The sequence below is a fragment of the Theropithecus gelada genome, chromosome 2 (assembly GCF_003255815.1).
Source record: "Theropithecus gelada isolate Dixy chromosome 2, Tgel_1.0, whole genome shotgun sequence".
NCBI classification, from domain to species: Eukaryota; Metazoa; Chordata; class Mammalia; order Primates; family Cercopithecidae; genus Theropithecus; species Theropithecus gelada.
In genome coordinates this window covers 118,246,158-118,390,336 of record NC_037669.1, presented here as the reverse complement: position 1 = coordinate 118,390,336, position 144,179 = coordinate 118,246,158, and the positions used below count along the sequence as shown (strand labels likewise).

The following is a 144,179-nucleotide window of genomic DNA, read 5'->3' as shown; positions in this document are numbered from 1 at the left end:
TATCTTTGGGTTTGGTATCAGGATAATCCTGACCTTATAGAATTTGATAGGTAGTGTTCTCTTCTCTTCTATGCTCTTTGGAGGAGTTTGAAAAAGATTGGTGTTATTCTTCCTTAAATGTTTTGTAGAATTTATAAGCGAAGCCATCTGGTTCTGAACTTTTCTTTGTTGGGAGATTTTTGATTACTGAATCTCTTTGCTTGTTACAGGCAGATTTTCTATTTTTTTCTTGACTTAGAAAAAAGACTGACTATTTTTTTCTTGACTTAGTTTTGGTAAGTTATATGTTTCCAGAAGTTTATCTATTTCATCTTGGTTATCTAATTTGATGGCGTACAATTGTTCATAGTTTTCTCTTATAATCCTTTTTATTTCTGTAAGTTTGGTAGTGATGTCTCTGCATTTATTTCTGACTTTATTTATATCTTCTTTCTTTTTTTTTTTAACATCTTCTTTCTTTTTTTCTCAGTCTCACTAATGTTTGCCAAATTTTTAATTATTTCGAAGAATCAATTTTTGCTTTCATTGATTCTATTATTTTCCTATTTCATTTATCCCTATTTTAATTTTTATTACTTTCTTCCTTCTGCTAGCTTTAGGTTTTGTTTGCTTTTCCTTTTTGAATTCCTCAAGGAATTCAGGCGGATCACCTGAGGTCAAGAATTCGAGACCACTCTGGCCAACATGGTGAAACCCCATCTCTACTAAAAATACAAAAATTAGCCCAGTGTGGTGGTGCATAAAGCTGACTATTGATTTAAGATTTTTTTAAATGTAGGCATTCACAGCTATTTATAGAAGTAACTATTGGTTTTGTTCACCCCATAAGTTTTGGTATGCTGTGTTTTTATGTTCATCTCAAAGTATTGACTATTTTCCCTTGTGATTTCTGCTTTAATCCATTGATTATTTAAAAGTTAACTTTCCAATTTTCCTTCTGTTATTGATTTCTAGCTTCCTTCCATTGTGGTGAGAGAAGATATTTTGTATTGTTCTAATTTAAAAAAATATATTGCAATTTGTTTTGTAGCCTAATATATAGTTAACCTTTAGAATGTTAAATGGGCTCTTGAGGATAATATGTACTCTGCTATTGTTGGGTGGAGTGTTCTATATATGGTTGTTAAGTTTAGTTGATTTATAGTATCGTTTAAGTCCTCTATCTCCTTAATGATGTTCTGTTTAGGTGTTATAGTCATTACTGAATGTAGTGCATTGTAGTCTCCAGTTTATTATATAAGACTATATATAAGGCAATCACTAAGTGCATGAATGGTGTTGCTAGCAGAGACTTTATGGGCAGCTAAAGAAAACTCTAAAGCATGAGCAAGAAATGTCTAATCCATTAAGGAAAAATTACTGTTAACTATCTCCTTATTTGTCAATCCAAAAAATACACATCTATTGCATATCTAGCAAGGACGGAGGGCATGGGGTAAGAGGGGGAGACAGAGAAAATTGGAGGAAGAGAGAGGAAGAGAATTCCATTTTGCTTTCTATTTCAAAGTAGACCTTGGTGTCCATCTCTCCAGAAAACAGAGCCTACAGCTCCTCACCAAAGAAGTTAATTCTTGTTTTATCACCTCTAACAGCTGAGGTCATGATGATTTCAGGAAGATTTGAAAGATTTTCAATGGCAAATTTGGATATTACTACCATTTGCTTACTCACTTTGGAACTTAACAATCTTGTGAAAAGCAATCTGACAATAATTCATTAATATTTAAGGACTATGTTGTATAAAAAATACGTATCTTTAAACATTGTCACATTTGACTTTGTGAAATACTCAGACTGTGAGAGACCTACAAGATCCAAGACTACTGAGGAAACAGATTTAAGTCTTTCCTCTAAGGCTCACTACAGTAGTTACACTTACCAATTAGATTAAATTTTCATTTCTGTGTGATTTTTTCTTTTTTTCTTCTCCTTGGCTTTCTCTCTCTCCCTCCCTTCTGTCCTTTCTTCCTTTAAATTAGTAACTCCACACCACATGTAAGAGTAACAGTATCACATTTTGATCACCAGTTCAAATCACATACTACAGCCTGTAGGCCTGTAACCCATCTTCAAAGAGTTGCCTCCAAGTTTGCTCCATAGTTGAGTCTTTCATAAACATTCCACCGTTTTATGAGACAGCTGCTTTGGGATAACAAGAGATATGGTAAAATCAGTGAATCACATGATGTTGCTTTGCTTCTTGTTTTGAATTGAGCCTTTATCAGAGGTAATGCTGAGTAGAAGGCCATAATGGTGAACAGAATTCATTTCTGGAAATAGAAGATAGAGGTCAAGTGGAACATGATCACATCTAATTACTTATTCTCAAACATCTTGCTTGCTCTCCATCTAATAGTAATTTATAGTTTGATTATCAAAACATATTCTGTGAAAATATAACTGTTGGCAAGGATGTGGAGAAAAGGGAACTCAGCATCTGTTGTCATCCATGTCCCTACAAAGGACATGAACTCATCCTTTTTTATGGCTGCATAGTATTGCATGGTGTATATGTGCCACATTTTTTTAATCCAGTCTATCACTGATAGACATTTGGGTTGTTTCCAAGTCTTTGCTACTGTGAATAGTGCCGCAATGAACATACGTGTGCATGTGTCTTTATAGCAGCATGATTTATAATCCTTTGGGTATATACCCAGTAATGAGATGGCTGGGTCAAATGGTATTTCTAGTTCTAGATCCTTGAGGAATTGCCACACTGTCTTCCACAATGGTTGAACTAGTTTACAGTCTCACCAACAGTGTAAAAGTGCTCCTATTTCTCCACATCCTCTCCAGTACCTGTTGTTTCCTGACCTTTTAATGATCACCACTCTAACTGCTGTGACATGGTATCTCATTGTGGCTTTGATTTACAGTTATCTGATGGCCAGTGATGATTAGCATTTTTTCATGTGTCTGTTGGCTGCATGAATGTCTTCTTTTGAGAAGTGTGCTCACATCCTTTGCCCACTTTTTGATGGGATTGTTTGTTTTTTCTTGTAAATTTGTTTGAGTTCTTTGTAGATTCTGGATAGTAGCCCTTTGTCAGATGAGTAGATTGCAAAATTTTTCTCCCATTCTGTAGGTTGCCTGTTCACTCTGATGGTGGTTTCTTTTGCTACCACTTAAACTAAAGTGCGGAAGCTCTTTAGTTTAATTGGATCCCATTTGTGAATTTTGGCTTTTGTTGTTATTCCTTTTGGTGTTTTAGACAAGATGTCCCTGCCCATGCCTATGTCCTGAATGGTATTGCCTAGGTTTTCTTCTAGGGTTTTTATGGTTTTAGGTCTAACATTTAAGTCTTTAATCCATCTTGAATTAATTTTTGTACAAAGTGTAAGGAAGGGATCCAGTTTCAGCTTTCTACATTTGACTAGCCAGTTTTCCCAGCACCATTTATTAAATAAGGAATCCTTTCCCCATTGCTTGTTTTTATCAGATTTGTCAAAGATCAGATGGTTGAAGATGTAGATGTGTGGTATTATTTCTGAGGGCTCTGTTCTGTTCCATTGGTCTATATCTCTAGTTTGATACCAGTACCATGCTGTTTTGGTTACTGTAGCCTTGTAGTATAGTTTGAAGTCAGGTAGCATGATGCTTCCAGTTTAGTTCTTTTGGCTTAGGATTGTCTTGGCAATGCAGGCTCCTTTTTGGTTCCATATGAACTTTAAAGTAGTTTTTTCCAATTCTGTGAAGAAAGTCATTGGTAGCTTGATGAGGATGGCATTGAATCTATAAATTACCTTGAGCAGTATGGTCATTTTCACAATATTGATTCTTCCTATCCATGAGCATGGAATGTTCTTCCATTTGTTTGTTACGTGATTGCATATTTAGAAAACCAGATCATCTCAAGCCCAAAATCTCCTTAAGCTGATAAGCAACTTCAGCAAAGTCTCAGGATATGAAATCAATGTGCAAAAACCACAAACATCTTATACACCAACAACAGACAAACAGAGAGCCAAACCATGAATGAACTCCCATTCACAATTGCTTCAAAGAGAATAAAATACCTAGGAATCCAACTTACAAGGGGTGTGAAGGACCTCTTTAAGGAGAACTACAAACCACTGCTCAATGAAATAAGAGGACACAAACTTTTCACTTATAAACTTTGATTGAAAAATGATTTTTTCTTTTTTTTCTTTTACTTTTTAATTATTTATTTTTTGAGTAAAGCTCTCACTCTCTCACCCAGGCTGGAGTGCAGTGGCGAGATCTTGGTTCACTGCAACCTCCACTTCCTGGGCTCAAGTGATCCTCCAATCTTGGTCTCCCAGTAGCTGGTGCTACAGGTGTGTGCCACCATGCCTGTCTAATTTTTGTATTTTTTGTAGTGTTGGTGTTTTGCTGTCTCTGTCTCCCAAAGTGCTGGGATTACAGGTGTAAGCTATTGTGCCCGTTCTATTTTTTTATTTTTTGTGGATACATGGTAGGTGTATAATTTATGGGGTACATGAGATATTTTGGTACAGGCATGCAATCTCTAATAATTATATCATGAAAAATTGGGCATTCATCCCCTCAAGCATTTATCCTTTTTGTTACAAATAATTCAACTATCATCTTTTAGTTAGTTTAAAATATACAATTAAATTATTATTGGCTATAGTCACCCTGCTGTGCTATCAAATATTAGGTCTTATTCATTCTTTCTAACTATTTATTTTACTCATTAAGCATCCCCCACCTCACTCCCAATCCCTGACCTCTGCTGACCCCCACAGTCACTACACTCTTTCCAGCCTCTGGGTAACTGCCATTCTATCCTTTTTCCTGGACATTGGTCTGAGCAAAAATTTCTTGAGTAATGCCCTAATAGCACAGGCAACAAAAGCAAAAATGGACAAATGTGATCATATTAAGTTAAAAAGCTTCTGCACAACAAATGAAAAACCAACAAAGTGAAGAGACAACTCACAAAATGGCAGAAAATATTTGCAAACTACCCATCTGAAAAATGTAGTAAGAGATACCTATGTTCCAAGAAGTATGTGAATTAAAAACCAAAATGATTTATAACAAGATAGGCTAACTGGATAATGATTTTGTGGAATATGCATCAGTTATTCACAAATTGATGTAATAAATATTCAAACATTTGAATATTTTTTAGATAAATGTGAATTAACAAACCAAAAGAAATTAATCATATGAAAATATGTGTAAACATTAAATAAACTGAGCCAGTTATCAAAATTCTACTCTTCTGTAAAAGGAAAAACTCCCTGCCTTATTTTAGGAAGTTAGTATAACCTTGACACCAAAAAGCATATGAATACAATGAGGAAGAAAAAATTTTAAATAATCTTATTAACAAACATAAGTAAAGTAAACATAAGTAAAATTCCCAAGTAAAATATTGGCAAACTAAATTCACTACTGTATATAATAAATAACATGATCAATTAGAGTTTGTCTTAAGATTATAAGAATAATTTACCATTAGAAAAAACTCTATTTATGCATGCACCTATTAACAGGTAAGCGGATCAAAAAATCACATAATTATTTCAATATATCTAGACAAAGCATTCAATAACCTATTCATATTGACACTCTTAGGAAGCTAGGGATAGAAAGTAATTTCTATAACCTGATAAAATGTTATCTACATTAAACTGCTTGCTCCTCAAAATTGTAAAGGCTTCAAAAATAATGATCATCTGAGAAACTGCTACTGTCTAGAGGAGTCTAAAAAGAAAGGAAGACTAAATGTAACACAGTATCCTGGATAGGATTCCAGAACAGAAAAAAAAATTAGGTAAAAATTAAGGAAATCTAAATAAAGTATGGACTTTCCTTAATAATTATGTATTGGTATTGGTCCATTAATTGTGACCGATGTACCATACTAACATAAAAATTAACAATAGGGGAAACTGCATGTAGAATGTACAGGAACTCTCTAGACTATCTCTTCACAACTTCTTTGTAAATCCAATTTAGATGAACCCTTGTCTCTTGTAACTGTTTTACATTTAAACTCTATTTTTGTCTGAGATTAGTATGACCACTCTAGTTCTTTTTTGGTTACTATTTGCGATAATATCTTTTTCCATCTTTTCAATTCCAACCTATATGTGTTCCTAGGTCTAACATGAGTCCCTGAGAGACAGCATGTAGTGGATCATGGTTTTTTTAATTAATGTTTTTAGCCTTTTTACCTATCTATACCATTTTATTGGGGAATTTGATCCATTTATATTTAAAGTGATTATGGACAGGGAAGGATTGACTTTTGCCATTCGTTATTTGTTTTCTATGTGTCTTATAGCTTCCTTTGTCCCTCATTTCCTCCATTACTGCCTTTCCTTGTGTTTAGTTGACTTTTTATAGTGACACATTTTTATTACCATCTCCTTTCCTTTCATGTAGATTCTCTAAATATTTTCTTTGTGATTACCATAAAGATTATATATAATATCCTAAAGTTATAAAATCTATTTTGAATTGTTACAACTTAACTTCTATTTCATAAAAAACCTGTACTTCTTTAAAGCTGTATCCCTTGCCCCTAACTCCATATTATTGTCCCAAATTAGATCTTTATATATGTACCCACTAACATAGATTTATAATTGTTTTATGCAGTCGTGTTTTAAATATTGTAGAAAATATAGAGTTTACAAATAAAATTACAATAATTCTGATTTCTATATTTTATTATGTGTTCCCCTTTACTGAAGATTTTGTATCTTCATACGGCTTTGAGTAAGAGAGTTTGGCAAGGCTTATGGGTACAGATCAATATAATAATGATGGTTAACGATTTTTTTTTTTTTGAGATAGGGTCTCTCTGTGTAGCCCAGGCTGGAGTGCAGTGGTATGATCACAGCTCACTGAAGCCTTGATCTCCTGGGTTCAAGTGATTCTCCCACCTTAGCCTCCTGAGTCATGGGAACACAGGCCCATGCCACAAGGCCTGGCTAATTTTTGTGCTTTTTGTAGAGATGGGGTTTTGCCATGTTGCCCAGGCTGGTCTCAAACCCCTGGACTCAAGTGATCTGCCTGCATTGGCCTCCCAAAGTGCTGGGGTGACAAGTGTGAGCTACCGTGCCTGGCCAATAGTTAAAAATTTTGTTTGCATTTATTATGTACCAGACATTGTGCTAAGTATGTTAAGTGTAAACTCTATTAATCTTCACATCAATCATATGACAGGACTACTGTAACCACCCCGTTTACAGAGTCGGGAACTGAGACACAGAATTTACTAATCTGTTCAAGTAAGTGGTGAAACTAGGATTTGAATTCCATCAATTTGGATCCAGAGACAATGCTCTCAATCACTATGTTGCACTATTTCTCAAAGTTAATACCTACTCCCTGCATCAACTACTTTAAAATGTCATTAAAAGATATAGATACCATTCATGATGTCAAAAATAAGTAAATAAATACAACCTTATTGGAGGTAATTTTAGATGGTCTAAATAAATAGGGGGATACAGTCGCTCGTGTTTGGGAAGTATCAAAGTATCTAAAACATGGAAGCTATCCCCAGATTAATCCAGCAATTCAATGCAATTCTATCAGAATCTCTAAAAGGTTGCATGTGTGTGTGTGTGTGTGTCTGCGTGTACACAACTTCTAGGTGGTTCCTAAATTAACAGGGAAAGTAAGAGCTAAGAATAGCTCAGATTATTTTGAACCACAGGACTAAAGAAAGGGAACATACATCCCTGATATCAAGATTTATAGTAAAGCAACAAGCAACAGTGATTTAAACCAGATGGTATGATTGACCAATGAGTGGATAAATAAAATGTGATATACACATAAAATAGAATATTATTCAGACTTAAAAAGGAAGGAAATTCTGGCACATGCTGAAGACATTATACTAAGTGAAACAAGCCAGTCACAAAAGGGCAAATATTGCATAACATATGAGATACTTAAATAAGTTAAATTTATAGACAAATTAAGAAGATTGGTAGTTACCAGGGGTGATGGGTTACACACATAAAATAGAATATTATTCAACCTTAAAAAGGAAGGAAATTCTGGCACATGCTGCAACATGGAAGAACCTTGAAGGCATTATACTAAGTGAAGTAAGCCAGTCACAAAAGGGCAAATATTGCATAATATATGAGATACTTAAGTGAGTTAAAATTATAGACAAATTAAAGAGAATGGTAGTTGCCGGGGGGTAATGGAATGTTATTGTTTGTTTATTTATTGATTTATTTTTATTTATTTTTTGAGACGGAGTCTCACTGTGTGGCCCAGGCTGGAGTGCAGTGGCGCGACCTCAACTCACTGCAAGCTCCGCCTCCCGGGTTCACGCCATTCTCCTGCCTCTCCCAAGTAGCTGGGACTACAGGTGCCCACCACTACGCCCGGTTAATTTTTTGTATTTTTAGTGGAGATGGGGTTTCACCGTGTTAGCCAGGAAGGTCTCGATCTCCTGACCTTGTGATCCGCCTGCCTCAGCCTCCCCAAGTGCTGGGATTACAGGCGTGAGCCACCGCGCCCGGCCAAGGGATGTTATTGTTTAATATGCAGCATTTCATTTTGGGATCATGAAAACTTTCTGGATATGAATAGTGGTGATGGTTGCACAACAGCGTCAGTGTACTTCATGCCACTGAATTGTACACTCAAAAAGGATTAAAATGATAAATTTTATGTTAAGTATAGTTTATCATTATTTTTAAATAAAAACATGGCGTAGAGCAGGAATGCACAACTAGACCAATAGGTAAAAAATACCCACAGAAACAGAACCACCAGAGCTTGGTGTATGATAGAAGAGACATTAAAATCAGTGAGGAAAATGAGGGACTAATCAATAAACAGTGTTGGACAACTGGCTATTTGTATGGTAAAACATAAACTTAGGCCAGGCACGGTGGCTCATGCCTGTAATCTCCGCACTTTGGGAGGCCGAGGCAGGTGGATCATGAGGTCAGGAGTTCAAGACCAGCCTGGCCAAGATGGTGAAACCTTGGCTCTACTAAAAATACAAAAAAAAAAAAAAAATTAGCTAGGTGTGGTGGCATGCACCTGTAATCCCAGCTATTCGGGAGCTGAGGCAGATAATTTCTTAAACCCAGGAGGTGGAGGTTGCAGTGAGCCAAGACTGTGCCATGCACTCCGGCTTGGGCAACAGAGCAAGACTCCATCTCAAAAAAAAAAAAAAAAATTAGATTCCTATCTCACCTCATATACAAATTAAATTGCAGTTGAATGACATTATCAAACCATGAAGGCTAAACTTTAATTTTTTTAGAAAAAAAAATATGGTGATATCTGCATGATAGTGCAAAAGATTTCTTGAACAAGGCATGAAAGGTAAGGTAGTTTCCTACAGCTGCTGGAACAAAATGTCACAAAGCAGGTGGCTTTCAACAACAGAAATGTACTGTTTTATAGTTCTGGAGCCCAGAAGTCTGATATCAAGGTGTCAGCAAGGTCGTGCTTCCTCTGAGATTGCGTAAAACCAATCCTTCCTTGTTTCTTCCGAGCTTCTGATGACGGCTGTCAATCCTTGGTCATCCTTTGGCTCCCAGCGGCACCACTCCATTCTGTGTCTGTAATCACCAGTGCTCTCCCTGTGTGTCTTTGTAACCAAATAACCACATTTCCCCTTTCTTTTCTTTTCTTTCTTTCTTTTTTTTTTTTTTGAGACAGAGTCTCGCTGTGTCGCCCAGGCTGGAGTGCACTGGTGAGATCTCGGCTCACTGCAACCTCCACCTCCCGGATTCACGCCATTCTCCTGCCTCAGCCTCCCGAGCAGCTGGGACTACAGGCACCCACCACCTCGCCAGGCTAATTTTTTGTATTTTTAGTAGAGTCGGGGTTTCACTGTGTTAGCCAGAATGGTCTTGATCTCCTGACCTCGTGATCCACCCACCTCAGCCTCCCAAAGTGCTGGATTTATAGGCGTGAACCACCACGCCCGGCCCCAAATTTCCGTGTTCTTACAAAAATGCCAGTGGACCAGGCGCAGTGGCTCACACCTGTAATCCCAGCACTTTGGGAGGTGGAGTGGGGTGGATCACCTGAGGTCAGGAGTTCAAGACCAGCCTGGCCAACATGGCAAAACCCCATCTGTACTAAAAATACAAAATTTAGCTGGGCATGGTGGTGCACACCTGTAATTTCCAGCTACTCGGGAGGCTGAGGCAGGAAAATCGCTTGAACCTGGGAGGTGGAGTTTGCAGTGAACCGAGATTGTGCCATTGCACTCCAGCCTGGGTGACAGAGAGACTCCGTCTAAAAAAAATTAATAAAAATAAAAACAACAACAAAAAAGAATACCAGTCATATTATATTAAGGGCCCATCCTTTTTCACTATGACCTTATCTTAACTAGTTACATTCACAATGGCCCTATGTCCAAATAAGGTTATATTCTGAGGTACTGGTGAGTAGGACTTCAACATGTCTTTCCTAAGGACACAGCACAACTCAACCCAAAACAAAAGTATTAGCCATAAATAAAAGAACTGATACATTTGATCATATTAAATTAAAAGTGAGAAATTTCTTTCTTTTGTAATATGTGTCAGATAAAAGATATGAAAAAAAGATTGGAAGTCTTTTCCCCCATTTTTAGTAATCTTGATGTTATGAAACAAGTGAGTACTAAAACAAAAACGACAATAAATGTGAGCACTAAAACAAACATGACACACTGTAATATAGAATTTTATTGAAAAAATAACACATACATATACAATTTTTATTATTATTATTATTTTTTGAAACTAAGTCTTGCTCTGTCGCCAGGCTGGAGTGCGGTGGCGTGATCTTACCTCACTGCAACCTCTGCCTCCCGGGTTCAAACGATTCTCCTGCCTCAGCCTCCCAGGTAACTGGGACTACAGGCATGCACCAACACTCCCAGCTAATTTTTGTACTTTTAGTAGAGATGAGGTTTCACCATGTTGGTCACTATGGTCTTGATCTCTTGACCTCGTGATCTGCCCGCCTTGGGTTCTCAAAGTGTTGGGATTACAGGCGTGAGCCACTGCATCAGTCCAACCGTGATCTTTTAGTGGTGCCTCTTTTCTCTTTTGACTTAGGAACGTTGTCCCTTAAGGAAACCTGGAGGCTACTACTGCGATACACTACTTGAGAGATGGATTGTTGCTCTTTTTCTACAAGCTTTGCAAGGAGTAGATTATAAAGACAGAAGATGTTAACCATTGCATTAATGTTTGGAAGCTGAGAGTCTTCTAGATTTCTGCTAGCAAACTGATATGAGGTAGAGTCCTGAAAGATCTGGCAATTTCATTTTCTTGGGATGAGTGAGTCACTTTCAGAACAGTGTGTGTGGTAGAATGTTTTTGGTTGTGGCTGCTCTACTCAGATTGCGTAGAGCTTTTTTGTTTTTTGTTTGTTTGTTTGTTTTGGTCAGATTTGTTGAGACATCTTCATAGTGTATCATCCTGAAAACTGAATAGTCATTTTGAGGTTATTGCTTTTTCTTTCCAGGTCAGTTAGCCAACTAAAAAGGCCCCGAAAAAGCTGGCTTCATGGTCCATGTCTATCAAGTGCTCATTTGTTACAGAAACAAAAATTCTGTCATCTTTCTTAAGCTCAAATAATCCCCCTTGATAGATGGAATAGAGTCCGTATTCTGCATCTTTAGACCAACAACTATTTCTAGCACTTTTCATCAGCAGTATAGGGTCAGGATAACTTGTGTATTTGTAAATATATTGGACCATTTGTTTGTCGTTCTTTGTGTTTTCTTTTATTTCCTCCTGAAATCGAAAGTATGTTTGGGAATAGATGTAGTAAAACCCCTTTTCTTGGATGACCAGTTCGCCATTCCTCAAGTGCAAGTTGCTCAGGAATGAATGCCCACTCCTTGATGATTCCCAGGAGTTTATTTTGCGGCCCAGAGCCTTTTCATTCTTGGAGTCTGTAGGAAATTTAGAGAGAAAGAGAGTTAGCAGAAGGGAATTTGTAGCAAAGCAAGGAGCTTCTTTGCAGCTGTGGCTAGCCTATATTTTTGTTGGGATTGCCAGGGATTGCAATCTAATATCAAACTTCTTCCTCCTTCAATCTTATGTGGATTATAAATTCTAGTCACATAGAAATTAGGAGGCTCCTGTATCATTGTGACATTGGAAACTGTTGGGAGTCCCTTGTCTTTTTATACCTTATCAGCTGCTTATGCCACATGTGTCACACTTAGAATGGTAGCACAGGGGATGGCCCACTTAGATAGCAATGGTTACTCCTGGGCAGAACTTCTGCCCTGAATCCGTTCCTCCCTTCTTGTGCTGGTGAACTTAAGTGGACAATCCGGAAGGAAACCTAAATGAACGTATCTATTTCTTTAGGCCTATATCTCAGAAGTTCTTGCCATTCCTTTTGGACTCTTTGGGTCCCTCCTTGATCTTTCTCAGCTCTCCAGAGTCAAAGGTACATCCAAGCAGATGGCTTCTCTAGTCAAAAATAATAGAGGCACAAAGTTGGCAAAGGAGCCTAGATTTAAAGATTCTGAGATACTTGAATCTTTCACACTCAAAGGTTTTGAATGAAAAATGAGCCTTCCAAAATGATATTCCTTTACACTTTTAGCCTATCTCCATGATTGGTGCAAAATTGGGCTTTTCCAGAGCGTAAACCAATTATATTTATTGATGAGTAGCAAGCAGTAACATCATAATAATCCCCTCACTTGTAGGCAGAACATGCCAATCATTTATAAAACATGAGTCCAAAAATGTCAAGAAGGCAACTACCCAGAAGAAACTAAACCAACCAACCAACCCAAAACCCCCCCAAACAACCCTTTTATCTATTAAGTGATGTCTGAAATATTTTTAGACAAATTTATGGGACAAAGCCTCTGATAAAAATAAAGGTGAGTATTTCTTGAGTACATACAATAGATCAGACATTTTGCATCATTTTGTGAGTTCAGATTTGTCTCAAGTTTGCATATGAAGAAACTAAAGCTTGACTGGGTTAAGTAATTTGCTCAAAACATGCATCTAGGTGAAGAGGAGGTGCGATTCCAACCTAGACATTTACGCTGTAAGACCCATGGACAGAGGCCTGGTGCGGTGGCTCACGCCTGTAATTCCAGCACTTTGGGAGGCTGAGGGGGGGCAGATCAGCTGAGGTCGAGTTTGAGACCAGCCTGGTGTGGTGGTGCATGCTTGTAATCCCAGCTACTTGGGTAGGTGAGGCAGGAGAATCGCTTGAAACGGGGAGGCAAAGGTTGCAGTGAGCCGAGATGGCACCATTGCACTCCAGCCTGGGCGACAAAAGTGAAACTCCGTCTCAAAAAAAAAAAAAAAAAAAAAAGAACAACAACAACAACAAAAATGCACAGTATTACATAGCACCATATCAACATGTGTTCTGCCTAGATATAAATTAAATGTAACATATATGGTTAAACTATATGAAACTGGCATTTGTGTAAGTAAAATATGGTCAAATATTGGCAATCTCCTATGGTTTAATTTAATATAAATGCCACTAGGAGAACCTAGTGATTCACAGTGATAGTAAATGATTTAGAACCTTTAAAGAGAAGGGAGATTTGATGGCAAGCAAAGAAGAGAAGTGCAAAGAGATGGAAGAAGTAATCATAAGAGAGAAAGGCTGGGTGCGGTGGTTCACACCTATAATCCCAGCACTTTGGGAGACCGAGGCAAGCGGATCACCTGAGGTGGGAAGTTCGAGACCAGTCTGACCAACATGGAGAAATCCTGTCTCTACTAAAAATACAAAATTAGCCAGGCGTGGTGGATCATGCCTGCAATCCCAGCTACTTGGGAGGCTGAGGCAGGAGAATCGCTTGAACCCAGGAGGCGGAGGTTGCAGTGAGCCGAGATAGTGCCACTGCACTCCCACCTGGGCAACAAGAATGAAACTCTGTCTAAAAAAAAAAAAAAGAAAGAAAGATGAAAGAAAGAAAAGAAAGAAAGAAAAAAAGGAAGACAGAAAGAAAGAGAAAGAAAGAAAGAAAAAGAAAGGAAGGAAGGAAGGAAGGAAGAAAGGAAGGAAGGAAGGAAGGAAGGAAGAAAGAAAAAAAGAAAGAAAGAAAGAAAGAAAGAAAGAAAGAAAGAAAGAAAGAAAGAAAGAAAGAAAGAAAGAAAGAAAGGGAAATTGCTCCAAAGAAGAAGAAGAAAAAAAAGGGATCCTGGCAACTGCAAAAACCCAATTCTCCCACTTTGTAATTTTCCTGAGGCCAGTTATGTCATGGCAGTAATTGAGCTATTTGTCTGTAATCTTGCGTCTGAAAACAGTCAGTCTGAGATCTAGTTAATACTGAGCATTTTGTAGATAGCCATATAAACATTTCAGGTAAAATTATTTAAAAAATAAGTTACTTGGCGCAATCCTTCCATTATTTTCCCTTAAGTCACTTATTTATTGTTTTTCTTACTTGGAGAAGACAATGTGTTGCTTCTTCCTCTGGTCCCAGTTATGTGAGCTGCTACTCTCTGAGGACCTCTTTCTCTCACTAGGGGAGAAGTATTTTGTTGCTTTTCTAAAAGAGAAATGATAAAGAATCATCAACACTTGCCAAACTAGTTCTCAAATACATTGCTGTTCATAGGTGTTGTCAATCAGTCATTGTAAGCATACTGGGCTTCCAAAGTTGATTCCGTGAGTTTTCATAAAAATAACATTTTGATATTATGATCAACCTACCTCAGCTTATGATCAACTTGAAAAGTACTTTACATGGGAAGAATAAGCAGTAACATGGATTATAATTTATCAGTGTCTCACAGGTAAGGTCCAAAGAGAATACAACAAAGTGAAGATTCTATCCCTTTTCCAAAAATATAAATAAAGAAATAACTGTAGACATGTAATAATGCTGCTGAGTTAAAGTATGCAAATAACCACCTATTGGCAAATTTCCACCTTGAATTACATACAGAAATAAACAAAGTGGTACCAATTTTTGTCATCTCAATTTTCCTTTCTCTATGCTAACTACTGTAGATTCTAAAGCAGTAGCAATTATAACAATTGCCCTTAGATGCGGCAAACTGGTATCCAACAGTCATCCTGCAACCACCCTTCCACTCCAAAAAGAAAGAACAGGAATTGACATTCTGGTTATGATATTGAGTATACAAGCATATAAGTTGCGAATTCACTAGATCACAATAAACAACATTTATTGATCACCGTCCAAAGTATTTTGCAGTAGCCTTAAAGAAACAGAAATGTAGGCTGAGCACAGTGGCTCATGCCTGTAATCCCAGCACTTTGGGAGGCTGAGGTGGGCGGGTCATGTCAGGAGATCGAGACCATCCTGGCTAACATGGTGCAACCCAGTCTCTACTGAAAATACAAAAAAATTAGCCAGGCGTGGTGGTGGGAGCCTATAGTCCCAGCTACTCAGGAGGCTGAGGCAGAAGAATGGTGTGAACCCAGGAGGTGGAGCTTGCAGTGAGCAGAGATTGCACCACTGCACTCCAGCCTGGGTGACAGAGCAAGACTCCATAAAAAAATAAAAATTAAAAAAAATTTAAAAAAAAACGGAAAAGAAATGTAACAAATGACTTTCTCTAAAAAATCAGTTCAGACTTCCCAAGAGTGCTTACATTGGTTGTAAGATAAATTATATTCTTTCATCAAACGGACAGTGCTAGGGTAAGGCACTACACCCTAAAGGGCCACAAACATTAATCACTGACTTCACTGCCATGTCCTCAAGGGACTTACAGCCTTCCACAGAAAATATGAATTAGAAAGTGGTAATTTGAAGGCCAAGATGGGTGGATCACTTAGCCTAAGAGTTTGAGATTAGCCTGGGCAACATAGTGAAACCTTGTCTCTATAAAAAATAGAAAAATCAGCCGGATGTGTTGGCCTGTGCCTACAGCCCTACTATTCAGGAAGCTGAGGTGGGAGGATTGCTTGAGGCCAGGAAGTTGAGGCTGCAGTGAGCCATGATCGCAACACTGTGCTCCAGCCTGGGCAACAGATTTGTTAAGGTCATTTCAAGCATATGAATAGGAAAGCCTAGATTTGAAAGCAAAATTTTAAAAGAGGAAATTTCCTACTGGTTATATTAAACACCTCCCAGAAAAGAAACTTGCAAATATGTGTATCGAGGTACCATGGGTATATCTTGGTATACAGAGTAGTGTTTCACCTTACTGAGATGAATAACAAAGAATTTTATTCTTCCAACACTGAAAACAGTACATGCATCTATCTGCTATAGACCATTAATCTGGTATGAATCATCTGAACAGGTGGAGTGTTCAACATTCTGACTACTGCTTTCATCTTTGAAGAAATGATAAGAAAGAGGGCTTAGACCCCAGGACCAGATTCTGTCCTTTATATTTAAGAAAACATATTTAATAAAGGAAAATGGGGGTGCTAAGTGATGAAGAAGTTTATTGCATTGGAAAAGAATAACATTTAAAAAATAACTGAAAGGAAATGAACAAGGTATGTGTGATAAAATAACAGAGTGCAGGGAATTTACTTAGAAAGGTGTCCACAGAAGCCCTCTCTGAAGAGGTGACAATTACATGAGCTGTGAAGGATGAGGGAGTGTCAGATGGAAGGCTAAAGAAGCCAGCCTGGGCAATAGTACTGAACAGAGAGGTGGGTCGAGAGAAGGCTGCTGACCATGAACAAGAGGGTCGTATGGCATGAAGACCACAGGATGAGGATTGTGGATGGGTAGAAAGATTGTTGGGAAAGGGATGATGGAGGAGGAGGCTTTCATAAAGAAAGACCTGGAACCCAGTGGTGGCCTGAAACAAAGAAGGGTAACTTTAAGGGATTTCATTTATTTCTCTCAGTTTCCCAGAAAAGATTTAAGATGGCTTGTTTGTAACACATTAGAAGGTAGAAACAAATAAGTGAAGAAATTAAGGAGAAAGGAAAATTCATGGGGCAGAATAAAATTAAGCTGAAATAAAGTTCTGACCATAGGTGGGCCACAGATTTGATTCTGAGTTTCCTAGCTGCCAATGTAAAGAGGGAAATAGAATCAACAAGTGGCTTGAGATACAGAGCAGCAGATCAGAGGATGGATGAGTGGATGAGAACAGAGAGGAGAATGGAGAACTATTCACCACCTGTCATGAAGATGACAGTAAAAAATTAAAATAACAACAAAAAAGATAGTACCTTGAACTGTAGAAATGGTTTCCTCAGAGGTTCTCAAAATCATCTGCAAATATTATTAAATAAAGCTTATTAATTTCCCTAAAAATTTAAACTGACAATAGAATGCCTATGGATCTTCTTGCTGATGTCTAACAGGAAATTTCTACATGCATTATCAATCTAGGAAGCTTTAAGTTGGTCAAGCATAGGGTCTGTAAGGGGTGGTGTGGGAGCTGGGATGAATATTTAAATAGCTGTCCCCACACAGTAATCAAGGGATAGTCCTCTACCTGGGAAAGTTCTGTTGCTGGATGAAGTCTTGGAAAGGTCACACCTGGAGCAGTGCAGGAGGAAGAAGCCTTCTGCCATGTGAATTCAGCCAAATGTGGCTGATAAGTGTGGCAGCCATGTCATGTCACTTTCTGTGTGTGGGGTGTATGTGCACCTTCGTGTGTGTGTGTGTATAAGTGCACTGGGTAACAGAGCCCAGAGGCTTAAAATTATTGGACAGACCCAAGCCTCAAGACGCAGGGCACACTTCCTCTCTCTCAGGATGCCCACAGACATACATAGCCTATCAAGGTACAACCTGACAACACCATGTCATTCTTTCACTTCTGAGAATGTGGCTGAGCCATTCTCAACATAAAGCTATTTTACCACCTTCCCATATATTTGCTAAATATCTAGTAACCTCCCCCTCCCTTTGTACTAACCAATGGGGAAAACCAATAAGAAAGAGTGAAAAGCAAACCTTTCTATTAACTGGGAAGATCCTGACTTGGCTCATCCACGGATTCTGAATTCCTCTCTGTCCCTCCTGCCACCTTCTCCCATCACTGCCTTCTTTCCCAATCACTCTAGTTAATGTTGCAACTGTCAGAAACTTGCATTCTCTGTACTTCCACCCCAAAGCAGAAGCTCTCTGCTTCTCCCTCCACCTCAAGCCCTGATACCAGATAATGGGGACAGGGCTGGTGGTGGTGGACTGACTGTAATCAGTTCTCTGGGCACTGACATACAGGAAGGGGAAGTGAGAGAAAACCACGGCATTCTCTCTTATCTCTCTCTCTCTCTCATTTCTCTCTGTGTGTCTCTCTTTCCTACTCTTATTCTCTCTTTCTCTTATTCTGCAACAGAAAGGAAGGAAAGAAGGGGAAACAGCAGGAGAAAGAAAAGGGACTTTCCTACAATGTGGGAGGCAAAATAAAAAGAGTGACTAGAAGCATGGCCAGATGCCCTGCATTCAAATGTTTCAGTTACTGGCTCTGTGAGACTGCTCAAGCTATTTCACTGATCTAAACTTCAATTTATTAATCTATTTTAAAAATATATTTAAGAGGATAATAATGACTTATTATTCAGAGCTGTCGTGATGATTAAATGAGATAATGGGCATAGGATATTTACTGGAATAAGTCCATTCGACTAATGTGCCTGAAAAAAAAAGAGAATTATTTTTCCCACATTCTCACCTATTCTCCCAGCTTCTTGCTATTCTAGTTGGTAGCAGGATGTGAGAATGGGAGGGAGAATGGCAGGAATAGCAGGAAAAAGAAATGTCCTCACTATTTATCTTATCTCCCCACTCCCTGTCCACAGCACCCAGCCCTCTCCTCCGTCTCCAGATTTCTACCGTAGTTCTGAGTCGCTCTCCCCTGCTGGACAATTGCACTTCCATCCTCCCCAAGCCCCTATCCCAGGAACTTGGGAGTTTCATTTCTCAGCTTCCTCAGGACCCTTCTCCAGCCCAGGCTTTTCCTAGTCTCCTGGTCCTTGCCCCCGAGCACTCGCTGTCATTTGCAGTGGTGGAATCACAGCTGCTTCTGTATAGCTTGTGTGGAGTGGGTCCCCCTGCCCGGGGCCACGCTGCCAGGGCAGCCACAGAGCAGCTATGTTTCTAGGACTCCTAGGAGGAAATCTAGTTTCATTTCCCATAGAAATAGCATCTTACGTATGTCAGGGCTCTATTGTGAAAACAGCTCAGGATTATAAACTTGATCCCTAACCACCGATATAACAGTATTTATATGGAGAAACAGATGCAGAGCACCAAACAATGGACTTACAAACATGTGTAAAACACATTCTCCTCGTACCCTGGGAATTCCCCCAGTTAATGTCTTTAAACAATGGTGGTGTATGTGGTACTTCATAGTTTACAGAGTATTTTTATAGTCATGTTCTCATCTCATATTTTTACATAGGCAGAAGCAATTATTTATTTATTTATTTATTTATTTATTTATTTATTTATTTTGGTTTTTGAGGTAGAGTCATGTTCTGTTGCCCAGGCTGGAGTGCAGTGGCACAATCTCAGCCCACTGCAACCTCTGCCTCTTGGGTTCAAGCAATTCTCCTGTCTCAGCCTCCCAAGTAGCTGGGAGTACAGGCACACACCACCACACTTTGCTAATTTTTGTATTTTTAGTAGAGATGGGATTTCACCATGTTGGCTAGGCTGGTCTTCAACTCCTGACCTCAGGTGATCTGCCTGCCTCAGCCTTCCAAAGTGTTGGGATTATAGGCATGAGCCACTACACCTGGCCGCAAATATTATTAAATGCCATTTTACAAAGAAAGAAGAGCCTAAGAGAAGAAACTTGATTGATCTGTCACTCTGCCACATTTAGTAAAATAAGCCGTTAACTAACATGTCTCTGCTGGAAGTCCTGTTTAAGCAACTTCCATAAACAGATACTTTTTGTAATTTGTTATTTATTGGCTGTAAATTAAGAAAAAACCACCTTCAAATTCTCAGAGTATCTCTTTCTTCCCTTCCCTTCCTTTCCTCTTTCTTCCCTCTTACTTTCCTCTTTCTTCATCTCTATATGCATACAAAAATAAATATTTAATTCCAGACATCGGCAATGTGGGAAGAATATAAAACATCATTATTTGATCTCCTTTATCTTTTGAATGAAAAAAAATCTCACACATTCTTTATGACTTTGTGACCTTCTCTTCATTACCCTGGGTGTGCCTCAGTTTCCATAATGTGAGATCAAAAGATTAGACTAGATGTGGAGTCTGTCTGGGGCAGAGGAATGAACTCTAGATCAGGAGTCGGCCAGGCCCTGCCTTTTGGTGCTATCCCCCATTTTCCTAGTTCTGTGAATTTGGGGAAAATTACTTAAATACTCTGGGCCTAAGTTTTCTTATTTGTAAAATGCAGAGTCTAGGCTTGATTATCTTAAAGATTCCTTCACTTTAAGGAATTCTTCTGGCCTTATCTGCCTACTGGTGAGGTCACCTGGTGAGATTATATACCTTTCTAACGAGTTGACGGAGTTGCCACTTGACTTGCCAGCAGGGGCTCTTCATACTCTCTTCGTCATTGGGATCCCAAGAACTGTCATCTTCTTTCAAGAAACAAGCAATGCCACTTTTGGAGTACTTGTCCTGCATCTGGGTTGCGATGGAATATAACACAATATTTTGCATAAGTGCTTTTTATTTTTGTTCATTTGGAAGTTAAGACAACAGAAACTGATAGCAGACTTAGAGAAGTTTTGGCACATTGAGTAAGTTCCTGTTTGAAATAAAAGTAAGCATGCTCTCCTTTGTCCTTAAAAAAAAAAGAGCGAAAGAGAATAAAAGTAAGCAGCTGGATATAGTGCAAAGGATGCAGGTGTGGGTCAGGCATCTGGAGTCACAGTGTCCTTCCCTGCCTCCCTTACTAAACAGCTGTGCTTTTCTTGACAAGTTGCTTCCATTCTCCTGTGTCTGCTCATTAGTTTCGAGCCGGTTCACTATGGTGATTCTGAGGTCTCTTCCAGCTCTGCCACGGTATGTATCCCATTTTGAAGCTGGAAACCTACCTAGATACAAGGTTGGTAGTGGAGTCAGTTTAAATTTCAGGATCCTAAATAAAAAACAGCCAAATCATTTGGGAGGGGGTCATATTCTGTTTCTTGATCTGAGCTGTGGCTAGCTAAGTAGATTCTAGTTACTGATCTGATTTCTACTCCTCTGGATGGCAGACTCTGGACCATGTTGCTGCTAGAAATCTGAACGCTGTTTCATTAAATGTTTACACTAACTAGGAATTTATTGGCAGAGACTTTAAACACTCTTTGAAGGTTTTCTCCCTGTTTCTGATTGAAAGTAAACAATGGCAACAGCCAGATCATTGTCAACAAACTCCTCACTCTCATCAACAAATCCTTGCTTGATGTTATAAGCACACACAAACACACACACCCCAAACCACCCAGAACTCTTCAGGCTGATCATTGTTTAATCAAGGAATACAGGAAACAGAAGGTCCAAACAAAGCCAGAAGGATTTTCTCTTCTGTTTTGTTTTGTTTTAACAAGTGGGATGGAAGAGACGTTATTTCCCTGAAAAAATCTGCTGAATTGACTCTACCTGGGGAAATAAATGAGAAAATGGCAATTTTAATCTGTTATTTGAACTAAGGTACTGCAAAGCTTGAAGGGAGGATCAAATTGAATGATGATTCACTCCTTTCTATAGAAAGACGATCTCATTTTAAATCAGAATATCTGAACTGTTCATGAGCGGTCCTAGCCAAAATCACACAGTTCTGTACTCAGCCATGTAACCCTTGGACATCTGGCCAAGGTCCCTCAAATGCAAAAGTGCAAACTTGAGTTAATACATTTCTTCCTCACACCCAGTCATAGATCATTCATTTACTTTCTTCCTCTTTTAAACAACAAGAGAAAAACATTCCCATAGTATATGTAGTTGGAGGTGAAGCTGGGGCTGCCCCAGTTGAGATATGACTGGCTGTGGACTTAGGTACATTTCCTTGCCCCTGCCCGCCCCACCTGTAGACATCTAGTTGCAACTCCAATTGACTTGGGAGATGCAAAACCTTTCCAAGGAAGGCACTCAGTCACATATGATTCAGAAATACGAAAGCGTGTCTAGCAAACTGTGGGAAAGGATCATGACGGAAGAGACGAGAAACTGGGATCAGCTACAAGGCCCGAGGGTAGTTCCAGGAAGAGCGAACTTTCCCTGGACACTGTCCCAGTTCACTCAGTATGAGTGGACTCCGGCCAAGCTTCGGTTTGATTACACTGAACAAGCAGGCTCACAAGTCTCTCTAACTTGTTGGGGCAAAAAGGTGTGCCTGACACAGAAAGGAGGGAGAAGTATGCCTTTTTACTTCACATCAGCTGTAAGCCCTCTCAGCAGGAAATGGCTGAAGATGGGAGGCTCCAGCCATGAGAGGCAAGGTGCAGAGTTGACAGCTGCCTGTGATCAGGCAGTAATGGCAGCAGGCAACAACTTGTCAACTGAGGTGGAATTTGACATGGATGGTGGTAGCGGAGCTTGAGCCACAGGACTAGCCCAGTTTAGTACCAATTGCTGGCTACAGCCTGTGATCCCTTCTGGTATTTTCCAGAAATACTTTCAGGAGGAGGTGGGGGGAACCTGGAAAATTGAGTAAGGTCCTGGGTATAAGTGGATGGGAGGTTGACAAGCTAACGTAGCTACATTATTGCCCAGGAGTTTATAAAGCCTGGATACATTCTGGATACACAGGCAAGCTGGGAAGCATGGAAAAGTAAAGAACACTTTTCTAAAAGAAAAAAAAACCCTCCAAAAACTAAATAAGTAAATCACAAAACAAACAAACAAAAAACTGAAACAACCACTAATGGCATCTATATTCCCACCTCCTAGTTAACCTTTGGATGATCTCTCTTGTTTACGGAGGTGAGATCATACTATGTGTGTGCATAATTTTGAGTATGGTTGTTTTCTTATAAGACTATATAAAAATGTTTTGTTCTTTAAATCTGTATGAAAATTACATATGGATAGCATGGATATTTTTATGACATTCCCTGTAGAAAATTTGTAAAATATAGAAAAATAAAAAGGAAAAAAAGCACCCATAATCATAACATCTAGAGATCACATTGTCATTTTGGTGTTTCTCTTTCTAGACCTTTTTATGCATAAATACTGTTTTCTGAACAATAGAAATCCAGAGAGGAAGCCTCAATCACCCTCTCCACCCTCACATGTTTCCTGCATCATGAATTTCGGTAGTGTCTTCTATAGAACCTGGCCAATGCTGGTGACTAGACACATGGTGAGTTGACGTGGGGTGCTGTGGTTATTCCAAGAATGATAATTAAGATGATATGTCTCCCCTCACCTCCTCCCATCCTTTCCACTTCAAAGTATGAGTTTCCTGCAGCATATCACAGGCTGAGGCTATATGCTCTAACTAACCACACCTGGGCACTGGGGACGGAAGGTAGCGTGTGGGGGTTATTTTCATTTGCGTGCCTCTGAAAAGAAAGCTCTTGCACTGGGTGCCTGTTCTTCAGCTCCAGAAGCCCTTGGTTCTGAAAAGTGGATTTCCATGGTGACTGCTCTTGGTGCTGTTACAAACATGGTAGTTGTCTAGGCCAGGGTCAACCAGTCCTTGATGGGGCTTGAGGTCAGTAGGGTAGACTCAGCAAGGTAGACTTCAAGATGGCAGCACTGACCCTCTCTACTGCCCAGACATTAGTCTCTGGCAATCATTTTCTGCAAACTGCAAATAGCATAAAGGATCATTTACGGAGATCTGTGGAGAGGAATCCCTTCTCCTTTTTCCTCCCCATCTATGATGCCACAGTGATAGGCCATTCCCTTATCATAAAACCTTCTCAGAGGGACACAGACTTTGGGGGCTCAGCCCATATTTGTTGTTCATGTTTGCTGGTCTACAGCTTATTTGTGAAGATCCAATCCAATGTTATGAAGCCTTCCTTAACCCTTACACCCTATAATCCTTGCAGACTGTATCTTCTGCAAAATTTCACCAGCCAAAGTGGAACCTATATTCAATTTTAAGAAATTAATACTTAAGTTGAATATACTTTTCCAAAGTCTACACAGAAGATTCAAATATATTTTCCCTTTGGAAAACTTCTGATGAAGAAAGTGACACCTTCAGGAGACTTTTCAGCAGGAATTACAATGCTACTATAAAAATAGCATTGTAATGTATTGAAAAAAGTGTATTGAAAAAAAAAGGTAGGTGCTTCAATTTATTGAGTACCTCCTTCATGCCTGGGTTCAAAATCAGGCTTTATCTTTTACTAGTTTTGTAATCTTGAACAAATCTCTTAACTTCACCTCAGCCTTAGTTTGTTCATCTATAATATGGGGTAATTATACTTACGTTATAGAATTGTTATGAGAATTGAAATCAGGCAATACTTTTCAAAGTTCCTGGTACACAGTAATTGCTCAATATCTGTAATTCTCCTAGCTTTCTTGCACTCTCAATGAATTCTTCTGCATGCCTAATGTATACGTATTCATATGTCAAAATGCAATTAGGAAAAATGTGTGCAAGTGGGAAGATCTTAAGCCTTATATGAAATTTCCATTTTTATAGTAGAATTGAAAAAGAAATTTGATTATATATACAGACAATTGCATGAGTCAGTTGAGTAAATAACTGGTTGATTCAATCTTAAAATTAGTCCCAACTTGCAATGTGAGCAAATTGATGGAGCTACTTGGGTATGGAGTAACAGCTTTACTCTGTTTATGCTGTAAAGTTAAGAAAGGTTAGGAAATTCTGGGCTGGGCGCGGTGGCTCAAGCCTGTAATCCCAGCACTTTGGGAGGCCGAGGTGGGTGGATCACGAGGTCAGGAGATCGAGACCATCCTGGCTAACACGGTGAAACCCCGTCTCTACTAAAAAAAAAAAATGCAAAAAACTAGCCGGGCATGGTGGCGGGCGCCTGTAGTCCCAGCTACTCGGAGGCTGAGGCGGGAGAATGGCGTGAACCCGGGAGGTGGAGCTTGCAGTGAGCCGAGATCGGGCCACTGCACTCCAGCCTGGGCCACACAGCAAGACTCCGTCTCAAAAAAAAAAAAAAAAAAAAAAAGAAAGGTTAGGAAATTCTGGCTCCAAATTGGTGCCAGTCTCTTGTGTAGACTTAAAGCTAAAGGTATGACCATAGTTTCATGAATTTTTTTTTTGTTACAAAAGAAACTCTTTTCTAAATGTGCCTACAATAAACCTGACTTTACTGGTCATCTAACGGTAGCCATAATTTTCATAATTACTTGCAAATAAAACAAGAGTCTGCCTCATCCATTTCCAAAAGAAAAATTTCTGACTGATTGAGATAACCAAACTTACACTCCACAGGATATGCAAACTGTATTTCCCTAGCAAATAGTTATCACTCTATGTCTTTTGCACAATTTATACTTTTCTGAGATCCTTAGTCTTTCATCTCCTAGTCAGCTGGCAGAGTTGGTGCTACAGGATGGACTGTGCAAGCACTGTACATTACAAGGTGTACATAGGTTAACCCTGTGGACATCCCACTATGGAGCGAAGAGCCTACAGACCTGGGTGCTAGTCACCCCAGCACTGCCTCCAAAGCCTTGTCTGAACATGAGTACATTATTTCTTGTCTCCTCATCTGTAAAAATGTGGTTGTGGTGGTCGGGGGAGGATCTGAAGTTCCTTGTAGCTCATAATTCTCTACTATTTAATATACAATGAGTTAAAGTATATATTAGAAGTCCAAAACTGAGTTGGTTTATTTTCAGCAATTTTGGAGTCATAGTTCCAGGGATTTTCATCGAGAAAATCATAAATTAAAGTGGCACTAAGTGTTTGTTTGTTTTTTCTATCAAAGATACCTCAATTTGTACATGGACCATCCATAGGCAGAGACTGGCAGTTTGCTTTTCAATTGTTTTATCATGAACAGCTGTGTCTATTTGATAACTTCTTTATTATGGATTTTACCCATGACATGCCTGTGCCCCAGGAATAGGCAGAATGCCAGTCCTTTGTATTCTCACTTATTGTCAACACAGGAATGCCTCATACCTAAAAGCAAAACATTTCAAAGGTGTGAAAGTTCACCAGGACTAGCTACATCTGGAATACAAAACGGGAGTGTTCAGTGATTTAGAGCCTGGCTTTGGGTTGAGCCTGACTCTGCCTTTGTTGCCTGCATATTCATGGTGCCTACCGCACTGGCAAAGGCTGTTCATTCGATCAATAAGTATTTAGTGAACCACAAGTATTAGTATTAGTGGTTACTTGGGAACCACATGCTAGACCCAGAGTTATACTGGTGAACAGAAGCAGACACAACTCTGATACAGCTACCTCAACCCTCAAGAATTCATGAGTCAAGAACTGTAACTCCAACTCGGAACAACAAAGCAGGGAAGATGGCTACAGTAACCAAAACAGCATGCTACTGGTACCAAAACAGATATATAGACCAATGGAACAGAACAGAGGCCTCAGAAATAACACCACACATCTACAACCACCTGATCTTTGACAAACCTGACAAAAACAAGCAATGGGGAAAGGATTCCCTATTTAATAAATGGTGCTGGGAAAACTGGCTAGCCATATGCAGAAAACAGAAACTGAGCCCCTTCCTTACAGCTTCTACAATAATTAACTCAAGATGGATTAAAGACTTAAACGTCAAACCTAAAACCATAAAAACCCCAGAAGAAAACCTAGGCAATTCCATTCAAGACACAGGCATGGGCAAAAACTTCATGACTAAAACACCAAAAGGAATTGCACAGAAGTCAAAATTGACAAATGGGATCTAACTAAACTAAAGAGCTTCTGCACAGCAGAAGAAACTACCATCAGAGTGAACAGGCAACTTACGGAATCGGAGAAAATTTTTACAATCTACCCATCTGACAAAGGTCTAATATGCAGAATACACAAGGAATTTGTTTCTTGTAAAACAAATTGACAAGAAAAAAAAAACAAACAACCACATCAAAAAGTGGGCAAAAGATAGGAGCAGATACTTCTCCAAAGAAGACATTTATGCAGCCAACAAACACATGAAAAAAAGCTCATCATCACTGGTCATTCGAGAAATGCAAATCAAAACCACAATGAGATCCCATCTCACTCCAGTTAGAATGGTGGTTATTAAAAAGTCAGGAAACAACAGATGCTGGAAGGATGTGGAGAAACAGGAATGCTTTTACATCGTTGGTGGGAGAATAAATTAGTTCAACCATTGTGGAAGACAGTATGGCAATTCCTCAAGGATCTAGAACCAGAAATACCATTCAACCCAGCAATCCCATTACAGGGTATACACCCAAAGGGTTATAAATCATTCTGCTATAGAGACACATGCACACATATGTTTATTGCAGCACCATTTACAATAGCAAAGACTTGGAATCAACCCAAATGCTCATCAGTGATAGACTGGATAAAGAATATGTGGCACATATACACATACTACATATACATATACCACATATACACATATACATATACTACATAGTATGGAATACTATGCAGCCATAAAAAAGAATGAGATCATGTCGTTTGCAGAGACACGGATGAAGCTGGAAACTATCATTCTCAGCAAATTAACACAGGAACAGAAAACCAAACACTGCATGTTCTCACTTATAATGAACAATGAGAACACATGGACACAGGGAGGGGAATATCACACACTGGGGCTTGCCAGGGGGTGGGTGGCAAGGGGAGGGAGAGCATTAGGACAAATACCTAATGAATGTGGGGCTTACAACCTAGGTGATGGGTTGATGGGTGCAGCAAACCACCATGGCACATGTATACCTATGTAACGAACCTGCACGTTCTGCACATGTATCCCAGAACTTAAAGCAAAATAAAAAAACTAAAAAATAAAGAAATCTGTTTGCCAGAATTCACAAAGAACAATAGACCTCATGTGAGTTACGAACCTGAGCTTCATCCTGCTGTGTGCTATTGGATAAAGACTCTAAGAGCTACCTTACAGATTTTTTCGACAGGAAGTATCACAGTAATAAGGCCCTGTTTAAAGGCTGTTGCTACTGCTGTGGGACAGATTTACCCATTTGTGTTTGAAAGCAGGAAAGAAATTTTATCATTCACCACTTAATTGGTTAGAATCTCTAACTGAGCACCTTTTAAAACCTGCTGCACTTTGGACTCAAAAGGAAAACTGGACCAACGGTAATTGAGGAAACAGACCCTTTTATTTATTCATGGCTGCCGTGTAAGCTCCAGTCCCTGTGGATTTTATTCCAAACCTTGCTGTAACATAAAAAAGGAAGTTTACAAGACATGCCATTGCTGCTTTTACAAAAGGACATTCTATTTATTTTCACAGTAATTCTCATGTCCCCATAAGCAGAGCTGTCACAGTGTGCGCTACCTTAGGTTGTTTTATTGTTGGCATTGTTATTTTTTTCCATTTTGAGCTAATGTGTTTTATTTGTGAATAGTCTTTTACAATTTTGTATGCTGAATATGGGCACCAAAGAACCTGTAAAAGTTATCTTTTTCAATTGAATGTGAACAAATAAAAGTTTGGAAAAGAAAAACAAAAGAACTATAAAGCATTTAGCAGAAAGCTTTCATGGACAGTTGCAATGGCTAATATTATAAAATACGCATACTTTTAAAAACCAAAAATCCCTCAGGAGTTTTGTTGCCCACATCTGCTAGTAACTAGTGGAGCCAGTTCTGTCACTGCACTTAGTTTACACAATTTCTTGAACTTACACTTTTGCGAGGACTTCAGTGATTATGCAATTTAGCAGTTAGAGTGTACCCACTGAGAAAGGAAGCAGTGAAGTCTTCAGAGAGGAGCAAGCTGACATGCAAAGGAGGAGCAGGTAACCAGACAGTAGCTAAGCGCCCCTGAGACCGAGTGCACTGCCCTGCACTGACCTGCTTCAGCTCGTTGGTGAAGTACACGTAAGTTACAGCTGCACAGAGGGACTGCAGGAGCACGGTGAAGATCAGGATCAGCACGCAGGTCTGCCCCGGGCTGGGTCCCCCCTGGGCCTCCATCATAGCCATGATCCTGTCAGAGTCTGACTGCTGTAAGTCAGCCAAGCAGCCAGTCACTGAAGCCCTTCCTTCTCTATTCTTTTCTAGTCAGTGAGGAAACGAATGCGGATGAGTTGTTTTTCTGGGTTCTGTGGCCTTGGCCCCACCCACATCTATTGAACTTGCATCTGTCCCTCCCCTTTCCTACCGCCCAGTGACAACTCTTGTCTCAAAGTAGTTGCTGGAAAGGAGGGAAATTGAAAGAAGCTCCTCTCCTTGCCCTCGGGATCCATGCACCCCTTCTCTGCACTCACCTCAAGCCCATTTCTCTCTTCTCTTTCTTGCTCTCCTTTTTATAATGTCCTCAGCCGAAGAGGGGAGGGATTTTCTTTGTTTTTCCTAACATGTCCTCATTCTACCACAGAGCTCTAAGCCTCATGGCCTGGCTGTCATAGGTACAAGGCCTATTTTCTAAATTATAAGATAATTTTTATGACCTGAAACTTCCATATCTGGTTTTTCTCATGCTACTGTGAGGTGTGGGGAGAGGGCAGGGTGGGAGTGGAAAAAGGAAAGTAGAAATACTATCTCATAGCAATGGTCTTGCTACATAACTCCATCTTGAATGTCAGAATCTAAATATTGACTTCTTCTTCCTCTTTGTAAACCTTCGGACACAAATTCTAATCTCTTTCTCAGATCTCCACCCCCTACCAAGACAATATGCCTGTGTATTAGGCTGGACAGGTAGGAAGTAGTTGACACACACAGAAAGGCAAAGGAAAAAAACATGTGGATGTTTTCCAAAATGTTAACCCCACCACAGTGTCTCACTGTCACTATCCTTTTACAGATTAGGAAAAGAAGTTACGGGGAGTTAATTACCCTCAGATTCAGGACCCAGCCCCACATCTCCCCACTATCAGATGTCATATGCTGGCCCAGCTGTATGTTGTCTCTATATCTTGTTCAGCATTTCTTTCTTCTTTCTCTCTTTCTTTCTTTCCTTTCTTTCTTTCTTTCTTTCTTTTCTCTCTTTCTTCCTTTCTTTCTTTCTTTCTTTCTTTCTTTCTTTCTTTCTTTCTTTCTTTCTTTCTTTCTTTCTTTCTTTCTTTCTTTTTCTTTCTTTCTCTCTTTCTCTCTTTCTCTCTCTCTTCTTCTTTTTTTTTTTTTTTTGACAGAATCTCACTTTATTGCCCAGACTGGAGTGCAGTGGTGCAATGGCGTGATCTCGGCCCACCACAACCTCCACCTCCCAGATTCAAGCAATTCTCCTGCCTCAGCCTCCCACGTAGCTGGGATTACAGGTGCATGTCACCATGCCTAGCTAATTTTTTTTTTTTTTTTTTGTATTTTTAGTAGAGATGGGGTTTTACCATGTTGGCCAGGTTGGTCACAAACTCCTGACCTCAAGTGATTCTCTTGCTTCAGCCTCCCAAAGTGCTGGGATTACAGGCATGAGCCACTGCATCAGGCCATTGTTTAGTTATTCCATCTTGACCCACTGAATCAGAGTTTCTGGCAGTGGACTTAGGAACCTACATTTTTCAGCAAGTACTCCAAGAGATTCTTTGAAACCTACAGTTAGGACCCTTGATCTAGAGTTACATTCCTGAGTTCATTCAGGCTCCGCTGGTCACCATCGCTTCCTGCTCTTGCCTTCTAGCTGTAGATGAGTCAACTGTCGACATTTAAGAAAGTATTTTCAAATCTTAAATTTGCCTCTGTCAAATTGCCAAATTTTTAAAAGCAAATTCCTTTCAGACACTGACAAATTGGCAAGATAGCATTTTTCCTACTAAAAGTTTTAGACATTATGTGAACCTAACACTATTTAAACACACTTATACTCTAAGTCCTGGACTGAATGAGTTTTTTTAAATTAGGTGAAAGATGAGTGGGATAACTGTAATGCACAAGACACACAGCCTGGCAGGGCAGAAACAAGAAATGAGAGATGACAAAGAAACACAGGGGAGAATATCAAAGAAAACCAACTTAACACCTTTGTTATAATCCAGAAATTGAAACATTATGGCTATGATGTACGTGAAAGGCATGAAACGAAGGAATGGGAAACGTGCAGGAAGTCAACATCTCTATCTTATGAGCATGTAAGAAAGTCCAGAGTGTGGAAATGAGGAGGCTCATCTTGGGGTCAGGTCAGGAGAAGGGGTGATTCCTAACTGAATCCACAAACACAGTCTTGAGGAGTTACAAGAGTCAGCCAGGTGCAGTGGCTCATGCCTGTAATCCCAGCACTTCGGGAGGCCGAGGCAGGCGGATCACGAGGTCAAGAGATCGAGACCATCCTGGCTAACATGGTGAAACTCTGTCTCTACTAAACATATGAAAAATTAGCAGAGTGTGGTGGCGGGCGCCTGTAGTCCCAGCTACTGGGGAGGCTGAGGCAGGAGAATGGTGTGAACTCGGGAGGCAGAGCTTCCAGTGAGCAGAGATCGTGCCACTGCACTCCAGCCTGGGCGACAGAGCGAGACTCTGTCTCAAAAAAAAAAAACAAAAACATAAACAAACAAGAGTCAAGAGGTCCAGTTACCTCTATCTTTGAACCTCCTAATGTATTAAATACAAAGATATTATATATATGTATTTGATATAGAGAAATCTTAATCCTTTTGTTATAACAATGTTTAATATAAATAATATAGAGCTAAAGCCATTATTATTATAGCTAGTATGACTCTGCTGACTGGCATCCATACATTAACTATACCCTTTAATCAGCGATTCAGTTTATTTAAACTGGAGTGAGAACTTTTTATTTTATTTTATTTTATTTGTTTTGAGACAGAGTCTCACTCTGTTACCCAGGCTGGAGTGCAGTGGTGCAATCTCAGCTCACTGCAACCTCCACCTCCTGGTTTCAAGTGATTCTCCTGCCTCAGCCTCCCAAGTAGCTGGGACTACAGGTGCTCGCCACCACACCTGGCTAATTTTTTTGTGTGTTTTTAGTAGAGTCAGGGTTTCACCATGTTGGCCAGGCTGGTCTCGAACTCCTGACCTCAGGAGATCCACCTGCCTCAGCCTCCCAAAGTGCTGGGATTACAGGCGTGAGCCACCATGCCCAGCTGAGACCCTTTTAAAAATACTTTTTTCTTTTTTTATTTTTTTGAGATAGAGTCTCACTTTGTCACCCAGGCTGGAGTGCAGTGGTGGGCTCTTGGCTTACTGCAACTTTTGCCTCCCGGGTTCAAGAGATTCTCCTGTCTCAGCCTCCTGAGTAACTGGGATTATAGCTGTGCACCACCATGCCTGGCTAATTTTTTGTAGTTTTAGTAGAGACAGGGTTTCACCATGTTGGTCAGGCTGGTCTTGAACTCCTGACCTCAAGTGATCCACCCGCCTCAGCCTCCCAAAGTGCCGAGATTACAGGCATGATTTCACACCAAGCCCAGCCTGCTTTATAATTTTTAAGTAATTTTTAATTAAGTCCTTACAAAACATTAAATTTAGCATTCCAAGAAATAACTCATATTTTATTGGCTTCCATGATACTTATATGAACTATGTAATTACAACTGGCATAATCAGTTCTGAGAATAACTTTAATCTTGTTAGATATATAGACGGAAAGAGAAGAACAGCCTAAGTTCTTCATTCCCTCTGCGGAACATACTGACTGAAGGTTAGAGAACTTCCAGTGTATCTTGTTAATTTCCTTCTTTTTTTTGAGACGGAGTCTCATTCTGTCCCCCAGGCTGGAGTGCAGTGGCACCATCTTGGCTCACTGCAACCTCCGCCTCCCGGGTTCAAGCGATTATCCTGCCTCAGCCTCCTGAGTAGCTGGGATTACAGGCGCGTGCCACTACACGCAGCTAATTTTTTTGTATTTTTAGTAGAGACAGGGTTTTACCGCATTAGCCAGGGTGGCCTCAATCTTCTGACCTGGTGATCTGCCCACCTCGGCCTCCCAAAGTGCTGGGATTACCTACCTGTGTGAGCCACCATGCCTGGCTTTTTGTTTCTATATTTATTTATTTATTTTATGGTTACTCCATTTATAAGAATGTAGGTTGCATGAGAGTGAAACTTTGCCATATGCATTGCTACCAATGCCTTGCACACTGTGAGCACAATCTATGCTGGTTGGATGAATGAGCATTTCATAGTCTCCAGAATCTTAAGGCTCTTTACCTCAGGAGCAGCAGTGTGCTCTGCGGAATGGTCACAGACAAGGAATTGTTAAGTTTTCCCCACCAAGCCTTACAAGAAATCTATTACTTGCTTCCTAGTGCATGACATCCCATGACCAAGTGCCAAATATTTCATTCTGTGAATAAAGATGTTAGTTAAAATGTAAATGTTAAAGTAACTTTAACTAACCACACTGGGAGGCTTGGGCTGTTTTCTTAATCAGACCAAGGGACAATAGAGGTGAAGAGAAGACTGTACATTCCTCAAGCAGAGATGCAGGAAAAGGTTTCGGGAATATAAGCCTGGGTATTTGTCTAAAAGATCTATACTTCCAGGCACTTAATTTTGCCAATAGTTGATCCTTGTTTGCTTTTAACATGAAGGGAAAAACAGAAGCTGTTGCTGCCACCAGTGCCCTGTGAAGATTTGTAAAGATTTTAAAACTTTTCTTCTTATGTAAAGATTTAATTGTAAGAGCTGTTAGGCTGGGCGCGTGCAGTGGCTCACGGACCTGGTGGTGCGTGCCTGTAATCCCAGCTCCTCAGGAGGCTGAGGCAGGAGAATTGCTTCAGCTTAGTGGGAGGAGGTTGCAGTGAGCTGAGATCATGCACTGCACCTCAGCCTGGGCAAGAGCAGGACATGTAGTCTCAAAAAAAATAAAATAAAATAAAAATAAAAATGAAGTCTTGTCAGAAGAGGTCTTGGACACACTGCCTTCGAGTGAAGAAATGAATTCTATTAATTTTTTTAAATTATTATTTTTTTTGAGATGGAGTGTTGCTTTGTCACCCAGGCTGGAGTGCAGTGGCATGATCTCTGCTCACTGCAACCTCCGCCTCCTGGGTTCAAGCAATTCTCCCACCTCAGGCCCCCAAGTAGCTGGGACCATAGGCACGTTGTGCCACCATGCCCAGCTAATTTTTGTATTTTTAGTAGAGACGGGGTTTTGCCATGTTGGCCAGGCTGCTCTCGAACTCCTGACCTCAGGTGATCTACCCGTCTCGGCCTCCCAAAGTGTTGAGATTACAGGCATGAGCCACCGTGTCGGGCCGAATCCTATTATTTTTATAATCAGGCAATGGTAGAATCATAAAATGACTGGACTGTTAGACATCTTAAAGACTCCCAGGAAAATTCTATTGCTTGGTTGATAAAGGAAACTAAAACACCAAAATTTAAGTGAGTTAGCCATGGTTGTTGAACTACAAAATGGCAGAATGACTAGAATTCACATCTATTTGCTTCCAGGTAAATTGCTCTAAACTTTGGCTATTTTATCCACACTATATTAGGGCAAAACCAATTCTGTATTCCTCAAATCATTTACTCCTCCTCCCCCCATCACACTAGATATAAAATTGGATATGTGTTTGGACTCTTCTGCCCAAGCATCCACACTCTACCACTCAATAGCTGCTGATTCAGGCTAGTAATCTCATAGGTGTTGGGACAACTGAGCTTCCAGAATGAAGATGGTAAACTGCTGCCAGATGAGTCCTCTTAAGCAATACAAGGTATCTGTCCACTTTTTACAAACTCTTTGGAGATAACAGCTTTTTTTTTTTTTGAGACAGAGTTTCGCTCTGTCTTCCAGGCTGGAATGCAATGGTAGTGCAATGGTGTGATCTCGGCCCACCGCAACCTCCGCCTCCCGGGTTCAAGTGATTCTCCTGCCTCAGTCTCCTGAGTAGCTGGGATTACAGGCACCTGCCACCACATCTGGCTAATTTTTGTATTTTTAGTAGAGACGAGGTTTCACCATGTTAGCCAGGCTGGTCTTGAACACCTGACCTCAGGTGACCCACCTGCCTCAGCCTCCCAAAGTGCTGTGATTACCGGCATGACCACCACACCTGGCGTCTTCTGCTAAGACTTCAATAGCTATTAAAACAATTATACCAGGCCAGGTGGAGGCTGCAGTGAGCCAAGATCATGCCACTGCACTCCAGCCTGGGTGACAGAGCGAGACTCCGTCTCAAAAACAAAAACAAACAAAACCCAACAATTATACCAACAATAGTCACTACCTAAGTGTTTCTTTTTTTATGTTGGAGGATAGGGGTGGGGTATAAGTTAATATAGTAGATCTTATTATTTTCCCCAATTCTTCATCCGTCTCTCTATTCATACCGTTTGCCATGTGGCTTTACAGTTCACATCAGTATATAAGGAGTGTATATCCCCTCTTCACCCATGTGGGACTTGGTAATGTGATTTGATCATTGGAATATCAGTAAACCTAACATGAGAAGGCTTAGATTAAAATTTCATGGTTGGTCTTGTCCAACTCTGTTGTTTCCATGAGAAGACAAACCCTGGGTAGTCCAAGGAGGATGAGAGATGCATGGAGCTGAGCTAGACCTAGTCCACATTTTGGAGCCAAGGTCAGTTCAACACAGCCTAGATCAGTTGATTCCCAGGCAACTCCCAGAGAAGTGAGCAAGAATAAATAATTGTTTTAATCCACTGAGTTGTTGGCTTCAAAGTATTATTGTAGCAATAGAAAACTGATAGAGCTTAGGACTGGGGATTATTTAAATACATTCAGCTACAATTAACAGAGAACACTACTCAAGATAGCTTCAATTAAATTTCAAGTAGTGAAGTAGTGTTTTAGCGTCAGGCAACTAACACCAATTCTGACACATGGAAACAGAAAAATGACTTGTTTGAATCTTGGTGGGAGTTGAGGTGGCTATAAACCTAGATATGGAGCTCTCAAATCCAGAATCACCAAAACTTATCCACACAGTCACTCTGGTTGCAATAAAACTGCTTCCACCACAGGATACACACATCACAGCTGCAACACTGCTGCCACCTACACTAGACATTAGATGCTGCTCCTAGAAGCAGTGACGCTGCTGTTTCTGGAAACTGAACACACACACACACACAGTCACTCTGATAGCAATATAACTGCTTCCACTGCAGGATACACATATCACAGCTGCAACACTGGTGCTATCTACACTAGATGTCAGATGTTGCTCCTAGGACCAGTGACGCTGCTGTTTCTGGAAACTGAATACACACACAGTCACTGTGGTAGCAATATAACTGCTTCCACCATGGAATACACACGTCACAGCTGCAACACTGGTGCTACCTACACTAGACATCAGATGCTGCTCCTAGAACCAGTGACACTGCTGTTTCTGGAAACTTAATACAGTAGTCAGTGGACAAAATCCCCAGAACAGAATCTGCTCAGTGTCTTCTTCTGTTTCATAATTCATGAGCTTCATAATTCATCATTAGCTTCTGTTTCATGTGTGTTTATGCACCTGATTGGCAGAGTCTAGGTCATGTCACTCCCTAGCTTCAAGGGAAGATGAGAAGGTGAGTATCTAACATTTTCAGTTTATCTGATGAGAAATGAGCTTTGCCTTACAAGTTAGGAAAATTCCAACACTGGAAGGAAGTTAGTTGCATGCTGGTTAGTCAAAGCAAAAGCTAAATGCCACAGCCGTAAGGGATGTTATCAGCTCAAACCACAAGGGACATTTTCAGTTCACTGATAACTGTCAGGGTAACAGTCTGTTGCTACACAGCAGGCATACAAACCTGGCAGTCCTAGAGCAAAAGTTCCCTCATGCACTTCTCCAGTTAACCCCCTCAAGGTAATTACTTTTTGGCTTTTTTTCCTCCGTAATATAATGTTTTTGAGATTTATCCCTATTTTGCATGCATCAGTAGTTTGTTCTCTTTTATTAGTAAGTAGTATTCCATAATTTCTCTGTTCCTTCTACTGATGAGCTTTAGGGTTGTTTTCAGTTTTTGATAATTATGAATAAAGTAACATTGAATGTTTTTGTAAAGTTGTTATGCACAAAAGCTTTTTATTAAGTTAGTGTTGAAGAATAGAATTTCTGGTCACAGTGTAGACGTTTAACATTTTAAAAAACTGTTGTCCAAGTGTGGTGGCTCACGCCTGTAATCCCAGCACTTTGGGAGGCCAAGGAGGGCAGATCGCCTGAGGTCAGGGGTTCGAGACCAGCCTGGCCAACATGGTGAAACACTGTCTCTACTAAAAATACAAAATAATTAGCCGGGCATGGTGGTGCGTGCCTGTAGTCTCAGCTACATGGGAGGCTGAAACATGAGAATCGCTTGAACCCTGGAGGTGGAAGTTACAGTGAGCCAAGGTCACATCACTGCACTCCAGCCTGGGCAACAGAACTAGACTCCATCTCAATTAAAAAAAATAAAAGGCTGGGTGTGGTGGCTCATGCCTGTAATCCCAGCACTTTGGGAAGCCGAGGCGGGCAGATCACGAGGTCAGGAGATCCAGACCATCCTGGCTAACACAGTGAAACCCCGTCTCTACTAAAAATACAAAAAATTAGCTGGGCATGGTGTGGCAGGCGCCTGTAGTCCCAGCTACTCGGGATGCTGAGGCAGGAGAATTGCTTGAAACCGGAAGGTGGAGGTTGCAGTGAGCCAAGATCACGCCACGGCACTCCAGCCTGGGCTACAGGCTGGGCGACCGAGCGAGACTCCGTCTCAAAACAAACAAACAAAAAAACCTGCCAATAGTTTTTCAAAGAGGTTGTAACATTTTAAACCCTAATAATAATCTATGTGTTTCAATTGCCCACACATCCTCACCAACACTTGATATTGGCAGTTTAAAAAAATCACAGCCACTAGTGATCTCGGCTCACTACAACCTCCACCTCCCAGGTTCAAGCAATTCTCCTGCCTCAGCCTCCTGAGTAGCTAGGATTGCAAGCACCTGCCACCACGCTTGGCTAATTTTTGTATTTTTAGCAGAGACGGAGTTTCACCATGTTGGCCAGGCTGGTCTCAAACTCCTGACCTCAAGTGATTTGCCCGCTTTGGCCTGCCAAAGTGCTGAGATTACAGGTGTGAGCCACTGCACCTGGTTATATTCTGCAAATTTTAAAGACAAATTCTATCAAATTATAGAAATAATAGTTTCTACTTTATGTAAAATGTTCATGCACGTTTTAGTGGAGAAGAGAAGATCTGAAATAATGAAGAATCTTAATTTAGCGAAAGAAATTGGATAGAAGTCAAGATTTTGGCCCCGAAAGAGGGTAACAATGGAGATATGTATATTCTCCAAATTCACCACTGTCTCTAAAGGAATTGCAAATAAAAGACTGGAAACAAGCCAAAACATTGAAATTGCAAGTCCTTATTCCTGTGCTGGTTGTAAATTGATAATTTTAACTTGTTTGAAATGTGTATGTTTAATCTTTCCATCCATGGTGGAAAGGAACGTCTTTCGAGAGTGGTGCGTAAGGGAAGAGGAGATGTATTCTGATCTCGAAATCATGTGACAATGTTTCCAAAATATATATTGCTTGAACATACGTCTTCTAAGCAAATGTTATAAAATTCTTAATTGGGGACATGAAATTTCTGTTAATAAATATAGGACACTTCTTTTTGAGCAACAACAACAAAAAATCATAGCCATTGTAGTGGATGTGAAGTGGTGGCTCATTATGGTTTTATTTTATTTCCCTAATGACTAATGATTCTTTTGTGATATGCTTATTCATGCATTTTTGTCATTGGGCTTTTCAAATTTGTATTGTTGATTTATAAGAGTTTTAAAATACATGTAAGCAGTAAGTCTTCACTTGCGTCATTCATAAATTCTTGCGAACTACAACTTCAAGTGAGACAACATGCTGTCTAACAAAACTAATTTTACTATAGGCTAGTTGACATAAATGAGGCAAATTCCTGTGGTATACGGTATGTTGTTTCACTCAAGGTTACAGTTTACAAGAACCTGTTGACAACATTAATGAAGACTTATTGTGTTGTATCGTTAATTTTCTGTCTTGATTGTCTGATATTGTCAGTGGGGTGTTAAAGTCTCCCACTATTATTGTGTGGGAGTCTAAGTCTCTTTGAAGGTATCTAAGAACTTGCTTTATGAATCTAGGTGGTCCTGTGTTGAGTGCATATATATTTAAGACAGTTAGGTGTTCTTGTTGAATTGAACCCTTTACCATTACGTAATGCCCTTCTTTGTGTTTTTTGACCTTTGTTGGTTTCAGTCTATTTTGTCTGAAACTAGAATTGCAACCCCAGTGTTTTTCTCTTCTCCATTTGCATAGCTCTGTGCCTGCCAAGGCTCTGACTGCAATGGTGGTCTGGCGCAGTGGAGTGCACAGCAGAGTGCACTCCTATTGCAACAGTGGCAGGGCAGGGTGCATACACACAGGCGTACAGGCGGGGCAAAGAAGGCAAAACCCACTCACACATGCACACACTGGCAAAGTGATGTGGGGTTTTGCCATCGGCCTGAGGGAAGCTGCAGTCTGGGAAGGGAGTGGGCAGGCTGGTGCATGGCCATGAGGGCCACCCTGCTGGAGCTCTCCACCAATCAGACATGATCCACCAGCTATGATGTGGGCCCCTGGAGCACCCAAGGCTGCCTTGCAAGCAGGTGTAGCCAGGCTGGGGCCCTGGAAGAGGCCAGCAGACCAAGTGGTCCTCGGGTCAAACCCACCCTGTCTGATGGGCAAGACTGTCCTTCAGAATTCAGGTCCAACAGTTCCATTAGGGCTAAAGTCTCCTATGGGAGCAAGTCAAGCCCAGGGAGATGGGCTTCTCTGGCCATCCTCTGCTACAGATGCTCCTGTACCAAATTCTCTTGGTTGTGCTTCAGCTCATGTGCTGCCCCTATCCCTTCTCTAAGCAGCTCTCCTGCCAACTTGAGTGTCCCTGATGGCCAAGGGGTCTCCTCCTGTCAGGATTCCAGAGGTCTATGGCAAGAGCAGACTGCTTTTTTTTTTTTTTTTTTGAGATAGAGTCAGTCTCGCTCTGTCGCCCAGGCTGGAGTGCACTGGTGTGGTCTCGGCTCACTGCAAGCTCCACCTCCCGGGTTCACGCCATTTTCCTGCCTCAGCCTCCCAAGTAGCTGGGACTACAGGTGCCCGCCACCACGCCCAGCTAATTTTTTTTTTTTTTTTGTATTTTTAGTAGAGATGGGGTTTCACCTGTTAGCCAGGATGGTCTCCATCTGCTGACCTCGTGATCCACCTGCCTCGGTCTCCCAAAGTGTTGGGATTACAGTCGTGAGCCACCCCACCCGGCGGCGGATTGCTTTTTGCCAGTTCAACTCATGCATTCCCCTGAAGTCGTTGGGGGTCAGGAACGAGTCCTAGTGTGTAGTAGTCCCATATGGGATCCCCAGCTTCCTCCCCTTTCAGCCCAACTTCTGCGTCTTCCCTCCGCCCACTCCGTGCCTTCCCTCTGTTCACTCAGTGCCTTCCGTCTGAAGATTTGTCAGGAGTGCACCAATCATCTTGGTTCTTGGTGGCAGCTGTTCAACCTGGTTGCATCTGTCAGCCATCTTGCCCTCTACCTTCATTTATTGTCTTTAAAATTTCTTTCTGCAATGTTTTATTGCTTTCAATGTAGAAATCTTTCATATCTTTTGTTAAATTTATTTCTACACATTTTTGTGCTGTTCTACGTGTTATTCTTTATTTAATTTCAAGTCTCAACAGTTTGAATAAGGAAATGTAATTAATATTTAATAGTGACATATTATATCCTATGTCTTTGCCAAACTTATTAGTTCTAGTACGTTTTTAAAAAAATTATTCCTTGGGAGTTTATATATTAATCATCAGTTCTTTTTGTTTGCAAATAAAGACACTTCTACTTATTTCTTTTCAATCTTATACCTTATTATTTTGTTTTCTTGCCTTATTGCAATGAGTTAAGTCCTCCATAGTACCTTGAGCAGGAGTGATGAAAGTGGATATTCTTGCTTTATTACCATTCTTATTGGCAAAGCATTCAGGTTTTCACCAGTAAATATGGATTAACTGTAAGTTTTTCTTAAATGTTTTTTAATCAGGTTGAGGAAACTTTCTTGTTTACTTTGTTTACTGAGTTTATTTTTTTAAGAACATCTATTGAAATTATAGTGTCATTTTCTTCTTTTATTATTGTGATGAATTATGTTTAATTTTGAATGTAATGCCAACGTTGATTCCTGGAGTAAACTTTACTTGGTCATGGATTAACTTTTTAAAATACATTGCTGGATTTGATTTGCCAATATTTTAATGATTTTATACCTATGTGTATGAGAAATATTGAACTGTCATTTTCTGTTCTTTCCTTTTCTTTTTGTAATGTTTGTAACACGTTCTTACATTGGATTTATATTGGCCTTATAAAATGAGTTGAGAAATGGCCCTTTCTCCTTTATTTGATGAAATAATTTATGTAAAACTGATATTTTTTCTCTAAATATTTTACAAAATTTATTTGGAAAACCCATCTGGGCTTGACGTTTTCTACAAGGAAAACTTTTAAATCATGAATTCAAATTTTTAATAGATATGGGATTATTTTTATTTTCTATTTCTTCTTGTGTCAGTTTCAGGAAGTTGTGTTTTTTAAGGAATTTGTCCATTTTATCCAAATTGTGAAATGTAATGGTAAAAGTTGTTCATAATATCCCCTTATTCTTTTGGTGTCTATAAAGACAGAAATAATGCATTGTCTTCTATTCCTATGATTGGTATTTGCGGTTTTTCTTTCTTTTCTTTTTTTTTTTTTGTTGGTCAACCATCCGAGGAGTTCTTCAATTTTATAAATATTTTCAAAAGACAAACATTTGGTTTTGCTAATGTCTATATTATTTGTCCACTTTCTCTTTCATTTATTTCTTCTCTTTATGGTATCCTTTCTTCTATTTACTTTAATGTGCTCTTCTTTTTCTGTTTAAGTTAGAAGCTCAGATCATTAATTTTAACCTCGCTTCCCTTTTAAAATAGGTCTGTAAGCCTACAAATTTTCCCTTAAGAACTGCATTCTGTAAACTTTGACTTTTTTGTCATCATTATCATTCAATTTTAAATATCCCATAATTTTCCTTTGTAACTTCTTCCTAGATAAAAGTATTTAGAGCATGCAGTTTAATTTGTAAGCATTTGCAGATCTTCTAGACATCTTATTGGTATTTATTTTTCAATTTAATTCTATTGTGGACTGATAATGTACTTATATGATTTTAATCTTTTGAAATGAGTCAGGCTGGGCATGATGGCTGATGCCTGTAATCCTAGCACTTTGGGAAGCCAAGGTGGGTGGATCATCTGAGGTCAGGAATTCGAGACCAGCCTGGTCAACATGATGAAACTCTGTCTCTACTAAAAATATGAAAATTAGCCAGGCATGGTGGTGAGCACCTGTAATCCCAGCTACTCAGGAGGCTGAGGCACGAGAATCGCTTGAGCCTGGGAGGTGGAGTTTGCGGTGAGCAGAGATCACACCACTACATTCCAGCCTGGGAAACAGAGCGAGACTCCATGTCAAGAAAACCCAAAAAAAAAAAAAAAAAAAAAAAAAGAAAAGAAATGAGTCAAGATATGGCTCAACATATAATCTATCTTAGTGGTAATTTCATTTGCACTTGAAAAGAATTCAGTGATTGGTGTGGCATTATATAAATATCAATGAGGTCAAGTTGCTTGATAGTGAAGTTCAAAATTTCTATAACTTGCTGATTATTTGTCCACTTCTATTTATTTCTGAGAAAGAACTGCTAAAATCTCACTTATAATGGTAGGTTTTTCTGATTTTTATCTCATTTCTAATAGTTTTACTTCTTGTATTTTGAATCACTTCTATTATTATGTCTTTTTAATGAATTATTGAATTAAAATTATATCATTTCATATATAATGTAAGAATTTGCAGCCGGGCACGGTGGCTCACACCTGTAATCCCAACACATTGGGAGGCCAAGGCGGGCAGATCATGAAGTCAGGAGATCGAGACCATCCTGGCCAACACGGTGTGGTGGCAGGTGCCTGTAGTCCCAGCTACTTGGGAGGCTGAGGCAGGAGAATGGCATGAACCTGGGAGGCAGAGCTTGCAGTGAGCTGAGAGAGGGCCACTGCACTCCAGCCTGGGTGAAAAAGTGAGATTCTGTCTCAAAAATTTGCAGCAGTATAATACTATTGCTCACTTCCGTTCTTTATGCTATTGTTGACACATATTTTACTTTTGCTTAGCTTATTACATACACCAGAATATATTGTTATTGTTCTTATTTTAATAAGTATATATTTTTTTACAAAATATTAAAGAAATAAAGAAAAATATTGTTTAAATATTGTTATATGTAATGGTAAATATGTTTACCATTCTTGGTTCTCTTAATTATTTCTTGTGGCTCTGAATTTTCTTATAGTATCTTTTCTTTTAGCCTGAGAATTTCCTTAAGTAGTTCTTATAGTAGCATTCTGCTGACAACTTCCCTAAACTTGTTTTTCTGAAAATTTCCTAATTTTGCTTTTATTTTTAAAGGATGATATCACTACACATAGAATTCCAGGTTGGCAGGTATCTTTTCATTGATAACTTGAAATACAACCTTTCATCATTTTCAGATCTCGATTGCTTCTGACAAAAAGTTAGTTGTAATTCTCATCATTGTTTTTCCATAAAGCACGTCTTTTTTCTATTTAAAAAATTCCTGTATCTTCTGTTTTCAGAGTTTTATTATGATGTTCCTAAATGTGTGTGTTTTTTTAATCTATCCATTTTGGAGTTTATTTAGCTCCTTGGATCACTGGAATTACGTTTTACATAGAATTTGGTAAAATTTCAACCAATACATCTTTAAATAAATTTTCTGCCCCATTGTCTCTGTTCTCATTCTGGAACTTTAATTATATGTATTTTTAGTTACAGATGATCCTTGACTTACAATTAGGTTATGTCCTGATAAACCCATTGTAAGTTGAAAATATTGTAAGTTGAAAATGCATTTACTACACCTAACTTAACAAATATCATAGCTTAACCTAGCCTACTTTAAACATGTTCAGAACATTTACATTAGCCTACAGTTGGGAAAAATCATAACGTAAAGCCTATTTTATAGTAAAATGTTGAATATCTCATGTAACACATATTGCTAGTTTGGGAAAAGATCAAAATTCAAAGTTTGAAATACATCAAAATTGTGATAATTTCACACCATAATAAAGTTGAAAAATCATTAGGTGTAACTAACCATTGTAATTTGGAGACTATACTTGATACTGTGTAACAAGTCATTGATGTCTCATTCTTTCCGCACCCTACCGCCACCAATTTTCTTCTCTCTAGTCCAGTATGTGTATTTTTTTTTACTGTCTTGTCCTCAACAGTACAAAATCTTTCTTCTCCATTGTCTAATTTTCCATAATTTCCATTTGATGAATGTGTTATTTCAATATTGTTTGTTTCACTTTTAGGATTTACATCTGGTTCTTTTGCAGAATTTCATGCCTTTCCTGAGATTCCCCATTCCTTCACTATTTATAACCATTTTTTCCTACTGACGTAAAAAAAGTTTGTAATTATTTTAAAGTTCTTGTCTACTAATTCCAATATCTATGTCACAAATGGCTCTTTAATTATTAACTTTATTATAAATTTAATAGAGGTCTTATTTTCCTGTTTCTTCCCATTCTAGTAATTTTTGGTTATATACCAGACAGCACAAATGATACATTATATAAACTAAGGATTATGTAATCTTCCTCTGAAGATGATTGAGTTTTTTCCTGGTGGGCGGTTAAATTACAGGTGGATCACCTTGATCCCATGGAGACTTGCTTTTAGGCCTTGCTATAGCAAGTCTATTTTATTTTCCCTTAGTTCTAGGGAATAGCTGTTAGTCCTGAGCTTTGGTACATACTTTAAAGACCTGACCCTCCTGGGGTTTTAGTAAAGACCAAAGAACTTACCAAGTCTTCTAACTTGATAAGATTTGAACTCCAAACTCAGTCTCCCCTGGTACTGAGTAGTTGCTAAAATCCTTGCTCATCTCCTCAGGTTTTCACAGTTGCTTTCCATTGGTCTCCCTTGCTATGTGCATGGATAGTTTAGGATTCAGCCAAGCATTTGAGGGAAATTTGTATTCAGGTTTCAGCGCTCACTTCTCTGTGACTCCCTTCTTTCTGGGATTTTCTCTTCAATTTTAAGTTGCTGCTCTAATAATCCCAAAAACTGTTCTCAGACTCCTCAGTCCAATAAAACTGTTTTCTTTCTTTTTTCTTTTCTTTTACATTTTATGAATCTTTTTTCCTTCAACTTTTGTTTTAAGTTCTGGGCTACATGTGCAGGACGTGCAGGTTTGTTACATAGGCAAACAAAACTGCTGTTTTCTGCTTGAACTCTATTCCCCTGCATTTTGCACACTGGAGAGTTTCCTCATGGGAAAGCCAGTTAGATATCATATCTTACCCAGTGTGTTTCCCTTATTTCAAGGCTTGTGTCTCTTCTAGTTTCTGCTTGCTTTTGGTTGCTCATCAGTGCCTTGAAACAGTTGTTTTCAAAAAGTATTTCCCCCAAATTTAGAATTGTTATGAGCAGAGAAGTAGTGCAATATTACCTACTCAGCCATTATCAAAAGTCGGAAGTCCAACCCTACCTTACTCTTAAGATTGAGGAAAACATTCCTCAGACAACTCCAGAAAATTCTCCTAATGGCTTATTTGCCAGAATTGGGTCACAGGGGTGGATCCCTCATGGCATGGTGCTGTCCTTGCAATAGTGAGTGAGTTCTCCTGAGATCTGGTTGTTTAAATATGTGTGGCACTCCCCCTACCCTACTCTGTCTCTTGCTCCCACTTTGGCCATGTGATGTGTCTGCTCCCACTTCACCTTCTGCCATGAGTGAAAGCTCCCTGAGGCCTCCCCAGAAGCCAAACAGATGCCAGCACCATGCTTCCTGTACCACCTGCAGAACTGTGAGCCAATTCAACCTCTTTTCTTTATAAATTACCCAGTCTCAAGTAATTCTTTATAACAATGTGAGAACAGCCCACTATAGTAACACAAGTCAGGAGATCTTACTAGCTGTGTGCTCTTGGCCAGGCCAGTCAACTTCTCTGATCCCAAGTTTCTCTTCCATCTAGTAGGGATTCTAACAGCTAAGGTGGCTTTCTGGGTAGGCCCGAAGATGCAAATGAAGCAGGAGTAAAGTTTCCTTCCCTTTCTTCAGGCCTTCTGCCCTCAGCACTTGAGCCCAGAGGGCTGTTAGGTTCAGCCAGGAAATGGTAAAGAAGGACCAGGAAGTTTACCTGCTGGGAGGAGGGAGAAAGTAAACAGGTGTAACTTGTTTGGGCAAACACTTTCCTTTCATTCTTTCCACACCAGTAGAGTACACAACTATTCTTCTTTCAACCACTTTGCTCCTTGTTCCTTTGTTTTCAAATAACAGATGACAGTATTGCATTTACATCTCGTTATAAGTTGGACTCCCCCACAGGACTGCCTCTCTAATAGGCATAGGCCCATCTTATTGTCTTTGATTACCAATGCTAGGAGTTTCTGGCACTTAGTAAGCAGTAGGTGTACAGGCGGGAGGTAAGCATGAGAGGATGCTGGCAGGGCTTCCTGGAGGAAGTGGTTTTGGACCGCAGGCCCTGACACTGAAGAGCAAGCCTGAAATATCTGAGTCAGGGAATGGCAATGGTACCAGAGAGGGTGAGGAGTTTCATCCCATTTGGCAGTTCAGCCTACAACAGTTCCTGGAGACCACAACTGCTCTCCTGGACATGTCAGAGGCAAATCTAGGGGAGGATCTAATGCTAGTAGGGTGGTTTTTGCTGTGAGTGACGTGCATATCAGTATGAGGAAGGAAGTCTGGGGCTAGCCTGGCTTCTCGATAAGTAAATCGCTTCCCTGAATTGTTCTGTGTCTTTCTTATGCTGTCACAAGAAGGGCAGAACATAGTCTTAGAGCCTGTCAGACAGGGAGAAACACTGGTAGGCAGAGAGAGAACTTTTGCTTTTGCATTGATTTCAGTAACTCAGTATCTCAGTATTAAGAGGGTGCCTAGCAAATATTTGTAAAATTTGTAAATTCACAAATGCCTCTTCCAAGTTTCTGTAAGTTTTGCAACCTTTCTTCCTTCCTTGGGAAAGAAGACTCAATTCTGGGTCTCTTGTGGGGGCCTCCTGTCCCCGTTCCCTCTTGTCTTCACAGGAAATTCACAGGTAGAATTTTAACTAAAAAGGCAACCAAAATGACAAGTTCTGTTCGACTTTCAAACTAGCAAAGACACAGAGGTTAAAAGGTAGAATCCGTTGTGGGAGGAGTCCTACACACAGTGAGTTTAAGCTCATTTCCAGACAGTTATTGTTTGAAACTCAATTGTTTGAAAGAAGAAATCTAACTTAATTAATCTGCAAGCAAGCAGATTAATTTTCCTTCTTCCCTACTAAAGTAAACATCTCTTCCTGTAGTACAAAGCAGCACCCTTGAAACTGCCTTTGTGAAATTATGACTGAGACAGTGAAAGAGATCTAACTTAACTGACTCCATCTTGCTTCTAACCTCCAAGCTGTCCTTGTTCATTCCTGGGCATAGGCTGAACTAACTTTGGGAGAAACTTAGGTTATAGTTTAAACAAAAATAGTCACAGTCCTTCCCCAAAGCACTTTCCCAAAAGACCTCCTTCCAGAGCCAGGGGACAGCTCTAGATTGCCTTTGTAGGACTAACATTAGCCACAAGATTAGAAATTATAGTTTAGGAGGCTACAAGATTCTGACCTTCCCTAAATTTCTCCTGAGATCAATACTCCCTGAACTTGATGGACCAGCTGGCCTCACCCAGATCAATAAACTGGCTCATCTGATCATGTGGCCCCCACTTAGGAACTGACTGAGCACAAGAAGACAGCTCCAACTCCCTATGATTTCATCTCTGACCAATCAGCACTCCTGGCTCACTGGCTTCCCCCACCTACCAAGTTATCCTTAAAAGCTCTGCTCCCTGAATGCTCAGGGAGACTGATCTGAGAAATAATAAAACTCTGGTCTCCCACACAGCCAGTTCTGCATGAATTACTCTTTCTCTACTGCAATTCCCCTGTCTTCATGAATTGGCTCTGTCTAGGCAGCGGGCAAAGTGAACCCTCTGGGTGGTTACACCCTCGGGCTGCAGGATATTTTCCCTATGAAGAAATATGAGAAAAAACAATTTAGAATGGTTGTTGTATCTAGACACTTTGTTGGTTGGTGCCTCAAAAGCTTTAGTCACTCCTGTTGAATACAGAGGAAAATAGGGCATCCCTTCCTTGCCAAACACCTACTGCTTACTAAGCCAGGAAATAAGAAGACATGATCTGTTTTCACCTCTATTGTCTAACTAACGATGGTCACTATGTCTGATGGGAACTAAAGCAAATCGTTCTGACAGTTATACTTGGGGAAATTCAGGCTAAATTTTTTTGTTTGTCCCTTGACTTTTTTGGGTTGCTGGTTTTTCTCCTTTAGGTATGGTAGGCATTTTATTGTTTCCCAGAGGTTTCTTCCTCTTCTCCCCCACCCCTTTTTCTGCACATTATCTCGATATTTCTTGCAAAGTAGCTCTACTGTTCTGCACAGGAATCAGTTTCTCTGTCATCAGGTCAGTCTCTTCTACTTGCCTACTAGAATCACTTAGCAAGAGATGACGCAAATAACTTACATGGAAGGATGGGAGGGGAAATGACCAAAAAATAATGACTATGCATTGAAAATTCTTTATTTTCAAAAGTGAGTTTAACTAACAGATCCTAACAATTCTCTACTTAGAAGAAATTCAACAACTCTAGCTTTTGTTTCTCCAATACTTCTGATGTATGAAGTCAGGTTGACAGCACTTAAATCATGTCCAATATCTGCATAACTGGCAGTCAATCTGTGTTTTTTCTAGTAGGGTCTTATAGCTGGTGAAGAAGTTAATACTGTATTACAGCTTAGAAGAAAATGGCCTGTTTGATGCCTTAACTATTAGTGTAGGCTGGTAACCAGGTTCCTCCCTGGGTTAGTGACCTATTGAGCCATCAATTCTTGGAAGGCATATGGGGTAGTGATAAAATTCATGGGCTTTGGATCAAGAGGGACTGGATTTGATTCTGGGCTCTGTGGTTACTTTCTCTGTGACTTCTTTCTGCTACCGTTTTCTTATGTGTGAAGTGGGAATAATACTAACATTTGTGTCATAGAGTTGTATGGTGGCTCCTGCTTGTAATCCCAGCACTTTGGGAAGCTGAGGCAGGTGAATCACGAGGTCAGGAGTTCGAGACCAGCCTGGCTAATATGGTGAAACCCTGTTTCTACAAAAAATACAAAAATTCGCTGGACATGGTGGCTCATGCCTGTAGCCGCAGCTGACTTGGGAGGCTGAGGCAGAAGAATCGCTTGAACCCAGGAGGCAGAGGTTGCAGTGAGCCAAGATTGCGTCACTACACTCCAGCCTGGGCGACAGAAACAAACTCCATCTCAAAAATAAAAAAAAAATAAAAAATAAGGTTGTATGGAGGTTTAGTAAGACAAAGACAACGCAAGAAACTGGGTTAACACAATACCTGATACTAACGAGGGCTCAGCACTAGTTAACTGCTTTTAGCGGCACTAACTTACCCATTAGGCACAGTAGGCAAAGTGGCTGAGGCCCACGAAACTTTATGACTTGATAAAAAATGTTTAAATTTTAATCTTTTTAAATCAGCTAAAAAATGAATATAATAATAATGAGTATATAATAAGTAATCCAACCTGGGTTATATTTGTTTTTTAACCAATGCAGTCATAAAATATAATTGTTAACATATTTTATGGAGGAAGGGACTCTGACAAAAGGGCCTGGGGCCCATGAAACTCGTAATCGTGGATCTCACTGTTAGCAGTCATGACTGTGGTAGTATTCATTGCAGAATCCTCAGCAATAATAGTAGAGTGAAAAAATGAAATGTCAAGACTGAGTCCTTTACTGATCTAGTTGTAGTTAATCTCTTGATAAAAGAAGTTGGAGTAGGTTTGTCTAATAGTTGAGTATGATGTTTATTACTTTTCAGCCATCCCTTTAATAATAGATGAATGAGTACCTTTAAAAAGAACCGTGTTGTTTTTCAATACTACTAGACTATAACAAACATATCATCAATGTAGAAAATACGGTAATTGTAAAACCAAATAGTTTTAGGTTTAGCGTGAAATAGCTCTAGGTGTGGTTAATTTTTTTTTTTTCTTTTGGCAGTATCAACATTGTGTTGATACTGAAGAATGCATTTTCTGGAAAGACAGGGATAATCAATTTTCTCCCAGGTTCAATGGGAGAAAATCATACTCAATATGAACTGTATATTGAGAAGTTAAACATGCCAAGTTTTTACCATATTTTGTTTTCACTAAAATATATGTAAATCTTAATTTATTTTTAAAGACACAAAATGTCTATATTTTATCCACATTATTCTTAGAATTGATCGTGTCTGCCTTAACAAATTTCTATTTTAATAAAAGTTGGATTTCATAAAACTACACATTTTATAAAACAAAAATAATTCTTGCTAAACCAGCAATGAAGAAGCATTTTCGTTTAGCAAGTATATGTTCAACTGAACGAATTAGCTTGTCTCTCCATTGACCAAAGACAGGGTTATAGGTGTTGTTAAGATCCTTTCTTTTCTTTCTTTTTTTTTTTTTTGAGATGGAGTTTTGCTCTTGTCTGCCAGGTTGGAGTGCAATGGCATGATCTTGGCTCACTGCAACCTCTGCCTCCCAGGTTCAAGCGATTTTCCTGCCTCAGCCCCCCAAGTAGCTGGGATTACAGGCATATGCCACCATACTCAGCTTATTTTTGTATTTTTAGTAGAGACAAGGTTTCACCGTGTTGGCCAGGCTGGTCTCGAACTTCTGACCTCAAGTGATCTGCCCACCTTAGCCTTCCAAAGCACTGGGATTACAGGCGTGAGCCACCATGTCTGGCCGGGATCCTTTCTAAACTTGTTGAATTTTGGCCAGGTATGATGACTCACTCCTTTAATTCTAGCACTTTGGGAGACAGAGGCGGGCAGATCACCTGAGGTCAGGAATTCCAGACCAGCCTGGCCAACATGGTGAAATCCTGTCTCTACTAAAAATACAAAAATTAGCTGGATGTAGTGGTGCACACATGTAATCCCAGCTACTTGGGAGGCTGAAGCAGGAGAATCACTTGAACCGGGGAGGCAGGGGTTGCAGTGAGCTAAGATCACACCACTACACTTCAGCCTGGGCGACAGAGCAAGACTCTGTCTCAAAAAATATAAAAATAAAAATAAATAAACTTACTGAGTTTAATCTTAGAGCTTGGCTAAATGACAAAGGAAGAGGATAAAGGAAAGGGACAATCAAAGACCAGGCCATAGCTTTAACCTCCGTGATCAGACAGCAGTGTTGTGGCAGGGTGTTGGAGAGGGGAGGAACTTGGCATTAATAATATTTGTAATTTGCAATTTTCCCCCAAAATATCTTTGGTTGATTATTTCATTTAAGGTAACATTTTGACTTCAAAATAGTTGGCATCAACAGTGTTTGTCAGTCTAGATTTAATCAACAGTTTTAAATAATTGGCTGGATTCTCAACCTTGGATCTTTTCCTAGAAAAATGTTTCCTTCCACATAGTGAACCTGATTTTGAAAAAAACATATGGGAGATTATTTCTCCAGATAAGAAAGTCTTCTGGGACTCAAGTGTTTTTCCATAATATTATGCAAAATAACTAGGTAAGACATCTGGGTAGAATATAAGGAGTGAGAGTTACAGAATATAAGAAGGCAGAGTTCCTTGCTGGGCTAGAACTGTGCTGACAGCTCTTTGGTATAATTTATTAGCTCCTTTTAGTAACAAACAAATTATCACTGGAAGCATAGCTGTGTGCTACATGTTATAAATAACTAATACATTTGAATGCTCACTAAGTGCCAGGCACTCTTCTAAGCTTTGCATGAGTATTATAACTTCATATGTCACAGCAACCCTATGAGGTCCTATTACCCTCATTTTTATCAGTGAAGAAAAGTAATGTAATTGTCCTATGACATTAAACTACAAATTGGTGGCCTGAGAGTTTCAAGCAGTGCGACCCCAGAACCCGTAATACTCGAGGCGGGTCCATGGTCCAGCAGTCTCCGCTGCACCTGGGAGCCTGTTATAAATGCAGGTTCTCAGGGCCCCCAGATCTCCTGGGTCAGCATCTGCATTTTATTTTATGTATTTATGTGTTTATTTATTTATTATTACTATTATTATTTTGAGACTGAGTCTCGCTCTGTCACCCAGGCTGAAGTGCAGTGGTGCAATCTCAGCTCATTGCAACCTTCGCCTCCCGGGTTCAAGTGATTCTCCTGCCTCAACCTCCCAAGTAGCTGGGACTGCACTTGCATGCCACCACGCCCGGCTAATTTTTGCATTTTTTTAGTAGAGACAGGGTTTCACCATGTTGGCCAGGCTGGTCTCGAATTCCTAACCTCAGGTGATCTGCCTCTCTCAGCTTCCCAAAATGCTGGGATTACAGGCATGAGCCACAGCACCTGGTCAACGTTTGCATTTTAATAAGATTTCAGGGAATTCACTTGCACAGTAAAGGCTGAGAAACGCTGGTGCACTCTCTCCCTTTCTGATTGCATGAACCTGGGCAAGGCATTTAACTTCTTTAAACCTCAGGTTTCTTGTCTCTGTAAAACAGGGATAATAATGCAGACTTAGAGATTTGTTGTGATGATAACATGAAACTACGCTGTGAAGAATGTGGTGCTTAGAGAGTATTTGATGGTTGCCCAGTGTAATGGTGTTACACATCACCCAGACTTCAAAAATATTCAATGATAGTATCCAGAGAACTTGAAAACATTCCTACCCCAAAGACACGTTCCACTGCTGAATAGTTAAGAGACTTAATGTTTGCAGAGACTTTCTTTTTTAACATTTGAATATTCAGTATCAACTTCTGGCTCCAAGTTTAATACCTTTCTACTATATTGAGTTTCTTATTTTGTTCCTTTTAAAATTGTTTTTTCCCCCTAGTATTTTGTTTATTACTGAAGAAAAAAAAATCAGCAGGAAGTTCAGTGTGGCTTCAATAAGTCCAGATAGTTAGTCTTTAACATTCCTACCACACTCCAAAAGTCATTACTACAAATTACTGGTTGAATCTATCCCAAGGAAAAAGAAAATTAGGAAAAATAATTTAAACATTCTTCCAAACCACACATTTATGAGTATTACCATATTTCAAATGCTTGAAAGGCATGAATTCTCCATTAATGGAAAAGCGTTTTGCTATTGGCAGCATAAAAACTCAGCTTTAAAATTTGAACGCTGTACTGTTTTGGATTCACAGTTAAGCAGTGTTTTTGTCCTTATAATAACGACTGCAAAGCACTTTATACTCACCTTCTTTCAAGTAAATCTACAGAAAATCCCATCGTTTCCAATGTCTGTAATGCAAAATTGTTTTTGTACTTATAAAATACATCATGCGTATAGAAGATAATATAAAACATTTATATGTATAATTAAGTGATAATTATAAAGCCATGAAACTAACACCTAGGTTATAATTAGAACCTTGGTCTATTATAAGACCTTGGTCTAGTCCAAGGCCTATTACCTTTGTCCAGTTACTTGCACACTCCCTGTGTGCTCATTGCCCCCAGAGTGAATAGCTATCTTGACTTTTATTGTGATACCTAATTTCTTGCTTTTAAAAAAATAATTTTACCAACTGAATTCTGTGTAAATAGAATCACATGATAAATATTCGTTTATGACTGACTTCTTTCATTCAGCTTTATTATTTGTAAAATTCATTCATGTTGATGTATAACACTATAGTCTATTATAATTTTCACTGCTCTTCTGTACTCCATTGTATAAGTATTCCACTATTCATCCACTCAACTGTTAATGGACTTTTAGGAGGTAGCTCGATTTTTGAATAGTCGATGTTGTGAACATTCTTATATATGTCTCCTGATGCACATAAACATTTACTTGCATTGTAGATTTTGTTCATGTCATTTTACTGGGAAAAGTTTCCACAAGTTAGCACCAATTTGTCATCTTTCCAGCAGTGAGAGAGTTCCTGTGGCACTGCATACTCACTTGGTATTGTAGGAGTGTTTTGCCAGCTGGTTAGTGTATAAGAGGATGTCATTGTGGCTTTAATTGGCATTTCCTTATAATATTCAAACTCATTATATTTTAAATATGTAATTGTTTTTTGATATGTAATTATTTAATTAGTGTTCCATCTTCCTGGCAGTAACTGTTCAAAAAGTTTTTAAATGCTTTTTTCTATTGGATTGTATTCTGTTACCAAATGTGGAAATTCTTTTTATGTTGTTGTTGTTTGTTTTCTTGAGACAAGGTCTTGCTCTGTTGCCCAGGCTGGAGTGCAGTGGCATGATCTCAGCTCACTGGAACCTCTGCCTCCCAGGTTCAAGCAATTCTCCTGCCTCAGCCTCTCGAGTAGCTGGGATTATATGCGCATGCCACCACGCCTGGCCGATTTGTGGAAATTCTTCATGTAGTCTAGATACTTGTCCTTTGCTGCTTATATACTTTGCAAATAATCTAGTGTTTTGTGGATTTTCTTTGCACTCATTTAGTGGTTTGTTTTAAAAAGCAGTAATTGTTTATTTTAATATAATAAAATGTATTAGCCGGGCGTGGTGGCTCATGCCTGTAATCCCAGCACTTTGGGAGGTCGAGGCAGGTGGATCATGAGGTCAGGAGATCAAGACCATCCTGGCTAACACAGTGAAACTAAAAATACTACTAAAAATACAAAAAATTAGCCAGGTGTGGTGGCGGGCAACTGCAGTCGCAGTTACGTGGGAGGCTGAGGCAGGAGAATGGTGTGAACCAGGGAGGTGGAGTTTGTAGTGAGCTGGGATCGTGCCACTGCACTCCAGCCTGGGCGACAGAGTGAGACTCTGTCTCAAAAATAAATAAATAAATAAATAAATAAATAAATAACAATAAAAAACCTTCTTACCACCTTCTTCAAGAAAATCTTGGATATTCTTGTCCTTTTGCTTTCTTACCTTCAAAATTAAGAGTTGTTACTAAGTCTGTGGTTCTCTCCAGCTCTAAAAGGTTTATTCTATTCTATAGCAGAGCATGTTGTATAATCACGTGGTTGCTTTTCTTGATGATTCCATTGGGTCTAAAGATTATTTTACCAAATTGTATTAATACTTGGAAATAATTCTTCATGGTTCTAGGGGTATTACATTAATACTTTTCTCTTTTTTTAGGCTTTTTTTGTTTTTAGGCTTTACCACCATTTTAGGGTAATGATATTGTTGCTATATGAGTATTTTGCTGCTGTTGTTTTGTATGTATGTATGTATTTTTGAAACAGAGTTTCACTTTTTTTGCCCAGGCTGGAGTGCAATGGCGTGATATCAGCTCACTGCAACCTCCACCTCCTGGGCAATTCTCCTGCCTCAGCCTCCCAAGTAATTGGGACTTGAGGCACGTGCCACCAAGCCTGGTTAATTTTATATTTTTTAGTGGAGACGGGATTTCACCATGTTACTCAGGTGATCTCAAACTCCTGACCTCAGGTAATACACCCCCCTCGGCCTCCCAAAGTGCTGAGATTACAGGCATGAGCCATCATGCCTGACTGATACACAAGTATTTTTAAAGTATTACGTGTGCCCAGCAGTTGTCTGGGGTTTAAAGGAGATGGAAAGAAGCATAAGCCAATGTTTATGATCTGGAAGAACATGTTTGAGCTGGGGAGACATAACAATGAGTCAGTTCTACCTCTGGCTACCTGTGGATTTAGTAGGCTAATTGCCAGGACTTCGGTTTTGTTTTGTTTTCATATTTAGAAATGAAGGGCTTATATGAGATTAGTGCAAGGTCCCTTTTAGCTCTAATATTTTATGCATTGCTGGCTTAGTGTGTTGGGGTTTCTACAACAAAACATCTTAAACTGGGTGGTTTATAAACCACAGAAATTTACTTCTCACAGTTCCAGGGTCTGGAAAGTTTAAGATCAAGGCAGACTTGGTGTCTGTGAGGGCTAGCTTTCCCGGTTCAAAAATGGTACCTTCTTGCTGTGTCTTTGCATGGTGGAAGAGGTCACAAGAGGTGAATGAGGTCCCTTAGGCCTATTTTATAAGGACACTAATCCCATTCACAGGGGCTTGGCCATTATGATCCAGTCACCCTCCCAAAGACACCACCTCTTATTACCATCAGCTGGAAGGTTGGGACTTCAGTGTAGGAATTGAGGGGTCAGGGTGGGGCAGATCATAGCAAATGACCACACAGCAGGTCTTTCTAGTCCCTGACAACCAGAATGCAGTCAAAACACAGAGAATCTACAAGATGATTTATTAATGTCACAGTAACAAAGGAAGAAAACACTGGGAAGGAAAGTTTTTTTTTTCAAGAAATATTTTGATGGGCGAAAGAGGAAGTCCCACAACATATTTGCAAAGGTGAAATATAAGTTTGTGCTTCATTTTTCTTCCGTTGAAATCAGTTTCTATTGTGAAGTTCTATTTTTCTATTTCCTGTTTAGGTAGTAGAACCTGGACTTTTGCCATAGTAATCTGTTTTCTATTTTGTATGACCTCTGAATGTTAGATTTGGTTACAAAATAACTGTGTGAAAATAATGAAGCACCTTATCTTTGGGAACTTTTTTTTTTTTTTAAGACGGAGTCTCTCTCTCTTGCCCAGGCTAGAGTGTAGTAGCCTGATTTTGGCTCACTGCAACCTCCACTTCCTGGGTTCAAGTGATTCTCCTGCCTCAGCCTCCCAAGTAGCTGGGATTATAGGTGTCTGCCATCACACTCAGCTTATTTTTCTATTTTTATTAGAGATGAGGTTTCTCCATGTTGGCCAGGCTGGTCTTGAACTCCTGACCTCAGGTGGTCTGCCTGCCTCAGCCTCCCAAAGTGCTGGGATTACAGGCGTGAGCCACTGCTCCCTGCCCTTTGGGCACGTTTTGACTGTCAGTGAAAAATAACAATGAAATGGAACTTGTTTCCAGAGGTGAAGGCTACAGGCCAAATGTTGCCTTGCCCTAAAGAGGTGATATAACTTTCCTAGGATCACCTGACTAGTTAGAGATAAAACTATGACTAGAATTTTGGTTTCCAGACTCCGAGTTGGCTATTCTCCCATACAGAAGTGTATAGATGTGGCCCATGTAGCATCTGAGGGAAGACTCTGTGGGAGAGGAGATGTACTGTCTCCTAAATGATGAAATGATTTTATTTATTCATTTATTTATTTTGAGACAGAGTCTCTGTCACGAGGCTGGAGTGCAGCGGCACAATCTCGGCTCACTGCAACCTCTGCCTCCTGGGTTCAAGCAATTCTCCTGCCTCAGCCTCCCGAGTAGCTGGGATTACAGGCATGTGCCACCATGCCCAGCTAATTTTTTGTATTTTTAGTAGGGATGGGGTTTCACCATTTTAGCCAGGATGGTCTCCATCTCCTGACCTCGTGATCCACCCACCTCGGCCTTCCAAAGTGCTGGGATTACAGGCGTGAGCCACCATGCCCGGCTGATTAAATGATTTTAAAGTGATGATTCCCAATGCAGATAGCATTGTCCTAGGATTGGGAAGAGGAAGAATTTGCCTTGCAGGATGCCATAGAAGTAAATATGCAAAGGTACAAGATGTGAAAGCATTGTCTTAAGACTGTCTTGACTCCAAGGCTAATAAATATTTTCAGGAGATAGATCTTATGCCCATTTATCAAAAAACATGTTTGATGTATATTAATACCTGTTATAGACTAAATTGTGTTTCTCCTCAATTCATATGTTGAAGCCCTAACCCCCAGTATCTCAGAATGTGACTGTATTTGGAGATAGGGTCTTTAAAGAGGTAATGAAGGTCAGATAAAGTCATAAGGATGGGCCCTAATCCAATATGACTAGCATTCTTATAAAAGAGGAAGAGACACCAAGGGCATGTACAGAGAATAGGCCATGTGAGGACAGAGCAAGAAGCCAACCGTCTGCAAGCTAGGAAGAGAGGCCTCACCAGAAACCAACCCTGCCAGCACCTTGATCTTGGGCTTCTAGCCTTTAGAACTGTGAGAAAATACATTTTTATTATTGAAGACTGTTACAGCAGTCTGTTAGGGCAGCCCTAGCAAACTAATACAATACCTCTTGAATCTCTTTTTCTGAAAATGTCTCATTATTTTTCTGGATGTTTTATTGTCTGCACTCAATAAAAATATTCTGTTGGAAGCCTCTTGTGCATACTGAGCAAAGCATGATTTCCTTAACCTGAGCACTTTTGGCTCCAGCTTCTGGCTTTCCTGAGATTGACCCCTCAGCCAAACTCTTCCTTTGGGAGCAGAGCCTCTTACCCTTTGCCCCTCCGTGCCCCCTTAGGATTCCTCTCAGGAGTGCAGTGAATGCAGGAAAAGTGGGGTAACCCACACCGTATCCTCCCTGAGACACAGGAGGATAATTATTTTCAAGTTTTGACACATAACCTGTTATTAACTAAACAAATGTCAAGAGTATTTTGGCTAGAACATCATGCAGTCAAGGTAAAAAGTAAATGTTGATTTGGAAAATATGCTCAAGGCACATACTTATTTTCTTAGAATTAAATTAATGATTCTTCTTCTTTTTTTCTTCCTTTCTTTCTTTTTTAATGCAGAGAGCTCTGGATTGTCATTAGGGGCATTTGCCTGAACTTATCTTGTTTAAATGTTTACACAGCTCAACTGCCTCAGATAATATTTGTGATGAGTAAGGATGGTCCAATTTCACTAAATCAGCAGTTTATAAAATGCATCTCAGGGTTTTTCTGTGTGTATTTGTGTGTGTGTGTGTGTGTGTGTGTGTGTAAGAAAAAGGGTTCTCCAGGAGGCAGAGGTTGCAGTGAGCTGAGATCATGTCACTGCACTCCAGCCTGGGCAGCAGAGCCAGACTCCATTTCAAAAGAAAAAAAAGAAAAAGGATTCTGTGGTGAAGAAAATTAAGCAGTTCTTTGCCTCTTCACTCAACCCAAGGCACTTATTTTTATTTCTTTTCTTTTTTTTTTTTTTGAGACGGAATTTTGTTCTTGTTGCCCAGGCTGGTGTGCAATGGCGTGATCTCAGCTCACTGCAACCCCTGCCTCTGGGTTCAAACTATTGTCCTGCCTCAGCCTCCCAAGTAGCTGAGATTACAGGCATGTGCCACCTTGCCTGGCTAATTTTGTATTTTTAGTAGAGATGGGGTTTCTTTATGTTGGTCAGGCTGGTCTCGAGTTCCTGACCTTAGGTGATCCGCTCGCCTCAGCCTCCCAAAGTGCTGGGATTACAGCTGTGAGCCACTGCACGCAGCCTTCTTGTTATGTTTTATGGCATATACTATGTGCTTGGCACTGTGCTAAATGCTTTTTATGCATTCTATCATTTAATTCTTGTATTATGATGGTGAGGCATGTGCTAATCTATTTTGTGTATCGGAAACTTAGAAACAAAGTTAAATGGTGGTCCTAATTAATGGCTTATGGTTGAGCTAGGATTTGAACACAGCTCTCCCAGAGGCATTTAACCACTGGCAGCACTGCCTCACAGTCTTTAATGGCTAATATGCATGGTGAATTTTCAAGAGTAAGATGTTTAATTCAGTACTTCTCAAATCATTTAACACAATTTTACCTTTTTTTTTTTCTTCTGAGTCCTAGATTATTTTGAGACACTTGCTTTTCACAAATCGCACCCTGGGAATCCTTAGAAACTAGAGAAAAATGGCCCAAATATATCAGTTTTAATTGGTGAAAAGAATCTTTTTACAGGAGTACAATTAAAATGTCACCAGAGACATCCAACTCCTTGAAATTAAGAAGAAAATATTTATATATAAAATATTTAATGGTGACTGTTTGGGATCCCCTAGAAGCAGACTGTGAGATGGGGATTCTTGGGCAAGTGATTTATTGAGGGTGTGCTCTAAGGAGCAGGGAGAAAGCTAAGCAAGGATTATGCCTCAGTTGGAGCCTAGCTTCAGCCCCATCCCCTGGGCAGCTCTGGAGCATGAATTGTACCTTATTGTTATCGCACACTGGGGCTGGCTTTTGCACTACTAGGTTAGTCAGTCATTCCTGCTCCTGTGTGTGGCAAGGTCGGGGGTGGAGGGAGGGCATAAATTCTTGAGGTAGTTCTTGCTGATCAAAGACAGTTCTCTGGAGAAGGAGCAGCCAACACAATGACTGGGTCATGACTTAGACCCTCTCAGTAGAGGGTATCTGTGTGAGGCATCAATAGCACCCACTGTATCCTCCTCATGTACTGGTCAGATCCACTTGCTTCTTAGACTAAGTTCACTCTATCTAGGCATATATTCTTCAGGGTTCCTGTTAGACCCAGTTTCTGGGGACATTTACAAGAAAAGATTTGGCAGGATGAATTATAGTCCCTGCTGCTGAAGTTGGTCCTGGGGTGGGAACTGATGCTCAATCCTCCTCTTCCCCTTCTTCCTCCTCCTCCTCCTCCTCTTCATTTTCCTCCTCTTCCTCCACTTGTTTTAGGTTACTATGTGTATTTATGCTGGTCTACTTAACTTGCCTAGTTCAGTCACCCTGGCCTTCATCCATGGAGTGGTCTGAGCCACTGGTTACCATGACCTAAACAGGCTGTGTTTGCTATATTTGCCCATCTACAGCTAAAGCTGAGTATGGGAGTGCTAATATATGCCCCAGTGGATCACCTGAGAGCCTAATATGTCCCTCTCTATCCCATTACGGGATATTACATTGCCTCTGCCCGTAATAGCTAGAGTGGCTGAGCAGATGCCCCTACCATTTCTGGACTCTTAAGATAGAATCAGTCAGCTATCAGTCACTGTAGCCACAGAAGCAAGATCTCAGATCTACCTTCTTGTGATCATCAGACACAGTTAGTCCTAATAGTATGCTGACTCCTTTTGTGCCTGTTGGTCTATCGACACAAGCAACCTAAAATTACCAGGGGACAGCTCTAGCCTTAAATTTAATGATATCTTACTGTGTGCATAGTATAATTGACACCTTTTGGGAACCAGAATATTCAGCTCCACAGAGAGTAAAGTTGCAGGGATAGGAAGTATAAATTCCCCAAAGGATCATTGAAAGTGATGTTAAGTGGGGCTTCTCCTACCTCTGCCTGTTGTTTCCCAGACTCTGTACTCTGCCTATTGAGTTCAGCATCATACACTGGCCATTGGTTTAAGGCAGTACTGCATCTTGAAGTCTAATGCCCATCACCATGTGGTGTTACCTCCAAGCTGGTGCCACAGCCGCAATTTCGAGAAATTATTCTATTACTCTGGTAGTGGTCAGCATCTCATGGATGGTGCAGTATATGATAGGGTTAGTGGATCTCACTGTGGTGTTTCCACCAACTCATCTCCTGGGCTATAGAAAGGGTCCCTTGGTCTGAGGCAATATTATATGTGATCCCAGGTTGATAGATGAGCCTTTGGGTGGTGGTTCTGACAGAGATACTATAGGCAAGAAAGGCAAATCATTACCCAGTCAGGAAGAAACGTCGCCCTTTCTAGAGTGGAAGGGGTCTGATCTAATCAACTTGTGACCAAGTGGCTGGTGGGCCTGTTTGAGGAATGGTGACATGCCAAGGGATCAGCATTCATCTGTGTGCTGACAGGATGGACATTCAGCAGCAGTCAGCCTTGTCAAAAGAGAGCCCGTGCAGCTGAGCACATGCATAACCTCCCTCTCTATCACCATGGCTACTCCATTCTGAGCCCAGTGAGCAAGCACTGGGGTGGCTGAGGCCACTGCTGGTGGACATTTGCAGGCTGAGCCCTCCTACCCACATGTTTATTTAGTGCCCCTTCTGTGAAGGGTGCTCTCTTGGGGGCATTAACACATGACAGAAAAATCCTCATCCTCCCTCAGGTCCATCCACATGCCCCTTTCCTGGACCTCTTTAATCTTGACTTTACAATCTTGCTTCTTCCAGGTTCCCTGTAACCAGCTAAGCCACTTCATATTCTCAGGCAGTCAGAGTATATCCTTAATTCACACCACCTTTGTTTTCACACAAAGTTCATGATCATGTGCAGTACTGGAGCTCTGCCCATCAGGAGGATGTTCTCTCTCCAGTATCTTCCTAACACTCTGATGATCCAGACACTAAACCTTGGCCTGTGTTTTTAAAACCATGTTAAAATCAGACAATACTATTCCCAAAAGTAAAAGTTGTGGTCTGTGTTTCATCATCAACACTGTTCATAATGAATATTTGACATTTTGGTTGCCCACCATCCAAACGCCCTTCTTAATTGAGGAGATTTCCAACATTAGTGAGAGGTCAGTTTTCAACTCCTGCTACAGAAGCCAAGAAAGATGGACATTACATTCCCTCTGCCCGTAACAGCTAGAGTGGCTGAGCAGATGCCCCTACCAGTTCTGGACTCTTAAGATAGAATCAGTCAGCTATCAGTCACTGTAGCTGCAGCCACAGAAGCATGATCTCAGCGTCCAGGGCTGGAAGAGTTCTTCAGCGCAGCAACAGTGAGAACAGAGTTGGCTGGCAGGAGGTGAGCATGGTGACAGCAGTCATGATGATGTTCTGCTAGGCCATTCCTGTGACAAGGGCTCAGTTCTTGTATTTGTTAGTCAGTTCTTGCATTGCTACAAAGAAATACCTGACGCTGGGTAATTTACAAAGAAAAGAGGTTTAATTGGCTCATGGTTCTGCACTCTGCTAATGAAGCAGAGTGCCAGAATCTGCCTCTCATGAGGGCCTCAGGAAGCTTACAATCATGACGGAAGGTGAAGAGGGAACCAGCAAATCACAGGGCGGGAGCAGAAGCAAGAGAGAGAAGGGGGAGGTGCCACATTCTTTTAAACAACCAGATCTCACCTGAACTCAGAGCAAGAACTCACTCATCGCTAAGGGGATGGTGCTAAACCATTCATGAGGGATCCACCCCCACGATTCCATACCTCCCACCAGGCCCCACCTCCAGCACTGGGGTTATGTTTCAGCCTGAGATTTGAAGGAGACAAACATCCAAACCATATCAGCCCTCCTAAGCTTCCATTGTATACTGCTGAGTCTGGATCTCTGGTTTTCCTTCCAATTCTGTCAGCAGCCCAAGGCTCTTCCAATAATTCCTTCTCTTATTAAGTTATCTCAAGTCAGTTTCTACTTTTGCAACCCAGAACTCAAGCTTATATATACCCTTTTGTTAGCATTAATCAAACATGTGGCATGGTGCATAGCACGAGGTAACAGACACAGAAAGATATAAACCATGGCCCCTAGAAAGACCAATACCAGGCTAACAGAGAGTAAGCCAAGCGTCAAACGAATCCATGTGACAAGCATTCACGTAACCTGAACGGTTAGGGAAGGGCCTCACTGAGAGAGACACAGGGACTTGACCTATGTCCCAGGTAGCTGATTTCCACAGTTATTGAGGTTACTAAACAACCCTGGCACCTTATTTACCTCCATTATCTTTTGTTTGTGAGCTCCATGGGCCAAGTCCATCTAGAGTGACCTACTAGGTCTCATTCTGTCAGTCTCCTGCCTTTCTTTCTCCTGCTATGAAACAGTTTGAAAAATGGAAATAATCATATCTGTACAGACATTCAGCAGTCCAGTCAAAATGTTCTTGTTTTCTTCTTTTCCAGAATAGTATTTTCTTTATCAGACAGGAGAATTTACTTCCAAAACATTATGAAATCCATTTTTCCTTCTTTCTTTCTCCTCATTCTTTTGCTCTGTCTCTCTCATTCTTCCTTCCTTCTTTCCTCCCTCCTTTCATTCTTTTTTTCCTTTCACAACAACTTGCATTTTATAAAAGTTAATATGTCTTCAATTTAGGGGAATCAGAACAGGCAGAAAAATGTAAAACCAAAAGCAATAATTATCAACAATCACACTCCCCACAGATTTTTTTGTGTTTGGAATTTTTGGTATATTCCCTTTAAGATTTTTTTCTATTCATTCAAGTCTATATTAACAAACTTATGATTAGGAATTGATAATGTGAGAAAATATTTATGTATATACAATATATGCATTACATATATGTATTATATATGCTGCTTTACCTACCTAACAATTTCATTTCCCATTTTATAAAAGAAAACTCATTAGAGATAGCATTTTTATGACCACATCATATTCTATCATACAATATGACTTTTTAATCCATTCCTGTAATAACATCTGGATTGCTTCCAAATGATACTACAATGATTGTGAATGTTTTACTTGTTCACAAATCTTTTCCTCCATAACTAATTGCCCTTTTACTTTAGTGGAACTACTAAGTTAAAAGATAAAAAAATTTTAAGTTTATTAAAGCATATTGTCAAGTTGTTTTCAGAACGGTTTTACTAATTCACGCTCTCACTAGCACTTGCATAAGAGAACCAATCTTACAAGTGTAGTTTTTAAAAATGTTCGCTGATTTGAAAACTATTATTTCAGTGCTGTTTTATGAAACTTTAAGTTGTAAATTCTGCTCCTGCTTTGATCATCAGAGCTGTCACTTGTATGTAATTTCATATTTCCAAATGCACAACTTGGTAGGGAAGAGGTACAGAGATCTTTTAAATGTATTTTTATTTTTTAAAAAATCCATTATATTACTTATTCTAGGAAAAGAGAAGGATTATGTTGGCTGTAATTTCTTAATAAGACTTAATAACCCCAATAATGTATAATAGCTCAATAATGTGCATGTTGTCCATTTAAGGTACATGCAAATTGTCAGCATATGTTTTCTATCAGGTTGTAAATCTCCTATTGCAAGCTTTTCTTTCAAAGTTTGGTAGTTTAATCTGAGACTAAAGGTAACAGTCCAGCCTCGGTGGCTCACGTCTATAATTCCAGCACTTTGGGAGGCCGAGGGAGGCTGATCACCTGAGGTCAGGAGTTTGAGGCTGACCTGACCAACACGGTGAAACCCCGTCTCTACTAAAAATACAAAAATTAGCCAGGCATGGTGGCGGGCACCTGTAATCCCAGCTACTTGGGAGGCTGAGGCAAGAGAATGGCATGAACCTGGGAGGCAGAGGTTGCAATGAGCCAAGATCGCCCCACTGCACTGCAGCATGGGTGACAGAGTGAGACTCCATCTCAAAAAATAGATAAACAGATAGATAACATTTTTCCTTTTCACCCAATCAATTGTTACCTGTAGAAGAGTGACTATCAGAGTTCCCTAACATATACTTATATACATACTCATCTACGTGCACACATGTACCCACACCATGTCTCCCTCTCCTTTACTGCATCACCACTCTACATGGTGATTGGATTTAAGCAAGATTTATCGTCAAATCTACATTAAATAAGGATTTATGAGGGCTCTGGGCACATAAAAATATTGTTTGATAAAGTATAAAATGGAAGACTGTGCTGAAAGATAACCAATAGTCACATGATTTCATGGTATTTAATACAAAGTTTAACTGAACAGAACAATTGAGTCTTTAAAAAAAAACAACAGAGAAGATACCAAAGAGATTATAAATCAACATTATCTAGAAGGAAAGTTGGCATTTTGTATCAAAAGCCATAAAAATATTCATCCACCTTGGCCCAGCAATTCCACTGCTAGGAAAGTATTCTAAGAAAATAATCACAGTTTTGCAAAGAGATTTATGGGGAAAATGTTCAGTGCATCAATGTTTATAAAATAAAATTTGGAAATAACCTAAGAACCTAGTAATAGAAAAACACCAAGTTGAAACACTGAAATTAGTCATATTCAACTACTTTTACCTAGAAAAATAGCTATTAGGGGCATACCCAAGATGGCCAAATAGGAACAGTTCCAGCCTCCAGCTCCCAGGATGAGTGACACAGAAGACTGGCGATTTCTGCATTTTCAACTGAGGTGCAGACCTACACCTCACACCTCACACAGCAGGGTACACCCCTGAGACAAAGCTTCCAGAGCAAGACTCAGACAGCAGCACTCGTTGTTCAGCAATATTCTATCTTCTGCAGCCTCTGCTGCTGATACCCAGGCAAACAGTGTCTGGAGTGGACCTCAAGCAAATTCCAACAGACCTACAGCTGAGGGTCCTGACTGTTAGAAGGAAAACTAACAAACAGAAACGACACCCACACCAAAACCCCATCAGTACATCACCATCATCAAAGACCAAAGGCAGATAAAACCACAAAGATGGGGAAAAAGCAGTGCAGAAAAGCTGGAAATTCAAAAAATCGGAGCGCATCTCCCCCTCCAAAGGAAAGCAGCTCATCACCAGCAATGGAACAAAGCTGGACAGAGAATGACTTTGACGAGTTGAGAGAAGAAGGCTTCAGTCGATCAAACTTCTTAGAGCTAAAGGAGGAACTACATAACCAGCGCAAAGGAACTAAAAACCTTGAAAAAGGAATGGATGAATGGATAACTAGAATAATCAATACAGAGAAGACCTTAAAAGAACTGATAGAGATGAAAACCATAACACGAGAACCACGTGACAAATGCACAAGCTTCAGTAACTGACTCGATCAACTGGAAAAAAGAGTATCAGCAATTGAAGTTCAAATGAATGAAATGAAGCGAGAAGAGAAGCGTGGAGAAAAAAGAGTAAAAAGAAATGAACAAAGCCTCCAAGAGGTATGGGATTATGTGAAAAGACTACATCTACGTCTGATTGGTGTGCCTGAAAGTGAGGGGAAAATGGAACCAAGTTGGAAAACACTCTGCAGGAAATCATCCAGGAGAACTTCCCCAACCTAGTAGGGCAGGCCAACATTCAAATCCAGGAAATACAGAGAACGCAACAACGATACTCCTTGAGAAGAGCAACTCCAAGACACATAATTGTCAGATTCACCAAAGTTGAAATGAAGGGAAAAATGTTAAGGGCAGCCAGAGAGAAAGGTCGGGTTACACACGAAGGGAAGCCCATCAGACTAACAGCAGATCTCTTGGCAGAAACTCTCCAAGCTAGAAGAGAGTGGGGGCCAATATTCAACATCCTTAAAGAAAAGAATCTTCATCCCAGAATTTCAAAGCCAGTCAAACTAAGTTTCATAAGTGAAGGAGAAATAAAATCCTTTACAGACAAGCAAATGCTTAGAGATTTTGTCACCACCAGGCCTGCCCTACAAGAGAGCCTGAAGGAAGCACTAAACATGCAAAGGAACAACAGGTCCCAGCCATTGCAAAAACATGTCAAAATGTAAAGTCCATTGATGCTAGGAAGGAACTGCATGAACTAGCAAGCAAAATAACCGGCTAATACCATAATGACAGGATCAAGTTTACACATAACAATATTAACCTTAAATGTAAATGGACAAAATGGTCCAATTAAAAGACACAGACTGGCAAATTGGATAAAGAGTCAAGACCCATCCGTTTGCTGTATTCAGGAGACACATCTCACGTGCAGAGACACACATAGGCTCAAAATAAAGGGATTCAGAAAGATCTACCAAGCAAATGGAAAATTAAAAAAAGCAGGGGTTGCAATCCTAGTCTCTGATAAAACAGACTTTAAACCATCAAAGATCAAAAGAGACAAAGAAGGCCATTACATAATGGTAAAGGGATCAATTCATCAGGAAGAGCTAACTATCCTAAATATATATGCACCCAATACAAGAGCACCCAGATTCATAAAGCAAGTCCTTAGAGACTTACAAAGAGACTTAGACTCCCATACAATAATAATGGGAGACTTTTAGCACCCCACTGTCTACATTAGACAGATCAACAAGAGAGAAAGTTAACAAGGATATCCAGGAATTGAACTCAACTCTGCACCAAGTGGACCTAATAGACATCTACAGAACTCTCCACCCCAAATCAACAGAATATACATTCTTCTCAGCACCACATCGCACTTATTCCAAAATTGATCACATAGTTGAAAGTAAAGCATTCCTCAGCAAGTGTAAAAGAACAGAAATTATAACAAACTGTCTCTCAGACCACAGTGAAATTAAACTAGAACTCAGGATGAAGAAACTCAATCAAAACCACTCAACTACATGGAAACTGAACAACCTGCTCCTGAATGACTACTGGATACATAACAAAATGAAGGCAAAAATAAAGACGTTCTTTGAAACCAATGAGAACAAAGATACAACATACCAGAATCTCTGGACACATTTAAAGCAGTGTGTAGAGGGAAATTTATAGCACTAAATGCCCACAAGAGAAGGCAGGAAAGATCTAAATTGACACCTTAACATCACAATTAAAAGAACTAGAGAAGCAAGAGCAAACACATTCAAAAGCTAGCAGAAGGCGAGAAATAACTAAGATCAGAGCAGAACTGAAGGAGATAGAGACACAAAAAATCCTCCAAAAAAATCAATGAATCCAGGAGCTGGTTTTTTGAAAAGATCAACAAAATTGATAGACCACTAACAAGACTAATAAAGAAGAAAAGAGAGAAGAATCAAATAGATGCAATAACAAATGATAAAGGGGATATCACCACCAACCCCACAGAAATACAAACTACCATCAGAGAATACTATAAACACCTCTATGCAAGTAAACTAGAAAACCTAGAAGAAATGGATAATTTCCTGGACACTTACAGTCTTCCAAGACTAAACCAGGAAGAAGTTGAATCCCTGAATAGACCAATAGCAGGCTCTGAAATTGAGGCAATAATTAATAGCCTACCAACCAAAAAAAGTCCAGGACCAGATGGATTCACAGCCGAATTCTACCAGAGGTACAAGGAGGAGTTGGTACCGTTCTTTCTGAAACTATTCCAATCAATAGAAAAAGAGAGAATCCTCCCTAACTCATTTTATGAGGCCAACATCATCCTGATACCAAAGCCTGACAGAGATACAACAACAAAAAAAGAGAATTTTAGACCAATATCCCTGATGAACATTGATGCAAAAATCCTCAATAAAATACTGACAAACTGAATCCAGCAGCACATCAAAAAGCTTATCCACCATGATCAAGTGGACTTCATCCCTGGGATGCAAGGCTGGTTCAACATATGCAAATCACTAAACGTAATCCAGCATATAAACAGAACGAAAGACAAGAACCACATGATTATCTCAATAGATGCAGAAAAGGCCTTTGACAAAATTCAACAGCACTTCATGCTAAAAACTCTCAATAAATTTGGTATTGATGGAACGGCATCTCAAAATAATAAGAGCTATTTATGACAAACCCACAGCCAATATCATACTGAACGGGCAAAAACTGGAAGCATTCCCTTTGAAAACTGGCACAAGACAGGGATGCCCTCTCTCACCACTCCTATTCAACATAGTGTTGGAAGTTCTGGCTAGGGCAATCAGGCAAGAGAAAGAAATAAAGTATTCAGTTAGGAAAAGAAGAAGTCAAATTGTCCCTGTTTGCAGATGACATGATTGTGTATTTAGAAAACCCTATTGTCTCAGCCCAAAATCTCCTTAAGCTGATAAGCAACTTCAGCAAAGTCTCAGGATACAAAATCAATGTGCAAAAATCACAAGCATTCTTATATACCAGTAACAGACAGACAGCCAAATCATGAATGAATTGCCATTCACAATAGCTTCAAAGAGAATAAAATACCTAGAAATCCAGCTTACAAGGGATGTAAAGGATCTGTTCAAGGAGAACTACAAACCACTGCTCAGTGAAATAAAAGAGGACCCAAACAAATGGAAGAACATATCATGTTCATGGATAGGAAGAATCAATATTGTGAAAATGGCCATACTGCCCAAGGTAATTTATAGATTCAATAGCATCCCCATTAAGCTACTGATGACTTTCTTCACAGAATTGGAAAAAACTGCTTGAAAGTTCCTATGGAACCAAAAATGAGCCTGCATTGCCAAGACAATCCTAAACCAAAAGAACAAAGCTGGAGGCATCATGCTACCTGACTTCAAACAATACTACAAGGCTATAGTAACCGAAACAGCATGGTACTGGTACTAAAACAGAGATGTAGACCAATGGAACAGAACAGAGTCCTCAGAAATAATACCACACATCTACAGCCATCTGATCTTTGACAAACCTGAGAGAAACAAGAAATGGGGAAAGGATTCCCTATTTAATAAATGGTGCTGGGAAAATTGGCTAGCCATAAGTAGAAAGCTGAAACTGGATCCTTTCCTTACAAAAGGAAATTCAAGATTATGATTAAGGAAATTACTAAAATTAATTCAAGATGGATTAGAAACTTAAATGTTAGACCTAAAACCATAAAAGCCCTAGAAGAAAACCTATGGAATACCATTCAGGACATAGGCATGGGCAAGGACTTCATATCTAAAACACCAAAAGCAATGGCAACAAAAGCCAAAATTGACAAATGGGATCTAATTAAACTAAAGAGCTTCTGCACAGCAAAAGAAACTACCATCAAAGTGAACAGGCAACCTACAGAATGGGAGAAAATGGTTGCAATCTACTCATCTGACAAAGGGCTAATATCCAGAACCTATAAAGAACTCAATCAAATTTACAAGAGAAAACAAACAACCCCATCAAAAAGTGGGCAAAGGATATGAACAGACACTTCTCAAAAGAAGACATTCAAACAGCCAACAGACACATGAAAAAATGCTCATCATCGCTCGCCATCAGAGAAATGCAAATCAAAACCACAATGAGATATCATCTCACACCAGTTAGAATGGCAATCATTAAAAAATCAGGAAACAACAGGTGCTGGAGAGGATGTGGAGAAATAGGAACACTTTTACACTGTTGGTGGCACTGTAAACTAGTTCAACCATTGTGGAAAACAGTGTGGCGATTCCTCAAGGATCTAGAACTAGAAATACCATTTGACCCAGCCATCCCATTACTGGGGATATACCCAAAGGATTATAAGTCATACTGCTATAGAGACACATGCACACGTATGTTTATTATGGCACTATTCACAATAGCAAAGACTTGGAATCAACCCAAATGTCCATCAGTGACAGACTGGATTAAGAAAATGTGGCACATACACACCATGGAATACTATGCAGCCATAAAAAAGGATGAGTTTGTGTCCTTTGTAGGGACATGGATGCAGCTGGAAACCATCATTCTCAGCAAACTATCACAAGAACAGAAAACCAAATACCTCATGTTCTCACTCATAAGTGGGAATTGAACAATGAGATCACTTGGACACAGGAAGGGGAACATCACACACTGGGTCCTATTGTGGGGAGGGTGTAGGGAGGAGGGATAGCATTAGGAGATATACCTAATGTAAATGACGAGTTAATGGGTGCAGCACACCAACATGGCACATGTATACATATGTAACAAACCTGTACGTTGTGCACATGTACCCTAGAACCCAAAGTATAATAAAAAAAAAAAAAAGAAAAAGAAAAATAGCTATTAAAAGTAGTTCAACCTAAATATATACACTAAATATGTTAAATTTAGTTTAAGGGCCAGATACATCAATAAAGTGACATGATGTTTGGTATGTGGTATTGATGGAATACTTAATGATATGAAAAAATCAAAATATACAGTAATTAGATTTTTTTAAAAATCATATAACAAAACAGTGAATAGAACATGTCCTTTTAGTGACTTGGTGGATACCAGTTAATATCTACATATTGACATGATTAACATGCATTATCTCTGGCTGTGGTACTGTAGATTACTTTATATTTATCTTTGTGACTTTCTTTGTTTTCCAAACAGCTATGGCAATTTTGTATTATTTTTGCAATCATAAAAATAAACCAAATACTACATACACACACCTCAGTAAGGAGAATTGGGCCAGGCGTGGTGGCTCATGCCTGTAATCCCAGCACTTTGGAAGTCCGAGGTGGGCAGATCACCTAAGGTCAGGAGTTTGAGAGCAGCCTGACCAATATGATGAAGCTCTGTCTCTACTAAAAATACAAAAATTAGCTGGGTATGGTGGCATGCGCCTGTAATCCCAGCTACTCGGGAGGTTGAGACAGGAGAATCTCTTGAACCCAGGTGGCAAAGGTTGCAATAAGCTGAGATTGCATCATTGCACTCCAGCCTGGGCAACAAGAGTGAAACTTCTTCTCAAAAAAAAAGTTTAAAAAGAGAGAGAATTGGAGAATTGGCAGAGTATTCCTGCATCACTATAGCTCTGGAGAAAAAAAGACTTTGCTTCCTCTCACGACCTTCTACAACTCTTGTCATGGGTCCATTTTCATTTGCAATTGGGCAGAAAATCATGGACGTAAAGCAATTTATTGTCCACCCTTAAATAAAGTTTAAACAGTTGACTGGGAGGTATGCCTTTAGCAAAGAGCATTCCTTGTGCTTCCCAGAAGGCTGAAATGCCTTTCACAGAGGAAACATTCAAAAAGGACAGGCATCTTCCCTGAGAGGGAAAATCATCATTAGGGTTAGGGGAAGGGCAAGGAGAAAGTACACAAAGGTTGAGCGGTTAAGGCCAACTTGGGAGCAGCACCTAGGGCAGGCAGTGATGGCTGAGCAAGGAAGAAATTGGTCTCAATACAGACCTACTCAAGTTCATAGTTGAGAAATAGGAAACCAGAAAATAACCAGAAGAAAGCAGTAGCTTTCTAATACCTCTTCATGCTGGACGTGAGTGGTGAATTAGAGAAAGTTCGTGATATTCCCCTGAGTACCTATGTTCAGAACCAACTGTTGAGAAATCTATTTGAACTCGATTTCATAACCTACTAGAGAGACTAAAAACATGTTGAAACACGAGAGAAAATGATTAAAGATATAAATAAATCCAGACTTGTTTTAATACATGTGGCATCTCAAAGTACAAATTTTGTTACTTCATATTTTGGCTAGTGAGGTGTTTGTTTTGTTTTTTTTTTTTTTTAAACAAAATAGTCCTTCGCCAGGTACCTCCAGATAAATGGCTTGGTGTACCCAGGATTCCAGAATTCTTATTCAATGATAATGAAAGGATGCTTCCCTAGGGTTTTATAAAACAAAGCATTGGGAAAAACATAAATGACGTTATTGGTAAAATATACAGATTTACTGACTAGTTCATGTGCACAGGCATTGTGAAATATGTGGGTGTCGTTTTGATGATTGAGTCCTCCACTCAGTAACTAGTCATAGCATGAACTCCAGAGCCAGGCTCTGGGCTTGACTCCCAGCACTGCCACTTATTGTCTATATGGCCTCAATCAAGTTACCTAACCTCTCTATGCCTCAGTTTCTCTATCTAGAAAACGGAGTTAGTAACAATAACCCCTTTGCAGGATTACTGTGAAGACTAAATGAGTTAAAATATGTAAAGCACTACAGCACCTGGACATGGCAAATAAAAGGGAGGTGTTGGCTCCCCATCTCTCAATATTCCTTTGTCTTCCACATCAGCAGTTATCAATCTTTCCCCCAATTCATCACGTTGAGAAATACATGTTTTCATCAGTAATGGGAGCTTACTATGGCAGTGATTTTTAAGAGGAAGGTATGGAAACTTCCCTGGATGGGGCGAGGGTTGGAGAGTGGAGAATTAGACTCTTGTGGATGCCTTCACCTTGTAAATGCTCCCCAGATGACTTTGACATCCACTTCATTTTTTTTTTTTTTTTTTTTTTTTTTGAGACGGAATCTCTCTCTGTCACCTAGGTTGAAGTGCAGTGGCATGATCTCGGCTCACTGTAACCTCTGTCTCCCGGGTTCAAGCAATTCTCCTGCCTCAGCCTCCCAAGTAGCTGGGACTACAGGCACACGCCACCACACCCAGCTAATTTTTTGTATTTTTAGTAGAGACTGGGTTTCACTATTTTCACCAGTCTAGTCTCGAACTCCTGACCTTGGGTGATCTATCTGCCTCAGCCTCCCAAAATGCTGGGATTACAGGCGTGAGTCACCACACCCCACCATCTACCCCATTTTCGTGAGAGTCATGAAGTAGAATAGTCCATCCAGAGATAAGGTTAGCATCAATTATTCTAATCTGTGCTAACATACAATTTCTTTGATGACCTGCTGGTCCCTGACAGAACGATTCTCAGATCCTGCCTGCCCCTTTCTACCCACTCTGTCAAATTATCAGCATTATAGGTTTGCTTCTCTTTTTATAGTAAGAGAATATGTGCATCCCACGCATCACCCAAACTACTCCAAGTTCTCGGACAGTCATGCTGCTTCCCTAAGCCGGAAGCAGCTGTCTACACTGGGGACACAAGTTATGCAACTATCCTGTGATTTGAAGTGAGGATCAATTTATGAGGGTGTTTTTCATGAAGTGTTTTAGTTTTGCTGTGGGGAAACCCAAAGAGGCCATCTCTCTGCAGAATTCTGTCTTCTAAATATTGTAGTCAGACTTTAAAAACTGCCAGCAGGTGGAACGCAAACAAACTAAAAACTGCCTTTCCCTGGGGCCACAGCCAGGGCTCTGCTCTGACTCTGATGGGCCTGGACACCTTTGCTGTGTAGGCCCCTTCCTCTATTAAAAAAAAAAGAAAAAAAGGTAATATTTTATGACTATGTTGGCATAAAAATGAATGTTTATATATTAAAACATTTTATTTAACATAAAAGGTTAGGAGTTTTTATTTTAAAATAAATTAAACCCCCCAGCATTTTGGAAGGCTGAGGCGGGTGGATCACGAGGTCAAGAGATCGAGACCATCCTGGCTAACAGTGGTGAAACCCTGTCTCTACTAAAAATACAAAACTTAGCTGGGTGTGGTGGCACGCACCTGTAATCCCAGCTACTTGGGAGGCTGAGGCAGGAGAATGGCTTGAACTCGGGAGGCAGAAGTTGCAGTGAGCCGAGATTGTGCCATTGCACTCCAGCCTAGCAACAGAGTGAGACTCCGTCTCAAAAAAAATAAATAAATAAATAAATAAATAAATAAATAAATAAATAAATTAAAACCTTTTGATGGGTCCCTAAAAATACTCTGCACCATAGGTACTGTGCCTAATGGACAAGTTGTCCCTTGCCACAGTGGTTGCCTAGGGGCCATAACAGAAGAGTCTTGTCATTTTTTTCTAGCTCTCTACAAGTGGTCACATTAACTTCAAGGCAAAATCTAGAAGGACCAGTTCAACAAGTAGAGAACTGTGTATATGAGTGTCCTGTTAGCAGATCTTGCCACATTTTTCACTTTTTTTTTTTTTTTTTTTTTTGAGACCGAGTCTCGTTCTGTCACCCAGGCGGAGTGCAGTGGCCCGATCTTGGCTCACTGCAGCCTCCACCTCCCAGATTCACGCCATTCTCCTGCCTCAGTCTCTCGAGTAGTTGGGACTATAGGTGCCTGCCACCACACCTGGCTACTTTTTTGTATTATTAGTGGAGACGGGGTTTCACTGTGTTAACCAGAATGGTCTCAATCTCCTGGCCTCGTGATCTGCCCACCTCGGCCTCCCAAAGTGCTGGGATTATAGGCGTGCGCCACCATACCCGGCCAGACCTTGCCACACTTTGTCCTGAAGTAATGACAGTTACCAGTGTCTACAATGCATAACTGTAAATGTCAGTGCCTTGGGTTGTCAGTTGAATTGCATGAAAATAAACTACCAAGGGTAAAACTGTTCAAGTAAAGTGGCCAGGTCCAATCCACTGTCTGGATACCACCCAAGGAATGCCTGTGAAGTCTCAAGTTTTTTAATCTTATAAATTACTCTCATTCCCTGTCCTTTAATATACACAAGCATATACCATTATATGCTGCCTGGTGGGGCAGTATTGATTTGTTGCAATGCTATTTATCTCAGAAATAAGTTTGCCTAGTCTTTAGGATTTCTGCTTGCCTCATGCCAACTCTAAGGGCAAATGGAATGTTCTGAGCACATGCTCTGAAGTCTAGTCTCACTAATTTCCCGCTATGTGAGTGGAAATCCTCACCTGCTTCATCTGTTTAATGGGAATAACCAGAAAGCAGATCTCATATGGTTGTTGGAGGATAGAAAGCAATAATACAAGTGCCTACTATATAGTAAGCGTAAACAATTATTTTTTTCTGGCAGGGCATCGTGGCTCACACCTGTAATCCCAGCACTTTGGGAGGCCGAGGTGAGCAGATGATCTGAAGTCAGGAGTTCGAGACCAGCCTGACCAACATGGAGAAACACCCGTCTCTACTAAAAATACAAAATTAGCCGGGCCTGGTGGTGCATGCCTGTAATCCCAGCTACTCCGGAAGGCTGAGGCAGGAGAATTGCTTGAACCCAGGAGGCAGAGGTTGCAATAAGTGGAGATCGTGCCACTATACTCCAGCCTGGGCAACAAGAGCAAAACTAGGTCTCAAAAAATAAAAAGATATTATTTTCTTTTTGTTTTTGTTTGTTTGTTTGCTTGTTTGTTTGTTTGTTTGTTTGTTTTTTCTTTTAAATTTATTTATTATTATTATACTGTAAGTTGTAGGGTACATGTGCATAACGTGCAGGTTTGTTACATATGTATACTTGTGCCTTGTTGGTGTGCTGCACCCATCAACTCGTCATTTACATCAGGTATAACTCCCAATGCAATCCCTCCCCCCGCCCCCCTCCCCATGATAGGCCCCGGTGTGTGATGTTCCCCTTCCCGAGTCCAAGTGATCTCATTGTTCAGTTCCCACCTATGAGTGAGAACATGCGGTGTTTGGTTTTCTGTTCTTGTGATAGTTTGCTAAGAATGATGGATTCCAGCTGCATCCATGTCCCTACAAAGGACACAAACTCATCCTTTTTTATGGCTGCATAGTATTCCATGGTGTATATATGCCACATTTTCTTAATCCAATCTGTCACTGATGGACATTTGGGTTGATTCCAAGTCTTTGCTATTGTGAATAGTGCTGCAATAAACATACGTGTGCATGTGTCTTTATAGCAGCATAATTTATAATCCTTTGGGTATATACCCAGTAATGGGATGGCTGGGTCATATGGTACATCTAGTTCTAGATCCTTGAGGAATCGCCATACTGTTTTCCATAATGGTTGAACTAGTTTACAATCCCACCAACAGTGTAAAAGTGTTCCTATTTCTCCACATCCTCTCCAGCACCTGTTGTTTCCTGACTTTTTAATGATCGCCATTCTAACTGGTGTGAGATGGTATCTCCTTGTGGTTTTGATTTGCATTTCTCTGATGCCCAGCAATGATGAGCATTTTTTCATGTGTCTGTTGGCTGTATGAATGTCTTCTTTTGAGAAATGTCTGTTCATATCCTTTGCCCACTGTTTGATGGGGTTGTTTGTTTTTTTCTTGTAAATTTGTTTGAGTTCTTTGTAGGTTCTGGATATTAGCCCTTTGTCAGATGAGTAGATTGCAAAAATTTTCTCCCATTCTGTAGGTTGCCTGTTCACTCTGATGGTAGTTTCTTTTGCTGTGCAGAAGCTCTTTAGTTTAATTAGATCCCATGTGTCAATTTTGGCTTTTGCTGCCATTGCTTTTGGCATTGTAGACATGAAGTCTTTGCCCATGCCTATGTCCTGAATGGTACTACCTAGGTTTTCTTCTAGGGTTTTTATGGTATTAGGTTTAACATTTAAGTCTCTAATCCATCTTGAATTAATTTTCGTATAAGGAGTAAGGAAAGGATCCAGTTTCAGCTTTCTACTTATGGCTAGCCAATTTTCCCAGCACCATTTATTAAATAGGAAATCCTTTCCCCATTTCTTGTTTCTCTCAGGTTTGTCAAAGATCAGATGGCTGTAGATGTGTGGTATTATTTCTGAGGACTCTGTCCTGTTCCATTGGTCTATATCTCTGTTTTGGTACCAGTACCATGCTGTTTTGGTTACTATAGCCTTGTAGTATAGTTTGAAGTCAGGTAGCGTGATGCCTCCAGCTTTGTTCTTTTGACTTAGGATTGTCTTGGCGATGCGGGCTCTTTTTTGGTTCCATATGAACTTTCAAGCAGTTTTTTCCAATTCTGTGAAGAAACTCATTGGTAGCTTGATGGGGATGGCATTGAATCTATAAATAACCTTGGGCAGGCCGGGCGCGGTGGCTCAAGCCTGTAATCCCAGCACTTTGGGAGGCCGAGACGGGCGGATCACGAGGTCAGGAGATCGAGACCATCCTGGCTGACACGGTGAAACCCCGTCTCTACTAAAAAATACAAAAACTTAGCCGGGCGTGGCGGCGGGCGCCTGTAGTCCCAGCTACTCGGGAGGCTGAGGCAGGAGAATGGCGTGAACCCGGGAGGCGGAGCTTGCAGTGAGCTGAGATCCGGCCACTGCACTCCAGCCTGGGTGACAGAGCGAGACTCTGTCTCAAAAAAAAATAAAAAATAAAAATAAATAAATAAATAACCTTGGGCAGTATGGCCATTTTCACGATATTGATTCTTCCTATCCGTGAGCATGGTATGTTCTTCCATTTGTTTGTGTCCTCTTTGATTTCACTGAGCAGTGGTTTGTAGTTCTCCTTGAAGAGGTCCTTTACATCCCTTGTAAGTTGGATTCCTAGGTATTTGATTCTCTTTGAAGCAATTGTGAATGGAAGTTCATTCATGATTTGGCTCTCTGTTTGTCTGTTACTGGTGTATAAGAATGCTTGTGATTTTTGCACATTAATTTTGTATCCTGAGACTTTGCTGAAGTTGCTTATCAGCTTAAGGAGATTTTGGGCTGAGACAATGGGGTTTTCTAAATATACAATCATGTCATCTGCAAAGAGGGACAATTTGACTTCTTCTTTTCCTAACTGAATACCCTTGATTTCTTTCTCTTGCCTGATTGCCCTAGCCAGAACTTCCAACACTATGTTGAATAGGAGTGGTGAGAGAGGGCATCCCTGTCTAGTGCCAGTTTTCAAAGGGAATTTTTCCAGTTTTTGCCCATTCAGTATGATATCGGCTGTGGGTTTGTCATAAATAGCTCTTATTATTTTGAGGTACATTCCATCAATACCGAATTTATTGAGCGTTTTTAGCATGAAGGGCTGTTGAATTTTGTCAAAAGCCTTTTCTGCATCTATTGAGATAATCATGTGGTTCTTGTCTTTGGTTCTGTTTATATGCTGGATTATGTTTATTGATTTGCGTATGTTGAACCAGACTTGTATCCCAGGGATGAAGCCCACTTGATCATGGTGGATAAGCTTTTTGATGTGCTGCTGGATCTGGTTTGCCAGTATTTTATTGAGGATTTTTGCATCAATGTTCATCAGGGATATTGGTCTAAAATTCTCTTTTTTGTGTGTTTCTCTGCCAGACTTTGGTATCAGGATGATGTTGGCCTCATAAAATGAGTTAGGGAGGATTCCCTCTTTTTCTATTGATTGGAATAGTTTCAGAAGGAATGGTACCAGCTCCTCCTTGTACCTCTGGTAGAATACAGCTGTGAATCCATCTGGTCCTGGACTTTTTTTGGTTGGTAGGCTATTAATTATTGCCTCAATTTCAGAGCCTGCTATTGGTCTATTCAGGGAATCAACTTCTTCCTGGTTTAGTCTTGGAAGAGTGTAAGTGTCCAGGAAATTATCCATTTCTTCTAGATTTTCTAGTTTATTTGCGTAGAGGTGTTTATAGTATTCTCTGATGGTAGTTTGTATTTCTGTGGGGTCAGTGGTGATATCCCCTTTATCATTTTTTATTGCATCTATTTGATTCTTCTCTCTTTTCTTCTTTATTAGTCTTGCTAGCGGTCTCTCAATTTTATTGATCTTTTCAAAAAACCAACTCCTGGATTCATTGATTTTTTGGTGGGTTTTTTGTATCTCTATCTCCTTCAGTTCTGCTCTGATCTTAGTTATTTCTTGCCTTCTGCTAACTTTTGAATGTGTTTGCTCTTGCTTCTCTAGTTCTTTTCATTGTGATGTTAGAGCATCAATTTTCGATCTTTCCTGCTTTCTCTTGTGGGCATTTAGTGCTATAAATTTCCCTCTACACACTGCTTTAAATGTGTCCCAGAGATTCTGGTATGTTGTATCTTTGTTCTCATTGGTTTCAAAGAATATCTTTATTTCTGCCTTCATTTTGTTATGTACCCAGTAGTCATTCAGGAGCAGGTTGTTCAGTTTCCATGTAGTTGAGCGGTTTTGATTGAGTTTCTTTTTTTTTTTTTTTTCCACAAAAGGAATTTTTATTTCTTGCTTTTAAACAAAATAAGATGCTCAAGAGCTTTTTTCTCCCCCCTCTAGAAACGAAGTCTCATTATGTTGCCTAGGCACGTCTTAAACTCCTGGCCTCAAATGATCCTCCCGCCTCAGCCTCCCAACCAAGGTGCTGGGATTACAGGTGTGAGCCACCACGCCCGGCCCAGAGTACTTTTTTTTTTTTTTACTGCAGAAAACATTTTCAGAACTTTAGAACTTTTCTAAAATACTACTTTGTCAGCTGAACAATATAGAAAAGTACAGAGGCAAGTGCCTGTCCAGAACTGCGTGGTGACTTAGAAGCGGGGCTTGCGCTTGCGGCCGGTGTACTGGGTGTCAGGTCTGACTTCCCTGCCCTGGCGCCTGTGCCGCTCCTTCTTCTCCAGCACCCATGCCCGGCTCTTCCTCACCATTCCCCGCCGCGACATCCTGAATGGGACCCTCTCATTGGTGAACACAGACTCCCTGGGTTCATCTGCATCCTGATTTTCACTCAGCCCCTCTGGTATAAAGGTCGAAGGCCCAGAAAACAAGCAGAGGTAGAATTTCTTTGCTTTGGCACTGTTAGGGTAGTCCACCACCATGCCACCGGAGAAGCCCGCCTTTGTGGCCTGGGTTGTGATCAGCTCCAACTGCTCTGAGTTCTCAGGGTATAGCTGCAGGACAGCTCGGGATCCCCGGACGAGAACAGAAAAAAGAGAAGCAAAAAAGCAGTACAGGCGCTTGGCAGGGTTTTCAGACTTCTTGTTAGCATTACACAGCCACTGCACAGCAGAAATGCTGATGCAACCGTCAAATGTGCCCGGCTTGAATGGGATGCCCTGGCCCATATCCCCCAGCAGTAGGTCTCCCTCTATCTCTCGGTCCACGGCCTCATCCAGCATGGCAGGGCTGATATCCAGGCCCACCCAATAGTGCCCTTCATCTGAGAGATAACTTCCACTCAGCCCAGTGCCACAGCCAATATCCAGCAGGTAACAGGGCTTATTCTCTGGCAGATAAAGAAGCTCCAGTGCTCGCCCAGCCATCCTGGTCTGGATATCAATCATCCGTGAGCCCCAAATTCCACGAGCTTTCCGGGCAACGCCAGCAACCGGGACAACTTGCCGCTTCCCGACCCCCGGACACCGCGCAGTACTCGGGCTCCCCTCACTTGCGAACGTATTTCCGGGCTTCTTTCTCATCATAAAACAGCTCCGGTGGTCCACCGTGCTCCGGACGCCCGCCGCGAGACGCCATACTCACGCCTCAGCAGCACGCCTGCCTTGATTGAGTTTCTTAGTCCTGAGTTCTAGTTTGATTGCACTGTGGTCTGAGAGTGAGTTTGTTATAATTTTTGTTCTTGTACATTTGCTGAGGAGTGCTTTACTTCCAGTTATGTGGTCAATTTTGGAATAAGTGCGATGTGGTGCTGAGAAGAATGTATATTCTGTTGATTTGGAGTGGAGAGTTCTATAGATGTCTATTAGGTCTGCTTGCTGCAGAGATGAGTTCAATTCCTGGATATCTTTGTTAACTTTCTGTCTCATTGATCTGTCTAATGTTGACAGTGGAGTGTTGAAGTCTCCCATTATTATTGTATGGGAGTCTAAGTGTCTTTGTAAGTCTCTAAGGACTTGCTTTATGAATCTGGGTGCTCCTGTATTGGGTGCATATATATTTAGGATAGTTAGCTCTTCCTGTTGAATTGATCCCTTTACCATTATGTAATGGCCTTCTTTGTCTCTTTTGATCTTTGATGGTTTAAAGTCTGTTTTATCACAGACTAGTATTGCAACCCCTGCTTTTTTTTGTTTTGTTCTCCATTTGCTTGGTAAATCTTCCTCCATCCCTTTATTTTGAGCCTATGTATGTCTCTGCATGTGAGATGGGTCTCCTGAATACAGCAGACTGATGGGTCTTGACTCTTTATCCAGTTTGCCAGTCTGTGTCTTTTAATTGGACCATTTAGTCCATTTACATTTAAGGTTAATATTGTTATGTGTGAACTTGATCCTGCCATTATGATATTAACTGGTTATTTTGCTCGTTAGTTGATGCAGTTTCTTCCTAGCCTCAATGGTCTTTACATTTTGGCATGTTTTTGCAATGGCTGGTACTGGTTGTTCCTTTGCATGTTTAGTGCTTCCTTCAGGGTCTCTTGTAAGGCAGGCCTGGTGGTGACAAAATCTCTAAACATTTGCTTATCTGTAAAGGATTTTATTTCTCCTTCACTTATGAAACTTAGTTTGGCTGGATATAAAATTCTGGGTTGAAAATTCTTTTCTTTAAGAATGTTGAATATTGGCCCCCACTCTCTTCTGGCTTGTAGCGTTTCTGCCGAGAGATCTGCTGTTAGTCTGATGGGCTTCCCTTTGTGGGTAACCCGACCTTTCTCTCTGGCTGCCCTTAAGATTTTTTCCTTCATTTCAACTTTGGTGAATCTGGCAATTATGTGTCTTGGAGTTGCTCTTCTCGAGGAGTATCTTTGTGGCGTTCTCTGTATTTCCTGGATTTGAATGTTGGCCTGCCCTACTAGGTTGGGGAAGTTCTCCTGGATGATATCCTGAAGAGTGTTTTCCAACTTGGTTCCATTTTCCCCCTCACTTTCAGGCACCCCAATCAGACGTAGATTTGGTCTTTTTACCTAATCCCATACTTCTTGCAGGCTTTGTTCATTTCTTTTTCTTCTTTTTTCTTTTGGTTTCTCTTCTCGCTTCATTTCATTCATTTGATCCTCAATTGCTGATACTCTTTCTTCCAGTTGATCGAGTCGGTTACTGAAGCTTGTGCATTTGTCACGTATTTCTCGTGTCATGGTTTTCATCTCTTTCATTTCGTTTATGACCTTCTCTGCATTAATTAGTCTAGCCGTCAATTCTTCCACTTTTTTTTCAAGATTTTTAGTTTCTTTGCGCTGGGTACGTAATTCCTCCTTTAGCTCTGAGAAATTTGATGGACTGAAGCCTTCTTCTCTCATCTCGTCAAAGTCATTCTCCGTCCAGCTTTGATCCGTTGCTGGCGATGAGCTGCGCTCCTTTGCCGGGGGAGATGCGCTCTTGTTTTTTGAATTTCCAGCTTTTCTGCCCTGCTTTTTCCCCATCTTTGTGGTTTTATCTGCCTCTGGTCTTTGATGATGGTGATGTACTGATGGGGTTTTGGTGTAGGTGTCCTTCCTGTTTGATAGTTTTCCTTCTAACAGTCAGGACCCTCAGCTGTAGGTCTGTTGGAGATTGCTTGAGGTCCACTCCAGACCCTGTTTGCCTGGGTAACAGCAGCAGAGGCTGCAGAAGATAGAATATTTCTGAACAGCAAGTGTACCTGTCTGATTCTTGCTTTGGAAGCTTCCTCTCAGGGGTGTACTCCACCCTGTGAGGTGTGGGGTGTCAGACTGCCCCTAGTGGGGGATGTCTCCCAGTTAGGCTACTCAGGGGTCAGGGACCCGCTTGAGCAGGGAGTCTGTCCCTTCTCAGATCTCAACCTCCATGTTGGGAGATCCACTGCTCTTTTCAAAGCTGTCAGACAGAGTCGTTTGCGTCTGCAGAGCTTTCTGCTGCTTTGTTATTGTTTTCTGTGCCCTGCCCCCAGAGGTGGAGTCTACAGAGACAGGCAGGTTTCCTTGAGCTGCTGTGAGCTCCACCCAGTTCGAGCTTCCCAGCAGCTTTGTTTACCTACTTAAGCCTCAGCAATGGCGGGCGCCCCTCCCCCAGCCTCGCTGCTGCCTTGCCGGTAGATCACAGACTGCTGTAATAGCAATGAGGGAGGCTCCGTGGGTGTGGGACCCTCCCGGCCAGGTGTGGGATATGATCTCCTGGTGTGCCTGTTTGCTCAAAGCGCAGTATTGGGGTGGGAGTTACCCGATTCTCCAGGTGTTGTGTGTCTCAGTTCCCCTGGCTAGGAAAAGGGATTCCCTTCCCCCTTGCGCTTCTCAGGTGAGGCAATGCCTCGCCCTGCTTCAGCTCTCGCTGGTCGGGCTGCAGCAGCTGACCAGTACCGATCGTCCGGCACTCCCCAGTGAGATGAACCCAGTACCTCAGTTGAAAATGCCGAAATCACCGGTCTTCTGTGTCGCTGGCGCTGGGAGTTGAAGACTGGAGCTGCTCCTATTCGGCCATCTTGCTCCGCCCCTCCTGCTTGTTTGTTTTTGAGATGGAGTCTCATTCTGTCACCCAGGCTGGAGTGCGGTGGTGTGATCTCGTCTCACTGCAACTTCTGCCTCCTAGGTTGCAGTGATACTCTTCCTTCGGCCTCCCGAGTAGCTGGGATTATAGCGGTGCACCATCACGCCTAACTGATTTTTGTATTTTTAATAGAGACGGGGGTTTCACCATGTTGGCCAGGCTGCTCTTGAACTCCTGACCACAGGTGTTCCACCCGCCTCGGCCTCCCAAAGTGCTGGCATTACAGGCGTGAGCCACCATGCCCAGCAATAATCATTTTCATGCCATAGCATCTACTGGCCTCCTCCTATAGCGACCAATGCAAAGAAGAGCAAACAAATCACTGCTTTGTTCACCTGTTAGCCTCAGAGCATGGCCAAATTCCTAGCACATATTAGGCAACCAAAAATATTTCTTGAATGAATAATCAAACAAATGAATAAATAGTTCCTAACATGTTTTAAAATAAGTTATTAACCTCGTGGCTAGCGGCAACATTTCCCTCTTTCCTATATCCTGTTTTTAATTAATAAGTTATTTTTCCTAACAGTAAATGTATTATGTTGTTGAAATTTTAGATACGACACAGAAAAGTGCAAAAGAGAAAATATAAAACCATGCATACCCTAAAGCCCAGAAGCAACCTCTGCTAATGTATTGGTATCCTTTCAGAGCTTTTTTCAATATATGTCTAGTACATCCTCCCATATTATAAATCTATGACTACTTGCCTATAGTCATGTGCTGTGTAACAATGTTTCCATCAATGACAGACTGCATCTAGGAAGGTAGTCCCATAAGATTATCATGGAGCTGAAAATTTTTCTATTGCCTAGTGGCGTCATAGCCGTCGTATGTTGTAGCACAACACATTACTTGCATGCCCTTAGTGATGGTGGTGTAAACAAATCTATTGCACTGTTAGTCATATAAAAGTATAGCACATACAATTATGTACAGCATACAATGCTTGATAGTAAGAAGTCACTTTGTTACTGTATTTATTATATTATACCTTTTATTTTTATTTTAGAGTGTACTCTTTCTACTTATGTATTTTTTAAAAAGATAACTGTAAAACACCCTCAGGCATGTCCTTCAGGAGGTATTCCAGAAGGTGTTGTTATCATAGGAGATGACAGCTCCATGCACCTTACTGCCCCCATCTCCCTGCGAGGTAAGATGTAGAGATGGAAGACAGTGTTATTGCTGATTCTGACCTTGTGTAGACCTGGGCTAATTGTGTTTGTGTCTTCGTTTTTAACAAAAAGTTTAAAAACTAAAACTAAAAATTGTTAAAAATACAGAAAAACTTATAGACTAAGAATATAAAGAAAGAAAATATGTTTGTACAGTTAGACAATGTGTTTCAGACTAAGTGTTATTACAAAGGAATCAGAAAGTTAAAAAAAATTAAAATGTTTTTCAAGTAAAAATGTTACAGTACGCTAAGGTTAATTTATTACTGAAGAAAGAAAAAATGTGGCCGGGTACAGTGGCTCAGGCCTGTAATCCCAGCACTGTGTGAGGCTGAGGCAGGCAGATCACGAAGTCAGGAGATTGAGACCAGCCTGGCCAACATGATGAAACCCCGTCCCTACCAAAAACATAAAAAATTAGCCAGGCGTGGTAGCACGCACCTGTAATCCCAGTTACTCAGGAGGCTGAGGCAGGAGAATTGCTTGAGCCCAGGAGGCGGAGGTTGCAGTGAGCCGAGATCATGCCACTGCACTCCAGCCTGGGCAACAGAGCAAGACTTTGTCTCAAAAAAAAAAAAAAAAGAAAAAAAAAAGTTTAGTAGATTTAGTGTAGCCTAAGTGTACAGTGTTTATAATGTCTACAGTAGTGTAGAGCAATGTCCTAAGGCCTTCACATTCACTCAATCAATCATTCACTCTCCCACATCCACTTCTAGTTCTGCAGGCTCCATTAATGGCCGGTGCCCTATACAAGCACACCATTTTTATCTTTTATATCGTATTTTTACTGTATACATACCATTGTGTTACAATTGCCTACAGTATTTAGTACAGTAACGTGCTGTACAGGTTTGTAACCTAGCAGCAATAAGCTATACCACCTAGCCTGGATGTGGAAGGCTATAACATCTAGGTTTGTGAAAGCACAATCCAATATTTGCACAATGACAGCATCACCTGACGACACATTTCTCAGAACACATCCCCATCATTGTTAAGCGGCACATGATTGTATTTCAGTGTAGTCTCTGAAAGTGGCAGTGCTCTGGGAACACTTATGTATAAAGTCTCCAATACCTGGTATGAATGAGTGAGTTTGTCAAAGTGTTTTTACCATTGACTGAAAAGATCTGCATAACCTGAAACTCAGAGTCATCGGGACAAATGGAAAACGTTTTTGAGAAGGAGGAAATGAAGCTAAACTTTACCCATTGTAAAATTGAGGCTGGGCGCAGTGGCTCACGCCTGTAATCTCAGCACTTTGGAAGGCCAAAGCCGGTGGATCACCTGAGGTCAGCAGTTCCAGACCAGTCTGGCCAACACGGTGAAACCCCATGTCTATTAAAATACAAAAATCAGCCAGGCGTGGTGGTGAGCATCTGTAATCCCAGCTACTTGGGAGGCTGAATCTCTTGAACCCGGAAGGCGGAGGTTGCAATGAGCCGAGATCGCACTACTGCACTACAGCCTGGGTGACAAGAGCAAAACTCTGTCTCAAAAAATAATAAAAAATAAAATAAAATAAATTGAGCCACAGCTGGCCTTGATGATGAACATCAAGTCAGTACGGCTTAATGCAGAATCCTAATAACAATGGTCCTGTCTTGCTAAAGAAGTAAAGCAAACAAAGACCCCCGTAACATTACCTGCATTTATATGTAAGAAGAAGGACAAAGAGGTTTTTTTTTTTTTTTCAAAAGTTGTTTTAAAATTCATAGTCATCCAGCTTTCACTTTTGAAATTAATGTTAGCTTGTTTCCACAAAAAGTGTGAGGAAATGAGTCAGGACAGAGTAAAAGGGTGGAGTGGGAGGGTTGGGGAGAGAGAGAAAGAGAAAGAGAGAGAGAGAGAGAACTCATCTGAGGAATAGAGGCAGGGTGATTATGTCTGAGTAGTTTTACTATCCTACACCTGGGTTTCCTGAGACTGGGAAAGTTCCAGGAATAGAAGCTGCCTTGAGAGCTTCCTATTGGCATTCTTTCCTATTAATTTGGCTTTTTGCAAGTTATTAGGCAACTTAAGTTGTTTAACTTTAACAGCGTTCTGTTTTTCTGTGGTTTCTGGATTATGTAATACCTAATCAAAGAATAAACAACCAAGGAAAATAAGTTTTTCTTCATACTTTGGCAAGTGTATTCAAAAGGCAAAGATCTAGATCTGAGAAACAGTTTGGTAAAAGTGAAGGTGCAATTAGAAAACTAAATATCACAGAAATGAACTGGCTGGCCTCTCCAGGGAGGTTTTCAAGGTGATAAATTTTCAGTGAAATGAATCATACATGCTTTTATGGTCACTGGTCAGAGTGAAGGTTACTCGGTAGAAAAGCAGTGTTGTTTTGATTCTACTAGTCTGATGGTGAGAATGCCCTTGAATTCAAATTAAAGAAATGTTTATTGCTGGTGCCTACAGCACTGATATATGACTTTGTTTTGCAGTTAAACTCAGATCACTTTTCATGCTATTGGGAACTTATTTTTCAGCCCACAAGATGGAAGAACAGATGATTTAACTGATATTAAATAGAGGCTGTTATTACCTTTTGTATGGTCACTTTTTGACCTCAGTTGAACCTATGAGAAATGCAAACAAAACTGTGTATACATTTAAATATGAAGTGAATTCTTCAGGCAGAAAGCACAAGGTTATAGCCATAATGTAGAAGAAAAAACAATAAAAAGGTAACCCCAAAGCAGGTACCACCCTCATACCTGGTTTGATTTATGTGATCTTGGAGACGATTGCCACACCTAAAATGCAGATAATAATAAATATTTATCCTATCTGCCTCATGGAGACTCACACGAAGTACTGATGGGTGCACTTTCACAATAATTTGCCTTCTTTTCACATTAACCTCGCTAAGCATTATGCTAAGTGCATTGTATTTTATATCTATTCTTCTTAACTATTCTGCAAGCTGAGTGTCCTCTCTCTCCTCTCTCTCTCTTTCTCTTTTTTTCCCTCTCTTTCTCTCTGTCTCTCTCATAGAAGGAGAAATTAAAACTCAGAGACTATAAGTAATTTTTTTCAAGGTGTAAATGAATGATTTGAGATCACAAGACTGAGAAAAATAGACTATTCTTTATGAGGAAATATAGGTCATGTAGCTTTGGATTGATACTCTTTTCACTTGGTTATTTTATCTGACAAAATTCAGATGAAAAAGCAGAGAGACTTACTTTTTCACCTTAAATCATTTTTTCCTAGGAAATGTTAAAAGAAAAATCATTGCTAAAAATAACTTTTTTTTGCTTTCATTTAAATGCTTTTCTAGTTTGTACAATACTTCTCAAACATAATCTCTGCTGGAATGCTTTTTAATTTTTTACCTTTAGCTCCTAGCAAATATGAATTTGTTTTTTGTTGTGGTTGTAAGGCCCAACAAAGCAAATTAAAATGTTAAGAAGAAATATACAGAAGTGAACCTCTACCACACCACCTTAGACAATTGGCCGAAGTCAGCATCACCAGCAAAGGGACGAATCAACATCATGTGCCTCCTAGCATGCTGCACTGAGCAGAACACAACAATACTTGAATGATATTCCTGACAAAGGTTGTATAACCTCAATCTGTAATGGTCTGACAACCCCAGATTGAGGGACATTCTAGTAAATGACTCATCTGTACTCTTCAAAAATGTCCATATCATGAAACACGGTAAGACTGAGGAACTCTTTGAGAATAATGGAGACTAAAAGGCCGTGACGGCTGAATGCAGCACCTGATCCAAGACTTTCATTCGTTATAAAGGACATTATCGGAATAATTGGCTAGATCTGAATAAGGTCTGTACATCAGATGGTAGAATTAGATCAATGTTAATGTTTTAATTTGATTATTGTTGCATGGTTATATAAAAGAATATACTAAAATATTTAAGTACTAAAGGGTATCATGCCTGCAACTTATTCTCAAAAAACTCAGAAAATGTGTTGAGAAAGAAAAAAAAAAAAAAAGCAAACAATGCAGTAAAATGTTAATGTTTGGGTAATTCCAGATGGAGAGCACTCAGGGATTCTTAGTAATAATCTTGCAACTTCTCTGTAAGATGGAAATTGTGTAAAGTTTTTTTTCTTTTTTCTTTTTGAGATGGAGTTTTGCTCTTGTTGCCCAGACTGGAGTGCAAGTGCACAATCTCGGCTAACTGCAAGCTCCGCCTCCTGTGTTCAAGCGATTCTCCTACCTCAGCCTCCTGAGTAGCTGGGATTACAGGCGTGTGCCACAACGCCCAGCTAATTTTTATATTTCTAGTAGAGACGGGGTTTCACCATGTTGGTCAGGCTGGTCTGAATGCCTGACCTCATGATCTGCCCACCTTGGCCTTCCAAAGTGCTGGGATTACAGGCATGAGCCACTGAGCCCAGTCAGTGTAAAAAATTTTTTAAAAACCTTCTTAAGGTGTGTATATGCAAATTTATCTTTTTATTTTTAATATTTTTAAATTCTTAATTTTTAAATTTTTGTGGGTACACACTAGGTGTATATATTTATAGGGTACATGAGATGTTTTGATACTGGTATGCAATGTGTAATAAGCATATCAGGGAGAATGGAGTATCCATCCCCTCAAGCATTTATCCTTTGTATTATAATCAATCCAATTACACTCTTTTCATTATTTTTAAATGTACAGTTACTATTAACTATAGTTGTCCTGTTGTGCTATCAAAGAGTAGATCTTATTCATTGAATCTAACTATTTCTTTGGACCCATTAACCATACTCATCTCCTCCACCCACCCCCAAGTCCCAACTACCTTCGGAGCCTCTGGTAAGCAACCTTCTTCTCTGTATGTCTGTGAGTTCAACTGTTTTCATTTTAGATCCCACAAGTAAGCAAGAACATGAATGTTTCTCTTTTTGTGCCTGGCTTATTTCACTTAACATAATAATCTCCAGTCCATTCATGCTGTTGCAAATGACAAGATCTCATTCTTTTTTTATGGTGGAACAGTACTCTATTATGAATATGTACTACATTTTCTTTTTAACTTTTATTTTAAGTTCAGGGGTACATGTGCAGCATGTGCAGGTTTGTTATATAGGTAAATGTGTGTCATAAGGATTTGTTGTACAGATTATTTCATCACTCAGGAATTAAGTCTAGTATCCATTAGTTATTTTTCCTGATCCTTTCCCTTCCCCCACCCTCCACCTTCTGATAGGCCCCAGTGGGTATCGTTCCCCTCTATTGGGTCCATGTGTTGTCCTTATTTAGCTTCCATTTATAAGTGAGAATATACAGTATTTGGTTGTCTGTTCCTGTGTTAGTTTGCTAAAGATAATGGTCTCCAGCTCCATCCATGTTCCTGCAAAGGACATGAGTTCATCCCTTTTTATGGCTGCATAGTATTCCATTGTATACATGTACCACATTTTCTTTATTCAGTCTATCATTGATGGGCATTTGGGTTGATTCCATGTCTTTGCTATTGTGGATGGTGCTGCAATGATCATATACTCATTCATGTATCTTTATAATAGAACAATTTATAATTTTTTTTTGAGACAGAGTCTCATTCTGTTGCCCAGGTTGGAGTGCAATGGTGTGATCTCGGCTCACAGCAACCTCTGCCTCCCAGGTTCAAGTGATTCTCCTGCCTCAGCCTCCCAATATCTGAGATTACAGGCATGTGCCACCATGCCCGGCTAATTTTGTGTTTTTAGTAGAGATGGGATTTCTCCATGTTAGTCAGGCTGGTCTTGAACTCCCAACCTCATTTGATACTCCCACCTCGGTCTCCAAAACTGCTGGAATTACAGGAGTGAGCCACCACTCCCAGTCAACAATTTATATTTCTTTGGGTATGTACCCAGTAATAGAATTGCTGGGTCAAGTGGTATTTCTAACTTTATGTTTTTGAGGAATCACCACACTATCTTCCACAATGATTGAACTAATTTATACACCCACTAACAGTGTATAAACATTCCTTTTTTTCCACAACCTTGCCAGCATCCATTTTTTTTGACTTTTTAATAATAGCCATTCTGACTGGTGTGTGATAGTATCTCATTATAGTTTTGAATTGCATTTTTCTAATGTTCATTGATGTTGAGTTTTTCTTCATAGCTTTTTGGCCACATGTATGTCTTCTTTTGAGAAGTGTCTGTTTATGTCCTTTGCCCACTTGTTAATGAGGGTTTTTTTCCTTGTAAATTTAAGTTCCTAATAGATGCTGGATATTAGACCTTTGTCAGATGCATAGTTTGCAAAAATTTTCTCTCATTCTGTAGGTTGACTGTTTACTCTGTTGACAGTTTCTTTTGCTATGCAGAGCTCTTAAGTTTAATTAGATCCCATTTGCCCATTTTTGCTTTTGTTGTTGCAATTGTTTTTGGTGTCTTCATCATGAAATCTTTTCCCATGCCTACGTCCTGGATGGTATTGCCTAGGTTGTCTTCGAGAGTTTTTATAATTTTGGGTTTTACATTTAAATCTTTAATCTATCTTGAGTTGATTTTTGTATATAGTATAAGGAAGGGGCCCAGTTTCAATTTTCTGCATATGACTATCCAGTTACCCCAGCACCATTTATTGAATAGGGAGTCCTTTCCTCATTGCTTGTTTTGTCAGTTTTGTCAAAGATCTGATGGTTGTAGGTGTGCAGCCTTATTTCTTTGTTCTCTACTCTGTTCCCTTGGTCTATGGGTCTGTTCTTGTACTAGCATCATACTGTTTTGGTTACTGTAGCCCTGTAGTATAGTTTTAAGTCAGGTAGCATGATGTGTCCAGCTTTATTCTTTTTGCTTAGGATTGCCTTGGCTATTCAGGCTCATTTTTGGTTTTATATGAATTTTAAAATAGTTATTTCTAGTTCTGTGAAGAATGCCAGTGGTAGTTTAATGGGAATAGCATTGAATCTATAAATTGCTTTGGGAAGTATGGCCATTTTAACAATATTGCTTCTTCTTATCCTTCCTTTTCCATCTGTCAGTTCCATCTCTAATTTCTTTGAGCAGTGGTTTGTAGTTATCCCTGTATAGATCTTTCACTTCCCTTTACATTTTCTTTACCCATTCATCTGTTGATAGACACTTAGGCTGCTTCTAAATCTTAACTATTGTGAACTGTGCTGCAACAAACATGAGAGTGCAGAGATCTCTTCAATATACTGATTTCCTTTCTTTTGAGTATATACCTAGCAGTGGGATTGTTCTATTTTTGTTACGGTATGTTATGATAGCTCTATTTAGTTTTTTGAGGAACCTCCAAAGTGTTCTCCATAGTGGTTGTATTAATTTACATTCCCACCAACATTGTATGAGGTTTCCCTTTTCTCCACATCCTCACGAGCATTTGTTACTGCCTATCTTTTGGCTACAAGACATTTTAACTGGGGTGAGATAATATCTCATTGTAGTTTTGATTTGCATTTCTCTAGTGATCAATAATGCTGAGCACCTTTTCATATTCCTGTTTGCTATTCATGTATCTTCTAAGTAATGCCTATTCAAATCTTTTGGCCATTTTTTGATTGGATTATTGGAGTTTTTTCCTATAGAGTTGTTTGAGTTCCTTATGTATTCTGGTTATTAATGCTTTGTCAGAGTGGTAGTTTGCAAATATTCTCTCCCATTCTGTAGGTTATCTCTTTACTTTGTTCATTATTTCCTTTGCCATGCAGAAGCTTTTTTTTCTTTTCTTTCTTTCTTTCTTTTTTTTTTTTGAGATGGAGTCTCACTGTGTCACCCAGGCTGTAGTGCAATGGCATGATCGCAGCTCACTGCAAGCTCCGCCTCCCAGTTTCACACCATTCTCCTGCCTCAGCCTCCAGAATAGTTGGGACTACAGGCGCCCACCACCATGTCCAGCTAATTTTGTGTGTGTGTGTGTGTGTGTGTGTGTGTGTGTGTTTTAGTAGAAATGGAGTTACACCATATTAGCCAGGATGGTCTCGATCTCCCGACCTCGTGATCCACCTGCCTCAGCCTCCAAAAGTGCTGGGATTACAGGTGTGAGCCACCGTGCCTGGCCACTGTGCAGAAGCTTTTTAACTTGATGTGATACCACTTGCTCATTTTTGCTTTGGTTGCATATGCTTGTGGAGTATTGCTCAAGAAATCTTTGCCCAGACCAATGTCATGGAGATTTTCCCCAGTGTTTTCTTGTAGTAACTTCATAGTTGAGGTCTTAGATTTAAGTCTTTAATCCATTTTGGATTGATTTTTGTATGTGGTGAGAGATAGGGGTCTAGTTTCATTCTTCTGCATATGGTTATCCAGTTTTCCCAGCACCATTCATTGAAGAAACTGTCTTTTCCCCAGTGCATGTTCTTGGCACCTTTGTTAAAAATGAGTTCACAGTAGCTGTGTGGATTTGCTTCTGAGTTATTGATTCTGTTTCATTGATCTATGTGTCTGTTTTTATGCCAATACCATGCTGTTTTGGTTACTGTAGCTCAAGTAAGGTATTGTGATTCCGCCAGTTTTGTTATTTTTGCTTGGGAGAGTGACACGGTTTGAATCTGTATCTGCACCCAAGTCTCAAGTTGAATTGTGATCCTCATTGTTGGAGGTGAAGTATGGCAAGAGGTGAGTGAATCATGGGGGCAGATTTCCCACTTGCTGTTCTCATGATAGTGAATGAGTTCTCACAAAATATGGTTGTTTAAAAGTGTGTGGCAGTTCCCCCACTTTTTCCTGCTTCAGCCATATAAGACATGTTTGACTCCTCTTCACCTTCCACCATGACTGAAAGTTTCCTGAGCTGTCCCAAGAAGCCTCTATGTTTCCTGTATAGCCTGCAGAACCATGAACCAATTTAACTTCTTTACTTTATAAATTACCCAGTCTTGGGTCTTTCTTTATAGCAGTGCAAGAATGAACTAATACAGATAGCTTTGGTTATTCTGGGTTTCTTATGGTTTAGTACAAATTTTAGAATAGTTTTTTTTCTATTTATGTGAAGAATGTCATTGGTATTTTGATAGGGATTGCATTAAATCTGCACATTGCTCTGGGTAGTATGGACATTTTAACAATGTTGATTCTTCCAATCCATGAACATGGAACAGTTTTTCATTTTTTGGTATCTTCTTCTATTTCTTCATTAGTATTTTATAGTTTTTATTATAGAGATCTTTCACTTCTTTGGTTAAGTTAATTTCTAGATATTTAATTTTATTTGTGAGTATTGTCAATGAGATTACCTTTTAAATTTCTTTTCCAAATTGTTCACTGTTGGCATATATAAATGCTATTGATTTTCATATGTTGCTTTTGTATCCTGCAAATTTACTGAATTTATCAGTTCTAATAGTTTTTTTGTGTGTGTGTGTTATCTTTCGGCTTTTCAAAATATAAGATCATATCATCTGCAAACAGAATAATTTGAGTTCTTCCTTTCCAATTTGGATGCCCTTTATTTCTTTCTCCTGTCTGATTGCTCTAACAAGGACTTCCAGTACTGTGTTGAATAACAGTGGTGAAAGCAGGCAACCTTGTTGTGTTCCAGACCTTAGAGGAAAGGTGAAAGCCTTTTCCCTATTCAGAATGATACTAGCTGAGGGTCTATCATATATGGCTTTTATTATGTTGAGGTATGTTCCTTCTATACACAATTTTTTGAGGGTTTTTATAATGAAGGGATGTTGAATTTCATCAAATGTTTTTTCAGCATCAATTGAAATGATCATATGGTTTTCATCCTTCATTCTGTTGATATGATGTATTATATTGATTGATTTGTGTATATTGAACCATCCTTGCATCCCTGGGATGAACTGCACTTGGTGATGATGAATAATCTTTCTAATGTATTATTGAATTCAATTTGCTATTATTTTGTTGAGGATTTTTGCATCAATGTTCATCAGAGATATTGGCTTGTAATTTCCTTTTCTTGATGTGTTTTTTTTTCTGGTTTTGGAATGAAGGTAATACTGGTCTCATAGAATGGGTTTAGAAGTGTTCCTTCCTCCTCTATTTTTCAGAATAGTTTGAGTAGGATTGGTATTAGGTCTTCTTAAAATGTTTGGTAGAATTCAGCAGTGAAACCATCAGGTCCTGGGCTTTTCTTTCCTGGGAGACTTTTTATTATGGCTTCTGCAAAGTTATCTTTGAAAGCTTACCTACCTTATGTGTCTTGAACTGTCCTAGACCCAGACATGGAATTGGCTATTTTTCTAAGAAGCCCTGGTTTGTTTTTGTGGAATGATAGCATTATAAACCTCATTATGAGTAAAAAGCCTACACAGTGTGTCCCATCTGCAATTCTATCATTAGTAAACTATTTAGTAGATAGTTCTAGAATATATATTTTTTCTCTTAGTGTCATGAGTTTGTATGAATATTTCTAATTCAGTTATATGATTGTGTTTTTACTTATTTTCTATAATTGTACTTCCATTTCTCTTATACTGAAAAATCTTGATTTTTCACAAAAGAAACATTATTGCTTATTTGTTTTACATAACAATAAAAATAAAATAGTTCTGAAAAAATAAAACCATTAGTACAAACAATGAGATGATAGGATGAAGTTCAAGGTTTTCTTTTTTTTTTTTTTCCTTTTTGTTCTTAGAATGCATTCTACTATAGATATATAGTCAACTTATTTTGGTCTAAAGTCACTTACAAGTCTTCATTTCCGTGTTCTATAGAAATGAGTATCTAATATATGATTGTTTCTATTTCTTTTTTTTTTTTTTTTTTTTTGAGACGGAGTCTCACTCTGTCGCCCAGGCTGGAGTGCAGTGGCGCGATCTCTGCTCACTGCAAGCTCTGCCTCCTGGGTTCATACAATTCTCCTGCCTCAGCCTCCTGAGTAACTGGGACTACAGGCGCATGCCGCCCCACCCAGCTAATTTTTTATATTTTTAGTAAAGATGGAGTTTCACTGTGTTAGCCAGGATGGTCTCGATCTCCTGACCTTGTGATCCACTGCTTCGGCCTCCCAAAGTGCTGCGATTACAGGTGTGACCCACCGTGCCCAGCCCTCTCTTTCTTTTTAATTTGAGGTTGGTAATATTCTTACAAATGACTGTTCTCAGGTTTTAGAAACTTCTAGTTTTTCTTCAGAGGAGGGCTAAAGTCCCATGGGAGATAGGAGGGGAAAAAAGTCAGCTACTGAATCTCCACAATTCTTTGTGTTTCATGTAAGCACCAGTTGATCCCTCATCAGTAACTAAATGAATGGCATATGTAAGATTTACAGGCATGAGCTAGCAAAATAATTATGCCTTCTATTCAATAATCTTAAAATATATTAATATTATATTTAAGCTCCTGTGGAAAATATTTTTAAATCTATAAAACAAAGGTTACCTCACATATAAAGACAGCCTGTTACCAGTTATACTTATTTAAATTTCAGTGTCAGTGTTTCCTGCTAGATTCAGATGCTTTCATTCAAATATAAGCACTTGGCCAGTATGGTGGCTCATGCCTATAATCTAACACTTTAGGAGGCTAAGTTAGGAAAGAGGATCTCTTGAGCCCAGGAATTTCAGGATGCAGTGAGTTATGATCAGGACACTGCACTTCAGCTTTGGTGATACAGCAAGACTCTGTCTCTTAAAAACAATAATAAAATAAATACATAAATAAATACAAGCAATTGCTTTATCTTCTGCCTTTTGCAATCTATCCTTACTCTGAGGACAGAGCTACTTCATGTTGACCTATTTCCAATTTCCAGCTATGGAGATCAAATATCTTGGATACTGAACCCCAGATGTTGATATTGAGTGGGCCCCCCCTAAGGTTTTTGGGGTGTTAGAGATAGTGCCTCGAGGACTCAATCTTATTATGAGGCAACCTGATTGATGGGATCCTGGCCTCTGCTGGCATAGTGAATGGGGAGGCACATGAGGATTCAGAATAAGGAGGTTCTAGGGGATTTCATGGGCAGAAGAGGAGGGAAGCCTAATTGACTAGGGAATTTACACTCCTGTCAAAGGGGTGAGGTAGGGAGAGACATCAAAGGGTAAAATCTTGAGGTCATTTTCCGGAGAGGTTTTACAGGCAATTGAGGAGGCTTCTTACGATTTTTTTCTTAAAGTTCTTAAAGAGGTCTTGAGTATTTGGTAGTAAGCCTCATCTCTATCTCACTCAACTACACACACAGGTCACACACACACACACACACACACACTAAATTCATCTAGGCAAGAAGAGCATTTTCCATTATTTTCCTTAGATATTTCAAGGTCAATCCAAAGAAAACTATAGTTTGAGGTCATCTGTGGCTTTGGTATTCCAACTCTAAAATAGTTCACAAATTGTTAGCCACAGTGCCTGCACTGGCTGCAGGGTGAATCCATTAGCCATGGAGACTGACACACCACAAGGGGCTGGATTCATGCACTACCTCTTCTCCTCTTGCTGTAAGTAAACAGTGTACCAGTTGAGCTGATGTGCATGTTGTCTGTTCTTAGAGACCTCTAGTCATGCACTGGTTCTTCCCTGGATAGCATTTATCTGACTTTTAACCTTGGCCACATTCATGTTGTTGTTTACCCTGCACACAGCCTGACCATCCAGTGGAGGGTGAAACAGATTTGGTACAGTAAGTAGGGTCTCTGAGAAGACACCTTGTCATGGCATAGTGGAAGTGAGACCCCATCCAGGGAGGTGCTGGCTCCTGGAGATATTGGAGATGATGAAGCTCTCAATAAGGCCTAGATACACTTTGATCTGCCAACAGAGGTAAATGGGATAGTGAGAATAGCCCTGAGAACCTTGATGAATTAACTAGATGGATGTGGGCAAAAATTAAGGAGGTGGGAAAGCCCAAAACCAGACAATCTCCTGGTTACTGACTCACTGCCTTTGTGCCGCCAGCCTGGGGCCACCTTGGCCTAAAACACCCCCTGACCAGTTACCCCCAGTCTTTACCTAGCAGTGCATTAATGACAGCATTTCCAATGCTGCCCTAGTTAAAATAAGAAGTTTCTCTGAGATTGAACTGGATAAAAAGAAACAGCAATATGACCAACAGCCCAGCAAATTCATACCTTCCTGGACTCTCCACTTGATTGATGAGGGAGCAACCCAGACTATCTTCTACTGTAATGAGTGGAGAAGCCTGGACCAGATGGGGGAGGATGGGATTCATTGTTACAATGGATCTTTGCCCACATTGAACAGATCAACTCCTCAGGATTGCACAGATGACAAAACTGGTGACAAACCAATCTGCTTGAAACCTGATGATCTTCCTAAATTGAAACAATTCTAGAAAGACTTTCAAGCAGCCATTGACTGGGTGAGAGCCCCAGGAGCCTCCCTATGGCTCTATCAATCCAGAGGGGGATTTAGACGATATACCACTGCTTGACAGCAAATACACAACTTAATAAAATTAGGGTGTCCAACAGGTGGGCTCCATTAACCCTCTTAGTCTCTCTATGAATGACTATGGGCGACATCGTTGAAAAACTGCACCATAATGTGCCCATGTGGGGCCCTGCCAAAAACACAGCCACAGTGGTGAGTGGTGGCCACTCCCTCATCACACAGCAAATGGGGCTCCAAACCACCATCAGGAGCCCACCAAAAGATAAAAGGAGCCACAGAAAAGGAAGGCCCCAGGCTGCCCTGGACCCAAGGGAAGAGTCATGTGGCTATGGCTGCTTAAGCACGGTGGCTGCTTAAGCATAGTGGCTAAGGAAGAGACCGATGGGATCTCTACTGAACACCTGAGGGATCAGTATGAGCTGAGGGAGGAACCTGAAATCTTTTGTTTTTATTTTAAATTTTTATTTTATTTTTTTCTCTTTTTCTTTGTTTTTTATATTTTTTATTTTAATTGTTGTGGACACATAGTAGGTGTACATATTTATGGGGTATGTGGGATGTTTTCATACAGGCATGCAATGCATAATAATCTCATCATGTAAGATGCGGTACCCATCCCCTCAAGCATTTATGGATCTTGAAATTTTTTTGTAAGGTTATCATGATACTCTTTTTTCTTCTTCAACTTTTATTTTAAGTTCAGGAGTACATGTGCAGGATGTGCAGGTTTGTTACACAGGTAAACATGCGTCATGGTGGTTTGCTGCACAGATCAACCCATCACCTAGTTATTAAGCCCAGCATCCATTAGCTATTCTCCCTGAGGCCCTCCCTTCCCCACCCCCTGACAGGCCCCAGTGTGTGTTGTTCCCTGCCATGTGTCCATGTGTTCACATTGTTCAGCACCCACTTATAAGTGAGAACAGGTGGTATTTGGTTTTCTGTTCCTGCATTAGTTTGCTGAGAACAATGGTTTCCAGCTCCATTCATGTCCCTGCAAAGGACATGATCTCATTCCTTTTTATGGCTGCATAGTATTCCATGATGTATATGCACCATATTTTCTTTATCCAGTCTATCACTGATGGGCATTTGGGTTGATTCTATGTCTTTGCTGGTGTGAATAGTGCTGCAATAAACATACATGTGCATATATCTTTATACTATTAATAGAGTTATTTATATTCTTTTGGGTATATACCCAATAATGGGATTGGTATAATGAGTCAAATGGTATTTTTGCCTCTAACTCACCACAGTTTCAAAATTGTTGAACGAATTTACACTCCCATCAACAGTGTAAAAGCATTCCTTTTTCTCTGCAACCTTGCCAAATCTGTTGTTTCTTGACTTTTTAATAATCGCCATTCTGACTGGCGTGAGATGGTATTTCATTGTGGTTTTGCTTTGCATTTCTCTAATGAATCCTGAGATTTTTTTTTTTTTTTTTTTTTTTTTGACACGGAGTCTCGCTCTGCCGCCCAGGCTGGAGTGCAGTGGCGCGATCTTGGCTCACTGCAAGTTCTGCCTCCTGGGTTCACGCCATTCTCCTGCCTCAGCCTCCTGAGTAGCTGGGACTACAGGCACCCACCACCACGCCTGGCTAATTTTTTGTATTTTTAGTAGAGACGGGGTTTCACCATGTTAGCCAGGATGGTCTCGATCTCCTGACCTTGTGATTCGCCCACCTCGGTCTGAAGTGGGAGCTGAACAATGTGAACACATGGACACATGGCAGGGAACAACACACACTCGGGCCTCTCAGGGAGTGGGGAAGGGAGAGCATCAGGGAGAATAGCTAATGGATGCTGGGCTTAATACTAGTGATGGGGTTGATCTGTGCAGCAGATCCAAAGTGCTGGGATTACAGGCGTGAGCCACTGAGCCCTGCCTGAATCCTGAGATCTTAATGTTAAATGCTTGGTTCAAGCAATTGAACAGCAAGAGGAATGCTTGTTTGACTGGGTTGATTTTGCTGACTGGTTCTCTGCCCTGCATGTTCCCACCAACACTTGAAGGGTACAAAACAGCAGAGACATTGGTGGGTGCCAGAGAGAAACTACTTGAAAAGGAACCACTTCCACCATTATATCTTGAGCTAACATCTTTGGAGAAGACAGACTAAAGATGGGACGAAGATTTGGGGCCACCAATGGGAACTGAACTCCTAGTTTCAGAGGTAGGGGAAAAGGGTACTACACAAACTTTTATGAGTCTCTTGGACACTGGGGCTTAGGTCACTGTCATTCCCAGTTGTGGGCAAGAATGACAGGTGACCCTGGGAGATTCAGAAATAACACTGTCACAGGGAGTCGCCATGCACTTAATTGTTGATTCCTCTAGCACCTTGACTATGGCCAGAGATTGTAGTTCCCACTGCTAAATGTACAATACTTATATAAAGTTTGGCCTCCTGTACACAAGGCACCCATCGTGATTCTGAGGGTGTGCCCTACCAAATGGTTTCATTTGGATGAGCGTCATGGGATGCATCCTGTTTATATTTTGTTTTCCTGACCTTTTCTACGTCTTCCTCTAGTTCTCTGAGTATCTTTAAGACAGTTGTTTTTATATCTGGTAGATTCCCCAGCCATCAGGTCTTTTCAAGGAAGTTTCTGTTGATTCCTTTTTTTCCTTTGAATGGTCCATGCTTTACTGTTTCTTTGTATACTGATATGGTTTGGCTCTGTGTCTGCACCCAAAGTTCTTCTTGTAGCTCCCATAACTCCCACATGTTGTGAGAGGGACGCGGTGGGAGATGACTGAATCATGGGGGTGGGTCTTTCCTGTGTTGTTCTTGTGCTAGTGAATGGGTCTCACAAGATCTGTTGGTTTTAAAAATGGCAGTTTCCCTGCACAAGTTATTTTTTTTGCCTGCTGCCATCCACGTAAGATGTGACTTGCTCCACGTTGCCTTCTGCCATGATTGTGAGGCCTCCCCAGTCATTTGGAACTGTAAGTCCAAGAAACCTCTTTCTTTTGTAAATTGCTCAATTCTCGGGTATGTCTTTTTCAACAGCATGAAAATGGACCAATACATATACCTCGTGATTTTTTTTGTTCAAAACTGAACATTTGGGTCTAGTAATGTGGTAACTTTAAAAATCAGATTCTCTCCCTTCCCAGGACTTCCTGAGTCTTGTTTTGGGGTTGGTTTTTGGGGGGTGGTTGTAGGCTATCTGTATGCTGAAGAGTAGCCTGAGGTGCAAACATAAGGTCTTCTTAAGTGTTTTCTGAGTTTGTACCCCTTTCCCTGGGTTTATGTGGTGACTTAATTTCCATTGTGTATGAGCTTGTTCCATATGTCCTAGTCTTTAATGTTTGGCCCCTCCAAAAAAGGAAAGAGAAAAATGAAAAAAAAAAAAAAAAAAAAAGGAAAGAAAAAACACTTGCCTTTTAAATTTCCCAGAAGTCACTAGATGGTGGGGGAAGTAGGGTTAGGTTACAGGGGGCAACAATAGAAGAACATGCAACAGTGGTTTCATTTTTCTGCACTTCTATGTTTAGAAGCAGCAATTTTGAGCACAGATCTCCAATAATTAGAATACAGCATTCCTTTGTCCACACTGAGCAAAGCTCTGTGTAAGCTACTCCAGGATCATCTGCACAGCTGCCTGCCAAGCAGCTGAGGGATAAGGGATGGCTAGAGCTGACAATGACTGAAACTAACTGCAATTTACAATGTGATATTGTTTGGCTCTGTGTCCCCAGCCAAACTGCATCCTGAATTATAATCCCTATTTGCGTCAAGGGAGGAAGCTGTAATTCCCATGTGTCAAGGGAGGGAGGTGATTGGATCATGGGAGTGGTTTTCCCCATGCTGTTCTCATGATAGTAAGTGAGTTCTCATAACATCTGTGGCAGTTTTTCCTGTGTGCTCTCTCTCCTGCTGCCTTGTGAAGAAAGTCGCTGTTTCCTCGCCCGCCATAATTGTAAGTTTCCTGAGGCCTCCCCAGCCATGTGGAACAGTGATTCAATTAAACCCCTTCCCTTTATACATTACCTAGTCTCGGATATTTCTTCATAGCAATGTGAAAACAGACTAATACAGTTAATTGGTACCAAGGTAGTGGGGTACTGCTACAAAAATATGAAAAATGTGGAGGTAACTTTGGAACTGGGTAATGGGCAGAGGTTGGAACAATTTGGAGGGCTCAGAAGAAGACAGGAAGATGTGGGAAAGTTTGGAACTTCCTAGAGACTTGTTGAATGGTTTTGACCAAAATGCTGATAATGATATGGATGGACAATTGTTGCGGAAAGTCAGAGACCCCAAACAGAGGGACTGGCTGGAGCTGTGGCACAGGAACATAAATTGTGAAGATTTCATTTCAATATGGACATTTATCAGTTCCCAAATGATACTTTTATAATTTCTTATGCCTGTCCTACTGTAATCTCTTAATCCTGTTATCTTCATAAGCTGAGGATGTATGTCACCTCAGGACCACTGTGATAATTGTGTTAACTGTACAAATTGATTGTAAAACATGTGCGTTTGAACAATATGAAATCAGTGCACCTTGAAAAAGAACAGAATAACAGCGATTTTAGGGAACAAGGGAAGACAACCATAAGGTCTGACGGCCTGCAGGGTCGGGCCAAAAGAGCCATATTTTAATTCTCGCAGAGAGCCTATAAGTGGACATGCAAGTAGGGAAGATATCACTAAATTCTTCTCCTTGCAAGGAATATTAATATTAATACCCTGGGAAAGGAATGCATTCCTGGGGGGAGGTCTATAAATGGTTGCTCTGGGAATGTCTGTCTTATGTGGTTGAGATAAGCATTGAGATACACCTTGGTCTCCTGCAGTACCCTCAGGCTTACTAGGGTGGGAAAAAAACTCCACCCTGGTAAATTTGTGGTCAGACCAGTTCTCTGCTCTTGAACCCTGTTTTCTGTTGTTTAAGATGTTTATCTGCTGGGCATGGTGACTCACATCTGTAATCCAAGTACTTTGGGAGGCTGAGGTGGGTGGATCATGAGGTCAAGAGATCGAGACCATCCTAGTCAATGTGGTGAAACCCCATCTCTACTAAAAATACAAAAAAAATAGCCAGTTGTGGTGGTGGGCGCCTGTAGTCCCAGCTACTTGGGAGGCTGAGGCAGGAGAATGGCATGAACCTGGAAGGCGGAACTTGCAGTGAGCTGAGATCATGCCACTGCATTCCAGCCTGGGTGACAGAGTGACACTCTGTCTCAAAAAAAAAAAAAAAAATGTTTATCAAGACAATATGTGCACTGCTGAACATAGACTCTTGTTAGTAGTTCTGTTTTTGCCCTTTGCCTTGTGATCTTTGTTAGACCCTTATTAGTAGTTCTGCTTTTTGCCCTTTGAAGCATGTGATCTTTGTACCTAATCCCTGTTCGTACATCCCCTCCCCTTTTGAAATCCTTAATAAAAACTTGCTGCTTTTGAGGCTCAGGTGGGCATCACAGTCCTACCAATATGTGATGTCACCCCTGGTGGCCCAGCTGTAAAATTCCTCTCTTTGTACTGTCTGTCTTTATTTCTCAGTCAGCCAACACTTAGGGAAAACAGAAAGAACCTATGTTGAAATACTGGGGACAGGTTCCCCCGCTAGACAATGAAGTCCAGGCAGAGGTGGTCTCAGATGAAGATTAATAACTTACTGAGAAATGGAGAAAAGTCACTCTTGCTATGCTTTAGCAAAGAGACAGGTGGCATTTTGCTCCTGCCCTAGAGTTCTGTGGAACTTTGAACTTGAGAGAGATGACCTGAAATTGGTACTATTGTTTAAAAGGGAAGCAGAGCATAAAAGTTTGGAAAAATTACAGCCTGAGCATGCAGTAGAAAAGAAAACCCCATTTTCTGGGGGAGAAATTCAAACTGGCTGCAAAAATTAGCATAAGTAATGAGGAGCCTAATGTTAATCATGAAGACAATGGGGAAAATATCTCCAGAGCATGTCAGAGACCTTGGCAGCAGCTCCTCCAATCACAGGCCTAGTGGCCTAGGAGATTAAAAATGATTTATTGGGCCAGACCCAGGCCCCCACTGCTGTGTGCTGCTTTGGGACTTGGTACCATGCATCCCAGTCACTTTAGCTCCAGCCATAGCTAAAAGAAACCAATGTACAGCTCAGGCTGTGGCTTCAGAGGGTACAAGCCCCAAACCTTCGTGACCTCCCTGTAGTGTTAGGCCTGTGGGTGCACAGAAGTCAAGAATTGAGGTTTGGGAACCTCTGCCTAGATTTCAAAGGAAGTATAGAAATGCCTGGGTGATCAGGCAGAGGTCTGCTACAGGGGCAGAGCCCTCATAGAAAACCTCTGCTAGGGCAGTGTGGAAGCGAAATGTGGAGTAGGAGCCCCCACACAGAATCTCCACTAGGGCACTGCCTAGGGGAACTTTGAGAAGAGGGCCACTATCCTCCAGACCCAAAAATGGTAGATTCACCTACATCTTGCATCATGCAACCAGAAAACCCATAGGCACTCAATGCCAACCCATGAAGGAGCCACTCAAGGCCATGGGAGCCCACCCTTTGCATCAGTGTGCCCTGGGTATGAGACATGGAATCAAAAAAGATCATTTTGGAGCTTCAAGATTTAAGGACTGCCCTGCTGGATTTCAGACGTGCATGGTGCCTGTCATTCCTTTGTTTTAGTCAATTTCTCCCATTTGGAATGGAAGTATTTACCCAAGGCCTGTCCTCCCATTGTATTTAGGAAGTAACTAACTTGCTTTCAATTTTACAGGCTCATAGGTGGAAGGAACTTGCCTTGTCTCAGATGAGACTTTGGACTGTGGACTTTTGAGTTAATGCTGAAATGAATTAAGACTTTGAGGGACTGTTGGGAAGGCACGATTGGTTTTGAAATGTGAAAAGACATGAGATTTGGGAGGGGCCAGAGGTGGAATGATACAGTTTGACTGTGTGTCCCCACCAAATCTCATCTCAAACTGTAATCCCCACACCTTGAGGGAAGCACCTGTAATCATCACATGTCAAGCGAGGGAAGTGATTGGATCATGGGGGCAGTTTCTCCCATGCTGTTCTCACGATAGTGAGTTCTCGCAAGATCTGATGGTTTTATAAGTGTTTGGAAGTTCTTCCTTCACCCTTCTCTCTCTTGCTTCCATGTGAAGAAGGTCCTTGCTTCCCCTTCGTCCTCTACCATGATTATAAGTTTCCTGAGGCCTCCCCATCCATGTGGAATTGTGTGTCAATTAAACCTCTTTCCTTCATAAATCATCCAGTCTCAGATATTTCTTCACGGCAGCATAAGAACAAACTAATACACAACCTAAAACTTCCTCTAGAAATTGCAAGCCTTGGATTACTCCAGAGTTCCAAGACAGTTAAGTCATAGTCTGCCAATGCATTAGTTGGGTAGGTCAGGACAGAGATTCCTGATTCTTCTTACTCTATCATGTTCCCAGAATCTTCTTATTGTCTCTCAGTCTGTTTGGCCTGCTATAACAAAATACTATAAACTGTGTAGCAAACAAATAAATGAAATTCAGAAATTTGTATTATTGCAAGTAAGTGACAATTACCTTACAACCACATACCATATTTATCTGAAGAACTTAAAAACTCTCTCAAGTATAGAAATGCAATACCTTATAACAATCTTCTTCCTCTTTGAGGTATTTCTCATGATGAAACCACAGAAAAACAAAAGTGGCGCCTTAAAAGAAACTATGAAAAGAAACTTAAAGCTTCTGTTTGTTCCTGGAATAGAATTTGAATCAAATCTAGGAAGGAAGCTCTTCCTCTTGAAAATTAACTGCCTGAAAACAAATCAGAAGAAACAAAAGTCAGTTATATAATGTTGGTGGACAAGGAATTTAACCACAGAGAGGACAGTTATGCAGTTCATTTTACTTTATACTAAAATGAGACTCTTTTTTTCCTAAGTAGGGTAAAGATTTTCAAAGTTACATTCAAGGGCTTATACCATTTGTGATATATTGACTTCCTTTTAAAAATTACCTTATGAATTTCCATATGAAATGAATTTTTCCAGAGTCTTTGAGGGACTTAACCTAAGATTTTCCCCTCAGTATACAACAGTGACTAGATTTTTTCTGCCTGTACAACACTTCAACTATGTGGAACAGGTTAAGTCTTGTTGGATAATTCAGATTAGTAAAGGTACAAAATGATCATGAACATGCCTGATCACCATACCTGAAACTCACCCTAATCCTATAAAATGAATACTACTTTCGTTCCTATTTCAGCCTCATCCCAAGCAAAAGAAAAAAATTTTTGAGGCACTACTTATTTTTTATTATACACAAAAATTTACGCAGAATTATACATGTGACAAATGTAAAATGACATGCATTCACCAATGTAATATCATTCAGAATAATTTCACTTTCCTAAATATCCTCCATGTTCTGCCTATTTATCCCTCCCTCCCCTCTAGCCCCTGGCATGTATTATAATAAATGTGTGCTTACTACCAGATCATCTAAGGCAGCACCAGTGACATGTGAATATACCTTTGGAAACAATGGACTAAAGTTGTGTTAGCCATGAACAAATAGCTGTAGTTTATCAATCGAGGTAGCAGCTTGAATTTTTCTGAGAAAGAGGATTATTGTTTCTAAGTATGACTTAAGTGGCAGAATGTGAGTCTAGAGATTCTGATACCCATATGTCACTACATGGAGAGAGGTCTCAAGAGAATGAAGTCAACATGGGGGTGGGAGATGGAGTGGAAGACTGAGAGACCGAGAGAGAAAGGAGATTGATTTATGACTGCATCTTTTAAGTATCTGCATTTAATTATGCCTGAATACAGCCTTATTCTTAGTCCCTAGACTTTTTAGTTACATAAACTGATACATTCTCACATTCAGTTGAGCCAGTTTGAGTTAGGTTTCTGAATGACTCAAGAAATCTACTGTAGAAATTAGTCTATGGAAATGAAGTTTTACATGGAACAAACCCTAAATTGGATTTGTACAAGACAAGATGTATCACAGTAGGGTGGAAACTTTCCTATCCTGGCTGAGAAGGGAAGATCCTTGATAGGTGATAGCAAAACAGTCAACTAAACTGTCACCTCTTGTTGTTGTTGTTTAGTAGACCTTATTTTTTAGGTTCAGTTTTGGGGTCACAGAAAAATTGAGCAGGAAATAGGGTGCCCATATATTCCCTGCCCCTACAACTGCTTAGCCTCTCCCACTATCAACATGCCACACCAGAGTGGCACATTCTGGGTTATAATGAATCATTATCACCCAAAGTCCATAGTTTACGTTAGGCTCCACTTTTGGTGTTGTTCATCGTATGGATTTTGATAAATGCCTAATGACATGTATCCACCATTGTAGTATCGTACAAAATAGTTTCAATGCACTAAATACCCCCTGTGCTTTGCCTGTTTATCTCTGTCTCCCCACTAACTCCTGGAAACTACTCATCTTTTTACTGTTTCCCTAGTTTTGCCTTTTCCAGAATGGCCTATAGTTGGAATCATGCAGTATGTAGCATTTTCAGATTGGCTTCTTTCACTTGGTAATATGCATTTAAATTTCCTCCATGTCTTTACATGGCTTGATAACTCATTTGAGTTTAGTGATGGATAATATTCAATTGTCTGGATGTACCACACTTTTCTTATCCTCTTGTCTACTGAAGAAAATCTTGGTTGCTTCCAAGTTTTCACAGTTACAAATAAGGCTGCTGTAAACATCCATATGCAGCTTTTTGTGTGGACATGAGTTTTCAAGTCCTTTGGGCAAATTCCAAGGATATGATTGCTGACTCACATAGTAAGAACATGTTTAGACTTATAAGAAACTGCCAAATTGTCTCTCTTAGTTTGTTTGAGCTGCTATAACAAAATACTATAAACTGGGTAGCTAACAAGTAACAGAAATTTATTTCTCACAGTTCTGGAGGCTGAGAAGTCTAAGATCAAAGCAGTGGCAGATTTGGTATTGGGTGAGAACCTGCTTTCTGGTTCATAGATGGTGTCTTCTAGCTGTGTCCTAATATGGCAGAAAGAACTTGCCAGCTCTTGGGTCCTTTTTTTTTTTTTTTTTAACAAGGCTGCTAATTTCATTCATGAGGGCCCTGCTCTCATGATCTATTCACTCCCAAAGATCCCTCTCCTTACCATCATCATGGGGGTTAGGATTTCAACATATGAATTTTAGGGAGACGTGAGTATTCACTCTATTGTACTGTCTTTCAAAATGTCTGTATGATTTTGACTTCCCACCAACATTGCTCCACAATCTTGCCAGCATTTCGTGTCATTAGTGTTTTGGATTTGGGCCATTCTAATAGGCATGCAGTAGCATCTCATTGCTGTTTTAGGTTGCAATTCCTCAATGACATACAGTGTTTAATATCTTTTCATATGTGTACTTGATATGTGCATATCTTATTTGATGAGGTATCTGTTGAGGTCTTTTGCCTATTTTATTTAGTTATTTGTTTCCTTATTTTTGAGTTTTAAGAGTTCTTTGTAAATTTTAGATAACAGCTCTTTATCAAATATATCCTTTGCAGGTATTTTTCCCAGCTTGTTTTTAAATAAAATCAGACCATATCCTTATGCCAAGGCCTGATTTGGGGGTATTTAGTGGGGAAATATCAGGATATTATGTGTTGACCACTTTCTGCAAACATTGGTAAAGTCTTATCAATGACAAACATCTCTCCAGTGTGGCCTACCTGAAAGGCTAGTGGTAAGGGAAAAAAATTAAAGCTTTTGTAAGAAAGATACATCTTGCCTGTGTCCAGAAATCCAATGTGGTTGAAACCTGTATTCTTCGCACCAAGCTAAAGTAAGAGGAATCAAATCGGTAAAAATGTGGTTAGATACAAGATTGAGATCTGGGGATGTTTGATTCTTCAGTCTCTCGGTCTCCAACATATCCTTTGGGACTCTATTTATTGACAAAGTTGACAACTACCACCATTGTTAAAATCATTCCATGAAGTATAATGTGGGGTAGGGGAAAGGAGAACTGTTCTCCAATCCAGGCTACAGGTTTGCACTGCCAAGATGCCCTCTCCAGGTTGAATGCTGAAAACTTACAGACTAGACAAAGCATTGAAACTTGTTGGCACATGACAATCCCTCAGATTAAGCTCTTAATGCAAGAGTCATAACTAATCAGACCTGTGGAACTGAACAAACATAAATCAACAGAGGCTAATAAACTTTAAAAGAGATGTATTCCTGGATAAATTCCAAGCCTATTACTTAAGAAAGCAAAAACCAGAATGATGTGAACCTGAGAGGCGGAGCTTGCAGTGAGCCAAGATCTCGCCTCTGCACTCCAGCCTGGGCTACAGAGCAAGACTCTGTCTCAAAAAAAAAAAAAATCTGCAAAAATACAGCCCCTGTTGCAAATCCCAACCCTTAGAGTTTACACCAACAGGAAACAGACTAATATATGCATCCCTCAGAAAATGAGTTCTCACTGGTGCCCATATTAGCTAAGATCAATAGTTAGCTTGCAGGACTGGGGAAAGCCAAGTTGGTTGATTTAGAAACTTGCTCTACCATCTTGGCAGGATATAATTGCTATCCTCGTTTAGCAGCCATTATCGATGCAGCAAAGCAGTGTCCTTTGTATTTTGTTTCCCCATTTTCCTATTTGCAAAAGGAATTTTTATTGTAGTTATGACGTTTCCCCTCCATTATTTTAGACTGGGAGTATAGAGGATGAATAAATATGTCATTTAGTCCAGATGCCATTAACATAAAGTCTAGAGAGAAATGTGCATCTCCCAGAGATCCTGGAACATGTATGCAAGAACTGGTGCAACTTGAGGCTATCTCCCTTCCTAGAAGAGAAACTCTATGTATTTTTGGTTGTATGCTGATGCGTGAATTGTGTTAGTGGGGAGAATTCTGATGATTGTTTATATGAGGAAAAAGAAGAATGTGAAAGTTGGGCTGCTGAGAGACGCACTTAGTAGATATCTATAGTTTAGGTCTATCCAGTATCCATTCTTCTTTTTGGTATTCACACTTAGATTTATCTTTGAGGGAACCACCTTTCCCCTATTTCATTCATGAAATTTCAGTGAAACTGATTCTATCCCCAGGTCCAGGCAGAAGCATTATTGGCTTAGGAATGGCAGGTAACCCAAATTAATCCAGTGAGAAAGAGTCAGCTCTGGAAGATCTGTTAGAGTCAGAAAAGATCACTTCCTTTCTCCCTCTTTGCTAACATGGTAGACTATAATCCTGGACTATAATGGCAATCTTACTCCTATTTAGGAAGAATCTGCTGAGAATGAAGCCAACACCGAGACATTCCTGATTTTATCCCTTTTTTTTTTTTTTTGAGACAGAGTGTTGCTCTATTGCACAGGCTGGAAGGAATGCAGTGGTGCAATCTTGGCTCACTGCAACCTCCTCCTTCTGGGGGTTCAAGCGATTCTCCTGCCTCAGCCTCCTGAGCAGGCGCACAACACCACACCCAGCTAATTTTTGTATTTTCACTAGAGACGGAGTTCTGCCATGATGGCCAGGCTGGTCTGACACTCCTGGCCTCGAGTGACCTGCCTGTCCTGGCCTCTCAAATTACTAGGATTACAGGCATGAGCCACCGCACCCAGTCCTGATTTTATCTCTTGATCATCTGGATTACACTGTACCAGAAGACACTCCTGGGACTTTTGGATTGCACAAATCAATAAATTTTTTTCTTTTACCTGAGTAATTTTGTGCTGGGTATCTGCCCTGGCTGATATAGTTATGTTAGACTGACTCTGTATTTAAGTGCTGGTAGTTATTTCCTAGTTAATAGACTATTAGATAACTTACTTTCAAGTATATATCCTTTTTTCTTTGTAATTTTGTCAAATCCTTTAAGTATTCATTTCTGATTCATTTCACTGAACTCTGAATCTTCTGGGAGGGGCTGGAAAAAGGGTTGTTATTTCCCCAGTTTGCATGCTTCAATAGACCAGGTGTTGACAGCTGCTGTCTGAGTCAATGCGTCAATGCCCTGCCTGTTACTAAATATTTTGAATATCATATCTAATTGGTAGGGGGACACTGGTCTAAGTTGTTCTTTGAATATATTTTTTGTTTGTGGACAATAATCTTAATATAACTGACTCCCAGATGGCTTCAAGTGTAGTTATAACTTTAATCAAATAATAGAACAGTATGGAATTTTACCTAACATTTAAATCCAGAATAAAGTTTTGCAAAAAGAGCTCTGTGTGGAACTCAGGAGGGCTTGAGCAAGCCACTAGTCCTAATTTTCTGGATCTGTAAAATAAGAAGTTACTATCCTTCAAACTAAATTTTTATGATTCCATTTGGAATAAGGAGAAACAAAAGTGAAAGCACTACGTTTAAAAAAAAAAAAAACTTAAGGTCACTTTAGAACATAGCTAATTCTGGGAAATCAGGCACATCTCAAATTTGATAAGAAAGTCAAGCACATAAGCAAGCAAACACTCATAGGAACACATAAATAAATACACATACAATGGAAAAAAAGCATTGCAGCATTGCAGGCTGTTCTCTAACTCCTGAACTTGTTTTATTTAAACATGAGGAAGGTATGATGGAACCCAGCATTAAACAGTGTTACTGGCATTTTTTTTTTCTTTCTGAGATTTGGACCTTAAGTACATCAATCCTTTTCAGACTATGCCAGGAATATTTAAAGCAGATTTTACCAGTTAATCTAGGCACACCCAGGCTTAAGTCTCTCTCTATTTGCTTACTCCAGTATAAATACATTCTAGAAGTTATTTTTTGTTGTTCTTTTTTGCTAGTTTGCTTGTTTTTCTCTGTTAAGAATTTTATTGATGATAACTTTTAGTAACTTGAGGAAATTTTTGAGTATTCACCTTTACTGTGGAGTTTTTCATGAACATAGGAATCTGGTGATATCAATTTAATCAAAATTTAAAACTCAGAGTACATATTACATCCCTCTTGACTTATTCCCCACCATTCTAAAAATCAGAGATCAGCCACTATGCAGTGGTGTCCTTTAACTTTTCAGTAATATAGATTTAAAACAATAAGGAAAATTCTCATATGAATTTGTGTTTATTGATGTTAACAGATGCACTTGGAGATTGGGTGGGAACTTTTCTAGCTCTGCCTTCTCTGTGTTTCATCCATTGTCATCACTTGGGGTTATTGAAGGACTTCCCTTCACGTCCTTTTATATTCTGATTCCTTATAAAACCTGAAGGTAATTAAAAAAAATTTTTTTTGTTTTCTTCTGTTTTTTTTTGAGATGGAGTCTCGCTCTGTTGCCCAGGCTATAGTGGCAATATCTTGGCTCACTGCAACCTCTGCCTCCTGGGTTCAAGTGATTCTCATGTCTCAGCCTCCTGGGTAGCTGGGACTACAGGCACGAGACACCATGCCCAGTTAATTTTTTGTATTTTTAGTAGAGATGGGGTTTCACCATTTTGAGCAGGCTGGTCTTGAACTTCTGACCTCAGGTGATCTGCCTGCCTCGGCCTCCCAAAGTCCTGGGATTACAGGTGTGAGCCACCGTTCCTGGCCTGGAGATAATTTTTAAAAGTCATTGGCTCCACTCACCAGATTTCTCTTTGGTTCCAAGATTATGTAGCCACTTTGCCCATAAACCTAAACCTACCACTGCCATCTATTCATGCCATTTCTTCATCTTTAAGGGTATTTGCTCACAATTCTCTGTATAACACAGAGTAGAGAAATAATGGAAAATAATATTCTACTTCTAATGCTATTGCCTGCTTAGATTTATTTCATTTCTTCTAGAACCCCTTCACATAGGCCAGTAGTTATTTCTTGCCTCTTATTTTTTCTTTCTTTTCTTTTTTTATTTTTTCTTTTCTTTTCTTTTCTTTTTTTTTTTTTTTTTGTTGTTGTTGTTTTAGAAGGAGTCTTGCTCTGTCACCTGAGCTAAAGTGCAGTGGCCCGATCTCGGTTCACTGCAACCTCCCCTCCTGGGTTCAAGCGATTCTTCTGCCTCAGCCTCCTGAGTCTCCTGAGTAGCTGGGATTACAGGCGCCAGCCACCACACCCGTCTAATTTTTGTATTTTTAGTAGAGACGGGGGTTTCACCATCTTGGCCAGGTTGGTCTCGAACTCCTGACCTTGTGATCCACCTGCCTTGGCCTCTCAAAGTGCTGGCATTACAGATGTGAGCCATGGCACCCAGCCTCTTTTTTTTTTTTTATAATAACTTTAGGTTGATGGGTACGTGTGCAGGTTTGTTATATAAGTAAACTCTTGTCATGGGGTTCTGTTGGACGGATTGTTTCATCATCTAGGTACTAAGCATAGTACCCAATAGTTACTTTTTTGGATCCTCTTCCTCCTCTCACCCTCCACCCTCAAATAGTCTCCAGTGTCTGTTGTTCCCTTCTTTGTGTCCATGTGTTCTCATTATTTAGCTCCCACTTATAAGTGAGAACATGTGGTACTTGGTTTTCTGTTCCTGCATTAGTTTGCTAAGGATATGGGCTCTAGCATCATCCATGTTCCTGCAAAGGACATGATCTCATTCTTTTTTATGGCTGCGTAGTGTTCCAAGTGTATATGTACCACCTTTTCTTTATTCAATCTACCATTGATAGGCATTTAGGTTGATTCCATGTCTTTGCTACTGTGAATAATGCTACAATTAACATGTGCATGCATGTGTCTTTGTGATAGAACAATTTACATTCCTTTGGGTATATATCCAGTAATGGAATTGCTGGGTCAAATGACAGTTCTGTTTTTAGCTCTTCGAGGAATCACCACACTGCTTTCCACAATGGTTGCTCTAATTTACACTCCCACCAACAGTGTATTGGCATTCCCTTTTCTCACAACCTTGCCAGCATCTGTTATTTTTTCACATTTTAGTAATAGCCATTCTGACTGGTGTGAGATGGTGTCTCATTGTGGTTCTGATTTGCATTTCTTTAATGATCAGTGATATTGAGCTTTTTTTTCATATGCCTGTTGGTTGCACGTATATATTCTTCTGAGACGTGTCTGTTCATGTTTTGCCCACTTTTTAATGAGGTAGTTTTTTCTTATAAATTGGTTAAGTTCCTTATAAATGCTGGATATTAGACCTTTGATAGATGCATAGTTGGCAAAAATTTTCTCCCATTCTGTATGTTGTCTGTTTACTCTGTTGATAGCTTATTTTGCTGTGCAGAAGTCCTTAAATTTAATTAGAACATATTTGTCCATTTTTGCTTTTGTTGCAATTGCTTTTGCTGTCTTTGTCATGAAATTTTTGCCCATTCCTGCATCCAGGATGGCATTTCCTAGGTTGTCTTCCAGGATTTTTATAGTTTTGAGTTTTACATTTAAACCTTTAATCCATCTTGAGTTGATTTTGTGTATAGTTTAAGGAACGGGTCCAGTTTTAATCCTCTGCGTATGGCTAGCCAGTTATCCTAGAACCATTTATTGAATAGGGAGTCCTTTCCCCATTGCTTGTTTTGTCAGCTTTATCGAAGATGGTTGTAGATATTAGCCTCATTTCTGGGTTCTATTATTTTCCAATAGTCTATGAGTCTCTGTTTGCACCAGTACCATGCTGTTTTGGTTGCTGTAGCCCTATAGTGTGTAGTTTGAAATCAGGTAATGTGATGTCACCAGCTTTGTTCTTTTTGCTTAGGATTGCCTTGGCTATTCAGGCTCATTTTTGGTTCCATATAAATTTAAAAATCCTTTTTTGTTTTGTTTTGTTTTGTTTTTTAAGTTTTGTGAAGAATATCATTGGTAGATTGATAGGAATAGTATTGAATCTATAAATTGCTTTGGGCAGTATGACCATTTTAATGATACTGATTCTTCTTGTCCATGAGCATGGGATGTTTTTCCATTTGTCAGTGTCATCTCTGATATCCTTGAGCAGTGTTTTGTAATTCTCATCATAGAGATCTCTCACCTTCCTGCTTAGCTGTATTCCTAGGTATTTTATTATTTTTGTGTCAGTTGTGAACGGGATTGCATTCCTGATTTGACTCTCCGGTTGCCTGTTGTTGGTGTATAGGAATGCTAGTGATTCTAGTGATTTTTGTATGTTGATTTTATATCCTGAGATTTTGCTAAAGTTGTTTGTCAGCTCAAGGAGCTTTTGGGCTGAGATGGTGGGGTTTTCTATATAGAATCATGTCATCTGCAAACAAGAATAGTTTGACTTCCTCTCTTCCTATTTGGATGCCCTTTATTGCTTTCCCTTGTCTGACTTCTCTGGCCAGGCCTTCCAATACTACATGTGGTTGATTTTAGAGTATGTGCCCTGTGGTGATGAGAAGATGGATATTCTGTTGTTTTGGGGTGGAAAGTTCTGTAGAGATCTACAAAATTCATTTGGCCCAATGTTGAGTTCGGGTCCTGAATATCTTTGTTAATTTTCTGCCTCAGTGTCTGTCTCATACTGTCAGTAGAGTGCTAAACTCTCCCACTATTCTTGTCTGGGAGTCTAAGTTTCTTTGAAGGTCTCTAAGAACTTGCTTTATAAATTTGGGTGCTCCTGCATTGGGTGTGTGTATATTTAGGAAAGTTAGGTCTTCTTGTTGAAATAAAACCTTAATCACTATGTAACATCATTCTTGGCCTTTTTTTTTTTTTTTTTTTTTATCTTTGTTGGTTTAAAGTCTGTTTTGTCTGGACTATGATTGCAACCACTGCTTTTTCCTGATTTCCATTTGCTTGGTAGATTTTCCTCCATCTCTTTGTTTCGAGCCTATTTGTGTCACTACATGTGAGATGGGTCTCTTGAAGACAACATACCACTGAGTATTGCTTTTTTATCCAGTTTGCCACTCTGTGCCTTTCATTTTTTATTTTTACTTATTTATTTATTTTTGAGACAGAGTTTCATTCTTGTTGCCCAGGTTGGAGTGCAATAGTGTGATCTCAGCACACTGCAACCTCTGCCTCCCAGGTTCAAGCAATTCTCCCGCCTCAGCCTCCCAAGTAGCTGGGATTACAGGCACCTGCCACCATGCCTGGCTAATTTTTTGTATTTTTAGTAGAGGCAGGGTTTCCTCATGTTGGCCAGGCTGGTCTCAAACTCCTGACCTCAGGTGATCCACCTGCCTTGGCCTTCCAAAGTGCTGAGATTACAGGCATAAGCCACCATGCCCATCCTTTGTGCCTTTTAAGTGGGGTATTTATCCCATTAATATTCAAGGTTAGTATTGATACATTGGATTTAATCCTATCATTGTGTTGTTAGCTGGTCATTATGCTGACTTGCTTGTGTAGTTGATTTATAGTGTCACTGGTCTGTGTACCTAAACGTGTTTTTGTATTGACTGGTAACAGTCTTTCCTTTCCATATTTAATGTTCCTTTCAGGATCTGTTGTAAAACGGGTCTGAACTCCCTAGGCATTTGCTTATTTGGCTATTTCTCCTTTGCTTATTAATATAGTTTGATTCCGTGTCCCTACCCAAATCTTATCTCGAATTGTAATCTCCACATGTCAAGGGAGGGACCTGGTGGGAGGTGATTGGATCATGGGGGCAGTTACCCTCCCACCAATGCTATTCTCATAATAGTGAGGGAGTTCTCATGAGATCTGATGTTTTAAAAGTGGCAGTTTCCCCTGCACACACACTCTCTCTCTCCTGCTGCCGTGTAAGATGTGCCTTGCTTCCCCTTCACCCTCCACCATGATTGTAAGTTTCTTGAGGCCTCTTAGCCATGCATAAGTATGAGCCAATTAAACTGCTTTCTTTATAAATTACCCAGTCTCAGGTAGTATCCTAGCAGTATGAGAATGAACTAATACACTTAAGAAGCTTAGTTTGGCTGGATATGAAATCCTTGGTTAAATATGTTTTTCTTTAAGAATGTTGAATATCAGCCCCCAATCTCTTCTGGCTTGTAGAGTTTCTGCTGAGAAGTCTACTGTTAGCCTGATGGGGTTCTCTTTTAGATGACCTGCCCTTTCTCTCTAGCTGCCTTTAACATTCTTTCATTTCAAATTTGGAAAATCTAACAATTACATGACCTGAGGATGATCTTCTTGAGTAGGATATTGTACAGGTTCTCTGTATTTCCTGAATTTGACTGTTGGCCTCTCTGGCAAGGTGAGGGGAGTTTTCAGGAGTGATATGCTAAAATGTGTTTTCCAAGTGGTTTTCTTTCTCCCCATCTCTTTCAGTGATGCCAGTGATTTATAGATTTGGCCTCCTTACATAATCCCATATTTCCTGGAGGTTCTGTTCATTCATTTTCATTCTTTTTTAAAAATTTTCATCTGGCTGTCTTGTTTCAGAGAGCCAGTCTTCAAGTTCTGAGATTCTTTCCCCAGTTTGGTCTATTCCACTGTTAATACTTGCAATTGCATTGTGAAATTCTTGCAGTGTGCTTTTCAGCTCTATACGATCTGTTAGGTTTCTTTTTAATACTGGCAATTTTGCCTGTCAGCTCCTTTATCATTTTATCATGATTCTTAGTTTCCTTGGATTGTGTTTTGCTGTTGTCCTAAATCTCAATGATCTTCATTCTTATCTATACTCTGAATTCTATTTGTCACTTCAGCCAACTCAGCCTGTTTAAGAACCCTCATTGGAGAACTGGTGCTGTTGTTTGGAGGACATAAGACACTGGCCATTTGAGTTGCCAGAGTTCTTACATTGGTTATTTCTCATCTCTGTGTATGGGTGTTCCTTTAACTGCAGTGTAGATTGACTACAGTCAGAAGACTTTTTTCCTGAATATTTTCATAGGGCTGAGGCTTTGTGCAGGGTCTTTATTTGTGGCTGACTTCTTATGTTTGGTTTTACAGGGTAGGTATGTTAGTGAGATATTTTTGGTATTGAAGCTGTGGGGTGTGACCCAGTAGGTGGTGCTTAGGTGCTTCATGAAGGTCAGTGGGTGATACAATTTGATGACATAAGATTCAAAACTGAGAGGCTTTAAGGAGGAGAGAAGGAGATGAGGGGTTTTGTGTAGTGGTCAGTAGGTAGGCTCTTTTCCAGTCATGTGACTCCCCTGTATTTCCTCATGGTTGCAGCTTGGCTCTCTCTCTCAATGCTCTGAAAGTGTGGACTCCTCTCCCACTTGAGTGCTGGCTATAGATTGCAGCTTGGCACTTCTAGGCTGCCCACCACAGCTCTGGGGAGATCTCAGGGTTTATGTTTCCTCCCCAGCTTGCAGGCAGCAAAGGGAAGGACCTTAGCAGTGGTTGTGACTGAGGGTCTTTTACTTGTCTCCTGGGGACTCCACCCCACAGAGATGCAGGTCAGCAATTGCTGAGTGTGATCGACCCAAGATGGGGGAACAGTGCTGTGGGTCCAAGCTGGGGGTTCCCTGTCTGGTGACAAGCAGCAGGGGTGGGCGGGACCCGTGGGAGATGGACTGGTCTCTTCTCCTTGGGTTAACTGCAGTGCATTGGGGGTGTGGTTGATGCACTTAGGGTCTTTGCTGTTTAATTAGTCTAAAGGTAGTAGGGGTAGTACCACTACAGAGGCAGTGGCAGGGAGGCTTTTGGTTGCCCCTGGGGGCTCCAACCCCAAGAAATGCAGAGCCACTGCTTTGGGAATGTTCAACCAGTGAGGTGGGTGGCTGCATTGCTGGTGTGAGTTGGAGCCTCCACTTGTTGGGGAGCAGGGGTTCAAGGGCTCACTGAGAGGAGACACTGGTCTCCTCTCCATGTGGTCACTGTGGTGTGCTATAAGCTTAGGTATAACCCTCGGGCCCTTTGTTTCTTCCCCAGACTGAGGGGAGCAGGGTTAGAACTGCTGCTGTGGCAGTGGCAGAGGGACCATCATATGCCTCTAAGAGCTTTTCCCCTCAGGACACTACCTGTGGGTATGCTCAGCTGTGGGTGGGGTGACTGTTCCGTGGTCACGAACCAGAGGCCCTGCCTGGTAAGGAGTAGGGGGTGGGGGTTCCCAGGAAAGAGAAACTGAACTCCTTTCCGTATGGTGGCTGTGATGTGCTAAAGGTGCCAGCGTAGTGACGAGGACCTTTGTTCCTTCCCCAGCCTGAGGGCTGTTAGGGCAGTAGCACTGCAACTGCAGTGGGAGGGTTTGTGGGTTCACTCTGGGATTTCCTCTTCGAAGAAATGCGGGGCTGCCTCTGATTGAAGTGGTCAGGCGGAAACAGGGTGGTTGTGCTGGAATGCCCGGTTGGGCAACCCTACCCAGTGAGGAGAAGTGAGGACTGGGACTTGTGTGGGGAACAGTCTGGCCACTTTTCTAAGGTGGGTGCTCTGTGCCGGCTGTCCGGACCAGCCCCTGGTACTCAGGGAGGACTTTTCAGAGGCTGGAGATAGTAAGGGCGAGGGCTGCAAGACAGCAAAGATCAGAACCCCCACCATCTCATCCTCCCACCCCCACACACACTGGGAGTGCTGTCCCAGAGAGTTGTTGAGCTGTTACTGGCTCAATATCCCTGGCAGGGGGTGGGTGGAGACCCAGGCCAGGAGGACTCACCCAGTGAGGAGAAACAGGTTTGGAGACTTGTGTAAAAAAGCAATCTGGCCACTTTTCCACAGGGCAGCTGTGTTGTGCTGGGGGTCCACTCCAGTCACTGACTGGTCACCTTGCACTCTGTAAAGCCTGAAAGCAACAAGGGCTGAAGCTGTGAAACAGTGAAGATGGCCGCCTACCCCTTCCTCTGAAAACTCCCTCTCAGGGATGTGTAACGCTGCTACCAGTAGCTGGCTGGAGTTCCAAGCCAATGGGTCTTAGTCTGTGGCCTCTGAAGTGCTATGGAGGTGTGGCCTGCAGATCTTCGCTGCTCAGCTCCTTGGATTCAGCCCTTTTCATAGGAGTATGTATGGGGGTCTAACCTCCCACTTTGCTGGAGTAGCAGTTACTTGTGCCAGGAAGCCAGGATGCCAGGATATCTAAGGCTCCCGGGGCTCCATGTGCACCTGAGCTAAGACTCCCCATAGCTCTGTGTGTGAGACTGAAGGCCCTAGTGGAGGGGGTTCATGAGGGGATCTCCTGCCCCAAGAGTAGCAACGATCCCTGGGAGAAGCATTGGTCCGCAGCTGCTCATTCACTCACTGCTTCCCTGGATGGGGAGGCTCCCCTGGCTCCATGTTGCTCCTGGGTGGGCGGCTGTCCTGCCTTGCTTTTCTCTGTTCTCCATGGGTCAAGTTGTTTTCTTGATGAATTCCAATGCGTGTATCTGAATGTTTCGGTTGAAAGTGCAGTATGTACTTGCCCCATCTATTCTCTCTGTGAGAGTAGTACACACTGCTGCTTCTAGTTGAGCGTAAGAAAAATAAATACCCCTTTAATGTGTTTGCTAGAAGATAGAAAACACTGCAAAGAACAGAGTAGAATTCATATTCTTAAAAACAAATATGAAAACTTATTCTACTTTCCTTCTTTACAAATGAAAATAAGCATATTTATTGTCCTCAATGCACTTTTTCCTTTGAAATTATGATTCCTCAGAAATACCCTTGGGGTTAAGAATATCAGCTGTCACACAGAGCTAAATCCTTTTAATTGTGAATTTTTCCCCACAAAGCTGAATGAACTACATCTTGACAGGGCAGGCAAAGCATTAAAGTAAAATATTTTTTCCCTCATTTTCTTTTTCTTTTTCTTTCTTTTTTATTTTGAGATGGAGTTTCACTCTTGTTGCCCAGGCTGGAGTGCAATGGCATGATCTCAGCTCACTGCAACCTCCACCTCCCGGGTTCAAGTGATTCTCCTGCCTCAGCCTCCAGAGTAGCTGGGATTACAGGCACATGCCACCATGCCTGGCTAATTTTTTTATTTTTAGCAGAGATGGAATTTTACTACATTGGCCAAGCCGGTCTCGAACTCCTGACATCAGGTGGTCCATCTGCCTCAGCCTCCCAAAGTGCTGGGATTACAGGTGTGAGCCACTGCACCCAGCCCCCACTTTCTGAGGTGAGGTAAAGGAAGAGTTAATCATTCATACTCCTTTTCTTGGGTTCAGCTGCTACTGTTACCTCTGATGGAGGACCAGGGATTTCTGGGACTTGAACTCTTATTATAGAAGGTCAGATTAGCCTTATGCTGAACAGCAGCAGCTACCTGGGCCTTTCTCCCCTGAATAAAAGTTCTGAAGATCTAAAATGAAAATATGAAAGGAAAGAAATTATCAAGTTCTGTCTACTAAATATCTCAGTGGATTTCCTTAAACACTAGAGCCTCAACTGGCAGATTTGTCTTAAGGCCTTTGTTTGGAGTGTTTTCCTACAAGTCTCAATGTCTAACAAAGGCAGGCGTTCCCGGTCAAGCTCTGCCAAATTCACCATGTGACCTAGGACCTGAAGTGAACTTTCGTTTCTCCTATTCTCTCTCTTTCCGAACTTCCCTCCCTCCCGAGGCAATGCAGACAGGAACTCAATATATTTGGAGTTCTCCATAGGAAAAGAATTATTATTATTAAAACAATAAGCTATCAAGATAAATACCAATATATAATGCATATATATTCATCTATACATCAATATATACTAGCTTTCATATCTGTATTCTCATTTTTCTTTCTCATCCAGAACTCAAGAAGACATGTCTGTATCCCTTTTTTTTTTGAGACGAAGTTTCACTCTTGTTGCCCAGGCTGGAGCTCAATGGCATGATCTTGGCTCACTGCAACCTCCACCTCCCGAATTCAAGCAATTCTGCTGCCTCAGCCTCCTGAGTAGCTGGGATTACAGGCACCTGCCACCATGTCTGGCTAATTTTTGTGTATTTAGTAGAGATGGGGTTTCACCATGTTGACCAGGCTGGTCTTGAACTTCTGACCTCAGGTGATCCACCTGCCTCGGCCTCCCAAAGAGCTGGGATTACAGGCGTGAGCCACCGCACCCCGCCCAACATGTCTGTATTCTTAAGGCTGTGAAAGTGTCTTTACTATTTTGTTCTCTTAGGTGAGAATCCGGTCCTCACCCTACACTTTATTCCTCAGGTGAAGAGACTGTGTGTGTGTGTCCATTCAGGGAAGCATGAGGGCATTTGAATTCAGCTGAGCAGATTTAGTCATCTAGGAGCTGCTCCGTTAAGTGTTTAACACAATAGTTAACAAAACAAAACTAGCAGGAAATTAATCTGGAATTTCCCAGTAACTACATGTTTTAGATAAGTTTTTGAATTGAGTCCAAGATGATGCGATAGTGCATGTTCATAATTAACTAAGAAACTGGGAAAAGCTTTCTTAATCTAAAAACAAAGCCAAAAATCTTTCCATGCAAGGAAAGAAAATCTTAATTGATTAACTCATTAATAGAGCAGGGAAAAGAAAACAAAAGCAAAAGCGAAAAAAACTAACTTGAGATCTGGCTGAACTCATAATGTGTATTTGTTTTATTTCCAGTTGCTGCTTACCCTCATTAGCTGTGCAAGACCGAAGGATTTTGTGCTTTCTCTTGCCTGGCAATTGTTCAGTCCAAAATTTAGCCATGTTGTTTTTGTATTATTATCAGGAGCAAGAGGACATGTGTATTGGTGACAGAAGAGGGGTGAGAGGGCAGGGATGAGATGAATCTGATTAACTTCAGGGCTTATTAGAATAAATCTTGTAGGCTTGAAGAATCTAGAGAATCTTGTAGGCTTGAAGAATCTTGTAGGCTTGGAGAATCTAGAGAATCTTGTAGGCTTGAAGAATCTTGTAGGCTTGGAGACTCTAGAGTTCTCTGAGAAATGGTAAACAGACTTTATAAATCCTGGCTGTGTTGCTGCTATAATCTTCCCCTGACATAATCCCAAGAAATAGAAACAAATAGAAATAGAAATCTAATAGAAATAGAACTATTTCCCAAGAAATAGAAAGTAAAACTGACAAAGCCAATGGAAAGAAATCAGTTTGGAAGCTGTTAATTTTCACGGGATCTGTGTTCAGTAACTGCCCTCTATCGGCTCCCTGAATAGCACACTATAGAAGACGGAGAATCTGAAAGGCCTTTTTGCTGGTTTTCTTACGAACAGAGAGTTCATAAGCCAGGATCTTCTTCAGCCTCCAAGGTAAAGAAATTTGTGATCTCCAAGCTCCCTCTTGTATGTATTGTGAACGCCGCTGTCAGAAGAGAAACACCAAAGCTACTCACCTGGAAATGTTGCAGTATGAAGGCCAGGTATTTGATCGAGACTTTATTTAAATGTTAACTTTGTTAATGAATTTCTTTGCTAACTCCCCTGCTTTATTTTCATGCCAAAAAACAGAGAGGTGCAGACAACAGAACTCTGCACCACAGTCTAAAAGTGTTAGTTTCAGGCACAACACTGCTGTTTTTGAGCTGTGGGTCCTCAGACAAGCTATTTTAGCTTTCCCAGCCTCAGATTCCCACTTGCCTGCTTCTTCACCACTTCCTGGGGGGATAAGAGAAGACCAAATGATATGTTCGTGAAGGTGCTTTGCCACTGGTGTGTACCCTATGCAGACATGAAGCAATATTGGTAGTACTTTATAAAAGTAAGACGTCATTTTCTCATTCACAGGACTGAGGATTAGAAAGAATAATGCTGTGTTTCTGGCTGCCTCTGCTTTTGAGGACCTAGGAGGCATTCTGACCTAAAGAGAGTAGGCTCTGGGGTCAAACATAAATGTAAACACCGTTAGTGTGACCTTTGCAGATCATTTGTCTGCCCTGTGCTTCTATTATGCTGTCTGCAAAGTAAAGAACTTCTTTACAAAATGCCTCATACAAGTGTAAATACAACAAATAAGTTCCATCTCTCAAGTTCTTCATAGAAAACAGAATTATAAGATGCACTCACTATCCAAGAATAAATGATACCAGGAAAGGGCAAAAGTTAATTAATCCTCTTACGATAAAGAGCACATTTCAAGGTAAATAATAAAAATAATTATCTTAAAGTTAACAAAATGTATACGGTTATTTGCAACTATGCATTAATTCTTAGTCTGAAGAATGTTGAGGAGTTGATTTGGCATGAAGAGGACACATTTTCTTGGACAAAATTATAGGATGGCACAGTGCGACTTTGTTCAGCTCATACAACCTTTGTGTAACACCATCGAAGGGGATCATTTTACCAAAAACTTTTTTTTAGTCAACGGTTTTTATCAGTTTTCCAAAGGGATTTAAACAATTCTTTGACATTTAAGCTGGTACATTTTGCAAGTATCTCTGGTATCATCATCTTTACCCATTACCCTTCTTTAGTGTTAATTTATATGATTCCTTGTCTATTTTTTCTTCTTCAGTTTTCACCTAGTCATTGACACGTGACTATACTTGACATTGGAGCAGTTCTCCAACATTATTTTCATCAATTTCATGAACTTCTGCATCTTTTGCAAGAATTACAACTCCACTTTACCATCTATCTGACTTGTGTTTTCAGATGTTTACAATATTCTATAAGTAGTAAGAGTTAGGCTGAAAAAGTTTTGACTTATGATCAGGGATAGTCATTCAAGCTAAGCAGAGAAGGTTGTTTGAAAGGGGAAAAATTTTATGGGTATTCAGTTCATCAGTGAATACTTTCATTTAATGGCAAATATTCCTGTATAATCATATTCTAGAGGAATTTGAGTAATGAAAACTCAGATAAGAAGGAGTCTCTGGGTCGGGCACAGTGATCACACCTGTAATCCCAGCACTTTGGGAGGCCGAGGCGGGCAGATCACAAGGTCAGGAGATGGAGACCATCCTGGCTAACGTGGTGAAACCCTGTCTCTACTAAAAATACAAAAAATTAGCCGGTCGTGGTGGTGGGCACCTGTAGTCCCAGCTACTCGGGAGGCTGAGGCAGAAGAATGGTGTGAACCTGGGAGGCAGAGCTTGCAGTGAGCGGAGATCACGCCATTGCACTCCAGCCTGGGTGACAGAGCGAGACTCCATCTCAAAAAATAAATAAATAAAATAAAATAAAATAAAAATTAAAATTAAAAAGGAGTCTCTGATAATGACTTTTTTTTATCCAAGAATTCCTTTTTGCATTTTCGGTTAAGTTGTAGTGGATTTAGGCTGAACCACATTCACTCTCATAAAGGACCTGCATTTACTTGTTAGTTCCCAACCTGGGTGAAGGGGTGCTAACTTTGCCCAATAAGATCAATTTCATTAGCATGGTGTTCTAAATCAATGTCTCTTAAACTCCAGTCTGTGCTATTCTCTTTATTAATATTCTGCAAACATATGTAAAATAAAGCTATATTTTAGTAGTTTGATGTCAAACAAAATTAAAAGTGATGATTCATTGAATTCATTATTTCTACCAGTAAAGAGAACAGTTAATTTTTTGTTATGTAAAAAGCCAGTAGTTTAATTAAAAGACATCACTAAGAGTGAAAGACTGGGGGCCGGGCGCGGTGGCTCACGCCTGTAATCCCAGCACTCTGGGGGCCGAGGCGGGCGGATCACGAGGTCAGGAGATTAAGACCATCCTGGCTAATATGGTGAAACCCCGTCTCTACTAAAAAATACAAAAAATTAGCCGGGTGTGGTGGCAGGTGCCTGTAGTCCCAGCTACTCAGGAGGCTGAGGCAGGGGAATGACGTGAACCTGGGAGGTGGAGCTTGCAGTGAGCCGAGATTGTGCCACTGCACTCCAGCCTGGGTGACAGAGTGAGACTGCTTCTCAAAAAAAAAAAAAAAAAAAAAAGAGTGAAAGACTGGGAAGAGATATTTACAATAGATATATCCAATAAAAGGCTTGTATCCAGATTTCTGCCTAATTTTTGAAAAGAAAGGCTGGGCATGGTGGCCCACAACTGTAATCTCAGCACTTTGGGAGGCTGAGATGGGAAGATCACTTGAGCCCAGGAGTTTGAGACCTACCTGCATAAAATAGTGAAACCCTGTCTTTACAAAAATACAAAAATTAGCCTTGCATGGTGGTGCGCACTTGTAATCCCAGCCACTTGGGAGGCCAGGGTGGGAGGATCACTTGAGCCCAGGAGGTAAGTGCACATCACTGAGCTCAGGAGGTCACCTGATCTCAGCTCACTGCACTCCATCCTGGGCAACAGAATGAGACTCTGAAACAAACAAACAAACAGAACAACACTTTAACAGGCACTTTACTGTATCCAAAAAGGGTATCCAAATGACCAATAGACATATTACCATCATTATTAGTCATAAAGGAAATCAAATTACAACCTCAGTGAAATACTGCTATACCTGTGGCAGACAACTAAAATTAAAAGGACTGACAATGCACGTGCTGGCAAATATGTCGAATAACTGGAACTCTCACAAATTGCTGGTGAGACTATAAATTGTAAACCCACTTTGGAATACTGCTTGACAATAACTATTAGGTTGGTGCAAAAGTAATTGCCATTACTTTCTTATTTTTATTTTTTGAGATGGAGTCTTGCTCTGTCGCCCAGGCTGGAGTGCAGTGGTGTGACCTCAGCTCACAGAAAGATCCGCCTCCCAGGTTCACGCCATTCTCCTGCCTCAGCCTCCCGAGTAGCTGGGACTACAGGTGCCCAACACCACGACCGGCTAATTTTTTGTATTTTTAGTGGCGACGGGGTTTCACCATGTTAGCCAGGATGGTCTTGATCTCCTGACCTTGTGATCCACCCACCTCAGCCTCCCAAACTGTTGAGATTACCCACATGAACCACCGCACCCGGCCACCATTACTTTCAACGGCACAACCTGTAATTACTTTTGCACCAACCTAATACTAAAGCTAAATGTATGTATACGTTATCATCCAACAATTCTACTTTTCAGTATATACCCAAGAGAAATAAGTGCTTATGTACACCCAAAAGGCAGGTACAAGAATGTTCGTAGCTTCTTTTTTTTTAAAGCCAAACTAGAAACAACTCAATGCCCTAGAATGGATGAATACATTGTATTATTTTCATACAGTGGAAAACTACATAGAAATGAAAATGAACAAACTACTGAGATATGTACCAATGTGGCTTTAAAAAAAAACAGACACCAGAAATATATAATGTATGCCTTATAAGAAGTTCAAAGCAGACAAAATTAGTCAGTGGTGATAGAGAGAAAATCAACAATCATCCTAGATGGGGATGGCATTGGCTGGAAGGGGACACAAGTGAGCCCTCTGGGGTGCTAGAAATATTTTATTTCTTGATCTGCATGGTGGTTACATGGGTGTATATAAACATTCATTGAGCTGTACTCTGAAGATTTGTACATTTTTAATGTAAAATATATATAATTGCTATATCATTATTTTATATATAATCATATGTAAATATGATTGTATAATTTTTTAACTTTCAAGTTCAAGGGTACAAGTGCAGGTTTGTTACATAGGTAAACTCTGTTGTATAGAGTATTTCATCACCCAGATTTTAAGCCTAGTATGCATTAGTTATTTTTCCTGATCCTCTCCCTCCTCCCATCCTCCACCCTCCGAAAGGTGCCAGTGTGTATTGTTCCCCTCTATGTGTCCATGTATTCTCATCATTTAGCTCCCACTTATAAGTGAGAACATATGGTATTTGGTTTTCTGTTCCTGCATTAGTTTGCTAAGGATTATGGGCCCTGCATGCATTAGGTATTAAGCCCCACATGCATTAGGTGTTTGTCCTAATGCTATCCCTCCCCTTGCCCCCCCTCCCCAGCAAGCCCCGTTTGTGATATTCCCCTCCCTGTGTCCATGTGTTCTCATTGTTCAATGCCCACTTATGAGTGAGAACATGTAATATTTGGTTTTCTGTTCCTGTGTTAGTTTAAGATAATGACCTCCAGCTCCATCCGTGTCCCCAGGCATAAGCCACCACACCCGTCTGATCTTGTTCTTTTTTATGGGTGCATAGTATTCCATGGTGTATATGTACCACTTTTTCTTTATCCGTTCTATCACTGATGGGCATTTGGGTTGATTCTATCTCTTTGATATTGTGAATAGTGCTTCAGTGAACATATATGTGTATGTGTTTTCTAATAGAATTATTTCTATTTCTTTGGGTATATACCCAGTAATGGGGTTGCTGAGTTGAATGGTATTTCTGTTTTTAGGTCTTTGAAGAATTGCCACACTGTCTTCCATAATGGCTGAACTAATTCACACTCCCACCAACAGTGTACAAGCATTTCTTTTTCTCCACAACCTTGCCAGCATCTGCTATCTTTTTTTTTTTTTTTTTTTTTTTTTTGAAACAGAACCTCACTCCGTTGCCCAGGCTGGAGTGCAGTGGTGCAATCTAGGCTCACTGCAAGTTCCTCCTTCCAAGTTCACACCATTCTCCTGCCTCAGCCTCCCGAGTAGCTGGGACTACAGGCGCCCGCCACCATGCCTGGCTAATTTTTTGTATTTTTTGTATTTTTTAGTGGAGACAGGGTTTCACCGTGTTAGCCAGGATGGTCTCGATCTCCTGACCTTGTGATCTGCCCACCTCAGCCTCCCCAGGTGCTGGGATTACAGGTGTGAGCCACCGCGCCTGGCCAGCATCTGCTATCTTTTGACGTTTCAGTAACAGCCATTCTGACTAGTGTTAGATGGTATCTGACTATGTAAATTTGTGTAATATATAAATATATAATACAAATCATATCTTCTTAAATATAGTAAAGTGGGAAAAATTAGCAGTGAGTGAAAATTCTGTTGCTGAGAAAAATAACTTCAAATGTAAACATTTTAAATTTTTTTAATCACAAAATCAAAATATTTATTTTGTTCTTTTTCATATGACACTGTTAAAACATTCCTGCTACAGCAATAGTGCTCTCCAGAAGCTTACAATCTAAAACAGTCAACATTAATTGTAGACCCCAGTAACTAAGGCATTATATCAAATGCACTTTTTTGGGGTTTTTTTTTGAGATGGAGTTTTGCTCTTGTCGCCCAGGATGGAGTGCAGTGGTGCCATCTTGGCTCCCTGCAACCTCCACCTGCCAGGTTCAAGCGGTTCTCCTGCCTCAACCTCCAGAGTAACTGGGATTACAGGCATGTGCCACCACACCCGGCTAATTATTGTGTTTTTAGTAGAGGCAGGGTTTTACCAGGCTGGTCTCAAACTCCCGACCTCAGGTGATCCACCCCCTCTCAGCATCCCAAAGTGTGTGAGCCACTGCGCCAGGCCCAGACTGTATCTTTTGAAGGAGTAGCTGGAGAGGGCAGGATCAAAATTGAATGACATGAAAGTGTACTCCCCTCCACCTGCTCCTTATAAAGAATCCCTTATGACTAGCACCCAAGACCAGTACCCACAGCCTAAAAGGGAATTTTAGACAACCCTACCATAGAAGTAGTGAAGAAACTTTGATTTCTAATCTCCTAGTGGATACAGTGAGGATTCCATTTATGGGCAATGGGGATGCTGGGAGTTCCTCCATCACAGACTAGAGACAGCACCTAAGATTCTGTAACTTTGGGAAGGGTACCAGCCTTATAGAAATTCCAGTGGGGCAACTGCCTCTTGAAGCATGCTTAAAGTCTCTAACAGATTTATAAATGCCAATTTCTGGTTGGTATTTATATCCACAGCATAACACTGTCCAATGCATCAGGAGGCCTACGGAGATTTAATACAGTAGATGTAAGATCAAAAACACTGAAAGAAAAGGGAAAGGATAGCAGAGTAAGGAGGCTAAAGAAATGGTGATGCAATCTTCTAATAGATGTGAATGGGGAAGGAGGAAAAGAGAAGTTTAGATCCAAACGAACAAAGAAGTCAAGCATTAAATTCCAAATGAACAGGTATACAGAAATGAAAAGTTAATTAAATCATTGTATTATCACAGTCCAAGGGTTCAAGATGGAATTTAAGCTTTTTCTCCTTCACTGGCTTCATCGTTTGGCAGCTGGTCTAGGAATCTCTGAAATTCACATTTTTCAGGAGATTATCTCTATCCTGGATACCTGTATCTCTATCCTGAATACCTGCAGACCTAACCTAAACCGCTATTTATTTATTTCTGTGAATTTCAAAGTCATAGCATTTAGTCTTAACTGGCTTTGAAGTTTCTTCTTTCTTTTTTCTTTTCTTTTTTTTTTTTTTTCCTGAGACAGGGTCTTGCTCTATCACCCGAGCTGAGTGCAATGGCTCAATCATGGCTCACTGCAGCCTCGACCTCCTGGACTAAAGCAATCCTCCTGCCTCAGCCTCCCAAGTAGCCAGGACTACAGATGTGCAGCACCACACCCAGCTAATTTTTGATTTTTTTATAGAGACGGGATCTCACTATGTTGCCCAGGCTGGTCTCAAAGTTTTGGACACAAGCCATCCTCCCACCTTGGCCTCCCAAAGTGTTGGGATTACAGGCGTGAGCCATTGTGTCTAGCTGGCCTTACTGATAAGGTTCTGTTGCTGGGAGGGTATTCTACAGCAGTTCATGCTGAGATTTCTAGAGAGCACCAGTGTCACTACTAACTATTGATTTCTATTTATTTGTTATGGTTTTATAATTCCTTGGCTTGAGACAACAGGTTGTATTACATCTTTGTGTTGGACTTTGTCAGTACCTGTCATTCACGCTGCTCATGTTAAGTATCATCATTGCAAGGTGATGGAATGAGAGAAAAGCACAAAGCTCTAAATGTTGGTTCTTGGATTTTAACCTCAATCCAGTAGGCTCATAACCCTCTCTTGGTTCAAAGCCATACAAGTACACATTCCTTGCTCTCCAATATTTAACTGGCACCCATGGAGAAAGTACAAAGGCCAACAGGATAGCTGTGTTTTATTTCCTCTGCCCTGAGGCACAACTGGATCTAGCACCAAGGAGGGCAGGATTTAACAGACCAGCACAAGACAAATCAATTTAAAGAGGTAGTTTGAACCGGGAATAAGACTTCAGTATAGACTACAACTGAACAGAATAAAAATCCATTGTGGTTCTTCTTTGAGAATAGGGGTTTTGGCCACTTGTAAAGTAATTAAACCCTCACTAATAACAAAGATGCTTACATAGAGGATGAGAATCTTCTTGGTATGAACACAGTTGTTGGAGCCTGAGGAAAATCTGGCCACCAGCAAACCACACCCTGAGTCTTTCCAAAGAGAGAACTGGGCTTTTGCCCTTCTGGCCCATGACTGGTAGATTTACACTGCAGATCAAAGGTCTCTCTCAACTATCAAACTACTTCCAAGAAGTCATAGACCTTTAAAAATAAGGACTAGTGACTTCATATAGGCTAGTAAAAATACTTTGGCTATAGCCCTTCACGCATATGTGCTTGGGTACACATACACACAGGTGGAGCTCAATAAATGTGGAATGATTAGGTATTGATCAACAGTGTTTACTATATGAGTTAGGTCCAGACACACCATCTACCAATCAGCAATTCAAATATCCATGCCCAATACCAGGCAGCCAATCCACCAGCTCATATTTTCTTAGTTTAAAGCAGAGATTCTCAAAGTGTGGTCCCTTGTAGCATCAGCAGGAACTCAGAAGTGCCACTTTGGGGGCTTTTGCATTGAGGCCCAGCAATTAGTATTTTAACAAGCCCTACAGGTGATGTTGATGCACTGTAAAGCTTGAAAATCACTGTTTCAGAGGCAGACATGCGAAAACAATAGTGGGAAAAATAATTCAAATTCTTTTGCTTCACTTCAGCTGGGACAAACCAAGGTATCAAGTCAAAGTAAACTGCGAATGGTATTATTTAAAAATATCTATTTCTTTTTCCTTTTTTTTTTGAGATGAAGCCTCGCTCTGTCACCAGGCTGGAGTGCAGTGGTGTGATCTCGGCTCACTGCAATCTCCGCTTCCCGGGTTCAAGCAATTCTCCTGCCTCAAGAGAGTAGCTGGGATTACAGGCACACGCCACCATGCCCGGCTAATTTTTGTGTTTTTAGTAGAGGCAGGGTTTCATCATGTTAGTCAGACTGGTCTCAGTCGCGTGACCTCGTGATCTGCCCACCTCGGCCTCCCAAAGTGCTGGGATTACAGGCTGAGCCGCCGCACTAGGCCTAATAATATCTATTTCTATTTTCTCAAATTGATTGTCATTTTTTGATTGGCAAGTTCATGCTAATCAAAGTGTTAAGTGGGAATGCAAGTCGATGAGTCAGCCATCCAAGAATACACTGCAAGCTCTAAGCCTGTGTTTAGTTTCAAACTACCCCTCTGCATGTTACGAAGATTTTGGTATAATGCATCACATCAAGAGAAAGGCACAATGTATTTCCCACTCATTGAATCCAAAAGCTGTACCTTCTAATTTTTTTTTTTTTTTTTTTTTTTTTGAGACGGAGTTTCACTCTTGTCGCCCAGGCTGGAGTGCAGTGGCACCATCTTGGCTCACTGCAACGTCCGCCTCCTAGGTTCAAGTGATCCTCCTGCCTCAGTCTTCTGAATAGCTGGGATTACAGGTGCCCACCACCACGCCCAGCTAATTTTTGTATTTTTAGTAGAGACGGGGTTTCACCATGTTGGCCAGGCTAGTCTCGAACTCCTGTCCTCAGGTGATCGAGCCTGCCTTGGGCCCCCAGAGTGCTGAGAGTACAGGCGTGGGCCACTGCGCCCGGCCCTGGACCTTATTTTCTAATGTTAAGTTTGAGTTCTGGGTTTAGTTGGGCAAGAATTTCCTTCAGCTGCCATCAATCCTGGCTGAAGTTAACCCCTTTCAATCACTGACCCAGGGAGGAAAAATACCAAATTTACTTACTATCTGTTAAACATTCAAAAAGGAAGCAGATGATCAAGTCAATGAACAAAAAGCTGCATGGATTAGACAAGAACATATAATTTGGCCGTAAGATGATAGAGAAGGAAAAGACATCTCATGCGGGCTTCTCCTTCAGAGAAACGGGAATCTCAGCTTATTAGCAAAAACAATTTGGGAGCTTACTACTTTAGCTCAGAGACTATAAACTAAACCTCTATTGAGCAGGTGTGTGGTGTGTGTGTGTGTGTGTGTATGTGCACAAAGAGGAGGAAGAAGGGATGATTGGAGCAGGAATCATGTCTTCAAGTGTTGAACAGCTTCCCAATGCAATCAATAAGGCCACACCATAGAGTCTGACATCAATGGCAATGCTCTGTGACGTCTACTACCACTGCCTTCTTCCAGCTGAAGAGGAAGTATCCTGTACCAGCCCCTACTGTTACTGCAAGGCAGAGGTACCCATTGTAGGTCATGAAGATGAGCATGAGGAAGTAGCTTATGACCACCTGGATGATGTGCAGCACTGTTTGTAGGAGGTGAGGAAAGCTTAGCATCTGCTGCCTAACAGTTTTTTGTGTCTCCATAAGGATGGTTCCATTTGGTCCTGGGACAGGCATGGAATTGTAGCGAATGCTGACTTGTGACTTACACAGCAGGCCAGGCTGTCTCGGGCTATCTTGAGTCCTTTATAGAACATTGCTAGTAAAAACACTGCCACAAAAACTCCAGCCATTTCTCCAGCTGTATTGATCACCAAACCAGAAAACAGTAATTCCACATTCTCAAAGCCAAAGTAGAAGGTAATAGGCATCATCATCTTCATGTTGCTGTCTCCTCCATCATGGGAGTGTGAGGCTGAAGTTGTTGGGTGATGGTAAGAAGGCTGCATGGTACTATTGGAGCCCATATAGCTCATCCCCATATGATGGGAATGATTCATTTTTTCCAGGAAAAGTTGAGAGTCAGCAGAAGATTCTTCCCAGGTTGAGTCCAGCCACGAGTGCCTCTCTCTCCAAATCTTAGCCTGTCACCCCCTCCCGACTCCTCAAATGGCCCCTCCACTTCTACCCAGCTCAACGTGTCCATGACCGCCACTGAGGCTGAGGATTTCCCACCCCCAACATTCATAATTCTTAATAGTGTAGCATATTTATAAAGATTGGAAAGACATTTAATAAAATGTTAATGATAACATTGTGGGTTGTTTTATTGCCTTTATGCTGTTCAATATTTTTTCAGTTTTCTATGATGAACATGTCTTAATTTATAAACTGAAAAAAAAAATACATGAACAATGTTTTAAGGCATCTGCTAAAATATTAACTAAAAATAGTATCCCATTTTAAATTCAATTCACTGATTCATAATGTTAATATTAAATATTTTTTCTTTTGTGTACCTTTTTAAATAAAAGAGAATTAAAAATTATCTTTTTGGATTAATAATACTTGGATAATATTCACAAAAGTATGTATTTTTTCTTTTATTAAAACTATACACAAGATCATAGCATTCTTGCTTTATTTTAGAGCAGTTTAGCCTGTGTTAAGCATTTCAGCTTAAGTCTGGCTGCTTGAGTTTATAGACTTAGCTCTGCTACTTCCCAGCCCGTAACTGTAGAAAACGGCTTCCCCTCTCTAATTTTTAGTTTCCTTTGAATTGGAATCTTAATAGCATCTATATTAAAAAGCTCATAAAAAAGCAATTTTATCATCATTGCCATTATATATGATTAACTTGTTTTTGATTTATGTCTCTGTGGGTCTCGCAATATTATTTAAAGAGAATTTTGAAGGCTGTTTTACATTAAAAATTATTTATGTTCTGAGCTCTGAAAAGTTAAATAGCATAGCTCTAACCAACTCCTCTACCACCCAACATTGAAAATCAGTAATAATCTACATTATCTAATCATTATAGTAACTTCATGAAGTCGGCAGAGTAGTATTTTCATTTTACATGTATGGACACTGAGGCCCAGAGAGGTGAAAGAAGCCTCAGAAGACACAGAGGATGCCAGAATAGAGCAGAGAGCTTCTGACTTGCAGACCACACTGGCCGCAGTGTGCACAGGCAATTGCTTTCCAGTTGAGTTTAACGTTTAATTTCAATATGGCCTCTCTGGTTTCTCCTCTGATCTGTGCTGCGTCCATTATTCTATCCCAATCTCCCACACTCTTCCCATCAACAAAGCTGTGCTGTACCGTGAACTTTCCCACCAACAGACTTATGCTTATATTGGTGCTTTGCCAGAAGTGACTACCATCCTTCAAGGCTAAAATCACCTTCTTCATCTTTCATAAAATATTTCCTAATTTACTTATTTTGGTGCTCTGTTTAATTTTACCCTGTTTTAAATCCTGATAATTCTTTGGTTTTCCCCTTACTCAGCACTTATACTGCTCTGTTTTGCATTTCAGTTATTTGGGTATTTGTCTTCTCTCAACACTTCTGCTATTTATCTTAAAACCCCTTAAACTACCCAGCATAAAAATGACTTAAAATGGGAGATGCCTAATGGACATGTATTGAATGAATGAATGAGTTAATGATGCAGCAGGTAAATAAGTACATTTTTAAGATATTTATTTATGAAACAAGCTTGGAGGCACACATCATAATGTATAGGAATAACTCCCTTTGCCTGAGTATCTTAATGTAGCAAGTAACTTACAGATTCTATCTGCATTTCATTCATGACAATTTTTTCAGGTTTTAAAAGTAGGAGTCTTGGGCTGGGCGCGATGGCTCATGCCCGTAATTCCAGCACTTTAGGAGGCCAAGGTATGTGAATCACAAGGTCAGGAGTTTGAGACCAGCCTGGCCAATATGGTAAAACCCTGTCTCTACTAAAAATACAAAAATTAACTGGGCATGGTGGCATGCGGGCCTGTAGTCCCAGCTGCTCGGGAGACTGAGGCAGGAGAATCGCCTGAACCTGGAAGGCAGAGGTTGCAGTAAGCCGAGACCACACCACTGCACTCCAGCCTGGGTGACAGAGCAAGACTCCATCTCAAAAAAAAAAAAAAAAAAAAAAAAAAGGCGGGGGGAAGTCTTGTTCAATTGTCCTTGAGTCTGATCTCATTAATATACTGAAAATGAATTTGCTCTCCTTTTCTGGCACATTAACTCCTACAGACCACAGAGATGAGGCACTCAGAGAGAATTTTCTGAATACCAAACAGATCAGAGAGTGAGGGCTGGAGCCCATTGTTGACAGATACGCAGCCAATCTTTTCCTGGTGAGTCAGGGTGTTCCTGCCCAGGGCAACATCATATTCAGCTGATTTGTTTCACAGACTGCTCAGTATGGTTAGACAGACTGGTTAACAATGCTGTCTTACATATGGCATAGTGGATGATATAATATTATGTAATGCAAAATGTGATTCTAGAAATTGGGAGAAATATGCATTTCAAGTTTTAATGCTCTTCATCATTTCTTAAGACATGGGTTTTATGTGGTTTTAGATAAATCTAAGTGGTTTGTGCAGTATATCTTATCTGTTAAGAAGTCTTGAGCTTCTTGAATCTGTAAACTAAAGGTGTAAAAATAAATTCGGATTTTCGAACCAAAGAACCTGTGCCTTTGAAAAATAATTTGGGAAGGGGAGAAAATGGTGAGAGGTAGGTCAAACGATACAAACTTATGTAGTATTAATAAGTCTAAAGATCTAGTATATAGTAGAAGGATTATAGTTAATAGTATCATATTATTAACCATATTGTATATTGAAAATTTGCTGAGAGAGTTGATATCAGATACTCCTATGACAAAAAAGTAACTATGCAAAGTGAAGGATATGTTAATTTTCTTACTTACAGCAATTATTTCACTATGCACATGTGTAACAAAGCATTATGTTGTATATACTAAAAATGAAAGTTAACTTTGCCAAAAAGGAAGTGCGGTGGGAATTTCCAGAACATTACCAGCAATGAATGTGTCAGAGGTTTGGAGATGAGCCAGATGAAACTAAATTAACAGCTGGGTGATCTCAGAATATTTGATGAAAAGAGTTTTTAACAGGATCTCCCACACATCCCAAAACAATCAATGTAGCTCTTAAAGTTGGAGCTTGGGATCAGAAAACGCACCTCCTTGGGGTAGAGTGATGTGATGAAAAACTATGGACCTTAGAGTTAAACTGATCTGTATTTAAATCCCCCATCTCAGCTGCTTTCCAGCTATGTTGTGATGGTTAGTTTTATGTGTCAACCTGATGGAGCCATGGGGTGCCCAGACATTTGTTTAAACAGTATTCTGGGTATGTCTGTGAGGATGTTTTTAGATGAGATTAACATTTGAATCTGTAGACTAAGTAAGGCAGATTGCCCTCCCAGTGTAAGTGGGCCCCATCCAATCTGTTGAAGTCCTGGAGAGAACAAAAGACTGAGTAAGAGAGAATTCACATTCCCTGCTTGACTGCTGGGACATCAGTATTCTCCCGCCTTCAGACTCAGAGTAAACCTTACACCATCAACTCTTCTGACTCTCAGGCCTTCAGACTCAGACTAGAACTGTTACCATTGGCTCTCCTGGGCCTCCAGCTTGCCAAATGCAGATCTTGGGACTTCTCAGTCTCCATAATTATATGAGCCAATTCCTCAAAATAAATCTTTTTATTATACTAAGATAAATATCTCTCTCACACACACACACACACACACACACACCCCTATTGGACCTGTTTTCTCTGAAGAACTGAGACTAAAACATATGTGATCTTGGATAAGCTGATTAATCTTTCAATTTCTGGATTCAAAAAGCACAAAATATTGCCAATCATTAGAGAAAATATTTGTGATGTACTTTATATGTATATATAGGCATCCAATATTTTAAATCTGTTATTGTTATTGTTTCCCTCAGGATTTAGAAAGCAATTGTTCCAAAAAATAATTATTTTGCTGTTTGTATTTTAGGTAACATAGAAAATAGTTTGTAAATGGAAGATGAGTCAAAGTAGCTTCAATGAAATATTTTTAAGTATGTACAGTGTTCTTTCAAAAGCCCTGAAGTGTATCTATAACTTTAAATAATAAAGTCTTGAAAATTAAACCAAACTTTGACATTAGTACTTTATATGCTCCATGTTGCTTCATTGTGTGCTTTGATTTTGAGACATCCTGAATCTTCACTGGGTTTCTGTTTTACCAAACTTGGCAAGCTAAGTCAAGGAGGAAAAGGACATGTCTCTCTATTGATGGACAATAAAGTGTTCCCTCTTGTTTACAGTACTCTTTCCCTATTAGGTCATGCCTATTTGGAGACTGAAAAAAACACGGTATTGAGACTACTTAGAGGGCATTTTAATTTGGCTACATAGAACTTCATGTGCTATTCAGGGCACACATTTATTATGGCCCCAGTGAATAGAACAAATACTGACCACGAGGACCAATAGAACATCATTTATCACATTACACTGGTATCCATCTCTCACTCAGCAGCAAAGCTGGAACAAATAATCCAAGCTTGATTATAATTGACCTGGCTACGGACTCAACCCTAGAAATGAATCTTGAGGGTAGCAGTCACTGAGCCCATGGAGGCAACAGGGCCAGACCCAAGTGAAGTTGTGAAGCCGTGAATGTTGCCTGTTGGTGACCTTCATCTCCTATTTGTATCCTATTTTCCTCCTTTCCAGGCCAACTTTTATTATGTACCTGGTTTCTTTTTTGTGATCTCTCAAAACGCTTTATTCCTGTTGCAGTTAAAGCTGATTTATATTTTGGAATCAGTGGCTTAATATTTTATCCTTTCAGTTGTATTTGTCTTTTAAACAAATTGGCAGCTATAGAGCAATGCCTAGCATAAAGATGCCAATTTGGAGACTTTTAGTTCTATCTCTACCAATTAGTCGGTACATAGCCTTTCTGGGTCTCAGTTACTTCTCTGTAAAAATCAGGTCAATAAAAATTACCTCCCAAGTTACAGTGAAAATTAAATAATAACAACAGTAAAAAATGTTTGGTAGGATTTCTAGTTTCTGACCCAGCATGTAAGGAGGTTGGAAGACACCACTCTATCCTAACAACAAGTAAAAAGCTAAACTTAAAAATCAACAGCTCCTCCTAGATCCACCAGATAAGTGATGTCATAGGGAAAATCACTTCCCCCAAAATTGGAGTGACCAAGAGGTGTACAGAGAATCACAACACGGCAAACAGAAGCTTGCAAGTAGCCACCCTGCCGGAACCAAAGCCAGAGTAGGAAAAATCTGAACTGTAACTGACGAATTGCTGAAAGTTCAGTGTAGAGAACTGATATGGTTCAGCTGTGTCCCCACCCAATCTCATCTTGAATTGTGGCTCCCATAAGCCCTACATATCGTGGGAGGGACCCAGTGGGAGATAATTGAATCATTGGCAGGCGGTGGGGAGGTTTCTGTGCTGTTTTCCTGATAGTGAATAAGTCTCACAAGATCTGACGGTTTTATAAATGGTAGTTCCCCTGCACATGCTCTCTTGCCTGCCACCATGTAAGACATACCTTTTTACCTCCTTCACCGTCTGCTGTGATTCTGAGGCCTCCCCAGCCATGTGAAACTGTGTCAATTAAACTTATTTTTCTTTATAAATTACCCAGTCTTGGGTATGTGTTTATTAGCAGCATGAGAACTCACTAATACAACAACTTTGAGAATTAAAAACTCCAGTGGGACCCAGCTGGCAGGAGGGGGCCTACACTTTTGTTTGTCTCACCTGCAAGAGATCTATCAGGTCAGGAGAGTTAATATTAGAGAAAAATCCCCTTGTGATTCTGGCAGGAACAGGGGAGATAAAGGAACCATTTTGAAATACACTAGAGCATTTTGTTCTTCTTAACAAGGTCTTTCCTCAGGATAAATAATTTAACGAGAGCCAAATCTGCGGGATTTTTATCAGAGCCTAACTGACCTGGAAGAAAGAAAACGCCCAACTCCAGACTGCTCTGGCCACCCTGTTCCACCAACGGAGAGGTGGGGAGGACTGAGAAGCATGCATGAAGTTCACAATCTAGTGGCATAGACTCACTAAAAGAGCCCAATCACAGGACTACAGAATGCTTCCTACCCCGCTTACACTTTACCACTACACTACTAAGGTCTTGTTTATAGCAGTTTCTTTCACCCAGTACTTAGTTTCTAGCTATCAAGAAAAAATTACACAACATACTAAAAAGCAAATAAAGAGTTTAAACAGGCAGAGCAAGCATCAAAACCAGAATCAGATATAGCAGGAATGTTGGAATTATCAGATAGTTAATTTAAAACAACTATGATTACTATGCTAAGAGCTCTAATGGATAAAGTACAAAGCATGCAAGAATAGATGGGCAATGCAAGCAGAGAGATGGATATTCTAAGAAAGAACCAAAAAGAAATACAAGATATTAAAACACTGTAACAGAAATTTTAAAAATGCTTTTGGTGGGCTTATTAGTAGACTGGACAAAACAGAGAGAAGAATCTCTGAGTTTGAGGATATCTCAATACAAACCTCCAAACCTGAAAAGCAAAGAGAACAAAGACTGAAAAAAAGAGAATAGAATATCCAAGAACTGTGGAACAACTATAAAAGGTGTCACATATGATTAATAAGAGTCTCGGAAGGAGAAGAAAGATCAAACTACAGGACCCAGTTATATCTTGTCTATTGGAGGAACCAGCCCCCAGTATTTCAATGTACGTTCTTTTCTATTTTCCCTAAGCATTGGCTGGTCTGAGAAATAAAGGGAAAGAGTACAAAAGACAGAAATTTTAAAGCTGGGTGTCCGGGGGAGACATCACATGTCGACAGGTTCTGTGATGCCCCTGAGCTGCAAAACCAGTAAGTTTTTATTAGCGATTTTCAAAGGAGAGGAAGTATACGAATAAGGTGTGGGTCACAGAGATCACATGCTTCAAAGGCAATAAAATATCACAAGGCAAATGGGGGCAGAGCAAGATCACAAGACCAGGGTGAAATTAGAATTACTAATGAGGTTCCATGTCCTGCTGTGCATGCATTGCCATTGATAAACATCTTAACAGGAAACAGGGTTCAAGAGCAGAGAACCAATCTGACTAAAATTCACCAGGCTGGAATTTCCTAATCCTAGCAAGCCTGAGGGCACTGCAGGAGACCAGGGCATATTTTATCCCTTATCTTCAACTGCATAAGACAGACACTCCCAGAGTGGCCATTTTCGAGGCCTCCTCCGGGAATGTATTCTTTTCCCAGGGCTGTTTCTTGCTGAGAAAAAGAATTCAGTGATATGTCTCCTACTTGCTTTTGCAAGAAGAGAAATATGACTCTGTTCTGCCAGACCCTGCAGGCAGTCAGACTTTATGGTTATCTCCCTTGTTCCCTGAAAATCGCTGTTATCCTCTTCTTTTCAAGGTGCCCAGATTTTCATATTGTTCAAACACACATGCTTTATAAACAATTTGTGCAGATAACACAATCCTCACAGGGTCCTGAGGTGACATACATCCTCAGCCTATAAAGATGATGGGATTAAGAGATTAAAGTAAAGACAGGCACACAAAATTATAAGAGTATTGATTGGGGAAGTGATAAATGTCCATGAAATCTTCACAATTTATGTTCAGAGATTGCAGTAAAGACAGGCGTAAGAAATTATAAAAGTATTAATTTGGGGTACTAATTAATGTCCATGAAATTTTCACTATTTATGTTCTTCTGCCACGGCTTCAACCACTCCCTTGGTTCGGGGTCCCTGACTTCCTGCAACACTTGTCTATAAGAAACCCACTTTAAATATAAAGGTAATATAGATTACAAGTAAGTGGATGCAGAAAGATATACCATGCTAATAATAATCAAAGGAAAGTAGGAGCGCTATTTTAATTTTAAACAGAGCAGACTTTAGAGCAAGGAAAGTTATCAGCAATAACTGATAGCAAAATATTAGCAGATTGCTAAGGAGTTTTGCATGTGTGTTCATGAGAGATATTGGTCTATAGTTTCCTTTAATGCCTTTGTCTAGTTTTGGTATTATGGTGATGCTGGCCTCATAGAATGAAATGGAAAGCTGGAGGTTGCAGTGAGCCAAGATCATGCCACTGCACTCCAGCCTCGGCAAAAAGAGGGAACCTCAGTCTAAAAAAATATATAAACAAATATTTAGCAGATTGAATTCAACATTGTATAAAAAAAAATTATAGGCTGGGCACAGTGGCTCACACCTCTAATCCCAGCACTTTGGGAGGCCGAGGCAGGCAGATCATGAGGTCAGGAGATCAAGACGATCCTGGCTAACATGGTGAAACCCTATCTCTACTAAAAATACAAAAAAAATAGCTGGGCATGGTGGCGGGCACCTGTAGTCCCAGCTACTCAGAAGGCTGAGGCAGGAGAATGGCATGAACCCAGGAGGCAGAGCTTGCAGTGAGCTGAGATCGTGCCACTGTGCTCCAGCCTGGGCAACAGAGCAAGACTCTGTCTCAAAAAAAAAAAAAAAAAAAAAAAAAGAATTATATATTACAACCAAGTGAGATTTATCCCAGGTGTGAATAATTGGTTCCACATTCAAAAATCAATTAATGGGGCCAGGCGCGATGGCTCATGCCTGTAATCACAGCACTTTGGGAGGCTGAGGCAGGTGGATCACGAGGTCAGGAGTTTGAGACCAGTCAGGCAAACATGATGAAACCCTGTCTCTAAAAAAATACGCATGTGCGCGCGCACACACACACACACACACATATTAGCTGGGTGTGGTGGTGCACACCTATAATCCCAGCTACTACAGAGGCAGAAGCAGGAGAATTGCTTAAACCCAGGAGGGTTTAAAATCATTTACTATGAAGAGACTTCAAAAAGTTCATAGAAAAATGGAATTTAAAGATAAAAACAAAAGGTAAACTTTATTTCTCAACATAAGCTACATCAAGGTCAAGGCATTTGTGTAACCAATAATACCCACCATTTAGTTCATCCCTAAAGAACTGAGGGTCCTGATAATTTAACCATGTCACTGTCACCATTTTTACATTATTAATTGAAGAAAAATGGCTGCCCTTTATAGATTTTTTAAAGTTAGGAAATAAAAGAAGTCAGAAGGAACCAAGTCAGAACTCTAAGGTGGATGCCTAATGATTTCCCATTTAAACTCTCACAAAATTGCCCTTATTTAATGATAGTTATTCCTCTGAATAAGCAGGGGTATTGTTGTGGTGGAGAAGGACTTTCTGTTGAAACTTTCCTGGATATTTTTCTACTAAAGCTTTAGCTAACTTTCTCAAAACATTTTCATAATAAGCAGATGTTACCATTTTTTGGCCCTCCAGAAAGTCAACAAGCAGAATGCCCAGCACATCCCAAAGACTCTTGCCATGACCTTGGCCCTTCATCAGTCTGCTTGTGCTTTGACTGCAGCACTTTCACCTCTTGGTGGCCATTACCATGATTGTGCTTTGTCCTCAGGATCACACTGGTAAAGCCACAGTTCGTCTCCTATTACAATGCTTTGAAGAAATACTTCAGAATCTCGATCTCACTTTTTAAAAATTTCCATTGAAAGCTCTGCTCTGGTTTGTAGCTGATGCAGATGTTGCTTTTCTGGCCAGAAACATCTGTGGCTGATGGCACCTTTGCCCAAGTTTTGTTCGGGCCTGCTGGGCTCGTTCCACCCACTCGGCCTGGCAAGTTGCATTCAGCTCACGCTACCAGCCTGGACCTCACCCCTCCAAGGAGACTGCAAGTCTGGTGTGGAATGGTGAGAGGTGTGTGAGTGGGCGTGGGGTCTGGCCACTGCACAGTCAGACATGCTGTTGCTGCCATGGAGCAGGCAGCTCCAGGTACCAGCATGGGTGCCAGCTCTCACAGCCTGGGGCAAGGTGTCCAGATCCTCACTGGGTCCGTCTCTGGCCACTCGTTCTGACCTCCTGCTCTGCACCTATACTTAGCAGCTGCAGGGCACTGTGGTCCCCGGTGGTCCTGCCTGAGGGGCAGGTTGTGATGCAGGCGCTGACACCAGCTTGAGGTGGGTGGGGTTGTGGCCGAACTGCTGTGGCTGTGCCCTGGCTCCAGGAAGGACTACATAGCTCACGGGAGGACCATGGCATCCCCGGCCCTGGCAGCATCAGCAGGCCTCAATGTGAGCAGCATGGACAAGAGGGGCAGTGGTGGGGCACAACTCCTTGGGGGCTTCCTGGGAGCCACTGCCATGCCCAATCATGCTGTTCTCCCACTGGCAGGTGGCTCAGCCGGCCCCATCATGGTGGCCCCTAGGGCGGCGGGTTCCTGGGGGACTCCCAGGGGCAGACTCCAGGGATTGTCTGCCTCCTCCCTGCACCCTCCCCACAGTGGTGACAGGCAAGAGTGGCAATGC

At 40.5% G+C, this 144,179-nt stretch overlaps 2 protein-coding genes, 1 long non-coding RNA gene and 1 pseudogene across 5 annotated transcripts; all 4 read right to left on the bottom strand.

Annotated features, from left to right (window-relative positions):
* Window positions 1–10,479: 10,479 nt before the first annotated feature.
* On the bottom strand, window positions 10,480–29,211 carry TNFSF10 (TNF superfamily member 10). Of its 3 annotated transcripts, XM_025376531.1 has the most exons (6): window positions 29,200–29,211; window positions 28,784–28,984; window positions 20,353–20,490; window positions 17,104–17,146; window positions 14,378–14,482; window positions 10,654–11,890 (listed from the first exon to the last, which is right to left on the bottom strand). In XM_025376531.1, the coding sequence occupies exons 2-6, from the start codon at window positions 28,913–28,915 to the stop codon at window positions 11,463–11,465; spliced, it is 846 nt and encodes a 281-aa protein (XP_025232316.1). In that variant the 5' UTR covers window positions 28,916–28,984; window positions 29,200–29,211; the 3' UTR covers window positions 10,654–11,462. The 3 variants fall into 3 exon arrangements, with proteins under 3 accessions (XP_025232317.1, XP_025232316.1, XP_025232318.1); XM_025376532.1 differs by lacking the exons at window positions 14,378–14,482; window positions 17,104–17,146; window positions 29,200–29,211 and having other exon boundaries at window positions 10,480–11,890; window positions 28,784–29,038; XM_025376533.1 differs by lacking the exons at window positions 10,654–11,890; window positions 14,378–14,482; window positions 17,104–17,146; window positions 20,353–20,490; window positions 29,200–29,211 and adding an exon at window positions 22,488–23,608 and having other exon boundaries at window positions 28,784–29,005.
* Window positions 29,212–80,038: 50,827 nt separating this feature from the next.
* On the bottom strand, window positions 80,039–81,054 carry LOC112618868 (probable 18S rRNA (guanine-N(7))-methyltransferase). Its single transcript, XM_025376475.1, has 2 exons — window positions 80,969–81,054; window positions 80,039–80,871 (listed from the first exon to the last, which is right to left on the bottom strand). The coding sequence occupies exons 1-2, from the start codon at window positions 81,052–81,054 to the stop codon at window positions 80,112–80,114; spliced, it is 846 nt and encodes a 281-aa protein (XP_025232260.1). The 3' UTR covers window positions 80,039–80,111.
* A 3,901-nt stretch (window positions 81,055–84,955) lies between these two features.
* On the bottom strand, window positions 84,956–122,429 carry LOC112619733. Its single transcript, XR_003118287.1, has 4 exons — window positions 122,223–122,429; window positions 121,277–121,397; window positions 98,116–98,186; window positions 84,956–85,124 (listed from the first exon to the last, which is right to left on the bottom strand). It is a non-coding gene; the product is annotated as an uncharacterized LOC112619733 (long non-coding RNA).
* Window positions 122,430–133,215: 10,786 nt separating this feature from the next.
* LOC112619297 lies at window positions 133,216–133,918 on the bottom strand (annotated as a pseudogene).
* Between the last annotated feature and the right edge of the window lie 10,261 nt (window positions 133,919–144,179).

Bases quoted from the DNA above. Each gene is read 5' to 3' on its own strand.
- TNFSF10 (XM_025376531.1), bottom strand. From the start codon at position 28,915: ATGGCTATGATGGAGGCCCAGGGGGGACCCAGCCCGGGGCAGACCTGC. The intron at 17,147-20,352 runs GTATATAATCTC...TAATATTTGCAG, and splicing joins TCCGTCAACTCGTTAGAAAG to ATGATTTTGAGAACCTCTGA. The intron at 14,483-17,103 runs GTACTATCTTTT...TTTCTCTTTTAG, and splicing joins AACCATTTCTACAGTTCAAG to AAAAGCAACAAAATACTTCT.
- LOC112618868 (XM_025376475.1), bottom strand. From the start codon at position 81,054: ATGGCGTCTCGCGGCGGGCGTCCGGAGCACGGTGGACCACCGGAGCTG. The intron at 80,872-80,968 runs GTGAGGGGAGCC...TGGAATTTGGGG, and splicing joins GCCCGGAAATACGTTCGCAA to CTCACGGATGATTGATATCC.